This window comes from Humulus lupulus, chromosome 6 (genome assembly GCF_963169125.1).
Source record: "Humulus lupulus chromosome 6, drHumLupu1.1, whole genome shotgun sequence".
NCBI classification, from domain to species: Eukaryota; Viridiplantae; Streptophyta; class Magnoliopsida; order Rosales; family Cannabaceae; genus Humulus; species Humulus lupulus.
The window spans coordinates 49,860,648-50,004,826 of NC_084798.1; the positions used below are offsets into that span (position 1 = coordinate 49,860,648).

The 144,179-nt window shown below is 37.9% G+C and overlaps 3 protein-coding genes and 1 pseudogene across 5 annotated transcripts; 1 reads left to right on the forward strand and 3 right to left on the reverse strand.

Annotated features, from left to right (window-relative positions):
• Window positions 1-43,269: 43,269 nt before the first annotated feature.
• On the reverse strand, window positions 43,270-46,305 carry LOC133785066 (uncharacterized). The gene is made up of 2 exons (XM_062224329.1): window positions 46,059-46,305; window positions 43,270-44,390 (listed from the first exon to the last, which is right to left on the reverse strand). Exons 1-2 carry the CDS (start codon window positions 46,303-46,305, stop codon window positions 43,270-43,272), a joined length of 1,368 nt encoding a protein of 455 aa, XP_062080313.1.
• Window positions 46,306-52,552: 6,247 nt separating this feature from the next.
• LOC133782161 (uncharacterized) lies at window positions 52,553-59,859 on the reverse strand. Of its 3 annotated transcripts, none has more exons than XM_062221366.1 (13): window positions 59,424-59,850; window positions 58,038-58,210; window positions 57,168-57,237; window positions 55,780-55,976; window positions 55,440-55,515; window positions 55,262-55,345; window positions 55,101-55,180; window positions 54,845-54,971; window positions 54,294-54,353; window positions 54,132-54,182; window positions 53,866-54,024; window positions 53,633-53,765; window positions 52,553-53,032 (listed from the first exon to the last, which is right to left on the reverse strand). In XM_062221366.1, exons 2-13 carry the CDS (start codon window positions 58,193-58,195, stop codon window positions 52,848-52,850), a joined length of 1,380 nt encoding a protein of 459 aa, XP_062077350.1. In that variant the 5' UTR covers window positions 58,196-58,210; window positions 59,424-59,850; the 3' UTR covers window positions 52,553-52,847. The 3 variants fall into 3 exon arrangements, with proteins under 3 accessions (XP_062077350.1, XP_062077349.1, XP_062077351.1); XM_062221365.1 differs by having other exon boundaries at window positions 59,429-59,849; XM_062221367.1 differs by having other exon boundaries at window positions 52,940-53,079; window positions 59,429-59,859.
• An 871-nt stretch (window positions 59,860-60,730) lies between these two features.
• Window positions 60,731-97,667, reverse strand: LOC133785067 (uncharacterized; annotated as a pseudogene).
• A 620-nt stretch (window positions 97,668-98,287) lies between these two features.
• On the forward strand, window positions 98,288-98,833 carry LOC133785068 (uncharacterized). Its single transcript, XM_062224330.1, has one exon. The coding sequence runs from the start codon at window positions 98,288-98,290 to the stop codon at window positions 98,831-98,833; it is 546 nt and encodes a 181-aa protein (XP_062080314.1).
• The last annotated feature ends 45,346 nt before the right edge of the window (window positions 98,834-144,179 follow it).

Here is a 144,179-nt window from a genome sequence, read left to right on the forward strand (position 1 = left end):
ATCGCTCTAGTGTATGAGATTGTTACCTATGCTTGGGCAGTAGGGAGGACCCTTGTTATAGAGGACGCATGTAAAGACCCAACTAACTTAAAGACCTCAGACCTTTAAAAACTTCTAAGACATACTACTATCTTTAGGATAAATATACATAAAATAATAGACTTTATTAGAAAAAATCCAAAATATGGGATCCCATTGTTATTACATAAAATCATAAAGAAAACAAAACTTTTACTTTAATTGTTCAAATACCGTGTAAATCATAAATACATAAATAAAAAGACTCAAAGGTCAATGTCATCCCCGATCGATTCCATCGGTCCATTCCTTTAGTCCTCTCCCAATACACATGCCAAAGCCACCTAGAATCCGTCCCGCCTTCCATGTTCATTTACCTGCACCATCTAAATAAAAAGGAATGAGCCTACTAAAGCATAACATAAAACATAAGACGTAAAAACACAAAGCATAAAACATAAGACTACAAATTAATGGTCATTAACTCATTACCGTAGTATGTGATAGAAAACATCTAGGTCACCTTGCTACTATTTAGAGGTAGGTTTAAACACAACTATAGTCTACGATAATGATAAAAATATCGGGATTTGCTTATTTTCTATCTTAGCAACCACATTTCCCAAGCGACTACAAGCATAAAAACAACATACATACATACATAGCACATAATTATATCACATAAAATCTAGCTTATTTTCCATACCAAAACCAGGGTATTGGAGACAAGTGCGGGATTGGAAACTCCTAAAACCAAGCAGTAAAACCATAAGTTTCCTAAAGAAAAGAATACGAAAAGAAGATCTAAACAATCAAGAATAGAACTTACCGAAAACCATAACTTTCAAAGAAATCAAACACCTAACCAAAAGCCATTATAACAAGTTAGGATAAGAAAAGAATAAGAGGAACTATGATGAACTAAACTTGAGGATTAAAAGTACCTTAGAAAGCTTAGACTTCGATTGTAATGACCCAACTATTTCTAAGACCTTAGATCATTAAAACTACTAGACATAGCTACTATTTTGGGAAAACATAAATAAGGAATAACATAACTTTATTTAAAACCCCAAAATAAATATTGTGCAAAATACAAAGTAACATATGAAATATAAAATACGGTATGAGTACCCATTGTTTAATACATAAAAAACATAAACCATAAACTTTAATTGTTTAAAAAGTAGGTGCGGAATTACAAAAGAAACATAATTCAAAAGACAAAAAGAAAAAATAACGTCATCCTCGATCGTTCACGCAGCCCATTCAATCCATTCATCCTCAACATACAAGCCAAGCTGCCATGAATCTTTTCGCCTTCCATAATCATTTTCCTGCATCAAGCTAAAAAATAAAGGAATAAGCCTAATGCCCAGTAAGAAAAATCTACTAACACATAAATTATCAATCATAAACATAAGACTTTATCATAAACATATACTATAAAAAAAACATATGACTATATATAAAAGAAGCATATAACATATAGGACTACAATATTAATAGCCATTAACTCATTAACATGGCATGTGATAAATCATCTAGGTCCTCTGTCTACTAATCGAGGTAGGTTAGATCACATGGTAGTATATGATAACCCATCTAGGTCCTCTATCTACTAATCGAGGTAGGGTAAATCATAACTCTATACCATGAAAATGATAAAATTCTTGGGGTTTGCTATCTAAGCAACTATAAGCCCCAAGCGACATAAAAATATTGGGGTTTGCTATCTAAGCAACTATAACACTCAAATGACTACAAGACATATTTATATATATATATCATAGCATAAAACATATCATAACATAAACATATAAATACATAAAATCTATCCTATTTGCCTTACCAAATATCGGGATATGGAGACAAGAACGAGATTTGGAACATTCCTAAAACCAACAACAAGAATGGTGAGTTTCCAAAGAAAAGAAATGAAAAAGGAGAGAACTAAACCACCAAAAAGAAACTTACCGAAAAGAAACCTTAAGTTCAAGGAACTTAAATACCTAACCAAGAATCAAAACAAAGAGTTAGGATCTGAATGAAAACTAAAGAAAACTAAAGAACTATGAAAATCTGAACTAAAGAATAAGAATACCTTGATGATCTTATGACTTGATCTACACCTCGATACCGAAATCACACTATATCTCACATTCTAAGTGTTTAAAAAAGCTTAGAATGATAAATATTTTAACCCAAAACCCAAGTGTTTCTCTCTATAGTAACCTTAGCTGCTTGGAGGCTCTGAACAATGCTTGAAGAATGAAGAAAATGACTGAGTACTAGGTCCTATTTATAGAATTCAAGGTGTGAAACTAACCCCTTTTAATTTGAATAAATAAATGATTATAAAATGAAAAAGATTGAATTTTCGTTCAACAGACGCCTAGAACTCAGTCAAAATTGTTCAAGGCAGGTCCAAGTGGTTAAGGCTATTTTTAAAATTTAAAATCCAAACTATCAAAAATTAAAGCACCAGGGGCGATATATCAGCTGGTCCATTTTCCCGAGCCCTATTCAAACATTCATGCAAAGTCAACATGTTTTATGTATCTCCCGTAGGCGATATATCTGTAATGCCCCAACTTATTCAAGACTTTGGACCATTAATAACTACTATACATAAATACTAATCTTAAGGAAACATACATGTGAAACATTCATAACTTTATAAAAAAAAAACTGTAAGGCAAAGGTTTAAAATACATAAAAATTCGGTTAGGATATGGGATCCCATTGTTTTGAAAATAAAACATAACATAACTTAAATCTTAAATAAATTGGTTACAAAATTAAGTGCGGAAATACATAGAAATCATAATTAAAATACTTAAACAACTTCGTCCTCGAATCGTTCACGCAGTCCACCGATTCCATTCTCCCTCAATACAGAATCTCAAGCTGCCAAGAATCTTCCCGCCGCCATACTATTTCCTGCACATATAAAACAAAGGAATGAGCCTAATTCCCACCAAGGAAAATCTACTACAAGCATGAATCATATACATAAACATATAACATATTCTATAAACATATATCATAATTCTAACCCATGTACATGGTAACTATTGGGGTTTGCTAACTAAGCAACTATAAGCCTCATACTACAATGAGGTTTGCTAGCTAAGCAACTATAAGCCCCAAAACATAAAAGTATTGGGGTTTGCTATTTAAGCAACTATAAGCCCCAAAACATATATCATAACATATAAAAACATACTATAGCATAATCATAACATATAAAAACATACTATAGCATAACCATAACATATAAAAACATACTATAGCATAATCATAAATGCATATAATACTATCCTATTTTCCTTACCAAATATCGGGATGTGAGAACAAGGGCGGGATTTTGGAACAATCCTAAAAACCATTAATGAGAAAGGCGAGTATTCTAAAAGAAAGTGATGAAAATGAATGAACTAAACCACCGAGAAGGTACTTACCGACAAGAAACCTCAAGTTCAAAGAACTTAGATGCCTAACCACGAATGAAAATAGCGAGTTAGGAATTGAGTAGAGAAAAACTATAAAAACTAATGAAACAATACAAAAGGGAACTAGAATTAGGATTACCTTGAATGCACTATAACCGAACTACACCTCGATATCGGAATACACTCTATTATCCTTACTTCCCAAGTGTTTAATAAGCTTAGAATGATAAAGCTTATAACCCCAACCCAAATGTTTAACAATCTAAAGTAAACTAACAGCTTGAAGGCTCTGAACTCAGCTTGAAGAATGAAAGAAATGGCTGGGTACTAGGTCCTATTTATAGAGTCCAAGAATGAAAAGATCTTCATTTAGCTTGAATAAAAATAAAGACGTTTTAATTGAAAAACATTTGAATATTCGTTCAGTAGAGGCTTAAGACTCGGTCAAAAAGATTCTGGGCTTATTAAGAGGTTATGGAATAAAATGAGCTCAGTTTCAAAATTATTCAAAAATCATGCCCTAGAGCCGATATATCGCCCATGCTAGACGATATATCGCCTGGGCTGATATTCCCGAGGCTCGTCGAAGTGGTCGTGCGAAGTTACGTGTTTTTTGAATTCCCCGAGTGGCGATATATCGCTCCCTAGAGCTGCGATATATCGGCATACGTTGAATATATTATACACGTAATTACACTTTTTTTCAGCCTAATTTGAATTGAGTAAATAGCTTTGACTAAGTGCTATAACGATTTCAAAGCTGCTGGTAGACTCTGGGATTTTCAAATATTACTCTTAATAAACTATTCCTCAAAAATACTTTAATTCTTAATAATCATGCACATGACAAGTGTCATTATCTTATTGGATCTATCTAAACCTTATAGTATAATAAATATCATCTTCATAATCAACTATATTAATCAAACCTTATGTTATAATTAATATTCTTAAACTATAGGTTAAACTTATAAAATATATAAGTGTTGCTACGAGTGTTCAACTAAGTCCCGGCTTGAACCATAATCCACAATAATAAACATACTACAACTAGTACTAGCTACTACTACTACTGCTGCTGCTGCTACTAGCTAAGTAAAGTTCTTGGACTCTACAATTCTCCCCTACTAAAAAGAATTTCGTCCTCAAAATTTACTTACCAAACAATTCTGAATATCGGCCTTGTTTACCGAGGTTTTCGGAAACTATACTAATGAATATTAGCTAAGATTAAAGATATGGAATTTAGAAGATTAACACAGGATTTTTACGTGGTTGGGGCGTTAACGAACCTTAGTCCATGAGTCAGTTGTATTAGAGCTTAGAAAGTCTTTTACAATGGAGTTTCTAGCGCAGGTGCGTCAAGTGAGCTACTACTAGTTAGGAGGACTAGTAGGGCAGGCATATGAGGATGTTTTGACAGAGTAACTGTATACAAGTCGAAGAGAGATCCTTTTCCCAGTGCTCTATCACCTGTATTTATAGGCTCATAGGAACACTGGGTCTCGTCCGGGTATGACCCGGGCCCATCAAAGATGTGGATACTCTCGGCTTCTCTGGCGGAAACCCAATACAAAAGATAAAAATACATAGGTCCAAGAATAATTAAGGCCCAATAGGGCGGCCCAAGAACTATATTTCGCCCGAAAAAATGGTGCTTCTGGCCTGGGCACTCCGAGTTACGAGGCAGATTCAGGGGACAAAGCCAGTCAGAGTACTTGGCAGCGCAGGTCTGAAACAGCGGCGTGTAATCCCGAGGTGGCCTTTTCCGCAGGTGAAAAGTGGGGACAACCCCCATGCGTCGTGGGGCGGCTTCAGGGTCACGGATGCTTTTCCTTGCCAAGCCGGGAGGACCTGATCCGGGTTCGTTTACCTCTGTCCCTCTTCGTTTACCACAGGCCCAGACCGTTACCAGGCTCCGGGATCATTTTACGTATACTTCAACTGTAATCCCAACTGTCCATACACATCCTGGACGACTGTCCTGGATCGCCATCCTGGACATCATCCGGGTCCAGAATCACACTTGAGCCGTAGCCCTTGGTTACTCCTGTACCAAGCGGGCTTGGGCCGGGCCCATATCCGAACGCCCTGACCATGGGCCTGGACCATCGTCTCGGGCCCACGATAGGAAATGGGGATAACATTTACCCCCCAAGCCTTCTCCTGGGGCCGCCAGATGGAGGGTTACCCTGTTCCCGGACAATCCATGGTTGCCTTCCCAGTTCCTACTTGGAATCGTGGGTCCGTGACAAAGGGCAGTGAAGCTGGCCGCATACTGGGCCCCGACCATTTACCAGTGTCCAGGTACGTTTACCTAAGTCCCGCTTCGTGGCAGGGGGACACGTGTCGCTAGGCGACTGCTGTATGGATGGCTCTTAACCTCTAAAGGTCACCTAACCACCTCAAGGGTTGCTAGGCCTAGGCTAGTGCGTCAGCATAGATTCTGAAGCATCCCATCCGCACGGGGATCCTTCATTAATGTTCCTATGCTGATGTGGACCGTCGGATGGGGCGACCTTTGACATTCGCCTCTCCTGGGCCGTTAGATCTGAAATGGTGAGGATCCAGCTTTGGAGTGCTCATAAATGCCACTGCACGATCTTGGACCATCCGATGGGGAGATTTCTATCCATTGGATTAGAGGCCAAGATTTGGGCCTTTATAAATACTCCTAAGACACTCATTTGTCATTTTTACACTGTCGAGCCATTTCAAGAACTGATAAGCTTTGCATGTCCGATATCGCCGACGACATCCTTCATCGCCTGCTTACTCTACGCCGTCATCTATTTCCGGCAGTCCCAGCATCTGCCCATCCGCCTGAGAGCATGTCCTGGGTCTGCCCTATCGACGAGTTGCTGAACCGGCTTCACCAGTTCAAGAACAAAGTTTTGCGGTTCTTACCGTCGGACACCCACCATCCTCTACGGCCAACAACTCACAGTAAGTTCTCCTGACCTTCTTGATGAATATATGAGCTTAGGCTGTTCTTTAAATTCATATGCTTAGGCTGCTAGAATCTGATTACACTTAGTAGCACTGTTAGGAAGGCCGCCTGGTCCGGGTTGCTCCGGGTCCGGATGTTTCCCTGACAGATGGTGGAACCTACTTAGTAGCCTTTTTTCCGTTCCCGATCTGGGTTTCGTGGTTCCCTGGTGATCCCAGACCCGATCTGGAGGGGACTCCAAGCAGTCCTTAGGAGACCCCCCGTACCTTAACCGATTTTCTTGGGTTTAGGTACTGACTGCTTGGCTTTCTTTCTTTGTTCCTAGATCATCAACTATGGCAACAAGCGTCACCCTTCACTCCGAGGAAGAAGTCAACAGGGCTCCCGTCGTCCTCTCCGGGTCCCGGACCCCCAAGGGCAACAGATGGGAGATGGATGTGCTGACCAACCTGTTCCGAAACTACCGGATGATGTAAATCCTAGAGAAGCGCCTGGGCATAGAATCTGCTCCCGGACTCTTTCACAACCGCCTAGCCAAGATCGAGGAGAGGGCGCACACGTCCGTAGAAGGGTTCGGGGCATGGAGCGCATGCCATATCAGTGCGGGAGCCACACTCCAGCTTCACGATTACTTCGTGCGGTTCCTGATGTATGTGGGGATCGCACCGTTCCAACTTCTGCCACAAGCATACCGGCTACTCACGGGATGGCGAGTGTTCTACGCCGCGAAGGAGATCGCAGAGCTGACCCCTGCCGAAATCTTGTATTTCTACAAGATGGAGCCGCAGGTCAACGCCAAGGACAAAACCTTGGACGACTTCTACAGACTGAAGCCTCGAGGCAACTATCCCACTCCCACCAGCTCTTGGAAGCATCCCCCGGACGTCCATCACTACTGGTTCATGACGTCCGGGTTCCTCATGGAGAAGAACCCCATGCTGCTGCTGGACTTACAGTGAGTGGGTAAGTGCTTCCCCGATCCTTTTCCTCTTTTTCCTTTTATTTTTTCTTTCTTTTTCTCCGTTCCTCGTGGTGGCAGGACCCTTCACCCAGACTCCCTTCACCCAGTTCATCCTGGAACGGAGGAGGTACTATTCCGGGCTGAGCGCGAATGACCTGGATGTAGGAGGCTACGTCACCACGGACAACCTTCGACTGGTCGGGATGCTTGCGGCCCACCAAACTATTGTCATCCCAAACCTTTGGGGGATCCAGTGCGAGAAGAATGTCGCCATCAGGGAACAGCTAGCCCTGGACCACATCGCGGAGGTGGAGAAGGCGGTGCGAGCCGACGCGGCCAATCGAAAAAGAGACCAGGCCCAAACGGAGGCGGCCACTTTGGAAGAGCTGGAAGAGCTCTTCGAGGATGCCCTACCAAACACGGGGACCCCCGGGGCTAGCATATCAGGGCGAGGTAACTCCCCTTTAATCTTAACTTATGCTCCCCAAGTCGGGGACTTAGCTAGGGATAGGCTAGCACTCCGAGGCCTTGCATTCGGGGCTAACGGGGAGATGAGACCTTCGTCTCCCATCCCTGTAGGCTCGGAGGTTCTTATGTTCTTGTTCGGGTTCCTTCAGTATGGGAATTTCTTGAACCCGGACGATATGGGGGACCGAGTCCACTCCTTCGCTTTAGATGAGTTGAGTCGCGTCCGGGGCATAGACGAGGGTTCGTCCCGGGTCACTATTAGTTTTGTTGTTGATTCTTTTGGTTAGTCATACTGACTCTTTTTTGTGTTCTTGTAGGAGACTCCGGCATGTCTACCCCCGCAAGCGAACTGAGGCAGCTCCTCAAGGACAGGGCAGCCAGGAAAGCTGCCAGAAAGGAAAACAAGGCGGCAGGCCCGGATCCAAACCTCAACAAGGAGGCGCCCGGGGCGGAACCTCGACCCGGCGGGGGAGCCCTTGCTGTGGTCCCCATTCAGGCCGTTGACCTGGTTGCAGTCTCCAGCTCCGCCCAACACCCGTTGATTGACTTGGAGATGGGTGCAGCGGCCAGCCAAAGTTCTGGGAAAAGGGGCCTGGACACTGGCGCTGAGGAGGCCAACACCGGGAAGAAGAGGCCCCGGACGAGGCGGGCTGGCTCGGTCGACGAGTCGCACGACGAGAGTCGGCTTGCCGCTAAAGAGATTCTTGCATCGCCGGTTCTCCCCATACGTCCAACACTACTCGAGAAGGGGGAATCCGTTGTGCGAGATGAGCAGTCCCGGCTGATTAATCAGACCTGGGAGAATGGTCGGGGCTGGAGAGACGAAACATACAAGGCCTGATGATCCGCCGTCAGGTCAAATTTGCGGAGCGTCTGGCGGCGTTCAGCGCCTCTCAGCCGATCATGGATCGGCCAGCCGCCGAGACGAGCTTCCGCCCTAAGCTTAGGCAGGACACGGCCCCCCTAGCGGCGGACCTGTTGGGCCAGGTGGGGAACACCATGTCCAACCTCCAACTCAAATGGTACGCCACAATAGCCAATCCGGACGTGCTGTTTATCTCCCAGGCACTCCGCCATCAGGCCACCGCGGTAAGTTCATTTCGTATTTTTTCTTTCCCTCTTCTTATTTGTTTATAAGGATTCCTTCTAACTTTGCTTTGTTCCAGGTTGATATGTTGTCCCATCGGAGTGCCGATCTGGTGGCCGAGTTGGCCATGAAGATGGAGACAGTCAAGCTGGAGCTGGAGGCGGCCGTGAACCAGAAGGAGGCCGCCAAGGAGGCCCTGGCCAAGGAAGCGGCCCAGGCTCGGGCGTACCGTGTTGAGTTCGACCGCATCAAGGCCGGGATGGAAGAGGCTTTGTCCCAGAAGGAAAACGAGGCCAATGAGAGGGCAAAACTTCTGGAGGCGGTCGCGGCTCAGTCTGCCCAGGACAAGGAAGAGATCCAGACCATGACGGCTCGGGTCCGTGAACTGGACGATTCTCTCGGCGAGGAGAAGACGGCGTGCGAGAAGGCTCGCCGCTAGAAGGAGGAGGCAGACGGCATGCTGGAAGTCACCTTCGAGGAGGCAATTTACATGGCTTGGCGCAAGGACAAGAGCATGAACCTCCTGGTCTTCCCCGACCCGAAATCAAAGAGGGTCGAATTCGAGGCTAAGGAGAAGGAAGACGCGGAGCTCTTGGGGGATGAAGCCTAGGCCCAGATCCTCACCTTGTCTCTTCTCTATCTTTTTTTTTGTAATTTTGTAATAACTTTTCCGGACGCGTATGCGTCCAAAACACTTTGTATTGCTTTCTCCAGTGTCTATATATTTTTCTTTTGTTATTCCTTGAGTAGAACTTTTATTTTATTACCGTGTCTGACTGATTCAGAGGGTTTGGTCCCGGTTCCAACGGCCTGGACTAGATCAACTGAATAGCTTGTCGAGTTTTCAGACCTAACCGCCAAGTTTCCAATCTGGACTCCAACGACCCGGGCCAACGTGGCTGAAATAGTTTATTTTGGAACCTTGTTCTCCCTTTACCAGTTGTAGCCACGGCTTTGCCCTGGGGCATACCGGATGCTTCTCTCACCCGGACATCGCTCGTCCGGAGTGGGACCAGCCTTGGGCTCGGTCCTTTTAACTTATACCCCCGGACATCGTTCGTCCGGGATGGGACCAGTCTTGGGCTCGGTCCTCTTTACTTTATACCCCCGGACATCGCTCGTCCGGGGTGGGACCAGCCTTAGGCTTCGTCCTTTTAACTTTATACCCCCGGACATCGTTCGTCCGGGGTGGGACCAGCCTCGGGCTTGGTCCTCTTTAATGTATACCCCCGGACATCGTTCGTCCGGGGTGGGACCGGCCTTAGGCTCGGTCCCTTTAATTTATATCCCCCGGACATCGTTCGTTCGGGGTTGGACCGGCCTTAGGCTCGGTCCGCATTGATTTATACCCCCGGACATCGTTCGTCTGGGATAGGACCGGCCTTAGGCTCGGTCCTCTTTAATTTATACCCCGGACATCGTTCGTCCGGGGTGGGACCAGCCTTGGGGTTGGTCCTTTAAACTTTATACCCCCAGACATCGTTCGCCCGGGGTGGGACCAGCCTCGGGCCTAGTCCTCTTTAATGTATACCTCCGAACATCATTCGTCCGGGGTAGGACCGGCCTTAGGCTCGGTCCCTTTAATTTGTACCCCCGGACATCGTTCGTCCGGGGTGGGACCGGCCTTAGGCTCAGTCCGCATTGATTTATACCCCTGGACATCGTTCGTCCGGAATGGGACCGGCCTTAGGCTCGGTCCTCTTTAATTTATACCCACGGGCATCGCTCGTCCGGGGTGGTACCAGCCTTGGGCTTGGTCCTTTTAACTTTATACCCCCGGACATCGTTCGTCCGGGGTGGGACCAACCTCGGGCTTGGTCCACATTGATTTATACACATCGTTCATCTGGGGGGGGGGGGGGGGGACCGGCCTTAGGCTTGGTCCCACGGGGTTTATATCCCGCTTTAATTTATACCCCTGGACATCGTTGGTCCGAGCCGGGACTAGCCTGAGCTTGCGCCCCGCCGTGTATTTGCTCATACCCAGGATACCCCCTGCAAGTGAGCGGAGAGTGGTCTGGGGTCACTTGAGGAAGATTCTCATTGTTCGACAATATTTCTTTATGACGTTTTGTACATGCCATTTTTATTATTCGAAGGGGGTCGCCCTGAGGCGTACATTGTTTACAATGAAAATACAAAATTGGAACACGCTCTCTTGACTACTAATAGTATTGACGGAGATGTTCCGCGTTCCAAGCTCGTAGGACTTCCGAGCCATCGAGCTACTTTAAGCGGTATGTCCCGGGGCACACTTCATGTTGGATTTCGTACGACCCTTCCCAATTCAGGCCCAGAACCCCCACTCCCGAATCTTGAGTAGCAGGGAAGACTCTTCGCAAGACCAAGTCGCCGGTTCCAAAATTTTGGCTTTTTAATTTGGAGTTGAAATGTCGTGCGATCTTGCCTTGGTACATCTTCAGCTGCACTTGCGACTCCTCCCGGATCTCCTCGATGAGATCCAGCGATTCCGGGAGTAAGGCGTGGTTCTGGGCGGGGTCATACGTGTCTCTTCGGTGAGACGGGATGGCCGTTTTGATGGGGATGACGGCTTCGCATCCATAGACCATGGAGTAAGGAGTGTGGCCGGTTGATGTCCTCTCGGTCGTCCGATAAGCCCACAACACGCGGAGCAGCTCTTCGGGCCATTTTCTCTTGCAGGCCTGGAGCTTTTTCTTCAGCGTCCCTTTTAGGATTTTGTTCATGGCTTCTACCTACCCATTTTCTTGGGGCCTGGTGACCGCGGAGAAGTTCTTGACGATACCATGTCTCTCGCAAAACTCTGTGAAGTGGGCGCTGTCGAACTGCTTCCCGTTATCAGATACAATTTTGTAGGGGAGGTCGTACCGACACACTATGTTGTTGATGACGAAATCCAAGGCCTTCTACGAAGTGATTGTGTTCATGGGCTCCGCCTCAACCCACTTGGTGTAGTAGTCGACGGCCACGATGGCATACTTTACTCCTCCTTTCCCGGTTGGGAGCGATCCTACCAGATCGATCCCCCACACCGCGAAGGGCCTGGGGCTAGTCATCAAGGTTATTTCTGTCGGGGGGGCCCGCGGGACATTTGCGTACGTCTGGCACTATTCGCACTTGCGGACGTAATTGATACAATCTTTCTTCATGGTCAGCCAGAAGTATCCTCGACGCAGGATCTTTTTGGATAGACTGGGCCCGGCTGTATGATCTCCGCAAAAGCCTTCGTGCACTTCATGCATGATGGTGCTTAGCTCTGTCCCGGACACACACCTGAGGTAAGGCATGGACAACCCCCGGCGATAGATTTTTCCGTCCATCATGACATATCGGTGGACCTGGTACTGAAGCTTTCTGGCTGCGGCCCTGTCGGCTGGTACCTCCCCGGCTATCAGATAGCGGATAAGCGGTCCCATCCAAGACGTGGAGTGGTCAACGGTGTGGACCGCGGGGGCCCTGATGCTTGGGACGGGGAGATGGTTGACGGGGACTAGCCCGACCAGTTCTGCTTCGGCGTCGGTGGCTAGCTTTGCTAGTGTGTCTGCGAAGACATTTTTCTCTCTGGGGATCTGGAGGATGGAGTGCTTTGTGAACGCCTGTAGAATCTCTCTCGTCTGGGTCACATAAGCCGCCATTCTCTCTCCTTTAGCTTGATATTCCCCCGAGATTTGCCTGACAACCAGCTGGGAATCGCTGTAGATTTCCAAGTTCGCTGCCCCTACTTCCTGGGCCAAACGCAGCCCGGCTAAGACAGCTTTGTGCTCCGCTTCGTTATTCAATGCCTTGAACTGGAAACGAAGGGCATTTTGTAACTAGTGTCCTTGTGGTGACACCAAGATGGTCCCAGCCCCATTCTCGTTCGAGGCCCCGTCCACGAAGACATTCCATACGGGCGCCGCGGGGACCTTGGGATCATCATCTTCCTGAGATACCTCGGAGCACTCAACGATGAAATCGGCCAGGGCTTGCCCCTTGATAGACACTCTAGGGACGTAGGATATATCAAACTGACTTAGTTCCATGGCCCACTTTAGGAGTCTTCCTGAGGACTCGAGCTTCTGTAACACTTGCCGCAGTGGGTGGTTGGTCAGGACCTTTATGGCGTGGGCCTGGAAGTAAGGCCGAAGCTTCCGAGATGCCATCAGCAGGAAAAAGGTCACCTTCTCAATTAATAGATACCGAGACTCAGCTTCCAACAATCGCTTACTCACATAGTACACCGGGAGCTGCATCCTTTCCTCCTCCCGTACCAGCGCGGCGCTGATCGCGTGCTCGATCACTGCCAGATAGAGGTACAGAGGCTCCCCGTCCACCGGCTTTGCCAGGATCATAGCTTGGGCCAGGTGTTCTTTCATTTTACAAAAGGCTTCTTCGCACTCGACTGACCATTTGAATCGCTGGCTTCCCCGAAGGACGTTAAAGAACAAGATGCATTTATCCGTGGCTTTGGAAACGAAACGGCTTAAGGCGGCTATCCGCCCGGTCAGGCTTTGCACGTCCTTATGCTTCCGGCGAGAGGGCATATCAATCAGTGCCTTCATCTTATCCAGATTGGCCTCTATTCCCCGGAAGCTCACTATGAAGCCCAGGAACTTCCCGGAGGCCACGCCAAAAGTGCACTTCTTGGGATTCAGCTTCATCCCGTACTTCTGAATGATTGCGAAAGCTTCAGCCAGGTCGTCTGAATGCTTCTCGGACGTCTTGGACTTGACCAGCTTGTCATCGATGTAGACTTCCATGTTTCGCCCTAGCTGGGCCCGGAACATTCGATTGACAAGCCTTTGATAGGTTGCCCCGACGTTTTTCAGTCCAAAGGGCATGACTATGTAGCAGTATACCCCTTTGTCGGTTTGGAAACTGGTGTGCTCTTGATCTGCCACATGCATAGAGATCTGATTGTAGCCGGAGTAAGCGTCCATGAAGCTTAAGATCTTGTACCCGGACATAGCATCCACCATTTGGTCGATCAAGCTTTGTTGAGATCCGTGAAGTCGATGCACGTTCTCCATGTCCCGTTTGGTTTCGGCACCAGAACGGGATTGGCCAGCCACACACGGTATACAGCCTCGTGTATGAAGTTGATTGAAGAAAGCTTCTCAACTTCCAGCTTAAGGGCCTCGGCCCTCTCCGTCCCCAAAGGCCTGCATTTCTGGCGGACCGGGGTCGTGTTTGGGTCAATACTCAACGCGTGGCAGATGATGTTGCGGTCGATCCCCGTCATGTCCGAGTGAGACCAGGCCAGGATATCCTGGTTCTCCTTAACTTGGGCGATGATGGCGGCCCGAACATCTGCCGACAAATTTTTCCCGACTTGGATGACCCGGGTCGGATCGGTGTCGCTGATGCACACCTCCTCTATCTCGTCCATTGGCTCTAGGACGCGGTCGTCCCCTATCCTCGGGTCCAGTTCATCTTCTTCCCGAATCACTCTCTCAGCAGGTGGGGGAGGAATCAGGTCGATGAAGTCCTCAACAGGCTCGTCCCGGACCATATATATTGGCCGGGCGGACAGATGGTAGAACTTCCGGGCGCTCTTCTGATCTCCCTGGACAGTCCCCACCCCTCCGTTGTTGCAAGGGAACTTCATGCAAAGATGATGGATAGAGGTGATGGCCCCGAATTCTACTAATGCGGGCCGGCCAAAAATGACGTTGTAAGCGGTGGGGCAGTCCACCACTACAAAGGTGCAGAACTTGAACGAGTGCTGCAACTCACTTCCCAACGTAACGGGCAACTGGATCTTCCCCATGGGGAGTAGTGCGTCTCCGTTGAAGCCATAAATCTGGGTCAGGCACGATGCCAGATTCGCTTCGGTCAAGCCAATGGCGGTGAAGGCGGGCTTGAACAAGAGGCAAGAGGTTGACAGAGCTCCCGTCATCCACCAACACGCGGGACACCAACTTGTTGGCGATTTGCGCATCTATGACCAGTGGGTCATGGTGCGGGAAATGGACGTTGCGGGCGTCGTCCTCCATGAAGGTGATGGGGAGGTTCATCAACTTCGGGCGCTGAGCCGGGGCATGGACAAGGGCGCATACCTCCTGATCATGGTCCAGTTTGCTCAGGTAGCGCTTTTGGTCGTTCCTGGACGGTCCTCCCAGGTGAGGTCCGCCCGAGATGGTGGCCACATGCCCGTCCACTCAAGGGGGTGCGGCCCTGGATGGGTAAGGCATTCCAGGGCCGGGAGCTTGCGCGACGGGGGCCCCCTGAGGGGCCTGTGTCGTCGGTCCCTGTGCATACCCTCCCTGAGGCGGGTATGCCCTGGGTGCTCCCGGGACCGTGGGTTATCCGGGGCCTGTTGACAGGCCCGGAACTCCCACGGGCATCCTGACCCACTGGTGGAGATGCCCCAACTTGATGAGATTTTTGATCTCATCTTTGAGCTGTCGGCATTCTTCGGTAGTGTGGCCCACATCCTTGTGATAGGCACACCTCTTGCTGGTATCCCTCAGATTTCTTCCCCCTTTTAACATGGGGCTAGGCTTCCGATAATGAACCGCCCTTTCTGTGGCCAGGTAGATGTTCTCCCTGGTGTCCACCAAATTGGTGTATTCTAAATATTGGGGCTCGTAGCCCTTTTTTCCTTTCTTGGTCGGCCAGGCCGGTTTTGGCCTTTGCCAGATTGCTTCCCCCAGGAGGGGTTTACGCTTGCTTCTGTCACTCCCGCTTGTGACTGCTGGGCCCCGACAGGGGCGACGCTGTGCCCCGCCGGCGCGGCCCCATATTCGGAGAAGTGGGTGGATGGGGCCAGGGAATATTCCGAAGAGGCACGACCGTACACCGTAGGGGTGTAGGTGATTCCAGGCGTAACGGCCGGTCTCGGGGCGATCGGGGCCGCGACATAGGACTGCGCCGGGAACTGTACCCCTTACCCTGGGAACGCTTAGGCATTGGGCTGTGGTGTTGGAGGCCATCCGAAAGCCTGAATCTGAGCCTCTTCCCAATTGATAAACCCTTGGGCCCTCCTGATGAACTCTTCCAGGGCAGCCGCCTTGTTATGCTGCATGTCGTCCCAGAGAGGGGACCCGGCTCAGATTCCGGACTGCAATGCTACCAGGCACTGTCCGTCATCCACCTTTGTCTTGGAGGGTTCTTCAGTGAAGCGCTGGATGTAGGCCCTCAGTGTCTCCATGGGGAGTTGTTTGATATTTGCGAGGGCGCTAATCTGCATGTCCATCCTCATGGCGGCCACGAACTGCTTGCAAAACAATGACTGCAGTCTGGACCAGGATTGGATGGATCCCGACTTAAGTATTTTCCACCACTCCTCGGCGGGACCACCTAGAGTGATCGAGAAATAGAGGCACTTGCCGTCGTCACTGACGTGGGCCACTGTCATGAGCCGGTTCTATCAGGACAGATGGTCCCTGGGGTCGGTGTATCCAGTATAGGCGGTGAGGCTTGGCATCTTGAACCCCTTGGGGAGTACAATGTCCAGGATGTGACTCACGCAGGGCTCTTTATCCTCTTCATCGGAGTCGGTATCCGCTCCTTCCTGCTTGCGGACCAAATGGTCCGTGACCTTTTTCAAAGTGGCTAGCTGCTCCATGAGCTGCCTAGCCGTGTCGTCCTCCAGGGGGATTCTTTTGTTCCTCCTGTCGTTGATGTTGTTCCTAAGATCGCCACCTCGGGGGAGAATCTTTTCCTTACGGGCCCGCTCTTTCCGAGCGTTCAGTCCATCGTGTAGGTCTATCCAAGACGTGTCGTCCCCTGAACTAAGGGCATGATGCTCCTCGCTGCGTGGCCGCTCCCAACGGTTTTTGTTTACCGAGGCGCTTGGGTGCAAAGACCTTTCTTGTTCGTCTCGCCTTGGGGCGTGCCGGGGCCGTGCGTTCTGCGGCCGCGTCCCCTGCGGATCGATCGGGTGGCCTCGTCCTGGGACGGGGCGCACCTTCTCTTTCCTAGGGAGCGGCCGGGAACGTGTCCCGGCTTTCATGACAGGGGTGCTCTTTTCTCGGGTCTTTCCACTGACCTTTTTTTTCTCCCTGTCCGGGTTTCCTGGGGATGGCTCAGGAAACTGCTCCAGGGGAAGGGTTGGCCTTGCTTCTTCGGGGACCCCAACTCAGGCTTGCGGAGCGGGCTTTTGCGCTCCCGGAAGTGGGCCAGCCGGGGGATGGGTCGCTGGACCCTGCGCGGCTATGACCGCCTGTAGGGCTTGGAGAGACTCTTGCATCCGCCGATGCGCCTCTGCCTGCTCAGCAATCCTGGCTTCCTGGTCCAGGACTTGCTGCCTCAGTTTAGCACCTCCAGGTCCTGCTGGTTGGGCTCTCCTTCTGGGACTCGGGATCCACAGCTTCGTCGTGGTACTCCCCCTCATTTTCCTCTTCATAATATTCCTCCTCGTTCTCCTCTTCGTACTCTGTCCCACCCTCATACTCTTGTGACTCATCGAGGTGAGATGTCTGAGGAGGAGCGTTCTTAGGCGGATTCTGAGGAAGATGCTGGGAAGGTAACGAATCTCCATTGCCCTGCTCTAGATTACTAGGGTCGAAAGTTGTGTGTCGTGTGTTCACCATTGTAGTAAAGGCTTGGTGTTAGCACTAGCTTTCTCAGGCTCTCAATGAAAGCACCAAAATGTTTACTGAGGTTTTCAGAAACTATACTAATGAATATTAGCTAAGATTAAAGATATGGAATTTAGAAGATTAACACAGGATTTTTACGTGGTTGGGGTATTAACGAGCCTTAGTCCACGAGTCAATTGTATTAGAGCTTAGAAAGTCTTTTATAATGGAGTTTCTGGCGCAGGTGCGTCAAGTGAGCTACTACTAGTTGGGAGGACTAGTAGGGCAGGCATATGAGGATGTTTTGACAGAGTAACTGTATACAAGTCGAAGAGAGATCCTTTTCCCAGTGCTCTATCGCCTGTATTTATAGGCTCATAGGAACACTGGGTTTGGGCCGGGTATGACCCGGGCCCATCAAAGATGTGGATACTCTCAGCTTCTCTGGCGAAAGCCCAATACAAAAGATAAAAATACATAGGTCCAAGAATAATTAAGGCCCAATAGGGAAGCCCAAGAACTATATTTCGCCCGACAAAATGGTGCTTCTGGCCTGGGCACTCCGAGTTACGAGGCAGATTCAAGGGACAAAGCCAGTCAGAGTACTTGGCAGCACAGGTCTGAAATAGCGGCATGCAATCCCGAGGTGGCCTTTTCCATAGGTGAAAAGTGGGGACAACCCCCACGAGTCGTGGGGCGACTTCAGGGTCACGGATGCTTTTCCTTGCCAAACCGGGAGGACCTGATCCGGGTTCTTTTACCTCTGTCCCTCTTCATTTACCATAGGCCCGGACCGTTACCAGGCTCCGGGATCGTTTTACGAATACTTCAACTGTAATCCCAACTGTCCATATGCATCCTGGACGACTGTCCTGGATCGCTATCCCGGACATCACCCGGGTCCAGAATCATACTTGGGTCGTAGCCCTTGGTTACTCCTGTACCAAGCGGGCTTGGGCCGAGCCCATATCCAAACACCCAGACCATGGGCCTGGACCATCGTCCCAGGCCCACGACAGGAAATGGGGATAACAGGCCTTGCATGTCTTCCTCCAACTCCCACGTTGCCTATCGTTCAGAACTATTACTCCATAAGACTTTGACTATCGGAATACTCTTGGACCATAACTACTTCATCCCTCTATCTAGGATGCTAACCGATCGTTCCTCGTAACTCAAGTCTTTCTGGAGTGCTATCGTATCGTACTTGAGGACGTGAGATGGGTCTGACACATACTTGCGTAGCATTGAGATGTGGAACACGTTGTGGCTATCTGCTAGAGCTGCCGGTAGGGCTAATCTATACGCAACTGCTCCCACTTTGTCCAATATCTCAAAAAGGCGTATAAAACTAGGACTAAGTTTTCCTTTCTTCCCAAATCGCTTCACACCTTTCATAAGAGATATCTTCAGGAAGACTTGATCTCCGACCTTGAATTCCACATCGCGTCGCTTGGCATCCACATATCTTTTCTGATGGCTTTGAGCAGCAAGCATACGCTGTCTAATTAACACTACTGCTTCTTGAGCTTTTCTAATAGCTTCAGGACCGAGAAGCTACCTTTCTCCTACCTTGTCCCAATGTAACGGCGATCGACACCTCCTTCCATAAAGCAACTCATAAGGTGCCATCTTGATCGTTGACTGGTAGCTATTATTGTAGGAGAATTCTATCAACGACAAGTACTTATTCCATGATCCTCCAAAATCAAGTACACAAGCGCGTAGCATATCCTCTAAAATTTGTATCGTACGCTCTGACTGACTGTCTGTTTGAGGATGAAATGTTGTACTAAGACTTAACTTAGTACCCATGGCTTGCTGTAAACTTCCCCCAAAATATCAATGTAAACACCGATCCTCTATCAGACACTATTGTCTTGGGGATTCCATGCAACCTTACTATCTCATGGACATAGATGTATGCGTATTGATCCGCTGAGTATGAAGTCTTAACAGGCAGAAAATGAGCCGACTTGGTTAGTCTATCTATTACTACCCAAGCTGAATCATGTTGCTTATTCGTTCATGGCAAACCTGTCACGAAATCCATAGCTATATCGTCCCATTTCCATTCTGGTACGCTAAGCGGTTGCAATAAGCCTGCAGGCTGCTGATGTTCTTCTTTCACTTGTTGGCATACTAAACACCTAGACACAAATTCCGCTATGTCCTTCTTCATCCCTGGCCCCCAATATATTGCCTTGATGTCGTGAGTCATCTTGGTCGACCTTGGGTGAACTGAGTACGGGGTACTATGCGCTTCTTCAAGAATCGTCATCTTAATCCTTTGATCATTTGGCATGCATACCCGATCCTTATATCTCAATAACCCTTGACCAGATATTGAGAAATCTGTGGCCTTGCTTTCTCTGACTGCATCCATATGTACCACTAGTGTGTCGTCATGCCCTTGCCTAATCCTATATCCTCTAGCAGATTTGACTGGATAGTCAAGTTAGCCAGCTTGCCGACAAGTACTTCTATTCCGGCATTGATCAGCCCCTGCTGCAACGACTTTTCTATTCCAACTAGTGTTGCTAAACTTCCATAATTCTTCCTACTTAGCGCATCGGCAACTACGTTTACCTTTCCCGGGTGGTATAGGGTTTTGCAGTCGTAATCCTTTACTAACTCTAACCACCTGCGCTGCCGCATGTTGAGCTCATTCTGAGTGAAGAAGTACTTTAAAATTGTGTGGTCTGTATAAATCTCGCATCATTCTCCGTAAAGATAATGGCGCCAGATTTTCAATGCAAATACCATTACTGCTAACTCCATATCGTGAGTTGGGTAGTGTTGCTCATACTCCTTCAGCTGCCGTGAGGCGTAGGCTATCACCTTGTCATTTTGCATCAGCACGCAACCCAACCCTTGCTTCGATGCATCACAGTAGATGACAAACTTATTGTTGGGTGTCGGTACACAAAGTACTGGTGCTGAGCAAAACTTATCCTTAAGCAACTGGAAGCTTTCTTCACATTTATCAGTCTAGTGGAATCTTTGTTGTTTCTGGGTCAGGTTGGTGAGCGGAGTGGCTATCTTATAAAAACCCTCTACGAACCTCCGATAAGAACCTACTAATCCCAGAAGGCTTCTTACTTCTGACGGGTTCTTTGGTCTTGGCCAATCCTTCACAGCCTCTACCTTGGATGGGTCTACTGCAACTCCGTTCTTGGATATAATGTGCCAAAGGAACGCCACTTGCGAAAGCCAAAACTCACATTTCTTGAACTTGGCGTAGAGTTGATGCTCCTTTAGTCGTGATAGGATTAACCTCAAATGTTCCTCGTGCTCGACTTCGTCCTTGGAGTATACTAAGATGTCGTCGATGAACACTACGACGAATTTATCTAAGTAGTCCTTGAAGACCCTATTCATTAAGTCCATAAACACGGCTGGAGCGTTGGTAAGACCAAAAGACATAACTAAGAACTCATAATGCCCATAACGAGTTCTAAAAGCTGTCTTAGGAATATCTTCTCCCCACACCTTGAGAAGATGGTACCCGGACCGTAAATCAATCTTTGAAAATACTGTCGCACCTCGGAGTTGATCAAACAAATCGTCAATCCGGGGTAGTAGGTACTTATTCAGCTCGCGGTAATCTATGCACATCCGCATGCTTCCGTCCTTCTTCTTCACAAATAAAACTGGTGCTCTCCATGGCGAATGGCTTGGTCTAATGAAACTCAAATCTAGGAGTTCTTGTAGTTGCGCCTTTAACTCCTTGAGTTCTGTAGGTGCCATTCGGTATGGTGCCTTGGAGATAGGCTCGGTGCCCGGTACTAAATCTATCGTGAAGTCAATTTCCCGAGTCGGCAGCAACCCTGGTAAGTCATCGGGAAATATTTCTGGGAATTCTCGTACCATGCGGACGTCTCCAACCTTAAGCAGTGTTTCCTTTACTATGTCTATGATGCTGGCTAAGAACGCTTGACATCCTTTTTTCATCATCCTTTGAGCTTTGAGAGATGATATTAGCGGTGTGCGTAATCCTGAAACTTGTCCCATGAAGCATAGTCTCTGGCCGTCGGGAGTCTCGAACGTCACTTTCTTGCGTTTACAGTCGATGGTTGTGCCATGATGTGCTAGCCAGTCCATGCCTAGTATCACGTCGAAGTCCTTGACATCCAGTTCTATCAAGTCTCCTTCTAATTTTATGTCCTCAATCTTGATCGGTACGCCTCGTACTATCCGTGATGATAGAACTATTTTGCCCGAAGGCAACTCGGTTACAAACCTAGTTCTAAATCTCTCACAAGGTTTGTCTAGATTTTCTATCATTCCTAACGAGATATACGAATGAGTGGCTCCCAAATCAAATAATAAAAAATATATATTATTGAGGATAGAAACCTGACCTGTGACCACCTTATTGCTAGCATCAGCCTCTCCATGGGTTAAGGTAAATACCCTGGCAGGAACCATCTTGTCTTCCTTTTGCCCTTCTGTCTTGAGCTGAGGGCATTCTTTCTTCCGGTGTCCTTCATGACCACAGTTGTAACATCCCTTGGTGTTTGCCTGGCATTCACCAGGATGTTTCTTCTGGCACTTAGTACACCGCAGGTACTTTACATAACCCGGCCTACTGCTTCCATTGTTTGTCCTTGCTCTTTTATCGCTATCAGACTGCTTATTGTCAAGATGCTTCCTTTTCTGACCATTATTGTTGTTGCTGGACTGATTACTGTTGTTGTGCTGGTTGTTGTTCTGACTAGTCTGAGGTTGACTTTACTGTCTAGGCTCAGGCTTACTGGCTTCTTCTTTACTAACATTAGCCTGCAGCCTTTCTACTTCTATTGTCGTCTCTAGAACATCGGCATATGTAGTATTTCCTGGTTTTGCTAGCTTAACCCCTAGCTCGATCTTTGTTCGAAGTCCTCTAACGAACTTAGACACCCTCAGATAGTCAGTTGGAACCATTTCCAATGCGAATTTAGCTAATCGGTCGAACTGCCGAGCATAGTCTGCCACTGATAAATTCCCTTGCTTCAGGCCAGCGAACTCCTTGACTCTTGAGGCGATGAAAGATGAATTATAGTACTTCTTGTGGAACAGTTCCGTAAACTGGGTCCAAGTCATAGTGGCAACATCATGCGTCTGCTGGACAAAGTCCCACCATATCCTGGCATCCTTCTTGAGCAGAGACAAAACGCAGGATATGCAGTCCGCGTTGCCTAGATTCATGTGTGTCAAGATTGGCTCCAGATTTCTTAGCCACTCTTCTGCATCGAAGGGGTCTGTAGTCCCTTCAAACTTCGCAGCGTGTTGCTTACGAAACCACTCATAAACTGGCTCCATGTGCTGAGCTAGATATGGCGCATAATTCGCCACTGGCCATCCCCCATATGGACCAACTTGTTGGGGTGCTGAGGCCATTTGTTGTGGCTGTGGTTGCGGCGGAGGCTGAGCCTGTTGTCGCTGTTGCTACAATAGTTCCTCGACTTGTTGTCACAGTCTGGCGATATCCGCAGTGTTGTCGACTGGCAGTGTCGGCGGTGCATTGCGGCTGGCAGCAGCACGCATTCCCCTTCTGCGAATCGGAGGGGCTTCATTGTTCACCGGAGCAGCGTTGGAGGCATTTCCGTTGGTACGAGCAGACCTTCGGAGCGACATCTTCAATAGAGTTCTAATAGTTAAGAAAAACATGTTAGAACTTTACCCTAATAGGCTCTAAGGAAAGAACTTAATCTAAACAAACATAACTCAGACCTATTAATTATGACTTCTTATGAAAATTATATAAGTCTTCTTTATTATTAGAGTGGGTTTCTATACTTAGAAAAATAAGCCATCTTTATTATTTTCTAAGTCTGTTTCTAATCATCCTATATGACTTAATTCTCAGGCTCGAAACTCATCTTTGTTCCAAATTTAACCATATTGAGGGAGGGCTGGGATCAGTTTAATCGTTCCCCCTACTATGGCCCCCTAACTCTCAATATAGAAACTTGGTTCATTGATTTGTATCCACCCTCACCAAACTTAGCCATTATTTGTTTTATTTATTATTTATTATGATTGCAAAAGAAAAAATAAATCAAACTCATACATGATAACAAAATAACCATGATATTAATTTGGAAAAGAAAGTTTTCACTATTTACAATCATAAAAGAAAACAAATAATAAATTAAAATAAACAATGAAACTAGTCTATTCTAAAAATCGGGATCTTCTACATCCGATCCTTCATCTAGCATATCGTCATCTATCTCTTCGTAGTCATCATTGTCTTGTGCCTCAAAATGCCCTCGAGGAAGATTCGTAAAAATTCTATGTTTTTGTTCATTTGTAAACTGAAATTCCATTTTTGAAGTGAACCTAAGTATGAGAAAGTAATATCTCATAGCTACCGGTAAATCATCTTCATCATCTATGGTCTCCCAAATTTCTTCTAAGGTTGTAATTACAATAGGGTAATCCTTAAATAATCTAATCACTAAAATATATTTCTCTGTAGCTCTCATCATAATTTGCTTAGATTCTTGGAGGTGACCTATCTCCCTGTGGAACAAAAGTAGCCTCCGAGTGATTCCTTCTAGCACTCCTACGGTGTTTCTCGGTTCTCTAATTATTTTTAAAGCCTTAATGGCTCAGATATCCTCATAAGTTAATGCTCCGTTCATTCTTAACTGAAACATAAAGGCTAAAATCGTTAGTTATACATATAAACATAATAACTATAACTTAAACACTTACTTGGCGGTCAGATTCAGAGCTTTGAGTGTGTGTATCGAGGAGAACTTCATGCGAATGAACCTGGCTCTGATACCAACTGCAATGACCCAACTTATTCTAGACTTTGGACCATTAATAATTACTATACATAAATACTAATCTTAAGGAAACATACATGTGAAACATTCATAACTTTATAAAAAAAAACTGTATGGCAAAGGTTAAAATGCATAAAATTCAGTTAGGATATGGGATCCCATTGTTTTGAAAATAAAACATAGCATAACTTAAATCTTAAATAAATTGGTTACAAAATTAAGTGCGGAAATACATAGAGATCGTAATTAAAAGACTTAAACAACTTTGTCCTTGAATCGTTCACGCAGTACACCGATTCCATTCTCCCTCAATACACAATCCCAAGCTGCCAAGAATCTTCCCGCCGCCATACTATTTTCCTGCACATATAAAACAAAGGAATGAGCCTAATGCCCAGCAAGGAAAATCTACTACAAGCATGAATCATATACATAAACATATAACACATTCTATAAACATATATCATAATTCTAACCCATGTACATGGTAACTATTGGGGTTTGCTAACTAAGCAACTATAAGCCTCATACTACAATGAGGTTTGCTAGCTAAGCAACTATAAGCCCCAAAACATAAAAGTATTGGGGTTTGCTATTTAAGCAACTATAAGCCCCAAAACATATATCATAACATATAAAAACATACTATAGCATAATCATAACATATAAAAACATAATATAGCATAATCATATAAGCATATAATACTATCCTATTTTCCTTACCAAATACCGGGATGTGAGAACAAGGGCGGGATTTTGGAACACTCCTAAAAACCATTAATGAGAAAGGCGAGTATTCTAAAAGAAAGAGATGAAAAGGAATGATCTAAACCACCGAGAAGGTACTTACCGACAAGAAACCTCAAGTTCAAAGAACTTAAATGCCTAACCACGAATGAAAACAGCGAGTTAGGAATTGAGTATAGAAAAACTATAAAAACTAATGAAACAATACAAAAAGGAACTAGAATTAGGATTACCTTGTATGCACTATAACCGAACTACACCTCGATATCGGAATACACTCTATTATCCTTACTTCCCAAGTGTTTAATAAGCTTAGAATGATAAAGCTTATAACCCCAACCCAAGTGTTTAACACTCTACAGTAAACTAACAGCTTGAAGGCTCTGAACTCAGATTGAAGAATGAAAGAAATGGCTGGGTACTAGGTCCTATTTATAGAGTTCAAGAATGAAAATATCTTCATTTAGATTGAATAAAAATAATGACTTTTTAATTGAACAAAATTTGAATATTCGTTCAGCAGAGGCTTAAGGCTCGGTCAAAAAGATTATGGGCTTATCAAGAGGTTATGGAATAAAATGAGCTTGGTTTCAAAATTATTCAAAAATCATGCCCTAGAGCCGATATATCGCTCATGCTAGACGATATTTCGCCTGGGCTGATATTCCCGAGGCTCGTCGAAGTGGTCGTGCGAAGTTACATGTTTTTCGAATTCCCCGAGTGGCGATATATCGCTCCCTAGAGCTGCGATATATTGGCATACGCTGAAATATTATACACATAATTACACTTTTTTTCAGCCTAATTTGAATTGAGTAAACAACTTTGACTGAGTCCTATAACGATTTCAAATCTACTGGCAGACTCTGGGATTTTCAAATATTACTCTTAATAAACTATTCCTCAAAAATACTTTAATTCTTAATAATCATGCACATGACAATTGTCATTATCTTATTGGGTCTATCTAAACCTTATAGTATAATAAAAATCATCTTCATAATCAACTATATTAATCAAACCTTATGTTATAATTAATATTCTTAAACTATATGTTAAACTTATAAAATATATAAGTGTTGCTATGAGTGTTCAACTAAGTGCCCCACTGACACAAACGGTCCCATTAAACAGCGTCAGTGTACGTTATGACGCAATTGGGCCCTCATTTGTGGCAGTGTCCAACTGCCACAAATGCTAATTCTTGGTCAACAGCGTCAGTCAACTGCGTTGACTGACGCGTTTGACTGACACAATTGCCCTTTTTTGTAGTAGTGTTCCCAAGTGTTTAGAAAAGCTTAGATTTGAAATCTTTTAACCCCAAAACCCTAGTGTTTCTCTCTAGGACAAATTTAGTCGCTTGGAGGCTCTAAGAAGTGTTTGAAAGATGATGTGAATGGCTGAGTGAAGGGTCTTATTTATAGAGTTCAAAGAGTGAAACTAGCTCCCTTTAAAAAGAATAAATAAATGAATAAAAATTGATTTTTTTTTTCTCAACAGATGCCCAGAACTCGGTCAAAATCATTCAAGAGCAAGTACAAGTTGTTGAGGGTTGTTTTAGCTCGGATTCCATGAGTTTTCAAAAATGGCTGAGGGAGCCATTATATCGCCCCCTCTAGGTGATATATCCCTGCCCCATATTCTCGAGTCTCTGTGGTTTCATTCGTACGAAGTCGACGTGTTTTCCGCATCAATCATAGGCGATATATCGACCCCTATAGTTGCGATATATTGGCTTACACTGATATATTAAACACGTTTTTGCACACTTCCAGCACCCTTGAAGTTGTTTAAAACCACCTTGACTAAGTAACACGAGATCCTATCATATGAGGGAAGGTTCTAGACTTCCTAGGTTTATCCTTGGTTAATTTATTCATCTAAAATCCTTAATAAACACACATGTGACAAATGTCACATCCTTAATTATTCTATCGAAACCTTAGGTTATAATAGATAGTATTTCTAGGACCAGCTTCAATAATCAAACCTTATGATAAAAATAATATTTCTAAACTATCGGTTAAACTTATAAAATCCATAACTATCTCTATGAGTTTCCAACTAAATCCCAGCTTGAACCAATAACCACGATAACTAAAATACTATAGCACAAGCTACTAATATTTAGCCAAGTAAAATTCTGAGATGCTACAACGCAAGAGATGAGATATGGAGTAAGAGTGTCGTTAGGCAGAAAGCTCAGGAAATGATATCCCCATTTGCAGGATCAGGTAGAAGCAGAGGTCCAGTAATTAGGAAAGAAAAACCCCTAAAAGTTCTATTACTCATGATCCCGATGGGAGGGGCCATAGTATTCAGCGCTATCGCTAAGACGGCGATGAGGTTTGGAGGAGTTATATAGTGCGCGCTAGGCGCAGGAGACGTCATGTGGGAGAATGTTGAGCGAAGGCATGTTTTCGATGAAGAATGGTAGGGCACATCAAGAGGAATTGTCCAAAGACAAAGACAGAAGAACCAAAGAGTACAGATAACCCTACCCCAGTTTGAGTGACTGCCTCGATATGGTTAGAGCCTGAGGCTAGCCCCTCGAAGGCGACCGATTGGCTTTCTAGTTCTTGTTCCTTTTTATAAATTGAGCTGATTGAGTTTGGTGCTACGTACCTCATAGGAGAGACATCGAGATGTGGCATATGCTATATGGTTGTCACGCCATGGGGCTTGAGATTTTAGCATCTATTTGGGAAAATTGGTAGTAATTGATTGAGCTAGTTCTATGAGGTATGCGGGGTGATCTTGAGTGTAGATTTTCCTTTCAAATAAGGGACAACCATGGACTGTAAAATAATATGGTGACTTTTGAGGTTAAAAGGAAAGGACCCGGTTGTAGTTACAGGGTGCCTAGCTGTTGAGGAAGATACCACTGAGGTTATATCAGTTAGACCAGATGAACACTGGATCGGTCAGTAAGGTTTTAGATGGGTTCACGAGGATTCATTGGGATAATTGTCGCACTTATGGAATTGAGTGTGCAACGGGATTAAGGCAGAGATATAATCGATATTAGGGACATTATGAAGAATGACACTAGCTCAGCATAAATAATTAAAGGTTCAGTTGAAGAGGTATTTGACTCAAGGGTTGATCGAACGAAACATCTTATCATGGGACACACCAACACTGTTTGCCAAGAATGAAGGATTCATTGCCCGGTTGCAAGGGTAGGATAATGCTCTTAAGAATTAACCAGTTGAGGATCAAGGCAAGAGACATTTCAAGAATTGCCTCTTGAACTAAGTAGGATGTGATGGATTATCATTGAAGGCTTTTAAACTGACCAATGCTTCAGCAGCCCAGGTAAGTTCAACAAGCAGAGAGTACATGGATGGTATGGATAAGTCATATTTAGATTGATCGGTGATGTTTTAGACTACACCTAGTTAGAAGCAGAATGTGAATAGTAACTTCATTGATAGTACTAAGGCTAAGGAAGCAAGGTTACAAGGTAAGGTTCCAAGAGGGACAAGTTTTGATTTCTCTAGAGGACATTCAAGGTCATGCTATGGGAGGTAATGGAATCATGTATGAGGTATTTAATATGGAAATCCTAAGGAAATTGCTAAAAGAATACCTTAGGGGCGAGAAGCACAGTGAAACCAGTGGGACACATCGACTACTACTTGAAGCATCTTCAAGGACAGCCATACCTTGACCAAAGTAACGTAAGAACCTAAAGTTGGTCTGAATGGGTAGTTGCGTACCAGGTTTTCAGAAGTTAGAATGAAGATTGATTTACATGTCATGGTATTAGAGTTTGTATGTAATGGACTGGTACAACAGAACAATGCGAAGGACATTGTCCTTGCTTAAAGTATGGAATTACGGTGCAGTATATTATAAGTTAGGGTGCGCCCGTGTGTAGACTGGAAACAGAGGTTTTTCATGCTTCATGATGGAAAAGGAGAATAAGAACATAGATACTCAGCATGGGACTTAGATGTTCTACTTTGGATGTCGAGTTGCTAGCAATGCCGATTAGCCACAGTTAGAATGAAGTAATGACCGGGGTTGGTTTGGAACCTGTGATTGATAATTGGCGGATATATTCCTATGAATGAATAGTGAAACATAGGAAGAATATCTTGTAGGAAAGGTTAAGAATCCTACCACTTTGGAATAGATGGGTTAAGATATACAGATCAGATGAGTAATCCGAAGGATGCAGGCATTGAGGGGAAGATGCGGAATGAACCTTAGGTTACCCCTTATGATTATTGTATCTAGGAAGTTTGAATGGATGTTTAGACTACAATCTATATATCGGGAGGGCATACAACCTAACCGTTAAGTAAACAAGAGATGATAATCAGAAGCCAGAAGAGCTATTATGACTCTAGTGTATCCTAGAGTTAGTATGGAGGGATATAATTATGGACCCTAAGAGTGGATCACCTCAGATTACAGACGAGGTGAATGGATGCGAAAGTTGTGATTTGACCTGTTGGGTTGACACACCATGGTTGGTGTGAGTGAGATATCAAAAGAGGGAGTGGATACGAAAGGAGGCCGTACGTCTCCATTGGACACTGAGGTCAATACTGTCAGATTGAGACCCATGGACTCCTAGGTTCTGAAAAAAAAAGGTCATAGAGTGACTCTGAGTAGGATATTGTGAGACAGGGAACGAAAAATGCTTATTCTGGAAAATGAAACCAAGGGACAGGAAGTGTCCTGGTTAAGAAATGGCTCGGAGGACCAGTGAAATTATTAAGGAACGTTGAGGGAAGGAGTGTCTGCGTTGTTACATGGACATAAGAGTTTGAAAGTCTAGATATGGGAACGTGGAGTTCCAAAATTGAGGGCTTTGTGTCCTCCATGTATTATGAACTAACAAGGATATGATGGTTCAGAAAGGAAAGAGGAGTTTGACTCTAGAGTTGATATATGCTTGTGAGATCCTAATAGGGATTAGGCCAGGGGCCTACATATTGGCCTTACCCCAGCATGAGTAGAGGCTCACAGGGTGTTACTGGTGCCAGTATTGAAGAAAGGGGATGATGAGTACAACCCCTAATTGGGTGAGGAGACCCTGGAAATTCAGTGAAACTTATCTTGTAAGGAAAAACCAGTGGAAATATAAAAGAGACAAAGTCTTACAAATTAAGTCTATTGTTCTTGTGAAAGTGTTGCAAAGAAGTGACGAGGTAAAGGACATGACTCTGGAAATATGTTCAGGTTTGCAGAATTAGTATCCCGAGATGTTTGACCAAATTTTGAGGACGAAAAATTAATAAGGATGGGATAGTTGTAACGTTCTGAATTTGATATTAAGGCCGAGTGCCTTGACTACAGTGCCTGGAGGGCCTATCTGTGCTTATATTGTGTTCAGTGTTATGTGTAAATGTTTTGTAAACATTACATCATATATGTGTTTGTGACGGATCGACAAAGGCCGGGAGTCGCAAAGGCCGGGAGAGGCAAAGGCCGAGATCGAAAAAGGCCAGGAGTGACAAAGGCCGAGATCGGAAAAGATCGGGATCAGCGTTAAGCAAGTTGAATGCAGGCCGCCAGGGCACGTCCATCTAAGGGTGTCATACTCACCCACTCGGTTAAGACTGTGAACTTGGTGCCTGGTAATGCACCCTAATCGACTTAGGCTGCTGTTGTGAATTTTAATAGAAACTTGTGGATTGTCTGTTGTATTTGATTAGTTAGCAATTTATTGAAATAAATTATTATATGCTGTGCTGTGAAGTTTTCTTGTTGGGCCTCGGCTCACGGGTGCTCTATGGTGCAGGTAAAGGCAAGGAAAATGTCGATAAACCAGGAGTTGGAGGGCATGTAGTGATGCGTACATGTTTGGCCTACCTGGCCGCCACGGTTGGGGTACTTTTGAGGAGCACGGTATAATGTCTGGGTTTTTTTTGCTTAGGTCGACTGTACTATGAATTTTAAATTGTAAACATGTTTTAAACAATATTTGGGATCCCAATGTAACTTTTTTATGATCATAATGAAAGTGAAAATCTTTTATATGAAAATTTTATTAAATGAGTCTTTACGTTAATTCAATTACACTTTTGGGTCTAACACCTCGATTAGTGAGTCAAATACACATTTTAAAACCACACGGTAATGACTCTAGGGTAGTAGGGCGTTACACAACAGCTTGTTGATGAGGACCCAAAGTAGCTTGCAGTACGGAGACGTGAAATACCAGATGGCGCAAGGACCTTGGTGGTAATTGATGTTTATAAGCAACTGCTCCTATTCGTTTGAGGACTGGGAATGGCCCAAAAAATCTGGGAGACAACTTTTCGTTACGATGTTTGGCCACGGATTAGTGGTGATATGGTCGCAGCTTGACATACACCAAATCACCATCTTGTAATTGGACATCTCGTCGTTTCTTGTCCGCATGTAGCTTCATTTTTTATTGAGACCTATGCAGGTTCATCTTCAGAATATCCAATATATCATCCCGGACCTTCAAGTTTTCTTATACAGCGAAGATGGAAGTACCTGTATGTTTAAAACGAACCAAGGGAGAAGGTACTCTGTGGTAGACAACCACAAAAGGTGTCATTCCAGCTGAGGAATGAAATGAAGTGTTGTATCAATACTTTTCCCACAGTAACCATTTAGACCATTTTCCCGGTTTGGAGCTCACAAAGCAACGAAGATAGGTTTCGAAGCATCTATTAACTACCTCTATTTGACCATCAAATTGAGGGTGGTAAGCCGAGTTGTGTTTGAGTACAGTACCCAGCAAACGAAACCACTCCTTCCAAAAGCAACTCAATTTCTTTTTGCCATGATCCGACACAATGGAATGAGGATTTCCAGGGAGTTTGACAACCTCCCTCACAAACACCGCTGCCACCGTGAGTGCTGAGAATGGATGACGGAGTGGAATGAAATGGCCATACTTACTCTGTTGATCAACTACCACCAAGATCAAGTCAAAGCCATTAGAAAGAGGCAGCCTCTCTATGAAATCCATAGATATATCCTCCAAAATCTGCTTTGGAATGGGAAGAGGTTGCAGCAATCCCTCTCGTGACTGCGCCAAGTACTTATTTTGTTCGCAATTAGCGCATTCCGCCACATACTTCTGTACATCTTTGTGCATATTCTGCAAGTAAAATCAGCTGCCAGCTGCTGAAATGTCTTAAAAACTCCCGAATGGCCCCCAATGTTGCTGCCATGATACTCCTACAACAAAATTGGAATAAAAGGTGAAGAAGAGGGCAATACAAGGCGTCCTCAGAACTTCAAATATCTCTGCTGCAACAAATAACCCCCAGTCTCCTTACCCAAACTCAGATCTTGAAGGATTTTGACAAATGAGGATCTGTGGCAATATGGCCTCTCAAATCCTAAATGGACAACAAACTCGAAAATGAAATAGCAGCTAAAGATGCCTCTTGATGAACGCGAGATAAAGCATCTATCGCTTTGTTTACCAATCCGGGTTTGTACTGGATGTCAAAATCATAACCAAGGATCTTGGAAAACCATTGTGGATGCTCAGTAGCCACCAGCTACTATTCTAACAAATACTTCAAGCTTCCTTGATATGTTCTCACCAAAAAATTTCTTCCCAACAAGTATGGTCTCCACTTCTGCATAGCTAACACAATGGCCATCAACTCGCATTCATAGACTGATTTTGTGAGGGTTCGAGTTGCAAAATCCTGACTGTAAAATTCAATAGGACGCTTCTCTTGCATAAACACAGCCCCCAAACCCGAGCCTGAGGCATCGACCTCGACAATGAATGGTGAAGCAAAGTTGGGCAAAGCCAACACGAGCATTGAGCACATAGCGTGCTTGAGGCAGTCAAAGACATCTTGAGCCTCAGGATACCACTTGAAAGCATCTTTTCCCATCTAATCTGTGAGAGGTTTCGCTATACTCCCATAGCCTCAAACAAACTTTCAATAATACCTCGTAAGACCTAAGAAATCTCTCAGCTATCGAATTGTTTTCGGCACTGGCCACTTCTCCATGGCTGACAGTTTGGAAGGATCTGCTTCCACCCCTTCCGCTGAAATGACATGTCCTAGATACTCAACTTTTTTCTAAGCAAATAAACACTTTTTATCTATTGGCATATAGTTGATGTTGCTTCAGCCGTTCTAAAACTAGTTCCAAGTGGTGAACATTAGCTTCTGGCGATGAGCTATAAACCAAGATATCATAAAAAATACCAGCACAAATTTGCGCAAAAAATCCAGGATTACCTCATTCATGAGAGCTTGAAATGTGGCTAGTGCATTAGTAAGGCCAAAAGGCATAACAAGGAACTCATTATGCCCCTCATGCGTCCTAAACACTGTCTTCTCCACATCGCCTACTGCTATACGGATTTGGTGGTATCTCGACTTTAAATCCAGCTTAGAAAAGACTTCTACACCATGAATTTCATCCAACAACTCATCAACGACTGGTATAGGGAACTTATCAGCCACCGTGTCGTGATTTAGAACTCTATACTCCACACAAAAACGCCAGCTTCCATCTTTCTTCTTAACCAATAACACCGGGCTCGAGAAAGGTCTTGTACTTGGTTGAACTATACCAGCCCGTAGCATATCCACCATCAAATGCTCAATCTCATCCTTTTGCACCCGAGCATACCGATAAGGTCTCACTAAAATTTTCCCAACACCCTCATGCGACGTGATTGTGTGTTCTCTAGCTCGTGTAGGAGGCAACTCCAAAGGCATATGGAAAACTTCATCGAACCACTGCAATAGCGAAGTAAATACTGGCGAAATTGGACGTTCCTCGACCCTACTATCTACTGCCAAAGCCTCTAGCTGAACCCAAAAACCTTGGCCTTCATGCTGGACCATATGAATGATAGCTTTCAAAGAGATTTGGGATTTGCAAAGGCTGGGATCACCTTTCAAAGTAACCCAAGTACCATCTCAAATTTCATCACCAAAGACTTCCAATTGACTTGCATGTTGTCGAGGGTTTCCAGCCACTTAATGCCTAGAATGACATTCGCTCTGCCCAACTCCAATGGCAAGAAATTAGTGACCACTCTCAGCACTCCCAAATCTAACTCCACTTGACTGCAAATTCCTTCCGTTTGAACCTTGCCCCCAGTACCCAATAACACACCATAACAAGAAGTTATTGCAATGGGTATGTTCGCTACCGAGACAATGGCAGTGGGTATAAAGTTATGAGTTGCCCTGCTATCAATCAAGACAGTAACCGGTTGATGTCCAATTTGACCTGCCAATTTCATAGTGTGGTCTGAAGTTATTCCGACTAGGGAACTTAACAAGAGTGTTGCCAAGTTCTCCTCTAATATGCTCTTATTCGACGAATCCGGTGTGGGTGGTGGGGAGTCCATTGAGCATTGCTTTCTTCCTCATCGATCATCAACAAGACTTGCAACGTTTTAAGCTCACACTCATGGCCCCGAAAGAATTTTTTATCTCACTTGAAACACACACCACAGGCCATCTTATCTTGGTATTCAGCTTCTTTCAGTTGCTTGAATGGTGGGTTCCTAGTTGTTGTGGCTAACCCTGAAGCGGTTGTAAATGGTGTCGAGGAAGAAGACATTGTGGTCGGCTTGGGTGTAGGTAACGTGAACGATGGCTTGGGTGGGTGAATAGGGCTTATGGTAGATTTGATGCCTGCAAAACGAGTGGGTTGGCCCGTTGAGGCAAGCTGGTGGCTCTCTTCAATTCTTTGGGTTGTTTACACGATATTGGCCAAGCCCACAGGCTGTAGGATGGTAAAACCCCTTTAATCTCCTCTTTGAGCCCTTTAACAAAGTTGCCCTCCAATATGTGCTCTGGTACCCCTGGTACCTGAGAGGCTAGAGCCTCCTACTTGACCCGATATTCTTTCACTGTTGCCTCTTGATGAACCGATAACAATTCTTCTAAGAGAGAACCCACTGGTACAACCCGAAGCCTAAGTAGGATGAGATTCTTGAGGGTGGCCCGAGAAGAAATAGGCCGCCTCTGATGTTCCCATTGAAGCCAGGTGAGGGCGTCACCTTCAAGGCCAATAATGGCTGCCTCCAACATATGCTCCTCGGAAAGACGGTTCAACAAGATGTAATGCTCAGCTCAAAAAATCCAGCCATCTGGATTGTCTCCCAAAAATAGTGATTTCCATGCGTGGAGCTTTGTAATCTCGTCCAAAATGGTGCCCAGAACCAAAATTTCCCATTGTTGGGTGTGGTGGATGTGATTGTTCCTGTGAAGAAGTCACCGGTGTTGAGGATTCTGTTCCGTCCACTGCGTGTCTCTGCCGATCGTTGCTGGCAACGGTGACATCGGGAGTAGACCAAACAGTCACCTGAAGTAATTGAGCAAAGTGGCCTATCATGAAATCGATCTTCTTTTCCAAAGACGGTATTCGCTGCACATCAGATTTCAACAACTCAAGCTCCTTCAGAAACTGCTGCAGATCCGATCGGACCTCCATCACTTCCCAGTGCAATTCGGACTGAAGAACGTCAAACTTCTCTTCCCACAATTCTACCGATACTTCCTTTCTTGGTCCCATGAGAGATCGTGTTGGCTACTGATACCAATTGATAGGAATGACTTACATAAATGGTAAGAACAGAGGCAAAATACCCAGATAATGGAAGATAACAGTCACTGTATTATGGAAATAATATGAATTCGAGAGCCTATTTCTCTCCAAAAGTCACAACTCACACCAATATTCTTCACACACCTAAAATGACTAACATTCCTCTAGATAAAATATTTCCCTCGGTACATCACAATACCCTACACCTCACCTTACTCAAGCCACTCCCCTCTAACTAACTTTTACATTATTCCCATTGGGTGCTGACTTGTCACTCTTCTTCCCCTTCTCTCTCCTAGTGTAAGCATATGTAATTGGGGGCCTATCAGACACCTAATAAGATAAAAAGGAAAAAAATAAAGAAAGATGATTTTTGCTGGTAGGAAATTGTGAGTTAGATAGGTGGTTAGCATACTGTACATTTGGTTAAGCTATAATAATCTTTTCTCGGATTTGGAAGAATTAGTACTTACTGGTAAATCTCACTATATAGTTCTCAAAAATATGATTCAACATATTCACATTCCACACAGCAATATTTTCAGACTTTTTACATAGTGAAAGAGGACAAGGTAGAGTATAATGTTGTGACTTGAAAGCCTCTTGGTTTCACCTTGGTTCTACTAGTCTTTAGGTCTGTTTGGCCAACAAGATTGGACTAGACTATTGGGTGGAATTGGGATTGGAATAGATTACATTGGATTATTAAGTATTATATTGTGTTTGGTACAAAATACTAAATTCATAATAAAATAATATATCACACTTTTATCTTATAAACAATTAAAAATAATAAATATTTAAATAATATCATATTGTATCTTAAAACGAACTTAGTATATATTGTTTAATTGATATCATTTTAATACCATGTGTATTAGGCTTGCACATTCTGCCTGTGAAGCCTGGCCCTGCCCAAGAAATTCGCCAGATCCGATAGTCCAAAACCGTAACCCAAAATCCCAAGCATCATTTCAGATTTAACCCGCCCCGATCTGAATGCATTTGGTGACCCATTTCAAAATATCAGATTTCAGGTGAAACCCGATCTCGAACATAAACTTTTTTTTTTATAAAAAATTATAAATATATATATGTTTTTATAAAAAAACCTAAAACCTAATTTCAAATTTCTCTCACCTATTTCTCAGTTAGTGTCGCCTCCCTCCCTCCATCTCCAACTCCATGCCGTGCTGCCACCTGAACCACCACCATCTTCTTCTTTGCATCAGTTCAGCATCGATGACCCTTGCCTCTGCTTCTTCTCTTCTCCATCACAATCGAACCTTGACCTCACACCCTTCCTCTTCTTCTTCTCTTCTCCGTCTCAGTGAGTCCAACAACTCCGAGTTTTCGACCTCACACGCACACCCTTCCTCTGCTTCTTCTCCGAGTGGCACTCACACTCATGAGCATGGGTTTTTTTTTTTTTATGTATTAGTATATGCTGTATTTTGGTATTCTGAATTTTAGATTTGGGTCTGAATTTTTTATTTTTAAATTTGGATCCATGTTTTTGGATCCTCTGTGTTCTTATTCTTGCTTGTGTTCTTGATGTTTCATAATTTCGGATTTAACCCGAAAATTTCACCGTGCGATCCGAAAAATTCGAACCCGAATCCGACTAAATTCAAGTATAGTTCGGACGGGTTTGGTATAAGTTTCTCACACCCAAAATTCGAAAAACCCGAACCCGAAAAACCCGCCCGATGTGCACCCCTAATGTGTATGGTAAAACAACAAATTGTACATTTCCACCAATGTTAATAAATATTTTTTTATAAGAAATTTATAAATAAAATTTTAACTATTCCATTTTAATTCTTTTTAAATTTAAAATATATTTATAAAAATTAAAATTAAAAACGAAAGATAAAAATGTAATCTCACATTCATGAGATTATTTTAGAGGACTAGACTAGTTTATCCATTCCTCCAACATGTCCTAACATTGGATTAGGTTGTTGTCCATTCCAAATGGCCAAATAGGCATTTATATCTAGGGATAGACAAACATTGTCCTTTGGGTTTTTTTTTGGAAATTTTACAACAAAAACTATCACAATTTCAACATTTTTACTGCCACATGACAGTTTTTTCTTTTTTACTGCTCATTGTTTTAATTTATACTGTATGTGAAGTTTAAATATTAAAATAATACTACTTAGTCTAATCCGTGTATATTTGTAAGATTATATGTATTTTTTTATTTTTAAAAATTCATTCTGACAGTTTTCCACTCTTCTTACTCTTCACACGATCTTCTTCTACACTCTTCCCACTCTTCTCTCCATTACTTCTTTTTCTAATACACGATCATTCTTAGACTTTTTTTTTCCCTAAAAACTTGTGTTCTTAACTGTTCGTATAGCCTTTAAGCCCACGTTTTTGTTGTTATATATAGCATGAACTACTAGTTATGGCAATTTTACGATCGACATCTTCTACTCCTTCTCTTTTTGTTAAAAAAATTTCAAAGTCCCCAAAGATATCTAACACAAGCTTTCTTGATGGGGAAGAAAGCTACTATGAAGCGGGTTGAAGAGAAATCAAGCTCTCATAACTCGCCCAAAGTCAAGTCATCGAAATCCCACTCACAAAAATGAAAAATTGTTTCTGATGCTGTTGGGAGGAGGAAGGCAAAAAATGTGAAATTAAGCAAAGGGGAATTGAAAGCTATGGGAGATGATTAGAATGAATTTATTGTTAAGGTTTGCATGTTGTTTGGTTTGTATTGTTTTGATGTTGTTTTTTAGGATTTTGTATGTATTTTTTGGATCAATTTTACAATTGAATGAAATGAATGTGTTTGTTTTAATGTTTGTTTGAAAATGCATTATAAGTTATTACGCTAATTTATAGTTTTAGTAATTTGCCTATTTTAAAATTTTTATTATCAACATTTTATTTGCATGTTTTATTAGTGTTGTTCTGTTGAAGATTTTTTAAGTTTATTTTTCATTTTTGTTATCGTTGTACTGTTTGAAAAAATATCTGTGTTTTGTTTTCATTTTGTGTTTTTGTTGTTGTGTTGTTGTTATTTTATCATTATTGTTTGGTTTTGTTCTGATGTTCGTCGTTGTTTCTTTTCTCTTTTTTTGTTGTTATGTTGTTGTTTCATTATTTTTTTTGTTGATTTAATTTAAATTTTTTTTGTTGTAGGATTGGCATTACTTAATCAATCCGAATCAATTTTTTAACTCCCGGGTTGTTTATTGTTGTACTTATGAGGTTATTAAGGACCTTAATAACTATTTGTCTGATAAAAAAAGGGAATATTTTCTCAAACTTGTTTTGGTAGTTTCCTGAATCTTCCTGCATTTAATCCTCAGTCTCAATTAATGCATGAGTTGTTATTGAGGGAAATTAAGAAGCCAAATGAGTATGAGCTATGGGTTATGGTTAGTGGTTTTAGGCTGAGGTTTAGTATTGAAGAGTTTGCTTTGATTACTGGTTTAGACTATGTAGAGGAGTGCAATAGTTTGAATTTCAAACTAGATTCAAATAGCTTCTTGGATAAATATTGGCCAAGTTCTGATAACATTTCTAAGCAATCTATTCATGAGTGTTTTAGGGCCAAGAGGTGGGGTGATGATGATGAAGTTGTTGTAAAGTTGGCTGTTCTGTATTTTGTTTAGTGGATTTCACTTAGTTTTAGGAAGGATAGATAAGTTATGCGTGAAGATTTAGATGTTGTTGATAGCGGTCGTTATAGTGAGTATGCATGGGGTAAGAAATCTTTTGATGAAACCATTATGTCTTTGAAGGGTAAATTAGTTAGTTGGTACAATGCCATATATAATTCAAATGAGGAGAAGAAAGTTAAACCTTATTATATATTGGTTGGTTGCCCACATATTTTTCAAGTGTGGTTTTATGAGTGTGTAGCACTATATGGTTGGGAAGTACTACAAATGGTTTATGAAAATATTTCGAGGATTGCTAGGTGGAGTTGCACTAGTACTCCTGACATGAGATTGTATTACTGTTTTTGACATTCCAGCCAGGAATGTATAGTTTTATGTTGTTTCTGGGTTAGTTTATTGTTGTTTTACCATTGTCTATCTATTATATTTTAATGTTGTTTATGTTTTTTAGTTGTTGTTATGTAGTTGAGATTGAAAAATCTGAAGCCAAATGATGATGAGGTTTCTCTTTACAAGTTAAGTGGATTTGTTTTCAACGCAGATGTTAATGAAGTTGGGGAAGCAAAGGTTGCTTCTGTGTCTAATGTGGGTTTTGTTGGTGGTGAAATCCCAACAACCCTCTCTGATGGGTCCCTCCAATTTGATTCCTTAAATGCTAAGAATGATTTACTGGTGTCTAAGCATGAAGGCATGGTTGTAGAGTTATTGGATTTGAAGGAGTACGTGAAGTCTCAATTTATTGTTGTTACTGCTATGTTGTCTGCTATGCAGAAGAAGTTCGACATTGTTTTTGTTGATGCATTTGAAAAGGTAGTGTTGTTTTTCTGTTCTTATGTCATTGTGTTGGAATTGTTACAACACTGGTTATGCATATTTGTATGGTTATTTAATGTTTTGCTTTTAAATGTAGGTTGAAGATAATGATTCTGATGATGATGGTAAAGGGAGTGACAATGATGGTGAAAAGGGGAATGAAGATGAAAAAGAGGTTGACGAGGAAGAAAAGGATGACGAAAAAGATGAAGACGATGACAAAGGGGAAGAAGAAAATTCTAGTGTCGATATTAAAGGAAAGCAAAATGAGAATAGTGAAGAAGATGATGGTGAGCTTGACAGTGAAGACAATGAGAGTCACAGAACAGAAGGTATCTACGTAGCCGACTTCAGTTCCCTAATGACAACAATATGAAGATTTACTTAGGGTTTTTGATATTATGTTTTAAACTTTAGTTTTTTTATTGTTTTGTGAAATGTATTTTTTTTTTTAACATTGTTTTTTGTTTTTTTGGGACTAACATCAAGTTTAGTTATTTTCCTATTGTTTCTTAATGTATTATTTTCCTTGATGTATATCCATTTGTTGGATAATTTTCATTGTATGGTTGGAATTAATTTTTATTTTAATGGATATTTGTGTTTTTGTCATTGTTATTGTTAACTATTTTGCATAAAGTTATGTATGTCTATACATTCTACTTTTTAATATTGTACTATTTATTTTTGTTTTTTATTCATTATTGTGGTTTATTGTTGCTGTAGTGTTGCAATTTTGTTACTAAAATTAGTAATTTCAATAATTGTGTTATTCTGTTGTTGTTGTTGTGACGGGTGGCTGATGTTGTAGCAACTGTATCTGATGTTGTGAAACCTATGAAGGAGAGTGATCTTGGCCCTACTAATGAAGCTATGGATTTTGAAGATGATGAAGCTGCTTTGTCTAAGGAGGACATAGATGAAAGCGATGTTGTTGTGTCTAAGGGGGTTATTGATGAAAAGGATATTCTTTTAGGCAAGGTAGTTTGTTTATTTTTATTTTTTTTAATTATTTATTTTATTCATTTGTTCAAAAAAAAAAAATTAAGGCTGCCAGTGAAAACAATTTTGATGCTTTTTTCAATGGGTTAAGTCAGCTTCAGATTGAAGAAACTGTGTTGTCTGGGCTAGAGGCTATTTCAAAAATGAAGATTTGGGTTGTTGTTTAGTTGCTAGTTTTTTATTGTTGACATTGTATTGTATGGGTTTGCGATTATTGCTTACATTGTAATGTAATGTTGTTTTGAGTGTTGTTTTACAGATTCCTTCCAGTTCCTCTGCAGTTGTTGAAACCATGGTGATTGTTGAGCAACCAGCTCAGGGGGGACTTGGTGTTGTAACAACGCAAGAGTCTAATGCTGTTATTTCTGGTAGTGATGTTGTTGATGTTAATGATAGCGATATTATAGAAAAGAGAATAATGAAGCCTGGTGTAGCTTTGAAATCTCCATTCCAGCAAGATTTTGAATCTTATGGTTCTAGTTCTGGTGAAGAAGGTGAAGCATTTCAGATGGTGACTTATGTTGAAGGGTTGTTTCTGCTGGATGACAATATTGGAGAGGTTCCTAATGAGGAGCATGAGAAGGAATTTGATCTTTGACTTCTTGATGGTCAAAATAAAAGAGCGAAGTATGTTATTAGTATTATTATTACGTTTTTTTTATTGTAACAATTATTTCTTTGATATTGTTCTTTTCATTTTTAATATGTTTTCTTTTATTGTAGGAAAAATAATGTTTATTTGAAGGGTAAGAATATATTTAAGCCTTTTTTTTAACTTTGGAGTTGATGTAGTGAATGATAAGATGTGGTTCCACATACTTTCTCATTGTGGAGAATGTCTAACAGACTCGGTGAGTTTTTTTTTTTTTTTTGCTTATCTATAATTTTTGTATTTTTACTAATGTTGATTTGGTGTTGTGCTAATTTTGTTTTTATGGGGTTTATGACAATCATTTGATGTTGTTTTCAATATATTGATGTCATATTCTATTACTTAAGGAAGAAGGGGAAATACTCAGCTTCCCCTAAGGTGAACTTCACTACAACTTATTATTTTTTTAGTGATAGCATATCTTCTCTTTATGAGAAATTTTTTCACAAGAATCGGGATACATCCGTTCTTAACCTTAGGCATTCATTTGCTCAGTTTATAAGGGTAAAAATCTTATGTGTGGAAAACCATGAGTTGAGTGTGACCATGTTTTGTTCCCAATCAATATGAGGAAGGAGAGCTATTGGATTCTACGGCGTTTGAATATAAAGGAAATGATTATTTACATGTATAACTCATTGAAGTCTGGGCGATATGAAGCTGCATGTATGGTAGTTATAGAGCTATATTCTGTCTTGCTACCATTGTTTTTTGAGTTGCTGAATTTTTACAATATTAGAAAGGACCCTAGTGCAATTTCTGTTGATTCCAAGGCTCCTTTTTCTGTTGTTAGTGTTGATGGATTGCCTCAACAAGAGGACAAGTAAGTAATGACCTATGTTTTTTTTTTATTTGTTCTATTTAATATTTTTAATGCTTGTTTACATTTTACCAATCCATTAAATGGTGTCTATTTTGCAGTGATTGTGGTATTTTTGTTGCATCCTTTGCTGAGTATTTTGCTAATTGCAAATAAATTTCATCAATTGATTTTTCAGTTGAAGATCACTGTTCTAGATTGGCTGTTATTCTTTATTCTTATGGAAAAATGAAGTAGATAGAGAATGTTGTTAGTCAACCTGAACTTTGAAAGAAGTCTCCTAAAAAAGTTAGTAAAAAGTTGGAAGAAAGTGCAAAAGGCTGCGTTTGAAGGATTCATGATTGTGCTTTTGTTGTCGACGGCTTTGTAACAACTCGTTAGCAACAATAGAACAACCTCAAACATTGTATTTTTTTATGTAATTTCAGTTTTCTAGATAATAGTCTAGTTTCTTGGTTTATTTTGGTAACAGTTATCTTGTTGATCCTATTTCTTTTTCAATATATTTCCAGACTTTCATCTTTCTATTCTTTGTCATTTTTGTTTGTTTGACTATTACAACTATATAGCAACAAGACAACAACAACCTCATAATATAAGCAATTATGTTTTAAAAATAATAACCGGTCATCAATAATTATGACTTAATATCAATATGATGCATATGTCCCAAAATATATAAAGACAATAAAAAAAAAATCATTGTAAAACAAGGGAGCAACAAGAATTAATCAATTTCCTTCCAATGTTTAAGTGTTTAAAATAAAAAAAAATTGAAACTAATGTTATTTATTTAGGTGATTTGATAAACTAGCATCTTTTTTTGTGTTGTTGTGTTGTTATTCTCAACTTCTTGGTGGTCGGGTTCGACATGTCTTCTTATTATGACCTCTTTGTCCACACTTGCTGCACTTGTTCTTCTTTTTAGTTTCCCAAGCAAATATAATTCTTCTTTTCTTTGGTCTTCCAACTCTCACTCTTTCAAATGGAGGAAGCACTATGATGTCTTTGAAAAAGTCTGGCAATTCCCAATCTCGTTGTTTCCCTATTTGATACACAGTTGCATCGTATGTTTCTAACCATGCTTTTGTTGTGTAGTAATGTGAACAGTAATCGTAGGGGTCTATGTTCATCTCCTTCATCACAACAAGAGCATGAGCACATGGCATTTCATCCTTCTTAAACCTATTGCAAGTGCAAATTCGTTCTTTGAGATTTACAATCCATGACTTATCTTCTTTGAATACCTCAAATAGATATTCATTTGCTGGCTTTACCTGTATTATATGTTGCGTAGGTACGGTAGCAACATTAGAGCAACACAACAGCAACAATACTGACTTGCAAAAATATTTGAAAAATAAAACGAAAAAATTGAGTAATCTTATAGTTAGTCTCAAAGAGTATACGAAGTTGTTGGTGAATGCTTGTTCTGCAACTGGTGTCAATCTTGTCATTGTTTTTTTAGCTAGTTTCCTATTAGTGTATGTCCAATCTTGGATTAATCCACGCAAACACTTCAAAAGTGTTATTGCAGGTACTTCTCTAGCTACTACGGTGGCTAAGTTAAGTGACTCAGCAATATTGGAAGTCATTACTAAGTACCTTTTGTTTTTGGAGTAGAATCTTGACCATTTATGATATCCAATTTTCTGCAAATAAGGCCTTATTCGCTTATCCAAGTTGTCAAGCTCCTTTATATGATATTCGAATTTCTTTTCTGTGTACGTTGTTGCTACACCAAAGAAAGCTACATTGTATTCCTTTGCATGTTTCTTGTAGGATGTTTTCAGGTTGCTTAATAGGTGGAACATGCAGTAGCCAGGTGTTATATATGGGAAAACTTTGTTTGTTGCTTTGATTATGCTTTCATGTCGATCTGATATTATACACTGGTCTTCTCTAACTCCATAGGCTTTTCTTAATTTTGTGAAAAACCACTCCCAAGACTTGTTATTTTCAGAATCTGCTATACAAAAAGCAAGTCACTTCACCAAAATACTCGTTGACCGAGAATTAGCATTTGTGGCAATTGAGCACTGCCACAAATGCAGGGGCATTTGCGTTAGTGATAACACTGACGCTGTTAATTGGCGAAGTTTGCATCAGTGGCCAACTGATGCCGTTAACGCATTGTTTGCGTCAGTGGGTAACTAACGCTAACGGCGTGTTTGCGTCAATGGGCAACTGACGCTAACGGCGTGTTTGCGTCAGTGGGACACTGACGCAAACGGTTAGCAAAATGCGCGTTTTGCTTAACCATTTGCGTCAGTGCCCCACTGACGCAAACACACCGTTAGCGTCAGTTGCCCACTGACGCAAACGGTGTGCCCAATATAAAATCCAAGCCATTTTCCCCGAGCCCCTCATTCTCCCAAATTCGAAAACTTAGGTTTTCTCCCAACAACCAGTGGCGCCTTCGACTTTCTTGACACATTTTGGTGAGTTTTTTATCATTTTTTTTTAATTTTAAGGTTAAATTGATGAATATAATATGTTTATGAATCTCATACATAGTTTTTTTTTAATTTTTTTGTATAGATTTTTTATTTTGAAGATTATTGTTTGAAAAATCAAAACCCAAAAACCCTCATCTTGATTTTTTTCTGACTGGGTTCACAAGGGTCATGAGGGTGGCTGGGGTCGCAAGGGTTGAAAGGTGGCTGACTGGGGACTAGGTACAAGGATGTTGGGGTCGCATAGGGTGGCTGGGGGCTGGGTACACGGGTTCGAGGTTCATAGCGTTTATTTTTATTTTTTTTAATATAACATTTGCATCAGTGCCCAACTGCCACAAACGTGGCAGTTGGGCACTGATGCAAATGCGAGGCTGGTTTGCGTCGTGGGATTCTGAGTCAGTTTCAAAACTTATGCAAAAAATCAATTGTGGCCGTTAGGAACTGTCACAAATAACCTTTTTTTGTAGTAGTGAGTGGGAATATTTTACCTCCTGCATCCTATGCACTAGCAGATAACAACGTTCCTCCATATGCAGACTTCAAGAAAGTACCATCAACAACTATTATAGGTTTGCATTTTGGCCAACCTCTTACAGATGCATTCAAGGCCATGAATAAAAACAACAAACTATCATCTTCTCATTTTTCGATGTAACTATAGTTTCATGGTTGGTTTTTTGTTGCATCTACAAGTAACCTGGTATGAAGTTGTAAGATTCCTTTGCTTTTCCTCATAATTCATTGAGTGCATGCTCCTTACTTCTCCATGCTTTCATATAATTCACCTTTATACCATATCTATCATTCAAGTCACCTTTGTTGTCTATTGGAGTGCATGTTGCTTTTAGGTTGAGGAACTTTGTCTTTATGTAGTTGCCTATTAATTTTGATGTTGCTTGTCGTTGATCACTGAATCTAATTTCGAAAGAGCATGTGTGTCTTTTGTAATATTTTCTGATGATGAATGCTTGTGTTGTTCCATTCCTTGATGCTCTTATGGACCACTTGCAGTTTTTGTCCAAACAAATAATGATGTATTATCTAGAGCATGATTTCAACACCTTGTATTGGAAGTGGTTTGTTATTGCAAAGTATATGAGAACGCTTTTTATTGTTTCCTTGTCTTTGTAGATCTGGCCAATTTCGATTTCAGGATGGCGGGGGTTTGTGATTACAAGTGAATTGATAGAGCGGCTGGTCCTTATTCTTGTTGTTCTCTAGTTGTTCCAACATTTCTTCATTGATTAACTTTACATAGTCAATGAAGTCAAATGTTTCATTGATTTCTTCTGTGATTTCACATTCTTGTTGTTGTATTGTTGATTCTGCTATTCGTGGTCCATTCTCAATCATCGTCAATTCTGTTGTTATTGTTGGCTCTTTATATGCGTAGAATGGAATTGAATTTGATGTTGTTGCCATGTTTTCTACTGTGTTCACATATAATGGATATCTTTGTGAAGTAAGGCTCGTTCATTTTCAGCTGCAAGTAGAAAAGGAGACTTGCATCATCCATTATTTTGAGGGGCGGGTAGCGTTCCTTCACTTGATACTGTAGTTGCATGTGTGTTGTTGCAGGGTTTCAATGTAATTACAGCTCCAATATATGCACAAGTTCTTCATATTTGCAATTTCTCGGTATCAATTCCCCACTAGGTTCAAAATCAACGTAATTCTTGTTTTTATCCCATTTTCCGTTGTTCTGAATCAGGATTGGTAGTGATTCCATTCGCTGAAATGTTAAATAGCATGGTTACTATATGTGACAACTCTCAAACAACGTAAGAGTGAAAAATAATAAATAAAGTTTAAATTCATCATTGGATGAATAATAAAAGAATCTATATGAAAAATGCATACCTGATTGTAATGTTTTATTGAGATTAAATATTAGAGCAACTATTTTCCAACAATTTCTTCCTTGATCTGAATTTTTCTACAAAATTGAAGCACGGATTATGAGATTATTCATGAATTTTTGATGAATTAATTTCTCCAATTTTTATTGGGTTTTTTTTTTCGTTGATTACCTTATAGTTGTCTTGATTGTCCCAGAAATTGAATGTGTCTAGCCATTTTCAACATAACTGTTGTTGTCTTTTGGTTGTTGAAATTCCGTTTTTTATGATTATCAACTTAATTATTCAAATTAAATAATTAATTGTTGAACTGTTATAGAAATGTTTAAACAGACACAAAGACTGCTTGAACAGAAACTAGATATGTTTAAACAGTTTGTGACCAGAAGATAAAAACGAGCATAAGGTAAAGAACACACGAATTTTTACGTGGTATCAGCAATCTTTGCAGATTGCTACTAGTCCACAAGGCCACGCCCAGAGAATGAAATTTATTAGATGAATATCTAAACGATTACAAAACCAAATTGACTTATACAAATAAAGACTCCCTCTTGAATTTGTCGCAACTGTTGTAATCTAAACTCCTAATCAAATTTCTAAAGTGCTAAGATCTTGAACTCCCTTCAAATCATAACACTTGCACTTTTCCTCCCGAAAAGTGACTCACGAACAAGAATTCTCCCGAAGCTTGATGAACAATGTCCAAGTGTGTTCAACCTGCACAATTAACATAAAGAAAACAATACAGAAGTATACTGTAATAAACCACTAAGAACTTGCTGGACTCAAGTTCTTCACATAATAAAAAGTCTCTCTAAAACTTGAAAAATATTTGGAAAATAATACACCAAAAGAGATAATCAAAAACCAACGACCTAAGGATGATTATATACCCTTTAGAATCCCTTTAGGTCGTGGAAACCAAATCAGAAACCAATCAGCCAATAAATGGAAAATCTTCCAAAACAGGAAAGTCAGAATTTGTTCAAACAGAATGGCAATCCGTTCAAACAGATTCATTGAACCTGGACAGTTTTTAAACCCACTTTCCCTAAATAAATAAGGAAACATTATATATTTTATCTCTGCAAGTTGTACATAATTTCTAGACAAATAAATCAAATCAAAAAATAAAATAAATATCAATAATTTCCAATTCAAGAAAAGATATTCTTTTATAGGAAATTATATATTTATTTTATTAACATATATATAATAATCTGATTATAAAAAGACATATCACAACAAAACAGGAAACTACCCATTTTCGAAATTTACCACTCAATATTACAAAACAGGAAACTACCCATTTCGAAAATACTCATTTAATTAATTTTTTCAATATTGTCAAATATGCCAATAAAGGATTTTATAGTTGTAAATTTTTCTGCCCAAAATCAAACAATATGTCATTGTTGTTCTTGGTTTCTCAGATCGAGTTTGGGTTGTAGATGTGATTTTATTTTCAGATCGAGATATGTCGTTGTTGTGGTGTTATTTTTAGATCTAGATCGTCTGTAGTAGGGTGTTGTTTAAGCTCGAAATCCTCTGTAGTTTAGTTGTTGTTTCAAGGCGATTTTGGCTGTTGTTTGAGATTGAAATCATTGTGGGCTCGTGAAAGAATTTTTAGCTGCGGTTTCGCTGTTGTTTGAGAAGGAGTTCGATGTTGATTCAGTCGGAAGTCGTCATGGGTAATGATTTGTATAAGGTCCGGTTGCCGCCTACAAGAGAGAAAAAGAGAGGAAGTAATATTTGTGTAATTTTGAACTTTTGCACAATACAAACGTTAAAAATTCATTACTACAGTAAAATTTTTATTTTTTATTACGTTTTGTTTATTATAGAAAAAATCTCTTTTTTTTTCCCATATAATCAAGAGTTATCAATTACTTCATTTGTTGTTAAAAAAAATTACTTCATTTGTTCAACGGCTTCCTCCACTCTGTTAATAGTTATTATATGTTGACTTTTCAAGAGCACATAATATTTTAACCGTATACTTCTCATTTTTTACTTTTTTTTAATCAAACATAAATTAATAAACCATATTTATTATTTTGTTGTTTGCTTTATAGTGCGGGACCACTCACTTTCTTTAACCTAATGTAAACTTAGTTATTTGAGAGCAAGTGATATAGACTCAAATACTTGAAACTTGAAACTTGAAACTTCTAGTCTTTTAGGACAAAGTAATTGTTCAGAACAAGGCAAATTCATTAGGCAAGTAAAAAAAAAACACTGGATGGTACTCTATATTAAAGCAGTAGAGATACAATTAGAATTTAGAAGTGTTACAAGTTCCACCTTAGAGATTAATAACTTTACCTGTTTCTTTATGTATATTGATGTTTTGTGTTTTTGGTGTTAAAAGTTAAAAGATTTGAAGATTATTTGTCATTGAAAATAATTATGTTAGCTAATTTTACTTATGATTTATGACATTATCATGATATGTGTATCATTATTGAGTTTTAGATATTGAATTTTCAATTAAAATTATTATATGGACTAATATAATCACAAACATAATTTCATAATCACAACCATTAATTGAAGTGTCTACTAATTGTTAATAATCATAATAGGATGGTTAATACTTACTAATTACATTTGAGGCACATAGTAGCACTCTAATGACAATAGGTTGACCTATTAAATCATAGTCTACCATCTCTAATAATATGAACCCAATAGACCTAATATACCTATTAGGATAGAAGGACATGATATACATATTGTGGTTTGGTAATGGTTTGTTTTCCATAGGCTCTCTTGCATCTTTGCATTTGATCTTGTGTGTGTTCTTGTTTTGGATATATTCATAGTGCTCAAAGATGACCATTGGAGATTCAATGTCAAGTTTAGGAAGTATATTTTTTATTGTATAATTAATGTCCTAAATAAAATGTGATCTTAGTTGGTAGATGATCGTTGATTGTTTAGAATAAATCATTTTATGATTATTGTTTAATATTTTATTGGTTTAGAAATTTGTAAAAATTAATTGAGATGATGTCTCCTTAACTACAAAACTGTTTTTGTTTTTAAAATCTAAAATCTGTTTTGTGAAAAATTAATTGTGTTTCTCTATGTATATCCCCGTGTTTGTATTTTTAGTGCTTAAAGTATAGCTCATTCTGCATATAATTTATGATATTATTATTACCATTGGGTTTTAGGTGTTGAATTTATAGTAGTGTCTAGATGTCTAGCATAATTTCATTAAAACTCTTATAATTGTGAAATACGACATACGAGTCATTACAATCATGCTGCAAATAGTTGAACCCTGTTATCTAATTCTGGCTCCATCCCTGTGGAAGATTTTTTTTTTTTAATAAACAGTAGTGATTGTCCCCTCCCCTTTAATGGCTTCACAATCACAATTACATTTATAGTTGGCAACAAAGACAAGTCTTCCATACTATATTTCAACGAATCATAAATTAAATAATTATATTAAGAAGAAGAATTTGCTTTGTATATAACTATATTACTTTCAATCAGGTATCCATATTCCTAATAGAACAATTGGGTTGGGAATGGTGATTAGGAACTACGACCGTGTCACAAAGGGATCAGCTACTTGGAAGATTCTGCCACATTTCTCCATCAGTTGCTGAAGCATTGAGTGTCCTAAGAGTATTCTGCTTTGCCAAACTTTGAACCTTGATCAAATTGTCTTGGAATCTGACAACCTTCATGTGATTCAAGCTATCAACAACAACAGGATTGACAACTCCTATTTGGATTAAATTATTAGGGATATCATTGTATGAAGCGAGAATTTTACTATAATTTCTTTTAAGTTATGTCCTAGATTAGCTAATAGTGTTACTCAATCTTTAGCTAAACTAGCTTTATCCATTGATAGTTAGATGAATAGGTGTACAGGGCATATCTCTTATTGAGGCTGATGCCCCCTATCAATGATATATTCTTGGTACTCTTTTTCTTTCTTGAGATTTTTTTACTGGGTTTGCTCTTTAGGGTTTTAGGGTTTTAACGAGGCCAAGTTTTCTAAAAAAAAAAAAAGTATATTACTTTCCTATTTGTGTAAATTTAGCTTTGCTTCTTGATAAGCTTTTTATAGAAGATTTTAACACAAAATTTGTTTTATAATTTTTTAACTACTATGAAAAAGCAAAAGTTGGCTCAAACTAATCAAATTTGGTCATGGGTTTTTTTTTTTTTTTGGAAATTTACACTTAGGAACATTTTTTAAATCTTAATTACAATAATAACATGAGATATTTTAATTACAATTATACCTTTAATTACAATAAAAGTTGCTTTATTTCACTCTCTTGTCCTTAATTTCAAAAAAAAATTCCGACCACAACGCTAGTCTATTGGGCTTAAGAGTGGTACCATCGCGACCTACTCTTCAAGGTAATCATTTTAATATGTGGGAAACATATATTTTTTCGCCGTCGTCGGAGAAGATAACCAGAATAAAAAGCAACATTTTAGTTTTTTATTTTATTTTATTATTATTATTTCTTTTTTATATTTTTTTAATCAGAAAGTAACTAAACTTTAAACTTAAACAAAATTTGTATTCTTATTTTACATTTAAAAGATACCATATGATATTCTAAATAACTTTATAGCTATTTTATAAACAATTCAAGTAACTTTATTTAAAATAGATTCTTTAAAAGATTGTTTGTTAACTTTTAAATAGAACATAGGAAAACTATTTTTGGTAACTCACTAATTGTTAGTACTTTAAATTTGTGGCATACCCAAAAATTTAGTCATATCATAAAAGCTATCCAATTAGTATCTTAAATGATTTTAAAAGCAGCAGAAATGTAACTTTTAAAAGCAACTATGTAGTATACTAAATAATATCATTTTTTAATAAGCTATTTATAGTAACTTGGAATTATATGAGTAAAAATATCTTAAATAATAGGACATGTAAATTATATTAGTGACTAAAAAAGCCTATTAAAAATTTTCATTTAAAAATTTCCGTGTAGTATACTAAATTAATTTCTATTAATAAACTATATGGTAACTTATTATAACTCATTAGTTTTTTAAATAAGCTTGAAGTTTACCAAAATGTATCTTAAATAATAAGATACCATAATATAATATAAAAATAACTAATTTGTATATTAATAATTCTACAAATGAGTTTTGGAGGTAACCAAAATATTTTTAAATAATATAATTTAAAAATAAAACTTTTAATTAAAAAAAATTAGCCATTTTGTATCTTATTACTATCGTAAGCAACCAAAATGTGACTTTTTAAATAAAAGAACAAAAATTTTGAAAAGCAAAATTTCTTTTTTTTTTCAAAATTCGGTATGTTATGCTGATGTGACACCGACATTTGTGTAAATAATTTGGTTGAATATATTTTTGTAAATCCTTTAATTTTTAGGTATATAATTATAAATTTCCCTTTTTTTCTAACAAATTTCGTCTCATTGTTGTAATATCTTATGAAGTCATGGAACACTGTTTTGTTCAAAAATACCACTTAATTACATTTAGTTCTAAAAAAATACCATTCATCAGCCTAAGTTTCATTTATTTGGATTTTAGGTGTGTTTTGCAAATATCATATTATCAATTTCCAAATGATACCAGTCTTCGTGAAAAATTTCCCGAAGTACTATCAAAAAAGCATGCTAAGAAACTTTTGCTGAGAAAAAGGTTTCCCGAAGTACAATTGAAAGACTATTAGAACTTTTCCAGAAAAAGTATATCCAACTTATTTTGCATCTTTCTAGTGGAGACAACAATGAAGATAAGTTGTGGAGCTTGTCAATGTAGAGCAGATAAACTAAGAAAAAAAAATTAAATTGATGCCATTACAGAGTACAGAGTTCTAATCAATTCTTTCTATGGATAATATATACGTAAAACATTTTCTGTACAAATTGAGTAAGAGAGAAGGTCCTGTAATTGTTAAGTAACAATAAAGAATCAGGAGTAAGTTTTGAGAATTTGTAAAACCTGATCACAGTCGGACGTATTTGATGTGCCCATGAACAAAGCTGTTGGTTTGCCTATTTCCGAAGAAACGATCTTTCTTTGAAACATCGATCGAATTGCAGTTTCATGAATCAAGCTGGTTCTTCATCCTAATAATGGTTCCACTAAGGGTTTTGATATACGGTGTTGAAGTTTCATGGTATATGTTACTGCTACAGCCACAAGTGCGCAAATGGCCGGAACAAGACCCAAGCCTAATCTTGTAACTGAAATATACATGGGACTCAAATTGGTTGCCTGCATGGGTGAAGAGATATCTCTTTCGATGTCTGTCAGCAGACACAGAAATCACCATCAGCATAAGAAAACATAACATCTGATCATAAGAAATAGGCAAGACTTTTTTCAGTCAACTTTTGGCTATATAATTTGACCATGCTCTCTCATTGTATCAATAAAGGAAAGGTATTCATCATGATTTGCCAGACAGGAATGAAATGGTATGCATATGTTTCTTCTTTAAAACTTTCATTGATTGTAACATTGTCTCGGTCAAAACTAAAAATAATATTATATTGAAAGTAAGGTCCCAATTAATTTAAAATTATATTGCCATGTTGCTCCAACTTCAAACAACTAGTTAAAAAGGCTTCATCAACCAAATAATATAAAACTATCTGAAAAACGAAACCCATCATGGTACTACAAATAGATGTAGAAATCCTCTATGCCCTAAGACATTAAAAATACCAAGTTAAATGTTTTTGAGTGCTCATTTTATGTTGGGATTTAAAGATATCTAGGATAATTAATTGCATGCAACGTAGGAAATAAAAAAAATCCAATAATAACTTTGCAGCTGCGAAAAGATGAGAGCAGATTAAACTGATATTTTATGAGGTGATGTGAAAACTAATAAATCAACTTACTTTGATTTGACTGAAGAACAAATAAAGCAATTCCACATGACATTTTGTCCAAGAAGCTCAACGAGCCACAAACAAATGCACAGCCATTGAGATCTGTATCAATAAGAACACTTTGCATGCTTACACCGGTTACCTGTTACATAAAAAAAAACAGGTAATAGCAAGACTTTTCAGATTTCGTAAATAACTGAACTAAACTAAACAAAATGAAGAAAAAGACTTTGACAGCATACCATCATCAAAGCATTCGCGATGCCCATAAATATTGATAGAATGTATACGAAACCATTCAAGCTACTAGGCAAAATAAGAACCACTGCACCACAAAATACCCAAATAATCCCTCCAGCAGAGAAGTAGGCCTTCAGACGTTGACCGGTCCATAGAACTTCCTATTATACGAATATTAAATGGATAGAAATAGTGAAAACAAAAAAACATATGAAATCCATTGGTAAAAGTGAAAACTCAACCAAAGAAATGAGTTCCAGAAGGGAACCTGTAGACTGACAGATACAATGAAGCTACTAATGTAGATGATTGCCGGAACCTACTCACATCAGTTGAATAGAACATCAGTCTTGCATCAATTGAAAAAAAAAATTAATCTTTAAGGATAGAAGAGATTTCATATGTTGACAAGGTTGTGTAGTGACCCTACCAATGCTTTAGCCGATTGGGCCATCCGCAGATCATTAATCACAAAAAATGCAAGATATGCCTGAGAAAAGAAACTAACATTATTCAGAAGGTATATTTGCTAACTTATTTCCTTGTTTAGAAAGTTACAATTCTAAATGAGAGTGCTGTACTTGGAAACAAGTGAACTATATGATAGACCTCCTATTATTCATTTTAGTTATGTTAGATGGTAGTTTGGTAATAAGAAAAAGTAGTTGCCATTAGAGTTTTGATTGTTTGGAGGTTTGTTTGAAGGTTTTGTGTAGTTGAGTGGTATAAATAGTAGTTTGTATAGATAGTTATAGGAGAAACAAACTGGATTGTTTTCGGGAGAGAGAAACCCCTGGAATTAGCCCATTGTACACTTTCTGGATTAGGTATAAGAACAGTTCAATGTGGAAGTAATAGAGAGAAACTTCAAGATATTTTGCATGTATTGTGTGAGTGGATCGGGTAGGAAGTTAGTAGTGGGATCCTAACAGTATCCCATCACTTCTTTAATATCAATCAGATAATGACAAGCAGGCTAACCTGTGAAACATTGACTACCAGTCTGGTCAGCACATAAACAACAGCAACTTGATAATATAAAACTCTCTTGAACCAGTAAGACCATGCTATTCTTTCATGCCTGCTTCCTTGTACACCTATCTTTAATCTAATAGCAGAAGGAAAATGATTTTCGCAGTCAACTAGCTGAAGTTGCATATTCATCATGATGTAAATAATACTACTATAACTGAAATTGAGTTCATGAAAACTAGAAGAAAGCGAACAGTTTGCAAACCTTGGCTCTTTAGTTCCGAGTTGAAATACAACCACGAAGCAGCACCCAATAAAAATGGACACATATGCGATCCAGCGATACTGTTTATTTACCAAATTGATGTTATAGTCATTCTCAGACAAGAGTCTCTAAGAAGATTAAATTACAACAAACAACTATACCTGATTTTCGATATTAGCATGCGTTTTCGCTATTGTGACATTAAAGACTACAAAAGCAACTGCATACAAGCTGAGGTTGGCAACCTATACAATTAGACTCAAGAAATTAATTTTACATTTTACAAAGCTTTATAAACTATATAAAGAATTCATGCCAATTCAATATAGGGAAGCTGACCATTGTAAAAGCATTGCGACAACTAGCCAACACCACTCTGCTTGTTGAATTCAGTGTGATGCAATTCACCATAGACCTTCCACAAAAAAGACATGAATAATTTAATTCATGATCAATAAATAAGGAAGTAGGCTTGACAGAAATGGGAAAACATGGAGATCATTCAAGGAAGTAGGAGAGAGGGGAAACATAACAATATGATTAGAAATTTATATGTTTTAAACCGTAATACAATTTGTTTCTTATACATACCAAAAAAAAAAAAAGGACAAGCATTTTTTAATGAATGGAAGTTGCAAATGATCATTTTACTAAAATTCTAAATGGAGTAAGTACTTACATGTGCGAAACTTGGGTAGCAGCCCAACCAACATTAAAAATAGCTGCAAATGTGCTATAACTAACAGTTTCCAATGCTGATGAAGTGTTAGAAAAAATTTTGCAAGGTAAGCAACCACCAAACACTGAAGAAAAAGATATAGCAACCAAGACAGATCCTGCACCATGCCATATTTTGAAATGTCCAAATCTGTCTATCTGACAATTGAAGCAAAGATAAAAGAATATCATATCAGTCAATGTAAAATTAACACACACCTCAACTCAAATACTAACTACTCTTCTTATCTACAAGTTCATGATATTTTACATTGAAGGGGGAGCTTTTTGGTAGGCCTATTAACACACACCTCAACTACTAACCACTCTTCTTATCTGCAAGCTCATGATCCCGTTTAAGATTCTTAGCTTTTACTAGAACTTCAGAAAATTTGCATGCTCATGCTATTTCTGATTGTAGTGGCTTTAAACTTGCAAAATTCTCTGTTTTGCCTTTCAATGTAATCAAAACGGGATCACGAGCTTTTCTGCAAACCTCCTCCTACATAATTAAAATGTATTGGAGGTTTATTACATTATTTTTTATGTTCTCAACATTTAAACAGGATTCCAGCTCTTTCCAACATCTGACAACGTTTGTCATGGACCGCAAATCTTAACTAAATCTATTAAAGGTACTAATGCATATGTGAAAATGAGCACTTTTTGGAGTATTGATAGTTGATACGCTACGAAAGGACAATCCAGGAAAACCTTGTCTATAGCACAAAAAGTAAACATGGTTATTTAAACCAAACAAATAAATGCTAAATGTCGCAATAAACATCCAGATAAAAGGAGTAAAATATTACAAAGTTCATCATCCATTAAAAGCAAGTTAATAGTTAATAAATTATCTACTTATCTGATACACTTATCTAACAACATTAAGAAGTTTTTGGTTAGAGATAAAATGATAAATACAAAGAAATGGTACTGGAATCATTCTTTAATGCTATTTTGTTACAAAACTGGGGATGGAAATCTGAAAAGCAGATCCACAGGGAGAGCAAGAAGGTCCTAAAAGGTTCATTTTCAGTTTATGAAAAGTATTCATCAACAAAAGTGAAATGTTATATTGTTTTTCCAAATAATAAAGTCAAAAGCAATCATTCAGCACAATGACCCTAAATCTGAAAAGATTGACAATCCATAGAATAATAATAGTGACACTGTGTCATCTGCGTCAATTGAGATTGCAGATTCTTGAGCTTGTTTTTAAAATTAAAATGATAGTAAGCAGTAGTTGATATACATACATACATATATACATATATATATATATATGTATTTTAATTGCTGGTGTAATTTCACAAGTAACATACATTTGGTTGTGAGATGCCAACTTACCAGTTCACCAGTAAATATGGTTGCAAATCCATCAGCAATCTGACCAGAAAGCATAACAATAGCTGCATCACTACAAAGATCAATAATATAGAAACAAGTGTTAACAATAATTCTTGAATTAGGTAACATCATTAGAAGGGGAAAGAATAAAAGACAAGTTTATAAAAGTTTGGTCAAGTATTAGTGGATGTATGTGATATAGATCACAGAAAACTAAACATTAGTAAATAATATTAAAGCTTCTAATATTGTCAAATTTCCTTGTCATATTGTCGAACTTTGAGATAGTTGACAGAATTAAACTCAGCTTGATGTTTGAAAAGCCTTTCTATTTCATTGTGCATTACCAGTCATCGTCTAATTTCTATACCAGGTAGACTAACTGTTTTCACTAATAAAAAGTTATAAAGCGGAAAACAATAACATTTATTTGTGAAAGTAGAGCATAGATCTACACTAAATTGAAATAAAGAAATAATACAATGAAATTTTCATAGAAACTCCTGATACAACCATCTCATCCACCTACATCATATTGTACACACCACACAAGTCGTTCTAAAAAACTGCATAGAGTTTATCAGTCATTCGTCTCATGTGCATCAACAAACACTCATCCAAATCTATATGGTCTTCCAACACAAATCAAATAAAAGGGACTGATGAGAAGGAAGCACATCAATCTCCTTCCATTAAAAACTGTATGCATCTTATTACTATTTTAGCATGCTGCAAATGCAGTACATGAGCTTATTCAGTAGTTCATACTATTTTTTCCTCACAAAACTGCATGTTCATTGAATTAGGAACAAACATTTTAAATGGATATTTGAAAATGAGATTTTCTGATCGATATCATAGTATACATACCGTGGAGAGAGTCCAATGTCTGTCAAAAAGATTAAGAGATAAGTAAACCAACAGGAAGCAGTGATGTCATTGAGCATGTGCCCCACACCATAGTAAAAGACAGAACTTCTTTGAAGAGGCCTAGTGAATGAATCATCATCTTCAGAATTATTACCCATAAACGTGTGATCAAGCTGCATAGAGGAGTTGAAGTTCATTAGTATATTATTACTTACTCAAGCTAATTAGAGCACATAGAATTGAGCTAAGAGTATTAAAATATAACTTTTGCACCCTCATATTGAGCTAAAGGCCACTTAAGAAATACACTTTAATTTTAAATTACAGCAAGAGACTGGTGGCATATATTTTTAGAAATCCTTTTGTTGGTCATACAAGCAAACAATTGTGAAAATTCAATGAGATGGAAAAGGCTAAAATTGAATAATTCTAAGCTCTATAGTTCAAACGATCATACTGCAAAAAGAAAAAAAGAAAATAAAAACTAATTTCAGTTTAATCAAATTGTACTAGTTCATCAAACTTCAATTAGAAGAGGGATTGAGCAGTTGAACCGAATAAGTATAGGTTTAAAAATTAGAGTTACTAAGTTCTAAAATGGAAATAATCTTTAAATAAGGCTTAGTCCCAATGAATAGTAACACCCATACACAGGAAAAAAAAAGCAGAGGACCCCAAATAGTAGAATTTTACTTTGTTGTCATGAATGGTTCTGTTGTAAGCAAATCTATTGTAAGTTCATAAATCTAGAGAAAATTAAATGAATGGAGAGTAATACTCTTAAAAAATCTTAGTTAAATCCCAAATTAACAAAAGAAAAAATAAAATTGATAATTTGAATCATCACCTGTGACAATTTTATAGTTTGAGTTCGTTTTCGCTAAATTAAATTAAGCTCCATATCCCGGTTTTCCATTAATCACAATTTTATAGTTTGAGTTCGTTTTCGCTAAATACACCAAATTTACACATAAGCATAATAGCTAAAAAAATTATAAAAAAATTTACACAATTACAGGAATTTCATAAAAACTAAAATAGCTAAAAAAATTAGTATATAAACCATGCAATAGAAATGGCGATAAAGCAAATCACCGAAAAAAGAAAACAGAGAAGCAAACAAGAATAGTAAATAGAAATAAAAATGGATAATTGGGAACAGTTTGTAAGCATTGAACGACACTATAAACGAGCCTTAATCATAAACCAACGTACGACAACAAAGAACAAACGAAACTTATACAATAAGGAACTGGAAACAGAGTGGAAAACAGAAGAACCTGAAAACCCACAAAGGAAGTATAGTACTTTCACCAAAAAAGAACAAAGAAATCTTGAAATAAATTTTGTCAAAAGGTAATGAATGAAAGAGAATCTTCCTCATACCTTACCTTGTCTTAGAAGTAATCTGACTGAACTGTTGTGTGGATAGGAGAAACCCAATCAAAGGAAATCAATATTCAAATATACATAGTATATTATCCACTGTAGATACGGTTATGGTTATCTGGATCTGGATAGAATCTTGTTGTGTATAATATATAGTTTTGTTCTGAAACTGAGGTTTATTTCTTTTTTAATTCTCCCCTTATTCTGGTGTTTCAGAGTCGCCATAAGCGTTGAACTCAAACAAGAAGAGAAAGACACTAATACCCATGTAAAGTGCATTATATAATGGTGAAAAGGGAAGGGTAAGTTGGTCCATACAAAGACCTTCGGCACTGACAATGGACGTAATTTCTTGATTTTCGGTCCTGACAAATGTTAGTTTTTGGCATAACGTGTTGGGGTGCTAACCCAAACGTATGGAGGAGAAAGTGTGAAGTGATGAAAGACTTTGGTAAAGGATTGCGGGGTTCTCAAGTGTGAACCTTTTACTTGTATTATTTTTATAGAAAAAGTTAAATTTTATTGGGTTATTAAACAAAAATATAAGAAAACAAACAAGATAACATTAATAAAGAAAATTCATCAAAAAAAGAAATAAAAAAAAAAAACATCAGTAAGAGTAGATGGTAGGACTATTAGGTAGTTAGAAGAACTTCATTTTTAGATTGTTAGGTGGACTTAAAATAAAGTTTCTATCCAACTGGTATATAAGGTCGTGTGCATGTTGCTCTTTCAATTCAATGAGATTAAGGATTTTCTTTAGTTTGATCTCTTTGTGTTTGTAATATGATATCACAGCATAGCCGTGAACAGTGTATATATATATCCAACCCTATTTCAAATAATACCTCATTTAGCTGTGTGAACAGTGTCATGCTATATATATATTATGCACTATTCACATGATAAAAACCTACTTTTTTTTTTAATATATATATATCATATTATTTATGTTTATATTTTATATTTGATTTTTTAAATTATAAATACACATATAATTTAATTTTCTACATAAAATTTTAAATATTTCATAATTAATTTTTTATATAATTTATTTTAATTTATATATGAAAATTCTTATTCCACACTATAAGAAATAAAATTAACATTGAAATTGATTAAAGATACAAAATATAATTAAAATATTACAAACTTACATTCTAATATTAAAATCAAACAGAAAACAACAGTATATATATAATAGTTAATATTAAAGTAATCATCTATAGGTAGTAATCATTAAGAGTGTCACCATATATATATATATAGAACAAAAGACAAACTAAGACATACTTCTAATAATTTTAAAAATTATTCCCAGTTCCACCAAGATAGTCATAATATTGACTATAATCTTGTGAAGGATTTTGAGATCGTTGATGTTCATCTTCAGCTCCTTCTCATTGTTCTTCTTCATATTGAGATCCTTGGAACTGAGATGCTCGATATTTAGATCCCTGATATTGATATCCTTCTTCTTGTTCTCCATGTTCGGATGTTTGTGCTTTTGATCTGTAAATTTTTCTCTTTTCGCTTTGAATAAATTAGCGAAACTCTGGATCAGATATAGAATTCAAATCCGTAAATAAAATTTTATTCTCTTCTCTCATTCTAGCCACATCAACATTTTGTCTCAGAAGTTCATTTCTTTCAAAGTTACCATTTTCTATAACGTTAACAAGTTTTTAACTTTGATCCATTAATTTCTTAAATTGTTCATCACTTTTTTGTTTTCCTTTTGCTTTTTTCACACTGATAGGTCTTTCAGATAAATTAATAGAAACTTCCTCATCATTCATATTAAGATCAAATGAACTCATACCGGTGAGTGCCGATGTCGGTGATTCGAAGCCAGAAGAACAAGATTGGGGGGAAATGAAACTACGACCTTGTTGTTGGAATCTAGCTGGTGAATTGGTGTTGTCATTTGTAAATTTCTCACAATCTTTAAGAATGGACCACACATGTGTTGAGAATTGTGCCCTGAAAGCATATGTAGTAGATATTGTTTTATGAAATAAATAAATAAATTGAATTTTTTATGCATATATTTCATGGACTATATTATTCTGTGACAATATTATGTAAATATCAAAAAAATTCTTAAGTTCATATATGTAATCTCAAACATGTATTGGTACGGGAGGATTGTGTTTGAGATAAATGAACTTGAATAGTTTGTAGTAAAATAAAGTTATGGAATCTTTAGATTAATTACTGCAAGTACGGTCTACTAGTATTATGAATACATGTGATCTAGATCCGGATCACTAGTGTAGTATAACACTTTAGTGGATGTACTTTATATATTAGAGAATATATAGAATTTGACCAGATATGTTTCTTAGCACTTAGTTAAATGTCGTTTCAAAGTATTAATTAAATATATCAACTGATGATCATATACAAATAGATCTTAATCCTGAAGTTACTATGAACTCATGTTTATGTTATATGAGTTCTTTGATTCACTCGTTAGGGTCTGTCAGAATGATCAGGCTAGAAACCTTTGTTTTGGGAACTCATTAATGTAAATGGCTGGGGACATAGTATACAGATATGGAATTTATGCCTTCTCGCAAGAGATTGAATAATGGTTTTCTTAAGGGTTGACTTTTGGGACTGAAAGGTTATTCAGCTCAAATTCATAATTTAGTTATGAATTAACCTTCACTAGTAAAGTCAATGGTACTTAAGGAAACAAGAGATAATTAAAAAGGTAAAACGATAATTTTATTCTCGATTAATTATGAAACATTATAAGAGGGTTAATTTGTATGCAATGATTATATCAATGGACGCTTTATCATTATAAAGTACTCAATAAATGAAATGTCAATAATTACAAGAGTGTAGTCTCGTATTTATAGTGGAGTAATCATGAGATTAATAAATTAAGATTATTTAATTAAAGAGTTTAATTAATAATCTCAAATTTATTGGAGCTTAGAATTATAGGTCTATAGGTCCCCACAACGGCTCTATCAACACTATTCAAGGTAAGAGTTGATATTGTACGCCCTGATATTCAGCCCGGGTCTTTTATGCAGCTCGAGTACAGCTGGCCATCTAAGAATAATACTGAGGGACCCACAAATTGACATCTCCTCGGCAGAGGCACTTCAACCCCCCCCAAGATAATAACACGAGCTAAGAAGCACGAAATATTAAGGTACGAGCTAGAGATGTATGTAACTTACAGAATCATGAACACGAGCTGGCATTGTGCTCAGGTTGTAGTCCTCTGACCACCTGCCACGCCCACGAGTTTGTTAAGCTGGATACGTTATATATAAAACGTGTGTGGTCAGGGATCGCATGTCCATTTATCCCTGAATTCTTGGACACGTAATATAAACGTGCGTAATCAGACATCATGTGTCTGATTACGCCAGGCGGCCCACGATCATTTTTACCTAATGATTAGACCTTACCTTAAGATATATTGCAATATTCACCATTTATAGATGACAAGTCACAAAAAGGGATGTATATTCACGCGACAACCCCAACACCTATCCTGGGATGGTTCTTCTATAAATACCAGGACCTTGGATAAAAAAGAGGTTGGATTTTCTCTGTGTAATGCAAATATTCTGTCAAAATATAAAGAGACATACAGTAATAATATCAACTCGTGGACTAGGAGGATTTTAACCTCCGAACCACGTAAAAAGGAACAAGTGTTCTTACTATATCATTTTAAGTATCTTTAAGAGTGATTATTATTCTTATGGTTTACCCTTAAGCACTAGTTTATTCCAACTAAGTTTCGTAATATACTATTGGCGAAAAACTGCATCAACAGTTTGGTGCTCTCATTGAGAGCTGCAAATTAGTGCCATTGAAAAAGATTCAGGAAAAAGTTCATCATGATGGTCACTCATTCAAGGCACAGTAACGAAACGGATCAGCATGGGGGCAGGAGGCTCACCATACTGCTGTTTCCAACAAACAAAACCCGGAGATCCATCAGCGATCGGGAAAGCAACTGATGGGCCACGACGACACCGAAAGTTCAGCACCTCTGCCGCCGAATCCGAACCCAGGTTACTTGACTGCGGTGGAGTTGGAGAACATGCAGTTGAGAAGCCATCTAGCAAAAGCAAACAAGCAAATCGAGGAAGGCCTGGCTCGGTTACCTCCTCTTGCAACCGACGTTAACGTCGGAAAGAGGCGAAGCAGAACTCATAAGTCCTGCCGGGATAGTTGACCCAGGCCCAGTCGATCAGTTAGAACCTGAACTCCAAGTTCTACGCCCGTTTCACACAATCGTCAAGAAACCCCGTTTGGTGGCTTTCCCAGAGATCATCAACGAGCCAGTAGGTCGGTCAGAACCTCGACTCTGAGTTCGGTGTCACCATCAGATGCCCATGGCCACCCGCGCAGACGGTCAAGGACAAACTCGCAAAGACGACACATCCCAACCGAATCCCCTGCACCACGGTCGGATCGCCAGGCTCAAAGGATCAGGAATGGTGGAGCAGAGTGATCACAAGTTAACTTGGTCCGGCCTGATGGGACGAGGATTGCCTCACCGATCAGGCATCCTTCGTCACCGATAAGGCACCCGTCCCCACCTCGTTCAGCTCGAGATGTTCCAACCTACGAAAACAGCAGGAGGAATCCTCCCCCCACTACCCCTGCTCATGTCCCGCGGGCACGTGGAAATATCCCAGGTCCTCATCCATGACCACAAGCTCTGAGTTTTTCTAACGGAAGCTATTGGACGGAGGGCCATCGAAGTGAGAGGACCAGCGCAGATTTGAGGAATCAGCTGAGTTCGGCTCAGAACCCCCGAGTTGATCCACATACCGATCTTCGAGATCGCCTAAATTCACAAAGAACCAATTCAGTTCGCGATGGAGTCCGCCGCACTCACTGTAACGCTCTGGATAGCCAAGACCGTTACACTGTGTGTTTGTAAAGGTGCTAGACTTGCTAAACAAGTCATTTAATTAAAACCGTGTTATTGAAACTATAGTGGAACTAGGGTTAAAAGATTTTGGTCTCAAAAACTGCATTTCTTATAATTAAACATTTTCTCTTTACATGGGATCCCAAAAATAATAAGATTAAGACCGTTTACAAAATATTCAGGATCTAAATATAGTAATTAGCCATTCTAAGGCAAAACAAACTATTAAGCACTCTTTGTCCTGATCCACTCCTCGCCCATGGCGGTCGAACAGCTGACTATGTACATTCAACCCCGCAGCTCTCCATCTCAGGATTGGTCCAACTTGCCTTTGCCTTTACCTGCATCACTTAGCACCCGTGAGCTAAGGCCCAGTAAGAAAACATAATAACAAAGCACAATCAATCAACAGACATTCAAATATCTCATACTGCATAAGCATGTACTCAATCAATTTAAGCATTCATGATAATCAAGTATTCATCATACCAAGTATATCAATTCATATCAATAATCAATCCACATATGATAACTAGGGTTAACGCCCTTAGGCCGCACCCTCTATTACCTCACTGACTCCGGCCCGCTTAAACCGAACTCAATGAATATTAAGCTGTCCTCGGCTACCAGTGGCTGAGCTACGCCCTGTGCGCAAATATAGTTTACGGCACCCTTAGGTCGTTGATCACATGCCCCATGGCGTAATACAATCTATGACATTATACAAATATCGGGAGCACTTAGTCCCATCATAAACACATAACCGGGTGTAGTTTTCTTACCTTTAGATTCGCTAGCTTTGTACAATTGATCCTCAAGAACGATCCCTCTTGATCCCTAGCGCACACCTAGTCACAACCATAGATCAGAATCATCACCAAACCTCAAGTCCAAAACCTAGCCTCGAGACCAATCCCGAGCCCTCAGGAAGCTCTAATTCCACCAAACGGGGTGGTGGAATCAAACCCCGAACCCCCGGCCAAAAACCCTTGAAAAATACCCAAAAACCCCTTTCTGGAAATAGGGTAGCGCTACAGCGCTCTTTGGAGGGCGCTACAGCGCTATAAACAGAACCCAAAAACGTCCCAGACAACATGGCCTAGCGCTACAGTGCCCAAAGGCTAGCGTTGTAACGCTAGTCACAGAACAGTAACCCTGCATTTTTCCCTCCTTCGATTTTCCCGAGCCAAACCTTACCAAAACTTTTCCAAACTTCAACCAAACTTAAAAACAAGCTTATCAACATGTCTAACTCATCCAAAATGACCCAACCACATAAAACCCAAGCACATGCACTCCAAATCCCAAAATTCACCATGGTTGGACCTCAAACTCAAAAACTTCAACAAAACAACCAAAACCTCAGAATGTAGAGCTAGAATTTCATACCTTCAATGGGGATTCGACCTTAAGTTAGCCTCTACATCTCCTAGGCTTACTCCTCCTCAAACCCTTAGCTTGAATTCCCTAGAATTCCCATCAAATTTAGCTTAGACATCTTAGTTCAACATGAAAACCAGAAACTGAAGAAAACCTCAAAGTCTTACCTCAACTGATGAATAACCTCAGCTAGATTTCCCCAATCTGATCAAGACCTCAAGCTCACAATCTCAGCCTTAAGCTCCTTTGATTCCAGCCTCAAACCCCCAGATGAAGATGATGAAGAGGTCCCAAACCGACCTTAGAAATGCCCTGCTTTTCCCTTCTTTTTCCTTTCTTTTTTTTCCTTCAGACTTCTATTTCTTTCTACAAGTTCCACTAAGTATAAAAGCCTTAGTTATACCTATCCTTTATAAATCAAATGACCACAATACCCTCCCCTTTAATTCTAAGTCTTTTAATCCACCTAGGGGCATTTTGATCATTTCACCCAATTCCCGCTAATTCCTCTAGTGTCTCTAATATTTTCCGCTTACTTCCCGACACCTAACTAATCACCAATTATATTCCCCAATGTCAAAATGGACTCCAATATATTCTCTAAATTCTCAGAAATACCCCCAGGCTCGCCCCGAGCCGGGTATAAATCCCTGTCGTGATTTTTTTGCTAAACTACTCACTAGGATCGTCTCGAATCACAGATTACAAATATATCCACATAATAATGTGGTCTCGACAATTTATCACATATATATACAATTATACCATCAACGAGCCAAAATTACAATTATGCCCTTCTAGCCTAATTAGGGCCTACATGCATACTAATACACATAGTCATGCATCACAAATATTCAAATAGTCATATAACATGCTTTTAAATCATTAAATCACATATATTCCAATTATGCTCTCTCGGCACACTAATCTAGGCCCTTAAGCCTTATTAGTAAATTTGGGTCATTACACTCACCACGAGAGAAGTCCTTCTGAAGTACGCAATAACGGGAATGCCCCACCGAACCAAGTTCGAACTTGGAGGGACAATAACCCGTCAAACGCGTACGGCCAAGTGGGAGCTGTTGAACAGCCCTAGGGAACAAAGGATCCAACCCTCGAGAGGTTGGCCTAGATGGAGGAACTGATGAAGAAACTTCTATCAGAGAAGGAAAAAGACGAGTATGACTCAAGGGATGAGCTCGGGCTTTTCGCTCCCAACATCGCTGCAACACCATACCCTCCAGGCTTCAGAATGACCCATTTATCAAAATTCGACGGAGATGGAGATCCGTCCGACCACTTGGGGATGTTCAATACCCTAATGATGGCCCATAACATCGAACCCGAGTTAAGGTGTTTGGTATTCCCTTCGGCTCTGGTCATACCCGCTAGACAATGGTTCAAGAAATACAAAAAGCATTCCATCAGCTCATGGAAGAGCTTCTCCGCCAACTTTAAGAGGGCGTTCCGGGCTTCTCAGGCAGCTCAGATAAAGGCAGATTCCCTGGCAAACGTAAAGCAGCAGCTCGGGGAGCCTCTGAAAGCTTACTTGAGTAGGTTCGCCAATGTTGCAGCACGAGCTAGAGACGCAGATGAAAGCTCCAGGCTTATGGCAATGAGAACAGGAATCCTCATGGGAGTGACCTGTGGAAAAAAATCCAGAGAAAGGGCGTCAACACAGTGGACGAGTTCCTAAACAGGGCTCAGAGATGGATCAACTTGGAAGAGGCACGAGCTTCAGTCGCAGAAACCAGCCAAGTCCTTGCCCAGCCCGATGGAGCGTCAGCGGACGTTGTAGCTACGGCTCAAACTGTTACCCCGAATAACCAAGGGGGAGGAAGCAAGAGGAAGGGAAATGGTGAAGGCGGCCAGAATGGTTCAAAGAAAAATAAGCCCGTGGAAAAATTCAAACCAATCTACGCGACTTACGTCGACCTCACGAATACCAGGGAGTGTATCTTCTTGGCGAACTCTGCCCGCCTTCCGTGGAAGAAGCCAGGGCCTCTAAAAAAATGAAAGGGTGAAGAGAGACCCTTCAAAATTTTGTCAATTTCACAATGACATCGGTCACAACACCGATGACTGCAGAAATCTGAAGGATGAGATTGAGACGTTCATCAGGGTCGAGCCCCTGGCTCAGTATGCCCAAAATCGAATCACTCCTAATCAGCCTACTTGGCAAAATAGTCAATCAACTTCGGAAGCCCCCGCGAATAAGACCGGAGCCGAGGTGAGTCAGGACACCCCGCCTCCGATAATAGGAGGAGAGATAACCACCATATCTGGAGGCCCTCATCTGGCAGGCACAAGCAGAAATGGCCAGAAGAGGTATGTCAATGAGCTGAGGTCTCACAATGGGGTTGAGTTCGTCCCAGAGCAGCGTTTGTCTAAACAGCAATGATTGGAGAAACAATCGATCAGTTTTACTGAAGAAGATGCTAGTCATGTCCAGCTCCCGCATGACGACCCTCTAGTCATAACCATCCATCTTGCCAATCAGAGAGTTAGGCGGACCTTGGTAAATAACGGGAGTTCTGTGAACCTGCTATTTAGGTCCATATTGGAGAAAATGGGATTGTCTGTGGCCGAACTAAAGGCAACCTCCATGATGTTGTATGGGTTTTCCAGAGAAGGTTCGATAGCTATCAGAATGATCGAGTTGGTGATAACCCTGGGTGAAGGACCACGAACTGTTTCTAAGCTGCTCGAATTTGTGGTCGTGGATTGTCCGACCACATACAACACAATCTTGGGTAGGCCCACGCTGATGGCGTTCGAAGCTATAACTTCCGTCTGCCACCTCGTGATAAAACTCCCTTCATACACAGGAATATGTACTATCTGAGGCGATCAGCTCGCTGCTAGGGAATGTTATAGTATTTCCATGAAGGGAAAATCACAACCCGGGTAGCAGACGATGGCCGTGTAGGATTGAGGTGAGGAATCCCAGGAAGTCAAAGATAATCCTAGGATGGAGAAACCTCAGCAAGTTAGTTGTAGGGGAACCACCTCGAGTGAGGATATTGACCCCCGAATGGGTGAAGATAGATCCGAGCTCCAGGCTATTGAAGACCTCGAAGAAGTAAACATTGATCCCAAAGATGCTACGAGGGTTGTTAAGCTCGGGAAAAATCTTGAAGCCGAAAGAAAGGCGGAGATGGAAACATTTTTGCAAAAAAATCTAGATGTTTTCGCTTGGTCCCATGAAGACATGATAGGAATCAGCTCGAGTGTCATCATGCGTATACTAAATTTGGACAAAAGCATGCCTGCGAAATCCCAGAAACAAAGGCGTCTAGGTACGACCCGAGCTGAGGCACTAGAGGAAGAAGTAGCTAGGCTTTTGAAGTGCGTCTTTATCCGTGAGGCTAAGTATCCGATCTGGGTCGCCAATCCTGTCCTAGTCCCAAAGCCAAATGGAAAATGGCGGACTTGCATCGATTTCTCCTATCTAAATAAAGCCTATCACAAGGATTGCTTCCTCTTGCCAAGGATTGACCAGTTGGTTGACGCCACCGTAGGGCATGAGCTCATGTCCTTCATGGATGCATACTCTGGATATAACCAGATCGCCATGAACCCTACGGACCAGGAGCATACTAGCTTCATGACTCCAACCAACGTGTACTGCTATAAAGTCATGCCCTTCGGGCTGAAAAATGCTGGGGCGACCTACCAAAGGTTGGTCAACAGAATGTTCATTGATCAGATCGGAAAAAACATGGAAGTGTATGTTGATGATATGCTGGTCAAGTCAAAGACTGTCGATAACCATGTCTCCGATATGAAGGAATGTTTTGGAATTCTAAGGAAGTATAATATGAGGCTAAATCCCCAGAAATGTACTTTCGGAGTGGCGTCGGGAAAATTCCTGGGATTCATAGTCAACACTAGGGGGATAGAGGCAAACCCGGACAAAATCAGATCACTACTAGAGATGTCTTCGTCCAGGTCGCATAAAGATGTCCAGAGTCTGACAGGAAGGGTGGCGGCCCTCAATCGGGTTATTTCTAAGTCCACCGATAAATGTTTGCCATTCTACAACCTGTTTCGGGGGAACAAAAAGTTCAAATGGACTAAGGAGTGGGAGCAGGCTTTCATCGACCTGAAGACACATCTGGCCGAGCCACCAGTGTTATCTAAACCAACGGCAGGAGAGCCCCTTTTTCTCTATTTAGTCGTGACCGAAAATGCAGCCAGCGTCGTGCTGGTCTGGGAGGAGGACCGAATTCAAAAGCCATTATATTATATAAGCAAAAGACTTCTCGGAGTAGAATCTCGGTATCCTCTAATGGAAAAGATGGTGTTCTGCCTTATTACGGCTTCCAGGAAGCTTAGGCCATATTTCCAATCCCATTCAATTCACGTCATGACCGATCAGCCTTTAAGGCAGGTGCTGCAGAAACCTGAGACATTGGGACATGTTTTGAAATGGGCGATTGAGCTCATCCAGTTCGAGATACTATATATACCCCGAACTACGATAAAAAGCCAAGCCTTGGCTGATTTCATGGCTGAATGCACTGGATTCTAGGAAGAGCCATTGAGAGAACCAGTGCAAGAATTATGGAGAATCTTCGTAGACGGGTCATCAAATGAGAATGGATCTGGAGCTGGGATCATCTTAATATCCCCTAAAGGGCATCGTTTCCACTCCGCGCCGTGGTTCGGATTTGTGGAATCCAACAATGAAGCCAAATACGAAGCCCTAATGGCCGGGCTTAAAATGGCGAAGGAGTTGAAAGCCAGGGCCGTCCACTGCTACAACGATTCCCAGCTCGTGGTAAACCAAGTGTCTGGGGAATATCAAGCACGGGGGGGCCAAATGGCGGCTTACCTAGCAAAGGTCAAGAAGGAGCTATCCGAGTTTGAATATAGCCTAGTCGAGTAGATCCCTCGCGAGCATAATGCCAATGCTGATGCTCTGGCTAAACTAGCTACCTCCAAAGAAGCCGAGACTCTGAGCATAGTACTAGTGGAATTCTTGGAAAGCCCAAGCGTAGTGGGAAGTGCGATGGAAGTCAAGATGATCGATGCCGGACCGACCTGGATGATGCCCGTAATAGAATATCTTTCGACAAGAAAGTTGCCTGGCGAGCGGAAAGATGCGAGGAGGATACTCTATCAAGCTCCAAGGTATACAATAATAGACAAGACGCTATACCAACACGACCATTCCTTACCTCTGCTACGGTGTGTTCTGCCAGAGGAAGCCAATACTATTTTGCAGGAGGTGCACGAAGGCTTCTATGGGGATCACGCTGGGGGGCAAAACCTGGCCCTGAAAATACTAAGACAGGGATACTTTTGGCCCACGTTATCAAAGGACTCCATATCCTATGTCCAAAAGTGTGATAAGTGCCAGCGGTTTTCCACCATCGCCCGAGCTCCTCCAGTCGAGCTAAAATTGATATCATCTCCCTGGCCATTCGCGGTATGGGGGATTGATTTAATTGGAGCCCTACCCCCGGGGAAGGGAGGAGTTCGGTGTGCAGTAGTGGCCATCGATTATTTTACGAAGTGGGCGGAAGCGGAGCCCCTGGAGATCATCACTACAAAAAGAGTCCTTGACTTCGTGGTCAAGAACATTGTTTGCCAGTTCGGACTGCCAAGAAAGATTGTATCAGACAATGGGATGCAGTTCGATAGCGATCTCTTCACTGAATTTTGCGAAAGAAATGGCGTAATCAAAAGCTTCTCCTCGGTGGCCTACCCACAGGCCAACGGGCAGGTCGAGGCTGTGAATAAAACCCTCAAAGCAAGCCTTAAAAAGAGGTTGGACGAGGCCAAGGGAGTATGGCCCGAGCAGCTCCCGCAGGTGTTGTGGGCATACCGGACCTCCCACCGAACTTCCACGGGCCACACCCCTTTCTCATTAACTTTCGGAAGTGAGGCCATCCTCCTTGTCGAAACAAATATAACCACACATAGGCTCTAGACCTTTAGCCCGGAGCGGAACGACGACCTACTCAGCGTGTGATGGACCCAAAACGGGTATGTTTTAAAAATTTATACTCGCAAGCTCACGAATCGTATATGGAATATAGTGTTCGTGTAAGCACAAGATCGAACCCAAAGGAGTTGTCTAAAATCAAAAGAAAACTATTTTAAACCAAAATTAATAAATTCTAACCTAGTCCCAAAAATTGATGAAATTTTTGTAACAATAAAATCTAATAAGAGACAATAATAAAGAAATTAAAGACAATATATAAAACTAAATTAATAATAGAAATCAAGATGGTAAAAGAAAGATTATTAAGATAATAGAATCCACAAAATATAACTTCAATAATATTTATAAGTACATTGATTTTCAAGTTTTAGTAATAGTAGAAATTAATCAAACCATCACTTATTCAAATTAGATATTCTTTTTAAGCACAAGTTTTCATAAAAATATAGGATTTATCTTCACTTTTAAAATTATAATTTCAAAGCATTTAGTGTAAATCAATATAATGAAATAACAAAAAAATCAATGAACATTATTTATAAGGCAAAACATAATATTTTTGTTCTAAGCATGGATGTGTACAATTTAATGACACATTTTACACAAAGAATATTATGTTTTTGCACTAATGAAGAACAAAGTGTAAATATGTGCTAACAATAAAAAATACATAATATTTAAGATGAAAGAAAATATTTGAAGAAGAAAATTCCATAAACTTTGTTGCACAAAATGAGAAATCAACATACAAAATAAATACTATCTAGTTACATATTGTTTCATCATCACCTTAATAATCTTAAAAAGATTAGAAACTTATAACTAGAATAGCAAATACAAACTAAAAATTACAAACATAAATAGGAAAATTTGGAGGATGAACCCCCAAATTGTTCCTCTAAAAATGCATAGAAAAACAACCAAAAAGAAGAAGAAGATGAAGAGAATAGAGAGGTTTTGAAATGTGTAGAACTTGTGGTATGGTAACCTCCCTCCAAAATTATGAACCCAAATCCCTTATTTATAGCCAAAAAATGAGGTATTAAAATAATAAATTTAAATTAATTAAATTGATTAAATTAATTTAATTAGTTATAATATGGAAAATATGGGTAAATTATAGGGTGTAATAATGATGTTTTGGGGTAAAATGTGTAGAAAAGTTTGGGTAAAAAAATGTAGTATTTTGGGACAAATGGACAAGGGGACAAAATGAAAATTTGTTGGGCTCAAGAGGCACAAATGGGGTTGGTGGCTGGCATTGGGAGGCAGTTGCATGGAGGCTACGGCTGGGTGAAGGCAACCGTGTGCCTGGGGGCTGCAGCAGGTGGATTGGGTTGGGCCGAATTGGTGTACGGCTGGGTAGAGGTGCTGAAGGCGTGGAGGCTTGCTGGGCGTGGGATGTGCTTCGAGAGTGAGGTGGAGTCAGTTGTGCAAACGGGGAGCTGCTAGGTGGCATCTGACTAATGTCTTCGGCTGGGCATGGAAGAGAAGGGGCAGATGGCTGTTGCTTGGCGTGGAGAGAAGTGGCATGCGGCTGGCCTGGTGGGCTTGTGGAGCTGAGCAGGAGCTGTTGGGCTTGGGCCCGAATGAGGCTTTTCATAAATGTCAATTCTTTTTCTTTCTTTCCATGAAAATGTCACATTTCCTTCATTTTTCTTTCTCCTCAAGAGCAAAATTTCATTATTTTCCCTACAAAATAAATATAAACTAAATCATAATAAAATATTTTCAACTATAAAATAAATCAATGTAATTCTTTGAAAATATTAATTATATCTTAATTTATATTTAACATTTAATTTCAATAGTACAACATTTTTTTACCTCAAACTAAACAACAATAATTAAAATAATTAACTACAATATTTTACAACAAAATAACTATAAAAACACACAAAAATCTATAAAATTAAAATAAACCTAATAAATTTAAAATTACAAAAAAAATTAATAAATCAATTAAAAACTCAAGAATTAAGCAGCAATTAGCACATAAAAAGTGGTAAACTAACTCTATTTTATAGAGTTATCACGCCCCCAAACTTAATATTTTGCTAGTCCTCAAGCAAAAGAAAAATTAAAAACACACACTTTTTTTTTAATTGGTGATGTCAAATGTTTAATTCAAAAATTACATAATGGAAATAGTTCAAATAAAAGTAAAGCTTATGTAATTCATTTGAAAAATTAAAATTGTTTTCAAAATAGATACTTAACATACAAACACAAAAACATTAAATCATCATGTGAACATTTAGACAAGCTTATGCAAACAAAAATAAATTAAATCTCAAGAGATAATCAAGCAAATTCTAGGATTTTTCAATTTTTTTTTTAGAGATTTAAAGAATTTAATGTTTAAATAAACTATATCCAAATATCCCAAATTTGAATAGAATAGAAAAGTGACATATTATGAAACATATATATTTAAACAAAAATAACTTAAAAATTAAAGCTTAATAATTATTTATATTTTTCTAAGAACTAAGAATAATTTCAATCATAATTCTTATCATTAGAAAATGAAAATCACCAATATTTTTTTTTTCAAACAAAACAAAGAAAATAATTTTTTTTTGAATTTTATAACAAATGAAAAATACATAAAAACAAAAAGAAAAACAAATAAAGAAATATATATTTTTTTAATTTTACAACAAATGAAAAACATGCATAAACACAAAGAAGAATACATAAACACCAAGAAAAATACATACACACTACCCCCAAACTTAAATGAAACATTGTCCTCAATGTTTAATAAAATGGATACTCCTTTTGATGAATACTTCCTCGATTTTGTTCTTTTGTTTTCTTCTCTTCTTTTTTTTTTGGGCAAGAAGTTTCCTTCAAGATTTTTGAAAAACATGAAACAAAAACACACAACAAAAGTGAATTATAAAATGAAACATAAAAAGTATGGGTTGCCTCCCACAAAGCGCTTTAGTTTATAGTCTTTAGCTCGACTATAATTTTTTTTCTTTTAACCACCCAATCGATGGTGTAAAATTTCATTTGTAGAGTGAGTTATGACTTTGATGCAAATGCCATAAATAATAATTGATAACATCACACCTACAAGAAAATTAGAAATATGCAATTTTAATGGAATATCAATAAAATACGAAAATTGCATATCTATATTTGACTCCTTTTCATTTTGAGTAAATATACAAATTTGTTCAATTATGAGCTCATGAGATACAATAATATCTTTTTCATTTTCCTCATGAGCCTCGAAAATTATTTCATCCAACTCTTTTGTTTCATTAGGAGGTTGGATGCATATTACAAGTTCTTCAACAACTTCATTCTCCTTTTCATTTTCAATTTGACTATTTGGATTGGGAATGGGTTGGTTGGGGTAAACTTGTTTTTCCGACTCTATAACAGTTGCAAGTTGTCCTACTATTGTCTCAATTTTTGAGATTGACTGAGATTGGACTAGTAAGATTTGGTAGGTTGATTGCATAAACTGTTGTAAGGTATCCTCTAAAGATGGGCTCGTTTCTTGTTCAATGGGATATGATAGGTCGGATTGGGCATGACTTGGATTAGGCATGTTGAATTCATGCCCTTGATTCATTTGAGATTGGGTATGACTCCATGAAAAATTTGGATTATAGGTGGGAGCAAATGAGATATCAAATGATTCATGCATATCATACATATTATTAGTTTCTCCATAATTTAAATTTGATTGCTCATAATAGTTGTACTCAGAATTCCAACTATAATTAAAATGATGCATTTCAAGAGATATATATATATATATTCTTTAAAGAAAATCAATTAAAACAAAAATTAAGAAGAGTACTAAATACAAAAATAAAATAAATAAAAATTAATAAAATTAAGATAACATAAACAATATTAAGAAATGAAAATAAGAGCTAGGACAAGATTTGAGTTTTTTTTTTTAAGAATATTTTTTTTTCAAGTATATTTTTTTTTTCACAATAATATGATAGAGGATAAAGAAAAATAAGGAAAAATTAAATAAGACTATCCAAATTTAGGCAAGAGTAGGGAGGCATATCATGCCATCAACCATAACAAAATTAAGATAAAAATTAGGAGGCACAAGTGTCATCAACTAAAACATAAAATAAAAGACTAGGAGGAAAAATTGACATCAACTAATAACTTGCAAAAATAAAAAAAAATAAAAATAACAACAAGATAAATTACAACAAAATTAGGAGGCACAAGTGCCATCGACTATAAAAATTAAAAGGATAGATAGGAGGCACAAGTGCCGTCAACTATAAAAATTAAAAAGATAGATAGGAGGCACAAGTGCCGTCAACTAAAAAAAACAATAAATATAAATATATAAGTAAGTTTTTTTTATGGGTGGTAGAACCGTCCCAAATTTTCTTTTTATCTTTTTTTTAGATTTTATATAAATATATATTTTTTTAGTTTTTTTTAAGTGCAAAAATTAAAATAACTAGTAGAAGAATTCACTAATCTTGAGATAAATTTCGTTTCTTTTCTCTTGCAACTCCTCGGCAACGGCGCCAAAAACTTGATGGACCCAAAACGGGTATGTTTTAAAAATTTATACTCGCAAGCGCACGAATCGTATATGGAATATAGTGTTCGTGTAAGCATGAGATCGAACCCAAAGGAGTTGTCTACAATAAAAAAGAAAACTATTTTAAACCAAAATTAATAAATTCTAACCTAGCCTCAAAGATTGATAAAATTTTTGTAACAATAAAATTTAATAAGAGACAATAATAAAGAAATTAAAGATAATATATAAAATTAAATTAATAATAGAAATCAAGATGATAAAAGAACGATTATTAAGATAATAGAATCCACAAAATATAAGTTCAATAATATTTATAAGTACATTGATTTCCAAGTTTTTGTAATAGTTGAACTTAATCAAACTATCACTTATCCAAATTAGATATTCTTTTTAAGCATAAGTTTTCATAAAAATAGAGGATTTATCTTCACTTTTAAAATTATAATTTCAAAGCATTTAGTGTAAATAATCTAATGAAATAACAAATAAATCAATGAACATTATTTATAAGGCAAAACGTAATATTTTTGTTCAAAGCATGGATTTGTACAATTTAATGACACATCTTACACAAAGAATATTATGTTTTTGCACTAATGAAGAACAAAGTGTAAATATGTGCTAACAATCAAAAATACATAATATTTGAAGAAGAACATTCCATAAACTTTGTTGCACAAAATGGGAAATCAACATACAAAATAAATACTATCTAGTTACATATTGTTTCATCATCACCTTAATAATCTTAAAAAGATTAGAAACTCATAACTAGAATAGCAAATACAAACTAAAAATTACAAACATAAATAGGAAAATTTGGAGGATGAACCCCCAATTGTTCCTCTAAAAATACATAGAAAAATAACCAAAAAGAAGAAGAAGATGAAGAGAATAGAGAGATTTTGAAATGCGTAGAACTTGTGGTATGGTAACCTCCCTCCAAAATTATGAACCCAAATCCCTTATTTATAGCCAAAAAATGAGGTATTAAAATAATAAATTTAAATTAATTAAATTGATTAAATTAATTTAATTAATTATAATATGGCAAATATGGGTAAATTATAGGGTGTAATAATGATGTTTTTGGGTAAAATGTGTAGAAAAGTTTGGATTAAAAAAATGTGGTATTTTGGGACAAATGGACAAGGGGACAAAATGACAATTTGTTGGGCTCAAGAGGCACAAATGGCCCTAGTGGCTGGAATTGGGAGGCAGCTGCATGGAGGCTACGGCTGGGTGAAGGCAACCGTGGGCCTGGGGGCTGCAGCAGGCGGATTGGGCTGGGCCGAATTGGTGTACGGCTGGGCAGAGGTGCTGAAGGCGTGGAGGCTTGCTGAGCGTGGGATGTGCTTCGGGAGTGAGGTGGAGTCGATTGTGCAAACTGGGAGCTGCTCAGTGGCATCTGACTAATGTCTTCGGCTAGGCATGGCAGAGATGGGGCAGATGGCTGTTGCTTGGCGTGGAGAGAAGTGGCATGCAGCTGGCCTGGTGGGCTTGTGGAGCTGAGCAGGAGCTATTGGGCTTGGGCCTGAATGAGGCTTTTCATAAATGCCAATTCTTTTTCTTTCTTTCCTTGAAAATGTCACCTTTCCTTCATTTTTCTTTCTCCTCAAGAGCAAAAATTCATTATTTTCCCTACAAAATAAATATAAACTAAATCATAATAAAATATTTTCAACTATAAAATAAATCAATTTAATTCTTTGAAAATATTAATTATATCTTAATTTATATTTAACATTTAATTTCAATAATATCATATTTTTTTACCTCAAACTAAACAACAATAATTAAAATAATTAACTACAATATTTTATAACAAAATAACTATAAAAACACACAAAAATCTATAAAATTAAAATAGACCTAATAAATTCAAAATTACATAAAAACGTAATAAATCAATTAAAAACTCAAGAATTAAGCAACAATTAGCACATAAAAAGTGGTAAAATAACTCTATTTTATAGAGTTATCAGCGTGTCCCTCAACCTAATTGATGAGAAATGAGAAGATTCACAGCTACGCCTCGCGCATTATCAGCAAAAATCACTCCTTATTTTAATTCAAATGTCAAAAAGCGTGTCTTTGGTTTAGGAGACCTAGTGCTCCGAAGGGTATTTTTAGCAAGCAAGGACCCCAAAGATGGTGCCTTAGGCCCGAGCTGGGAATGGCCCTATCAGATAGTGGAAATCATACAGGAAGGTACTTTTAAATTGGCCCGACTTAGTGGAGAAATGATACCACGAACCTGGAACGCTATGCATTTGAAAATATACTATCAATGATCAAACCACTTGTCTATGTAAGGCTCGAATATAAAAGCCTTTTAATTTTAGAAATATAAAAAAAAAATGTTTATGGTATATTTGTATCTTTGTATGGTTTCATCTGCGTGTTAGTTCAAAGTAACCCAGAAAGCCAACTTCCTGATTACTTGGGGGGCAGACAACCCAAGAACCAGGTTCCGAAACTTAGAAGTTGGTTAAATTGATTAGCTAGTGTTTTTAAAAAAAACGCAAGGTGTCAATAAAACTAACGGGAACTAAGTTTTTAATTAAATATCATGGACACGACCAATTTCTGAAACTTGGAAGTTGATTAAATTGATTAGCCAGTGTTTTTCTAAAAAACGCGAGGTGTCAATAAAATTAACGCGAACTAAGTTTTTAATTAAGTATCCTGGACATGACTAGGTTCCGAAACTTAAAAGTTGGTAAAATTGATCAACCAGTGTTTTTTCGAAAGAAAAAGCGAAGTGTCGATCAAACTAACGCGAACTAGGTTTTTATTTAAAAAACCCCAGATACAACCGGGTCCGGGGCTTGATACTTAACAGGTAGGATATAAATCGTCTTTTTTGGTTACGGCCAGAAGGATCTATCTCGACCTAAGGGTCATTTCCTAAGGCTTTAAACGTGCACATAATGAGGTATGAGAAAGAGATCAAGAAATAAATAAAACTTAGATAACTGAAAATAATATATATATAAATTGTCTCGAGGAGAATAACCTCATGCTTAAAGTTTACAAAAGAAATATATACATAACATAAATAAAGGCAAATAAAATCTAAGACCCTCCAGGCCGCTCTGAGGACGTCACCTCCTCGATCTCCTGCTCGCCAGCGACAGAGGCCTCCCCGGTCTCAGACTGCAACTCTTGTTGTAGCCGAGCCTTGAACTTCTCAAGGTAGTGCCCCCACACTTCGGTGGCCATGAAGGAGAAGTTTTCGTCCTAATTGAAGGCCCAGCAGTAGTATAGCATGCTCTCCATGGAGGATGTCGATGCCTTCTTCTGCTCCTGAATAGCCGCCTCGACCTCCTGCTGTTTGGCCTTGGCCCCCTCGAGCTCATCCTTAAGTGCTGCCAAGGCAACCTTTGCCGCCTGCTCGTCTTCTTGAGCCATGGTTAAGGCAGCCTTTGCCGCCTGTTCACCTGCTTGGGCCGCTGCCAAAGCCGCCTTGGCACTTTGTTCACTCTGTTGAAAGGCGGCGAGAGACGTTTGGGCCGCAGTCAGGGCGGCCTAAGCAGTCTGGAGCTCGGCCTTGAGTTCATCATTCCTAGCCTTAGCCTGAGATATGCTTCGATGTTGAGCCAAGACCGCCTGCAAAAAGCAAAGAAACAGTTAGGCACATACCAGGGAAAAGTAATAAAAGTCAGGTCAGGGAAAATGCTTACTGTGAGGTTCATCCCCAGGGCCGATTCCATGACGTTCTCTGGGCTCCTCTCCTCGATCGCCCTCAGGTCGTTGGGCTTGGCCTTATAGAAATGCTCCACCGCATGGTTCACAATCTCGTAGACGGTCCCCTGAAAAGTGTCTAGAATTTTCTCTAGATCCTGGGTGTTGATGGGGATGCGAACATTGGGCGCAGGGACTATTGGAGCTGGGGGACCAACCGGTAGTACCTGGTCCCGAGTAGGAGTTGGGAGAAAGCGAGGATGGGGTGCAGCCGGATCCCTCTTCTCCGGGGCTGCAGAGGGCAGAGATCCTGAGCCCGAGCCTTTCCCCTTGGCCGGGGATTTGGAAGCGCTCACGACCGAGGGGGGCGTTTTCTTTGATGTGGGCCGAAGTTTCTTGACAAGGGGACCCTCGTTGGATCTCCCTTCCTGGAACATCAGGCGGATGTCAGGTTCCCCTCACTGTGCCATCTCCTCACCTGAAAAAGAATGGGAAATGCGTTAAATACGCATATACGTTCATCAATTTACAAAGAAAATACATATGAAGTAACAAAAATCCAACCCTCCGAGCTAGAGGAGGAGTCTATTTCCACGACCTCCGACCTCGGAACTGCTATAGGGGAATGAGAGTCTAAGTCAACCACTTCTTGGGTTATGGGAGGTTACGGGTCAGGCTCTACCTCAGGACTGGACTCCTCTACGTATTGCCTAAGTCCAGGAGCAACAATACCTTGGAGAAGGGATGGCCACGACCTAAGATTGGTTCCATACTCCTCAAAGAAGGCCAACCTAAAGGACAAGGTATTGTCTACTACTACGGTCCCCCTAGGATGGCCCATGTCATGATGAAGAACTAAATGGTCTACGCAATGGGGCAAGGTTATGTTACGGTCGGGGTCATTAGGGTGACGGTGCATGAGCTGGTTTGGGTTAAACTTGACTAGCCTAAGGTCGACAACAACCCTATCTAAATCCCTAAAGGGATATGGGTTACCTTGGCCATAGGGGCCGGCTGCTGCCCTCGACGCAGCTCGCTCACCAATGGGGTCCTAGGCGGCCTCGGGAGCTCGCCTCTTCCGCACGAGGGGTACCTCGTCCTCTTCTAGCTCCTCGCTGTCGATGGCCTCAGCGTTCCTTTCAGGAAAGTGCGGGAGCTCGCGGATTATAGGAACGTTGGCCCGCGTTCTTCTCAAGGCCAGGGTTTGGCCTTCAGCTAGTAACTTACATGCCAACATTGTCTCATCAGACACGAGCTGGCGGTAGTCCTTCTCGCTGGATGGGAGCCCCGCCAAAGTTTCATATTGACCCCCGAGGGTCACCGATTTGGCCGTCCTCGCAAAAATGGCTGCACGAAGACACTCCAATCAATATACACGCAAGAAAAACTGAGTGTGAAAGGAACTTTTTTTTTCTCGAGCTAAGAAAAGAAAGAAGACTTACAAGGGTGGTTGAAGTATCGGTGTTCGCAGTTGCGAAGACCATTCGACATGAAAAATTGGTCTTTGAAGTCGTTGGGATGACTGGGCAGCTCGATGACTGCAGGCTAGTTCGGGAACCGGGTCAAGTAATAGAACCCGTTGCCTCGTCCCCTTTTATCCGAGCTGGCTTTGAGGCAGAAGAAATAGATGATATCTTCCGGAGTGGGGACCTCCCACTTGTGCTTCATAAAGAGGTACTTCAACCCCGCGAACAGCTGATACGAGTTGAGGGGAGCTGGAACGACGCCAATCTCACATAGTTGAGGAATTCCGCGAAGTACTGTTCGAGGGGGAGGAAGGCCCTGACCTTTAAGTGTTCATCACTCCAGGCCGCAAAATCGTCCTGGAGTGGTGCACAGCTCCGCTCCCCCTCGTAAGGAGGTCGGACAATGAGAGCCCCCGTCCCAACCTCGATGTTATGGGACAGCAAGATCTTGTTGACGCTTCCATGGGTTGTTATCTTGGAGACAATCCTTTCGGCCTCGAAAAAGGCGTCAGGAGCGACCTCCTTCTCCACCATGGGGCCAAACTCAGGCAGGGGGAATCAGGGACGACCTCCTTTCCCTTGTGAGATTGCTGGGACGACGAGCCAGCTACGTTCTTCTTGGATGCGCCTTTCTTGGGTGCCATCAGCTCGCTTATCGAATAAGAACGACGAAGTTTTTAGTGGGCGACGTAGAATTTTTTGAACAGGAGAAATAACAAAGGCCAGGGGTCCTAACACTCGAGTTGATGCAATATCAGCCCGTGTGATGCCACGCGTTGCCTATGCTACGCGCCTAGGTTTCCTAACAGACCCCTGATATTTAGGGATCCGTGTGTCAGAAAGTCAGGCCACCACCCTCCTTGGGGAACGGTCTATAGCAAAACCGCCCAAGAAGCGTAGTCCCTACGCGACCTAATGTCTAACCCTAAAAACCTTTCATCTCCTACATGCCTAATGGATATTTTCTAAAAATTGCCCAGGAATCACCTAAAGATTTACCCAGTTTATGAACACCACCATCCTAGATATATTTTAGATCCTACTCAATAAACCTAAACCGAAACATGTGTGCCAAAAATATGTGGGAACAGCCTAATGCTAGTGACGGTGAAGTGCAAAGTGGTGTTATAAAGAAGGAAGAAATACACAAAAACCAGTAAAAGAAAGTTCCAATAGAATAGAGAACTTACAGTGTGTTCGTCGATGGAAGGAATGTGCAACGTAGAAGGAGAGTTCATAAAAAATCCTTGGTGGCTGGGCTCACGAAGGTTTCGGTGGTAGATTTTTGGGATTTTATGAGAAAAGGAAGAAGGGGTTTCGAAGTTCAGAGGAAAGAAAACTAGGAAAAATTTCAAATGAGAGGGTATGGACACTGAAAATTGCCAACCCTATTTATATGTAACAAGCATAAAGAAACACGGACCATCTGATCAAGCTAATGCGAGATGCAAGGGTCATGTTTCGAAAGATTAAATGGCAGCAAAAAAGTGGCCAGGCCATTTAATGCAATCCTCGAAACCCGAACAGACGCCAATCGCGGCGTCCCACGTGTCCAGTACTCAAGTAATGAACAAACATGGATAATCGCAACAGAAGTTTAAAAGTCCCCACTGTGTCAGTCAAAGAATGACATCATAAGACACGGGCAGGGACTTGGGGGGCAAATGTATGCCCTGATATTCAGCCCGGGTCTTTTATGCAGCTCGAGTACAGCTGGCCATCTAAGAATAATACTGAGGGACCCACAAATTGACATCTTTTCATCAGAGGCAGTTCAACCCCCCCTCTCAAGATAATAACATGAGCTGAGAAGCACGAAACATTAAGGTACAAGCTGGAGATGGATGTAACTTACAGACTCATGGACAGGAGCTAGCATTATGCTCAGGTTGTAGTCCTCTGACCACCTGCCGCGCCCACGAGTTTGTTAAGCTGGATACGTTATATATAAAACATGTGTGGTCAGGGATCGCATGTCCATTTATCCCTGAATTCTCGGACACGTAACATAAACGTGCGTAATCAGACATCACGTGTCTGATTACGCCAGGCGGCCCACGATCATTTTTACCTAATGATTAGACCTTACCTTAAGATATATTGTAATATTCACCATTTGTAGATGACAGATCACAAAGAGGGATGTATATTCACGTGACAACCCCAACACCTATCCTGGGATGGTTCTTCTATAAATACCAAGACCTTGGATAGAAAAGGGGTTGGGTTTTCTCTGTGTAATGCAAATATTATGTCAAAATATAGAGAGACATACAGTAATAATATCGACTCGTGGACTAGGGGGATTTTAACCTCCGAACCACGTAAAAAGGAACGAGTGTTCTTACTATATCATTTTAAGTATCTTTAAGAGTGATTATTATTCTTATGGTTTACCCTTAAGCATTAGTTTATTCTAACTAAGTTTCGTAATACACTGTTGGCGAAAAACCGCGTCAACAGATATAAAGGGAAAAATAGTTGAAGGACATATTTAAGAAGAAATTTGTTCTTCGGGCCAAATATACAATTATATGATAATATTGATTAATTAATTAATTACAAATTAGTTGTAATTAATAAAATTAATTAATATTTAATTATAATATAACTTTCGAAATAATATTAAATAATTAAATTAATTTCAAAATTAAATTAAATAATTAATTAATTATAATTTTTGAAATTATAATAAATTAAATATCTATTTTCGAAATTATATTGGATTTAATTAATTAGTAGAATTAATAACATATCTTTATTTGAGTGGGAGATAATAATAATCTGATAAGTTCAAATTGGATTTGAATTTAAAATATTGATATTTATTGAAATAATTAATTATATTTGATAATTAGTTAAAAATATATTTAATTTAAATTTGAATTAGTTATCAGGTTGTTAGATTTTTATCTGACAAAGTAGTTTGAATAAATAATTAAATAAAAATAATAAAACCAAATATCCCTAAAAATTAGGGTGGTACGCGACCACACACAGTCCATGGACTATGTGTGGCGTATACTGCATATTCTTCAGGGACAGATTTTTCAATTTTATTTATTTAATTAATGAATAATTCAAAAAAAAATTAGTTTTTAGATATTTTCATTAATAAGATAACTAATTAATTAAAGGATATATTGTAAGTTAGTTACATATTTATTTTTTAAATTAAATATTTTCTATATTAAGTAAGACTTATCAGAAAATAGAAGACAGTAATTCGCTCTCTGAAAAATAGAACGATACTTTTTAATCTCTCTCTGAAAAGATAAAGAACAAATTCTCAGGCCTATTCTCTTGATCTCATGTGTTGAGTACATCAAGTAGAATAAAAAATTAACTATCATTTATTCTCTAAGTGCCCACACACTTCTTGAGGTGTAGAGAACACTGTGGAAGATCTTGGTGTGAGTACCTGAGAGCAGCTTGGATAGCAAGATCGTTTTTATTACGAAAAGATAGCAAGGACACTTGATAGGCTTCAAGAGGTGTGATTTCTATCCCTATCTTGCTTATGATTAATGTGTGTATATTAATGGATCCGCATATTTAAAGGTAGTTTAAATATGATACAAAATTTTTGTTGTACATTGGGCTAACCTACCACAATTCCACTGCGTATTAGGAAACTCGTTCCTAACAATTAGTACCAGAGTGGTCATTAATCTCTGCATACATTAATTAATGTACGGGCATAATATACATTCTTATGTTATTGTAATATATGTGAATGGATGGATGTATGTATGATTATAGTTTATTCTTAAGGGTCGTTAATTATATGTTGTTTTGGGTTTAGGAATTGTTCTTAAAATTCTAGAAGAAAAATGTAAGCCATTTTGGGGCATAGAAATTTTTTGTAATTTAAGTTTCTAAATTATTTGAAAAAATTATGTAAGGCCCAAGCCCCGGGTTCCGTGCCCCAAAGCCCGAGCCTTGCCCAGCCGCGAGCCTGCGCCCCTGCGCACCTCACCAGCCATGCACCAAGCGCACCCCTATGCCTACGCCAGCCGCGCGTGCCCGCACCTTTGCGCACCTCGCCAGCCCCGCACGCCCATGCCGAGCCTACTTGTGCCGCCAACCCTAGGGTTTTTAATCCTAGGGTTTGCACATTATTATTCATTTAAATTATTGGCCTAATTAATTTTAGCCCATAATTAAAATTGTTTTATTTTTAATTAATTGTATGAGCCCAAATTCAAAACTGGGCCTAATAACTTATTGGGCATTAAAGCCCAAGTTAATTATTCTTAAAATTTGTTTAAGATTATTAAAACTTATTTTAATTCAAAGTTAAATGGATAAGTGGCTTAATGGATTAAGACTACTTGTGAAGGCCCAAAGTTGAAGATAGATATCTCTTTAGGTTTTATTTATTCTCTTACTTTTTTGTGTATATTTATGCAAGTGTTGTAATTATTCTAGAAATACTCAAGGCACCCAGCCCACATTTATTTATTTATTTAGTCAGTATTTATTTATTTAAATGTTTGAATGTGATTAAATTGTTTAATACTTTATCATGCATTTTTGACATGCCATACATATAACCCACACAGTATTTAAAATTGTGCATGCATCTCATATGAGTAGAAACATGCCTTAGGATTGTCCTTTGTGATTATATGGTTTATGTGATGGACCATATAATATTAAATCTAGTTTTAACTAGTTCAAGAGCAGAAATAGATTTTAAAAATTGTTTAATTTCTAGTATTTAATAAAATTATTTTATTAAATAAAAAAATGATATTCTTAGTAATTATAGCAAATTAAAATTGAATTAATTAAGGCATAATTCTATAATTTTAATTTTGCTTAATTGGATTAGTAATTATTAGAATATCATTTGGTAAAAATAGATCACTTTATTTTTACAAACCAATTAAAAAGCATAGGATGTTTTGAGAAAACACATATTCTGTCAGAGAACATGTATTAGACATGATCAATATAATGCACGATACCATTATCCACGGGAAAATCATTGCTGAAAGGACTCAAGTAAGCATTATACTTGAATCACTTTCTCCAGCTTTTAAAGGTTTCACAATCAATTATGTCATGAACAAATTATCATATAACATGACACAACTGTTGAATGAATTGCAAACTTATGAGTCTCTTAACGAAGGTTATGAGAAAGAAGGAGAAGTAAATGTTGATGATTCTAACCCATCCTCTTCAAAGGCTAAAACAAAAAAGAGGAAAAATGGAAATGGCAAGGACAAGGACAAGGAGAAAGACAAGAATACAAAGAAGCCTAAAAATTCATCCAAAGGAAAAGAGAACAAGAACACCAAAAACTCCAAAAAGAGGACCCCAAAAGGGACTTGCTTTCACTGTGGAGAAGATGGTCACTGGAAGAGAAACTGTCCAAAGTATCTCGCTGAACTAAAAGAGAAAAAGAAAGGTAAATTTGATTTACTTGTGTTAGAAGCTTGTTTAGTGGAAGAAAATTCCTCATCCTGGATAGTAGATTCAGGAGCCACTAACCATAATTGTTTTTCTCTACAGATTCTTAGTTCGACGAGAAGGCTTGCTGATGAAGAGGTGACTATGAGGGTAGGCAGTGGTCAGATTGTCTCTGCAGCAACAGTTGGAATAGCTCGTTTGGAATTTGAGAAGAATAAATTTCTTGTTTTAGAGAACGTTTATTATATTCCTGGATTTTCTAGAAACTTAGTTTCTGTTTCTATGTTGCATGCATAAAATTTTAAAATTTCTTTTAATAATAATTCGATTGTTATTTCAAGATACGATTTTAAGATATGTTCTACAAATTCTATTAATGGGATTTATAAACTGCAGGCTAAAGAGAAATTTGTTTATAATTCTGAATTATTTAAAACAACTAATCCTAGATCTATTAAATGACAAAAGACTGATTCTGATAGTGAAACATATATGTGGAACTTGAGATTGAGCCATATTGGTCTAGACAGAATTAATAGGCTTGTAAAGGATGGTCCTTTAAGAGAACTATCTATTGGATTTCTCCCTGTTGTGAATCCTGTCTAGAAGGCAAAATGACCAAGAGACCTTTCTCTGCTAAAGGTTCAAGAGCCACAGAACCACTTCAGCTAGTACATACGGATGTTTGCGGTCCACTTAATGTACAAGCAAGAGGAGGTTATGAATACTTCGTCACTTTTATTGACGATTATTCAAGATATGGATACATATACTTAATGCAAAGAAAATCTGAAACTTTTGGGAAGTTCAAAGAATTTCAAGCAGAGGCTGAAAATCAATTAGGTAAATCACTAAAAGTTCTTCGATCTGATCGAGGAGGAGAGTACTTGGATTTTGAATTCGAGGACCATATGCGTGAGTATGGTATTCAATCCCAACTCACAGCACCTGGAACGCCACAGCAAAATGGTGCTTCAGAAAGACGGAACAAAACGTTATTAGATATGGTTAGATCAATGATGAGTTTCTCATCATTACCACTATTGTGACGCCCTGGTTACCCCAGAACAGTTACGGTGATCGGTGAACCGAAAATTTGACCCGCTACCCGAGTCCTTTGGTTAAAAACGTGTTCTAAGTGTTATTAACAAGTTAAGGTGGAAAAACAATAAAGAGGAAATGATATATTTTATTAAGTTTATAACTGCTCATGAGCCTATTAAAACATTTACAAGTTATTTACAACTCAAAATGGCCACTACTATTTCAAATTTACAACCTCGCCGGCCTAAGCGGCAAAAATAGGGTAAACCCCCTAGTTCCTCTGAGAAATCCTTGGCCGTGGTGGTCAAGCGGCCGCATATGTACACATCACCACCTAAGCTCTCCACTCAAGGCTGGGTGAGCTTTTCGTTCCCTTTACCTGCACCACATAGCACCCGTGAGCCAAGGCCCAGCAAGAAAACACAAAATAACATGATATAATATCAACAATGATCATAATAATCATTCAGGACTATCAGTCCAAAACAGATAGGTGACAGTCGCAAAAGTCACTAATGTGGGTGAAGCTCCCTTAAGCCATGTGACGATAGGGTCACCGGGCTTTACAAATAAGTGAACCTTTCACTAGCTTAAACAGGATAGGTGCATGGTGACTAGTTACCAACATAACCTTCCTCATGACCATTGGGTCATAACCCTGGGACATCGTTCCCTAGCCACATGACAAACGGTCACCTGGGCCTTTGGCCCTCGCTCTCAGTAACTAGTCTTAGACTAGCCAAGTGCTTATAAGTTTCATCGACCTTAGGTTCGGTCTAGCGTTAATGCCTTAGAGTCATTCAACGCTGCTATCGATTAGATCTAATCTTCATTCGGCCCTGCGTTCAGGACGCTTATGCCGGTTCTGACTTTTAGGTCAGTGTCCCTGACTAGTCCGTGCCATATACAAGTAAACAATATTCACTAGCATTTAATATGCAATCCATGTCCAAATTTATCAACCAGCATGCCTCAACAACTATCATACATGTCACATACACGGGGTGCAGTTTTCTTACCTCAGGCTCGAGCGAGAAATATTATAAGGACGACCCTTGAGAACAATAGATCTTTTGGTTCCTTAGCGGTTACCTAATCACAACCAATTATAACCTCCATTAATGAAAATCAACATGGATAGGGTCTTAACCTAAGCACCACTCTTGGGACTTCAAAACATGCCCACACGGTGAGTAGATTCGATCCCGTGCCTTAAGGATTGAAACCCCAAGTCAAAAACCCTTAAAATTACTCAAAACGGGACTTTGAAGGAACAGAGTAGCGCTACAGCGCTAACCCCTAGCACCCCAGCGCTATTCTTAGAACCCCCAACACGCCCAAATGCCCCCTGAGTAGCGCTGTAGCGCCCTAAGGTGGGCGCTATAGCGCTACCTCTAGACTAGGAACCCCTTGAAACCTCCTTCTTCATCTCATTCGATTCTAACTTGTTTCCAATGCTTCCAATCCCATTTTTGGTGCCAAATGAACCCAAAAACCATCCCAACATACCCCAAAGATCACAACCATAGGAACCCTAGCCAAAACCCCCAACAAAACCAAGTATTCAACCTAGAAATCACAGCTGTAAAACAGGGCAAACCAGGGTTTTCAATGGTTAGAAACTTACCCAAAGCTCAGATTATGATGCTCTTCAATGGAGGAACACACTCCCAAACTCCCAAGGCTTACTTCCCAAGCTTGAATCCTCAAGAATGGTTCAAAAATCCCAAAGAAAGCTGAAGAAAGGATGGTACGGGAAGGCTCTTGAATATACTCTGTTTTCTCTCTTCTTTCACAGCCAAAAATGGTTATATCTATCCTAGGAATGAAATGACCATTATAACCCTAGGTCAATTTAAGGTTTCTAAAGGCTCCCAAGGGCGAAATTGGTATTTTCCACCTATCTCGTTAATCATAATTAACGCTCTCCAATTCCCGCTATTCTCGATAATCTCAAACACCAATAATTCATATCCCGTTACTCTTTAATTCCCAACAATGCTCTAATCATTAAAATCACCCTGAGACTCATCCCGAGCCCTGAACTTAAACCTGTTATGACTAAACCGCTAATCAATATTCCAAGATTGTCTCATTCCGAATAGCTCGAACAAACCCACATTATAATGTGGTCTCAACAACATATCACCGACATGCATACAAATATACAATTATACCCTCAACGGGCCAAATTACCATCACACACCTGTAATTAAAATGTGGACCCGCACGTATGCATTTAACATTATATTATAATATAATTCACATATACATGCATAATAACAATTAATGGTGTAATTAAGCAAGTATGGCCCTTCCGGCCTACTAATCCCGCCATTAAACCACATCAGAGAATTCAGGGCATTACAACTATCATTCCGGGGCTATGCGATTCAATGTGCTCTATACATATTGAATGTTGTTCCATCTAAGTCTATCCAAAAGACACCCATGGAATTATGGAATGGTTGTAAACCTAGTTTACACGACTTTTGAATTTAGGGGTGTCCTGCACACGTGCTTAAAGGAAAGACCGGGAAGTTGGAATCTCGCTTAGAAGTGTTCATGTTTGTGGGATATTCCAAAGAGACTAGAGGTGGAATTTTCTATAGTCTAAAAGAAAATAAAACATTTGTATTGCCAAATGCAACTTTTTTTTAACATGACTATGTTAATAACCACAAACCTCGCAGTAAGGTTGTACTGGAGGAGATGGTCTCGAATGAAGTTGCAAAGTCACCAGCAACAACCAATGAAAAACGGCAAGAGGAAACTGCTAGTTCTAGTCAGAATAGTAGAGAGCCTCATCGTAGTGGGAGGGTTAGTAAGCAACCCATACGCTATGAACACGAAGTTCAAATGCTTGTGTCTGATACAAACAAAGACAATCCATTGACATTTAAAGATGCAATGAATGATTCTGACAAGGACAAATGGCAAAAAGCCATGAACCATGAAATGGAATCAATGTATTCCAATTCTGTCTGGGTTCTTGAAGATCCACTTGAGAATATCAAACCCATTGGTTGCAAATGAATATTCAAGAAGAAAAGAGGAGCGGATGGGAAAGTAAAGACTTTCAAAGCAAGGCTTATAGCCAAAGGTTACACACAGAAAGAAGGGGTTGAGTATGAAGAAGCCTTTTCTCCTGTAGCCATGCTAAAATCCATTCGTATACTCTTATCCATTGCTGCGTGCATGGATCATGAGATTTGGCAAATGGATGTCAAAACATCTTTTCTGAATGGCTACCTTGATGAAACCATTTACATGTCTCAACCAGAAGGGTTCGAATCAAAAGGTCAAGAGCAAAAAGTTTGCAAGCTTCTTAGGTCCATCTATGGACTCAAACAAGCTTATAGATGTTGAAATCTTAGATTTAATGACACAATTAAAACATTTGGTTTTGAACAAAACGTTGGCGAACCTTGTGTCTATAAACAAATCAAAGATGGTGTAGTAGTATTCCTCGTTCTTTATGTTGATGATATATTACTGATTGGAAATGACGTAGCATCATTATCAAAGGTAAAGAACTGGTTAGCTGAACAATTCCAAATGAAAGAATTGGGAGAAGCCAAGTATGTTCTGGGCATTAAGATTCTTAGAGATAGACAGAACAAAACTTTGACACTGTCTCAAGCAACTTATATTGATAAGGTGCTAGAACGCTTTAATATGCAAAATTCCAAAATGGGTGATATGCCAACCCGTTCTAGAGTATTCCTTTCCAAGGAGAAGTGTCCCAAAACACCTCAGGAAGAGGAATACATGAGACAATATCCCTATGCCTCAGCGGTAGGTAGTCTAATGTAGGCCATGTTGTGTACAAGACCTGACATTAGTTATGTAGTAGGGATACTCAGGCATTATCAATCCAATCCTGGATTGAGTCATTGGACTGCAGTGAAGAATAATATCAAGTATCTAAGAAATACTAGAGATTATATGTTTTTATATTCAGGTGGAGACCTGAACCCCACTGGTTACACTGATTCTGATTTTCAATGAGACAGAGATAGTTGGAAATCGACTTCTGGATCAGTGCTTACTCTTGGAGGAGGAGCAGTGGTCTGGCGAAGTATTAAACAAACCAGCATTGTAGACTCCACCATGGAAGTCGAGTATATAGCAGCTTATGAAGTAACTAAGGAGGCTGTGCAGCTAAAAGAAAAAGTTCTATTCCAATCTGGAAGTAGTGCTAGATGTGGATAAGCCACTAGTCCTATACTGTGACAACAGTGGGGCAGTAGCTATCTCAAAGGAATTACAGAGTCACAAGAGAGGAAAGCACATCGAGAGGAAGTATCACTTGCTTACAGAGACAGTTCATCGAGGAGATGTTGCTGCAATGCCCCAAATTTCCTAATAAGGTTTAGGACCTTGATTAGGAGGTCGGGAGGGCCATAATTGATTTATTATGGTATTTAATGGTTATATGCATGTTTACGTTAATTATATTATTATATGATGGTGAGTGCATGCATATGGGAGAATTTATTATTGTGAGGGTATTTTGGTAATTTGGCCACTGTGGGCATAATTGTGTATTTTGGGTGCATGATTGTGATTAATTAATATAGCCACATTATAAGGTGGATTGGTTCGAGCTTTTCGACATGAGACGATCATGAGATGTAAGTGTTCGGTCTAGTCATAACGGGTTTAAGTTTGGGGCTCGGGGTGAGTCTCGGGGTGAAGTTAATGATTAGAGCATTACCGGGAATTAAAGGGTAATGGGTTATGATTTATTGGTATTTGAGAATGTTGAGATTAGCGGGAATCGGAGATCGTTAATTATAATTAACAGTATAGGTTGGAAATGACGAATTTACCCTTGGGAGTGTTTAGAAGCTTTTAAATTGGCCTAGGGGCATTATGGTCTTTTGACCTTAAGGATTTATATCAACTCATTTAGTTTGGAAAGCTATGGAAAAGTGTAAAACAGAGCATCAACCTCATCATTTTCTTCTCTCCCGTACATGTTTCTCCCTTCACTTCCCTTTGAATTTTGAGAGGCCAAATTGAGGAGTTAAGCTAGGAGATCAAAGGTGGGAGCTTATGAACTTGATTCAGTCATGAAAGGGGATTCAAAACCGTGTTTGAGGTGAGTTTTAGTCATTGAATTCAGGTGGTACTCTGTTTTCTTCTTTAGTTTTTCAGTTTTGATTTCTTGTTGGAAGTTTGGATTTAAAGGGGTTTTGATTGATGGTTAGATTGGGTTTTGATGAGGGGAGGTTATGGGTTATGTTTAGAGGTTTAATTGTGTGTTTGGAGAAGGTTTGGAACTGGTTTGAAGGCTTGGTTCTAGGGGAATATGCAGGGGAGGTCGAGCTGGTGCGTTGCTGATTTTTGGCTGATCTGGGTAATGAACCGCGGCCTGGCTTTTGTGTGCCGCGGCCTAAGGTGGCTTCAGAGGCAGAAATGCCTCTGTCAGGGAGATGAGCCACGGCATGGCTATGGTGAGCCGCGGCCCATCAGGGCAGATTTGGCCAGAATAGGGTTTTTGACTTGGGGATGCTTGCCATAGGCCTCGGGGTTGATCCTATCACTCGGTTAAGTGTGGATTGATGTCCCGGAGGCTAGATATTGGTTTGGGAACATATGTTGGTCATTTTTATTAATGGTATCCTATATGTTTGGTTATGACTAGGTGACCGCTAAAGGACTAAAAGCTGATCGTTCTCAAATGTCGTTTCTTTTATTAATTCTCGCTCGAACCCAAGGTAAGAAAACTGCACCCCATGTGTGACATGCATGGTTATGTTTGATGCATGTTGGATGTTTAAATGTAAACATTGATAGCATAATGAATGCTTGGAAATCTTGCCCATTTGCATATGATTATCATTGAGGCATGCTGGGTGATTAAATGTGATGCATGTGATGCATGAGAAACATGTGATTAGGGCATGCCATGAATGATGAATATGAGATTGGTCAGAGCTTGAGTCTCTGGGTTTGTGCATGATCATGATTATGCTAGCAACTGTTTAGTAAGCATGCTGAATGCCCTATTCTTGGATAACTGACATATGATACATATTGATAGGATTGCTTACTTGTGCATGGTATTGACTAATTAGTCAGATTTGGCAAAGGTGCTAGTATCAACTGTGAAGTTATGACTCATTAGTCAGGTTCAGCAGTGGTACTGGGCACTGGTCACGTTGCACTGACTCGTCAGTCAGAATTAGCAAAGGTATTAGTATCAGCTGTGAAGCTGTGACTTATTAGTTAGGTTCGGCAGTGATACTGGACATTGGTCACATAGCGCTGACTTATTAGTCAGAACGGCCTTAGCGTGGATCACGCAAGCCAACAGAGATTAGATCTAATCGACCATCTGCATTGAATGACTCAAAGAGCATTAATGCCAGACCGACCTCGAGGGTCGATGAATAAAATAAGTGCTTAGAGGCTAGTGGCTTACCTAGCAGCCACTCTCCCACTTGAATCATGTGATGTTCACTCATTAGTTTGAAAGCTTTATGCTCAGTGTGATTATAATGATAATCATTTGATAATGTTTATGTATAGTTTATGTTTTCTTGCTGGGCTTCGGCTCACGGGTGCTATGTGGTGCAGGTAACGGCAAGAGGAAGCTGATCCATCCTTGAGTTGAAGAGCTTAGGTGATGATGTGTACATATGCGGCTGCTCATCCACCACGGCCGAGGTTTAAAGTGGAACTAGGGTTGAACCCTGTTTTGCTGGGTAGAACGGCCTGTTGTAAATATTTTCTGTAATAAACTCTGAAATTATATTTTCGGGATCCCAATGTATAAATTAAACGTTCTAGTGAAACGTTACACCCCAACCAATATGTTTAATCCCTAAACCGCTAATCATACTTAGTTACACGTTTTTGGCCAAATGACTCGATTAGCGAGTTTAGCACTGTTTACAAGGCACACCGTAACGGTCCCTGGAGTTGGGGCGTTACAGTTGCAGTTATGAAGATAGCTTCAGAGCATAATCTTATAGATCCTTTCACAAAGACTTTATCCATAAAATCTTTTAAGGAGCATGTAAGAAACATAGGAATGAGAGAGAAGCGTCATTTGCTTTAGGGAAAGTGGGAGATTGTTGGGAATTGTGCCTTGAAAGCATATGTAGTAGACATTGTTTTATGAAATAAATAAATAAATTGAATTTTTTATGCATATATTTCATGGACTATATTATTCTATAATAATATTATGTAAATATCAGAAAAATTCCTAAGTTCATATATGTAATCTCAAACACGTATTGGTACAGGAGGATTGTGATTGAGATAAATGAACTTGAATAGTTCATAGTAAAATAAAGTTATGGAATCTTTAGATTAATTACTGCAAGTACAGTCCACTAGTATTATGAATACATGTGATCTAGATCCGGATCACTAGTGTAGTAGGACACTTTAGTGGAGGTACTTTATATATTAGAGAATATATAAAACTAGACCAGACATGTTTATTACTACTTAGTTAAATGTTGTTTTGAAGTATTAATTAAATATATCAACTGATGATCATATACAAATAAATCTTAATCCTGAAGTTACTATGAACTCATGTTTATGTTATATGAGTTCTTTGATTCACTCGTTAGGGTCTGTCAGAATGATCAGGCTATAAACTTTTGTTTTGGGAACTCATTAATGTAAATGGCTGGGGACATAGTATACAGATACAGAATCTATGCCTTCTCGCAAGAGATTGAATAATGATTCTCTTAAGGGTTGACTTTTGGGACTGAAAGGTTATTGAGCTCAAATTCATAATTTAGTTATGAATTAAGCTTCACTAGTAAAGTCAATGGCACTTAAGGAAACAAGAGATAATTAAAAAGGTAAAACGATAATTTTATCCTCGATTAATTATGAACCATTATTAGAGGGTTAATTTGCATGCAATGATTATATCAATGGACACTTTATCATTATAAAGTACTCAGTAAATGAAATGTCTAAAATTACAATAGTGCAGTCTCATATTTATAGTGGAGTAATCATGAGATTAATAAATTAAGATTATTTAATTAAAGAGTTTAATTAATAATCTCAAATTTATGGGAGCTTGGAATTATAGGTCCATAGGTCCCCACAACGGCTCTATCAACACTATTCAAGGTAAGAGTTGATATAAAGAGAAAAATAGTTGAAAGACATATTTAAGAAGAAATTTGTTCTTCGGGCCAAATATGCAATTATATGATAATATTGATTAATTAATTAATTACAAATTAGTTGTAATTAACAAAATTAATTAATATTTAATTATAATATAACTTTCAAAATTATATTAAATAATTAAATTAATTTCAAAATTAAATAAAATAATTAATTAATTATAATTTTTGATATTATAATAAATTAAATATCTATTTTCGAAATTATATTGGATTTAATTAATTAGTAGAATTGATTAAATATTTTTATTTGAGTGGGAGATAATAATAATCTAATAAGTTCAAATTGGATTTGAATTTAAAAGATTGATATTTATTGAAATAATTAATTATATTTGATAATTAGTTAAAAAGATATTTAATTTAAATTTGAATTAGTTATCAAGTTGTTAGATTTTTATTTGACAAAGTAGTTTGACTAAATAATTAAATAAAAATAGAAAAACCAAATATCCCTAAAAATTAGGGTGGTACACGACCACACACAGTCCATGGACTGTGTGTGGCGTGTACTACATATTTTTTAGGGACAAATTTTTTCAATTTTATTTATTTATTTATTTAATTATAGACTGTGTGTGGCGTGTACTACATATTTTTCAGGGACAAATTTTTTCAATTTTATTTAATTAATTAATTAATTAATGGATAATTCAAAAAATTAGTTTTTGGATATTTTCATTAATAAGATAATTAATTAATTAATTAAATAATATATTGTAAGTTAGTTACATATTTATTTTTAAATTAAATATTTTCTATATTAAGTAAGACTTATCAGAAAATAGAAGACAGTAATTTGCTCTCTGAAAAATAGAATGATACTTTTCAATCTCTCCCTGAAAAGATAAAGAACTAATTCTCAGGCGTATTTTCTTGATCTCATGTGTTGAGTACATCAAGTAGAATCACAGATTAACTATCCTTTATTCTCTAAGTACCCACACACTTCTTGAGGTGTAGAGAACACTGTGGAAGATCTTGATGTAAGTACATGGGAGCAGCTTGGATAACAAGATTGTTTTTATTATGAAAAGATAGCGATGGCACTTGGTAGGCTTAAAGATGTATGATTTGTATTCCTATCATGCTTATGATCAATGTGTGTATATTAATGGATCTGCATTTTAAAGGTAGTTTAAATATGATACAAAATTTTTGTTGTACACTGGGCTAACCCACCACCATTCCGCTGCGTATTAGGAAACTCGTTCCTAACAACATGATCAAATTTGAACCCTCTTCTATACTTTGGATCTTGTGCTAATACCATCTTCACTTGATTTAACCGTTGAATAATAAATAAATGTTGTCAATAAAATTAAAAACAAGTTACTATAACAATATATACTCACAATATCTTCTTGTGAAGCACCACTTGGATTTTTATTTTACATTTGGTTAATGCATCCCCTTAATTTTGAAATTGCCGCAAGAATGGTCGTCATTCATGTTTGCAAAGATCTTTTCGGTCGAGGTTGACTACTAATCTGTCTACAGTGATACGCTAATTCAACTCTTGCCCACATCTGATCTTTGGATTGGTTAATTCCTATGATTGGATTTTGAGAAATGTCAAGATACACATGACACAAGTGCTCATCTTCTTCAATTGAGTATGAAGAAGTTCGAATTGAAGTCATTTTGAAAGAGAAAGAAGTTGGTTTAGAACTATGTTGAAGAGGTGGTCATCTTATGTGAAAAATATGCCATTGTATAGGGATGTAAAAGTTAGATTTCTTAAGACAAAATAATTTGAAATCTGAAGACAAAATACAATGTGACAATACAATGCTACGAGTATATCTTCTTAAGACAATATAATTTGAAATTTGAAGACAAAATACGATGTGACAATACAATGCTACATGTATCTTTGCTTAAGACAAAATAATTTGAAATCTGAAGACAAAATACGATGTGACAATACAATGCTACAGGTATCTTTTCTTAAGACAAAATAATTTGAAATTTGAAGACAAAATACAATGTGACAATACAATACTACGGGTATCTTTTCTTAAGACAAAATAATTTGAAATCCAAAGAGAAAAATACGATGTGACAATACAATGCTACAAGTATATTTTCTTAAGACAAAATAATTTGAAATCTGAAGATAAAAATACGATGTGACAATACAATGCTTCGGGAATCTTTTCTTATCTTCAATAATTTGAAATCTGAAGACAATGAATATCTACACTATAAAACATTGGCTTAATGTAGACTAACAACACATACAAATCAACGTGGATTAAAGATGAATTCTCATTATGGTAGTTCATCTTATTTGGCATCGTCTCCTTCTTCTTTAAATGATGATGATGATTATTATGATAATCTAGAAAAGCAAGTAGTATGTCAAATTACTGCTAACAACAATTTTTGCATCGCTCAACCCCAAAATAATGAAGGGTCACACATGGGCTCAATTCTTGGTCATATAGTAGTCAACCGTGACCGAGAAAATGCTAATCGCAATCTATTCAACGATTATTTTTCAAAGAGCCCTCGATTTTCTGCCTCGATGTTCCGCCAAAGATTCCGAATGGGTCGTGTTTTATTCCTTCATATTTATGATGTTTTACAAAGGCATGACAATTACATCGTCCAACGAAGATATGGACTCAGTGAGTTCGAGTTATTGGGTCTACAAAAAGTAACAGCCGTATTTCGAATGTTGGCATATGGTGTACCAGCAGATGCTACCGACGAGTACATCAAAATAAGAGAATCTACTGCTTTGGAAAGTTTGAAACGATTTTGTCGTGCTGTTATCGAGGTCTTTGGAACCCGCTATCTATGATCACCTAACGCTGATGATGTTGCAAGGCTACTACACATTGGTGAAAGTCGAGGTTTTCCAGGAATGTTGGGTATAGTTTAGATTGTATGCATTGGAAATGGAAAAATTGTCCTACTGCTTCGGGAGGACAATACGCTGGTCGTAGTGGATCTCCGACTATTATTCTTGAAGCTGTATTTTATTAGTGCCCAAAAATACATATTTTTTTATTTTAATTGTCAAAATAAATTAAGTTTTAATTAATATTTTCATGGAATTAATATGATTTATTTTATAAATGAAAATATTTGATTATGATTTAATTTATTGTTATTTTGTAGGAATTAAAGTTGTATTTTGGCACTTTGAAATGAAAAGAGAAAGACAGAATTAAATCTGAAATAAATAAAAGAAAATTGGAAAATTTGAAAATGGCAAAGGCCCAAGAATCTAAAGGCCCCAGCCCAGGGCCGTTTTCCTCCCCAACCCACTGACGCGAGTCGAGCTGCGAGCTGTGCCGCCGAGTCGAGCAAGCCGCTGATGCCTGCCATCTGCCACGCCTCTAGCCGACACTTGTCCTCCAGCTCCTCCTTCAGCCTCCAGCTCCCAGCCTCCCAGGCCTAAATGCAGCCCAACACGCCTCATTCAACCTCTCAGCATCCACAAAGGCCCAACATAATACTCCAACACAGCCAACCCGAAGGTCCATCTCCAGCAGCTAAAAGCCTCTCACGCCCAAAGCACCAAGCCCACCAGACCTAGCTTTCTCCTCTCCCAGCCAGTGCCTACGTGGCACCTCCTCATTGGTTGGGAATGGGTCAAAACCCACTTTTACCACCAGCCACCTTCAACCCATATTTTGTGGGTATTGGGCCTTGCAAAATTGCCATTTTGAGCTTTAACGCTCATCTTTTTTGGTGCTTTAGAAAAAAGGCATATTGACCATACACCAAAATAACTAGGTTAATTAATATTTATAATAAGATTTGATTTTTCAAAATCATATTTTATTATTAATATTTCAGATTTATTTTGTAAACCCCAAATTGTTGTTTAATTTCTTTTTAGTCATTTTCTCCCTTTATAAATAAGGACTCTTCTTTCACATTTTCTATGTAATTTTTAGGTAGCAAAACTCTACCAAATTTTAGTCTCATTTATCATATTTTCTCTCTAGAATTTCATGAGAATGTCTAGCATAATAGGCTAACCTTCCTACGAAGGTTAGGATGATCCTATATGCACTATGACTTTGTTTGATATTTTTGATTCACCTTGTGCTTAAAGTTTATATATTTGAGTGATTTATTTTCTTTCATCTCTATTCCTTCATCTTGTTAAGTATGCATATTGGTGACTCTTGATCCTTCCTATTTGTTACCTATTGTTACATCATACTTTATTCTATCTTTATTTCTAATATTTAAATCTCAAAAACAACAAAAATATCACTTGTTCTATTTTCCTCATATTATTTATCTCTAAACTTTATTTATTGATTAACTTTATATCTTTGCCTCCTTGTGGAATCGACCGCCCGATCTATACTACAACTACCGCTTAGTGGATGCACGTTTTGGGCGTTAAACCGTAGCTGACTATGATCTTTGGATATGGCAGGTCTACCTGGATCTAACAATAATATTAACGTGTTGGAGGCGTCCCATCTTTTTGCTGATCTTGCTGCGGGTATTTCTCCACCCGCTAATTATGTCATTAAAGGGAAAGAGTATAATATGTGTTATTATTTAGCCGACGGTATAAATCCAAAATGGTCTACTATTGTTCAAACCATTCGTGAGCCACTTGGCTCGAAGAAACAATTATTTGCTTGAAAACAAGAAGCATGTAGAAAAGATGTAGAACACGTTTGGAGTATTGCAATCAAGATTTGCCATTGTGGCAGGACCAGTGCGTCTATGGAATAAGATAATATTACATGATATAATGACTTCATGTATTATTATGCATAATATGATAATAGAAGATGAACGTGACTTTAATGCACCCATTGAAGAACGACTCGAAGTGCCAAATCCAGAAGTTGAGATGGTGGGTAATGACGATGCTCGATTTCAAGAATTTTTGGCTCAACATAGAAAAATCAAAGACTAGGATGCTCATATTGCACTTCGAAATGCATTAATTGAACACTTATGTGACGAATATAGTATCAGAAAATTAGTTTAATTTAATTAATATTTCAAGGGTGTGTTATGTTTTAGAGTTAATTGAATGTATTTTATTTTAGTAGTGTAATATTTAAATAGGAAAATGTAATGTGTTATTATAATTTGTCAAGTTTTAATATTTATGAAATAAGTTTCATGTAATTAATAATAACATTTTTGACTTAATGGATTAATTAAATAAATAAGTGATAAAATAATATAATAATAAAAAGAATATTTTATTTTATTAAAAAATAATATAATAATAAAGAATATATTTTTTGGTGTAATTTTTGGTGTTATGATTGGAATGGAAAAAAATATATAGTGCTGAGATTCTTTAATTTTAGTATTGGTGCAATACCATGTATGGTGTTATGAGTTGAAGATGCCCTAACACAGCTGCCATTTTTCTTTTCCAATGGCCCGTGACGGTACAAATGGAGCTTCTCAAGTCAACAATGGTAAAATTCATTTCACTCCACTCAATGGCAATGGTAGATCCCTAGTTGAAGATTCAAGCAATCCCTATCATCTCGACAATGACAATTATTTGAGTCAAGGGTATCTCATTGGTTGGCGGGGAACCAACTACAACTCATGGAATTGTGCAATTGCAATGGTCATGACCCAATAGATAGAACAAACACATCAATGGTGATGCTCCTACACCATGTTTTATAGATCCCTTGTTCTCAGCTTTGGCCACGATGCAATATCATGGTAATAATAGCTAGTGTTGTGTACATTGATCATGCTTGTGAGTTTTGGAATGACTTACATGATAGATTTCATCAAAGTAATGGGCCTTGGGATTTCCAAATCAAAACTCTTTTTGTAGGACTATCTCAAGGTTCTTTAAATGCGAGTACATATTTTACACATCTCAAAATTTTGTGAGATGAAATTTGAGACTTGCTCCGTTAGGTTAGGGGAAAAGAAAGGAATTTTTTTTCTTTTCATTTTTCTCCTTTGTTTAGTTAGAAAGTAAAGTGTTGGAATACTTTTTCTACCATTTTAGTACAATAACTACTCCTTCTATTAAAAAATGAGAAGAAATATCACTTCGACACTATCAAATATATAAAAAAAAATTAATTTTTAATTTAAAATCTTATTACATTTATCATTTTCCTGTTTTCATTATTACTTCCAATCAAACTCACCATAGATCAATTCCTACTTGCCAATGTGGTCAAAGGAAGGCCATTATGAAGTATCAACAACAAGAATACATCAATTTTTGTATTGGTTTGAATGAAACTTATGCTCAGTCTTGTGCTCAAATTCTCATGCAAGACTTTTTTCCTTCCATCAATAAGAAAGATAGTGATCTTTGACATCCACTGTCTTAGATTTTGGTTTTATTTGCTACTGTATGCAATTTTTCAAAAAGAGTGACAAACCTATGTGTACTTACTATGGTTTTCTTGTTCACGCTATAGACAAATGTTACAAGTTTGATGACTATCGACTTAAGCTGAGGGGCAAATTCATTCCTAATCTGCTTAAAGATCTATGGCTAATCAAACTAGTCTTGGGTGTGAAAGTGATCCCATTCCAAAGCATTCACCTCCTACTCACAACGTGAACACATCTTTGACTACTATCTTCAGTGCCAACAGCACGTAGCTTTTCTTAGTTCTCATCTACAATCTATAGTCATGTCCAATCTTTTTGATAAAATTTCATCTATTTTTTCTCATGTTTTGGGTTCTTTATATTGGTGCCACACAACATGTCTATCACAATAAGTCACTTTTTGTGTCTTTTATATATGCTAATTTTGCATCTCATGTATCTTTGCCAAATGGCTAGTCAGTCCAATGTCTAACCTAGGAACAATTCATATCACCAAAGTCTATAGTCTTAGATAATGTCTTGTTCATTGCTACATTCAAATTCAATTTACTACCTGTCAGCTCATTAGTTCAAAGTTCCTGTTATTCCTTTATGTTTTTTCATGATTCTTGTTTCATTTAGGACAATAGAAGAATGGGTAATCTCTATTATTTAGACATTCTAAATATTTCCATGTGTAATTCAAATTGTAATAAAAACATTCAAATTCAATTTACTACCACTTGTTAGCATGATTTCTAAAGATTTGTTATGGTATTTTCACTTTTGACACCCTTCATATGTAAAAAATTCATGATTTTGATAAATCAATTGTTAGCTCTATGAAATAGAGTTATTTCTTATTTTTGTAAGGAATTCCATTAATATATCGTTGTTTCGGGTATTTCTCGAAGGCTAGGGCTATGTCAGTCATCCTTGACATGTGGTCGGAACTTACTAGAATTATCCACCCCCCGAGAGGGGAGATCGGAATGGTAAACCGAGGTTTGAGAGCTTGCAAGCGAGGACTTGTTAGGAAAGCTCCCTAGGATGTATTCGAGAGGACATTCAGGTGTCGACTCCTCGAAGGGCCCGAGAAATCTCCTCAGCGGACACATTAGCGAATTCCCCAAAAGAACGAGGACCACAAAAGATACACCCTATAATATCGCGTGTCCACCTACCTTTGACAGTTTGGCGCACTACTTCTCTACTCATAGTGAGAGCTGAGCGGTGACACTACCACTCTATCACTACTACAAAAAATACTTTTTAGGACTAGCATTGCGAGTCCTCTATTTGAGAGCCTTAAAAACTAAGGCTTTTTACTTAAAAGATCTTGTTAAGTGCCTTTAAGTAAGGTTTTTAGGACTCGCGTTGCTAGTCCTAAAAGAATGTTTTTAGGACTCGCGTTGTGAGTCCTAAAAGATCTTGTTGGGTGCCTTTAAGTAAGGTTTTTAGGACCGCATTGCGAGTCCTAAAAGGATGTTTTTAGGACTCACGTTGCGAGTCCTAAAAGAACGTTCGCGAGTCGTAAAAGATCTTGCTAAGTGCATTTAAGTAAGGTTTTTAGGACTCTAAGGGTGCCCTTAAAAGTTATATTTTTAATTTTTAAAAAAATTATTTATTGTTATTTTAAATTAAAAATTATGATTTAAATGAAACATTTATATACAAATTAATCTAAAAATTTATAGATTAAAATAATAAAACTTATTAAAAGTATAATCGTCTTGACCTTAAAAAATATATAACTAGATTTACAAGGTAAATAATTAACCATTCAAACAAGAATCATTTACTCTAATAAAAATTACAAATATAATAAAACACTAAATTCATTGTTAAACAACATATATTTCTTCTTCTTGTCCTTGTACTCACCCTCGTCACTGCCTTTCTAAAGTAATGATTGGCTACTATGAATTTCTTTCTAAAATCATCCCTGAAACATGAAAAATCACATTATAAGCTAACAAACAAGAAATGTGACACAGGATAGAAAATAAGCCAGTCCCAAAATGTATGCCCCACTATTGACAAAGCAATAGAAAATTGTATATCATTTCTTAAGTTTTGATGTCAGTGTCAAATCATATGAAAGTTTATTCTACAAGTTGGGAAATATAGTACATACTCTTTTTAAGAAAGTTGATCTCCGCATAAATGCCTCAGTTTCCTAAAGCTGCTTGTCTTCTTTCCTGAATTTCTGCAAGAGTCCTAAAGAAATTTAAAAAACAGGTTTTGTGTAGAGAATCCAATAAATCAAAAACTCTTGTGACAATTATTAAGTATATGGAGATAAAGATTTTCAATATACATAGGGAAAATGCATTCGGAAAAACCATATCTTCAAACAAATTTAGAATTTATTGCACCTATATCTAAAAAACCAGCAGACCTTATTGTTTCCAAGAAAGAAACACTAACTCCATGTTTCTAAAATGAAATAATATAAAGTGAGCACATTAGTCATTGTTTCCAAAAGATACGTCTGTCATAATACACTTAAAATGAAAAAGCAATAATGGAAAATTAATTGTAATACTTTTTGAGTTCAAGATAAGCAAAAAAGAAAAATTTGATTAGTGATTTTGATTGATCTAATTTCTCTCAACATCAACCTCAATTTTTCTTTATAAAATTGTATATGCATGTGTACATGTATGTAAAAATGATTGTTCCTTCTCAACAATGACACACAACAAGTCAAGTGCCAACAACCAGCAAATATATTTTTCCTGCTTCGTTCCCAACAAACAAGAACTCATCAAAAAGCACTCTACAATTGCCTGATGAATTACATTAGCTCAAGTGCCACAGCCAACAAAAAGATGAGAAAAGGTTTGTAGCTAGAATTACAAAATGCAAAAGGAAAGAAAGTTTTAGTAGATGACTAAGAAGTTTATAATATATTAACCATGGTTAATTATATGACTGTCCTGTGATATGTTTAATGGAAACTGAGAGTCAACATAAACTTTAGTTTCAGACATGGGAAACTTTATTCTACATAAGTTTATAATATATTTACCATGGTTGAATGGCACACTTGTCATTTGAGAATACTGGTGGAACACCAATTATTTAACTCATGCACAGATGAATGGCACACTAAATATTGAGAATACTAGCAGCTTCATTACATTACAATACTTAAGATTTTCATACACTGATTTAGTTATGATGACAAGTCTTTTCGATAATACAATGGATCTTATATATATAAAGAGGCATCTGAAATGTAATGAGCATATATAAACTAATTAATTGGAAATAGAATGTCAAAGAAGGTTACTAGGTTATAAAAATAATATTACTAACTTTCCTCATTTCTTTTTTCTTTCTCTTCATTACTGAACTATTGTACAAAAGTTAAAATAACTAGAAGTTATCTCATATTGAAATAAAAACATGCTTATAAGATCAAAATAAAAAATACATGAACATAGGCATAGAATAAAAGTTATCACCACCACATCGATCGAAGTCATACTATCCTTTCTTTTCTTTTCTCTTTCTCTAATAAATTCCAACGAAGAATTCATGAATTTCAGGGATTAACATATGTGTTTTACTTGGGATTTTTATCGAACATGTGGTATACCAGATAGTTATTATCATGCTCAAACTGATTAATTTATTTATACAATCTAACCATGAATTATTTAATTTATATAGAGAAAAGAGTATAGAGAAAACACAGCCAACTATTTTGATTTCTCATAATTGGTACTTTCTTGTGACAACGAATAAATATAACAAAATGAATAAACACACACACACATATATATATATATACATATGCATGGTTTATACTACTAAATCAAGCCAACATCAAGATCTTTTCCACTATTATAAATATATACCAAAGTAAATTAAGTCATGCAAGTGCTACTACTAAAGTAAATAAACAAAACAATCTCATTTCTTACTTCCAGAAATAAAATGATCAATTTTAAGAATTAAATATAAGATTCAATACAGGGAAAAAGAAGCCATAATAATACCTTGAATTATATCTAAGAAACGAGACCCATCTTCCCACACAAACCATAAAAAAAAAAAACCAGAGAAAGATCAATGATTGAAGAATGCGATTGATCTTTTCTCCTCTTCAAGCGCACAAGTCTTCTTTTTTTTTTTTTTATCTAAAATAAGCATATTACATAACTATTTTTACAGTGATTGTTTTTTTCTATGTTTCCTATTAAAACATATCAATAAAAACCTATAGATTAATATATATTATTGACAATTGGCTTTCTGTATATACTTTTCCATCCAGTCATCAACTCTAAACCAATAAATGTACTTAAAAACAGAGCTATAATAAAGACCTTAAGCATAGAAATAACATCTTGACCTTGAAAATGGTGAAGAATGCATGACAAATGAAAGGTATAATAATTATTGCATCGTGGATAGAATGATATTAAATAGGATACGATCATAAGATACATTTGCTTAAAGAATGCGAGATCTAAAAGCGCCCAAAGCAGATCTACAAAACAGACTAGGTCAAGTGTACTACCTCACAGAGATGTTCTTGCCTAGGTTCTTGCTTCCAGCAAGGAAGATACCGCCGTGACTCGTGCGAGGGAGACAAAGCACCATGACTCGTACTGGCATGACTCGGACCAGCATGCTCCAGCGACCCAACGAAATGGAAAGAGTGCTCCATCGGTGGGGTGTGCTCCAGCAGCGAGCATTGTAAATACGATCAATTTTAACATATAACTTAATCAAAATCCTCCCCGCAATTACACCTATTTCACGAAACGGAACCTATAATTACTAATAAGAAGAAACAAATTCAATCTACCAAAAACACATTTACATGCAAAAAGAGAAAGATTAATTAGTTCTCTAAGTTGTTCACCAAATAATATATAGTGCTGACATTCAACAAAAGTATATTATTTTGGCATTTTATCAAACAAATTGAATGCATAATAAAAAAATAGCAACAACTCTAATTTTTATGTTATCAACTATATCACTTTCAGCAGCAATATATACATATTTATATATCATATTTACATATAACAACACAGAGAGATACCATGGGAGAGAGGTGAGTTACCGTGAGTGTAAGTGGGAGAGAGAGATCAAACCCAGCTGTTCCCAAAGCCCCCACAACGTACGTAGATCCCCATCCCCACCATTGAGCCTGCATCTGAGACGAGAAAGACCACGAGCCCAGACCCACACCTCGGGGAAGTCGAAATCTCGCCGGAAAGTGCAAGAGGCGGAAGACTTCGGACCATTGGTTGACAGCCCTGGGCAGCGCGTATGGTGGTGAGCTTGTGGGGGTCGATGTTTCGAGGGTCGACGGTTCGATTGGGCTGGCGCGTGTATGGCTCCGGCGATGGGACGATGGCCGTTCGGGCCTGGCAGAGGCAACACAGTAGTTAGAGAGAGAGAAAGAGGGCTTCGGGGAAGATAGAGGAAAAGAGGAAAAGAGAAGCTTTATGTTTCAGATTTTTTTTTTATTTACAAATTTTCTTATTTATTTAATTACAAAAAAATCTGATACCTAATATATAAATTCTTTTTTTAGTTAACACAATTTCTTTTTTATTTAAATTAAAATCATTTTGTGTGTGACTGAAATAAATTCCCAAATGTGTATTTTGATTTTATATTTTTGAAACAATGAGTGTTTTTATGCTCTTTTACTTAATAATTTTAAGGACTTGCTTTGAGAGTCCTTAATACTCTTTTAGGACTCGCAAAGCGAGTCTTTAAAAGTCACCATTCCTAATTTTTCAGCTCAGGTGTTTTTAGGACTCACAAAGCGAGTCCTTAAAGAGTATTAAGGATTCCCAAAGCAAGTCCTTAAAATTGTTAAGTAAAACACTCATTTTTAGCCCAGATTTTTTTAAGACTCGCATATTTTTTTAAGACACTCATTGCGAGTCCTAAATTGTGTTTTTTTAGGACTCTCAATGAGTGTCCTAAAAAATCCATAAATATTTTTAAGGACTTGCATTTATGTGTGTGTCCTAAAAAAGTGTCCCGTAACTGGTATTTTGTAGTAGTGTATGGTTCCCCTCACCTTTTTCCTTAGCACGAGGGGACCACTCATTTTTCCCAAAAAGGGAACGCTCGTGAGGCTAACACCACCCATCTAGCCTCACCAAATAAAGCACTGTACCTCCCTCTTGTCGACGCATGTCATGCATCCCATGCATGATCTCTACCTAATCAGAGGATTAGTGTTAATCTCTTTACTTAATTATTTTGTTCTAATCCCTCCTGGCTACCTATAAATACGACATGGAGGGGTCAATTGTAAGGATCCGAAACCCTACTTTTGAATCCCCAATGTTATCTTGGAGCAAGATTATCCTCTGCCCAAGTTGTAAATCCTAAAAGGCTTGTGATTACGGTGAGCCTTCATCAATATAAGTGACTCATGAATTATGCATCATTAACGACCGAACCACGTAAAAATCCTATTTTTTTTCTTTACTATTTTCTATGAGTTTTATCCTTCTTATGTAGTTGACGTAAATTTTGGTCAACAATTGTCTTTTAGGTTTATTTTCTTTAAGTTTTTTTGTTTAGTCTAGAAAGATGATTGCATAATTTGGTATTTTCTATGAAAAAATTGCATAAAAAACTCAACATTAGAAATTTTGGTAGCAAGCAATATACCAGTGCGACAAGCTTGCTAAGGGCATGAGGGAGAGAGAAAAAAAATGCTTATTTATAACAGATCATTGGCACTAGCGTGACGAGTTGTGAACCCTAACTATTTAATTGAAATTTTGAGACCAAAAAGAGGAAAAACTAATAGAAGAAAATGGGGAGATCATAGAGGAGACCCTGTGATTATAAATAAGTTTTTTTTTTGAATTAGTTGTTAGATGTTCATATTGATTGTTTTGTCCTAGTTTGGTTGAGTGTTGTTCTTAGTTATTTTATGATCATTCATAGAGCTAAGCCATTATTGATAGAGTCATGCCTCCAAGAAGATCAACCTTAGTGAATGGGAACTCCAATGCTAGCGATACCTCTACATCGAGTGGACTGGAGGAGCAAATGGATGAGCTTCGTGAAACAAAAAGACTGTAAGTAGAAGAAATCTAGTAGTTAAGGCACCCCGTACAAGCAGTGTAAAACATCATTTTCCTAACATACGCGAAAAACAGGTTTTAATTACATAAAATATTCACGAAAATGATACTATATTTAAAACAAATAATAAATTGTAAAGTATGAAGAGGTTTGTGGTGTGGGGCCCAGTTGAAAATAACATTTATGTAAAATATAGGCTCACATGCACTTTTAATAACTAAATTTTAAGTTAAACAAAATGAAAACATCATTTATAATAAACCCCACCGTTAGGTCAACTGAGTCCCTAACATGTGATCTCCCCTACGCTAAGTGCTCCTCGCTCATTATTCCCGTTCATACGCTCTTTTCATTACGTGTAACATAGAACACTCGTGAGCTAATGCCCAACAAGAAATGCTATATAGGTCACAAACACTATGTAGTTCCCAAAACATATTCAAGTAACATAAGTCATAAACCACAGGTGATAAACAATTCATACATGAATGTTATCATCATCATCAATAACATTAAACTTATCATAACATAATCATTATTCACCTTGATGATGTATTCGATAGCTAGTGGCATCCCACCATATGACCTCCAGGGTCTTCGACTCTTTTTGTCGAAATTCAGTCATTTGTTTATTGATGTAATGCCACCCCGCTCAATGCTCACATATAGTTAGCAAGAATAACAAGTAATACAGAGCAAACATACCCATTAGACCATACATGCTTGATTAATGCTCAAAAATGCATATTTATTATTCTAAAAAATCAAAATAAATTAAATTTTAATTAATATTTTCATGGAATTAATGTGTTATATTTTTATGTTGAAATTTTTTTTTTTGGATTTAATTTGATCTTTATTTGAAGAAAAAATAATATTTATGACAGATATGAAAACGAATTAAAAAAAAGAAGCAAATTGAGGCCCAAAGCAAAGAGAATTAGCATTTTTGCAAATAAGAGAATGACCCAAACTCATTAGGCCCATGCGACCCAAGGATCTAAAACAGCCCCAGCGTGCCAAGTGTCGCCTTCTACACACACTTGCTGCATGGGACCCACCTATCCCCTCCTCCTCTCAGCGCCTCATGTGCGCGTGTACTACACGGAGAAATTTGCTCCCTTCATTTTGGGCACGCGCCCCTTGCTCGACTGGGTTTCATTTTGGACGAAAAATAAGGGGTTTCCAAAAGTGCTTATTGTCTCTTTTTATCGTGCTGCCACGTGTCCCATTGTTGCCCAAACCAGCGAATAAGCGGATGCCACGTGTTAAGTTGCAGCCCACTTAAATTAGTAATGACAACTTGCCACGTGTTCACTCCGAATTTTAGTTATTTTAATTATAAAATTACTTTATGCAATTTTTAGTAAGTTTTATTTCATTTTAGTCCATTTCCCTTACTATAAATAGATGTTTAGGTTCTTAGAAAAGTATACTATTTCATATATAGAAATCGAGAGAAAAAGCTGTTCATGCTCAAAGAAGTTGTTTTTATTTATTTATTTTGTTGTGGGTTTCTAAGTTATCTTGTTATTAAAATGATTAAAATGGACTATGAAATCTTGCATACTTAGTTAAGTATTTGTTTTTGTATAGATTCTCAATAGTACAATATAATACTAATAATTTTCGCTTCTCTCAATAATTATTTTTATCTTTAATCTCAAATATTTTTTATAGTTAGAAATTATTAAAGCTTGGTTTTATATTTTGCTAAAAATAATATATTTTGATTATTTGTAGTTTTAGTAAATTATTTTAGATTTAATACTTAGAAATTATAGTTATGAAGCGAATGAAAATCAATTTTAGAAAAATAGTTAGATTGATTTCTAATTAATTATGAGAATCAGTGCATCAATAAATCTTATTATTTATACTTAGGCAGAATCTGAAATCTTAGTAATTCTTACTCAAACTACTAAAATAATCTTTCAGTTAGTTATTTTCATATCTTAAATATTTTATTTTGTTACAAAAAATCTCATCTTTATTGGAACTAGGTTAGAATTAAAATAATTTTGATTAAATTGGTCTTTCTTGAATTTTTATGCAATTTTTTTAGGTTCGACCTCGTGCTTACACAATCTCTATACTCAATTAAAGATTCGTACGCTTGCAAGTTGATAAATTTTAAAACATACAACTTTTTAGTTCAACAAATTTTGGCGTCATTACTGAGCAACTGCAATAAGAAAATCTACTTTAATTCAGGTTAGTTCAATTCTTCTACTAGTTATATTATTATTATTATTACTATATTTCGTTGTTGTTGTTATTATTATTATTATTATTATTATTATATACTATTATTATTAATATTACGTAATTTTTTTCGTATATATAAATTAGTATCATTATTACTGTTGCTATTTGTACGCCCTGTTTTTCCCACGGGCTGATTAGCGAGCCGAGCTTCGGCTCGATCATAATTATCTCGTGGACGTCCCACAGACCGGAGCTTCTGTCATTAGGTCGTACCTCCTTAGCTCGAGGAAACTCAAGGGTTCACCAAGATTGCACAAGACTTGACCCCGAATGCTGAAGGCCTATGGTCGAGTTAAGTATCTAGCTCGCGGTACGAACTGAGTATGAAGGCTGTGACCCTTTGTAAAGTCAACACACGCAAGGTAAACGTGCATATATCAGACATCACGTGTCTGATATGCCCCTGACTTCTCGGACACGCAGCAGGAACGTGCATATTCAGACACCCACGACTGGGTTGGGCCGTGCGGCCCATTATCTCCTTACCTATCAATTTTACTATACTTATGTGTCAGGTTTAGGAATTAATCATGAATGTCACAGAGTTGATGTGATAGATAAGAGGGTCACGGGATGACCTTCTTACCAACTCCCAGGTGCATTCTCCTATAAATATGGAGACCCTGGGACTTAATAAAGGTTGGATTCTCTATTGTAAAAAAGGTCCTGTAATCAAATATCCAGTATAAAGCAATAATACTGACTAGTGGAGTAGAATGATTTTAACATTTGAACCACTCAAAAAACGTGTCTTGTGTCACCTCTTTCCTTTTCTAAGATCTTATATCTGTTTCGGTTCACATTTAGCACTAATCCCTTTCTCTTCATTTCTTAATTACCTGTTGGCGAAGAACCGCGTCAACACTATTATAGATATTATTGTTAGTATAGTTAATATATTTATTATATATTATATTAATTTTTCGCATTAATATTATTATTAAGCATTCTATGTTTAGTTTTTTTTTTTTATTATTATAATTGTATGGTAGGCGGTGCCTCTTAAATTGTACTTTATTTCCGTTCTCATATTTATGGTAGGCAGTGCCTCCTAATTTATTGTTTTGTTTTAACACTATTATTATAATTGCTATTATGGTAGTATTGCCTCCTAAAAAAATATATAAATTAAAAATTTTAAAATTTATTTGGTGTATGAGTCGTTGGGAACAAAATCCTAAAAAATGTCTTGTTAAAAAAAGATTATCTTGGATTGAAATTAAAAGTGAAAATTTAGACGTTATGGAGCAAAATCGAGAAATCTTTCAGTCGTGAAACACGATTTCAGTATTCAATCTATCCCCTTCGTTCTGTTCTCTCTTTCTCTACCTCTTATTTTTTTACCTAACTTCAAAATCTTTTATGCACGGCCATACCAACATGGTAAACCTAGCTTCCCTCCCTTTGAAGTGCATTTATCAGATTCACTCCCCGTGTCTAAAGGAGACGAATGAAATCAAAGTTTCACGTTCGGTTTTGAATTACAAACATTAAAGTAAAATTGATGCATCAACGTCGACTATAACCCTTAGTCTTCCAAGCTAACGATGCGGGTTTGATTCCAGCTACCCGCTTGTGCTTACTTGGTTTCTTATCCTTGCGTATGTATAAGACCGAATCCATTCGATTTCTAAGAAGGATTACTAATCATTAATTTTTCGAGGAATCCTTCATCATTGGTTGTGAATGACTGATTTTTCTCAATCTTTTCGATCTTGGTTCCATAGGAGCAAGTCAGAAATATTGAGAAATAAAACCATCTGATTTGATTCGTTCTCAATAGCCATAAGGATAAAGGTCCAACATAAATTACTTAGTTTTTGAGACCCCACTATAAGTTCTATCCATGTATCCAGTCTGATCGCCAACTCATACTAGATCTAGTTACATTTTATTGTAATTGGAGTTATCCCCCAACAGGATCACTATAACTGATTTCATTGAGTTCACATCCTCCAATTTACCAATAAAAGAATTATATACCATTTGATCTCTTTATCAGCCAAAAATTTGTCAAAAAAAAAAAGCATCAATGACACTTTTTTTACTTTACAAAAGGAAACGCTAGATCACACATCTATATATATATATATAGATAACTAGATCTATAGATTCATAATCGATATATTTTTACAATATATAAATAGTAATGGTATCAACTTATAACGCTATGTCTTATTCAGTGAAAAAAAATAGAAATTATCTTTCGGAGAGATAGCCGAGTGGTTGATAGCTCCAGTCTTGAAAACCAGTGTAGTCCAAAACAAAGGACTATCGAGGGTTCGAATCTCTCTCTCTCATTTTTCTTGGTGAATAGATTAGTTTCATTATTTTATTAATTTCAGTACTATTGCTCAAGAGAAATCTCTTATTAAGTATTTCTCTCCCATTTCTTCTAATCCTCCATCATGCATTGTTTTCCTGAAACTAATGCCACCCATTTTGAGCTTAAACCCTTTATAATTGTAGCGTACCAATTTTTTATTTATTTAAATTGTATGCTTTATTTGAATTAATAATTGTTAAGTGTTAGTTGGATTTAAATTGTTTGGTAGAAAATATGTGATTTTATTTGATAATTGATTTATTAAATTAATTGTTAAATGTGAAGCTCTTAAGTTTTGGTTGTCTGCACCAATGTGAATGGTTTGTAGAAATGTACCTTATCACTTGTGTGTGTGCATATGGTGAGTATGCAATAGTTATTCCCATGTATTATTCTATATTGTTCTTTTATTTATTAATTAGTTTTATTCATTATTATTTAATTAAGAAAGGGAAATAATGGGAGAAATAAAGAGAGAAGACTCTAAAAGGCTTTTGTTCACACAAGTGAGAAATGAGAAACAAATAGTACGAAGAGGGTTGCCATTTTTTTTGTTCCCGTAATCCTAGACCCAGCCTTAGTAAAATAGTCATAACTTGAGTTGTGGATGTCCTATTTAGACAAACTTTATACTGTTAGAAAGAGAATTAAATTATCTACAACTTTTGTCAAATATAATTTTTCCTAAAACGTAACAAATAAGGGTCAAATTTGAGTCCCAAGTGGCAGGACCCTAAAACTACGAAAATTATACATTTCCTTATTAGTGTGGTGTGCCAAAGAAGGAAAAAGAGAAGTTAGTGTACTGTCAATTATCAAATGTATTGATTGGCTGAGTACAATTATTATTTGATTTTATTTTTGATTTAGGGAAAATAAAGGAAAATGATAATTATCTTTTCCTTAGCTAGGTTTTGGTGATTATGACATTTAAATTGAAAATAAGAAAGAGCTTGAAGGCTCATTTGGGTCTTGGCTGCCGACTGTAGAGAGAGAGAGAAAGAGAAGAGCTCGTGGGAGAGGAGAGAAAGAAGAAGGAAGAGAAGAGAAAAGGGATCTCAACCATTTAGGTTTGTGTTCTTGATTTCTTTAGTGGTTGAATCCATTAATTTATCTCTTCACCTTCTTGTTGCTAAGTTTTCTTGTTATTATTTTGTCTTCTTTTCTTGTTGTGGATTCGAAATCCCTAGGGTTGTATCAAAGAGGAGACTTTGTTTGAGTTGTTGAATTCTACCAAGGAAGGTAATAGATTTTTCTCTCAATCATTGTCTGTTGATGATTTGATTCTTGGTTGTGGTTTTGTAATACTTGATGTTTTGTCAATATATGCTTATGTTTGCCGAGTTGTTGTTTTGGTTAGGAGATTGATGATTGGATATAAGAATCCTTGATGTAATATGGTGATGTCTATTTAGAAGCATGCTAAGAATGTTGTTGTGAGTTTGAAAATTTTATTTAGGGTTCCAATTGCCTATGGGTTTCGGCTAGGGTAATGGTCTTTATGTTGTTGTTGAAATCTTTGTTTTATCTTGTTCTTAGGAAGCTTGTTAGAATTTATTGGATGTTGTATTTTATTTTGGGTTCATATGATTGTAAGAAATTGGATTTGAGTTTTGGATTTGTTGTTGTTTGAACATATATGGTTTCGGCCATGGCGTATGAGGTTTAGGGTTCCTTCGTTCTATTTAATTATGAGCATTTTTGGAATACCAAGTGAATTTTAGGCTTGCTGAATTTTTATGGTTTTAGGATGTTAAATTGCAAAAATGGTTTAAAAGAGTATAAATTATGTTTTGAGTTCATGTTATAAGTTAAAATGAGAAAATGTATTATTTTTGTGTATGTGTTCTTGCACCTTTAAAATAATAACATGTGTTGTAACTCTAATTTTAAAAGTTCTAAAGTTTGGAATTCAGCAATACTTAAGGTTTATTTTATTTAAAAACATGTAAATGTTGCGAGTCTTCTGCAAATCATACTAGAGTAATTTGTTAAAATGGTTTATTAGAAAATTTTGAGCTATAAATATATTTTGCTTGCTGAAATTTTGTTTAGTATGATAGAATATTGTTTTTTTAAAAGGGATAGTAAAAATATGTTTTGAAAACTCATGCCTTAAAATTAATGTGATGACATGCTTGCTGATTTTTATTTAGATGATTTAATCAAAGGTGATGCAGGGACCATGAATCCAAGAAATCAAGATCCAATAAGCTACCGTGAATTTATTTGCGAATAAGTTTACTACCTTATTAATTCCTTGTGACTCCACTATAGATTTGGAATTGCACTCTTGAATTCATCAAACGCTTTACACTCAATGTAAATACGTTATCCATTGTTACAACTATAATCGTCATTCAACCCTCTATAGATGAACTACTAATGAGATGAGTATAAATTACCGTTTTACACCTCATTGTATTTTATCCTTAAATATCACTATGTTCCTTGTAAATGATATTTCTGTAAACTTAACTATAGAAATGAGATCTCGATGATTTAATACCATGAACTAAGCTATAAGGAAATCACCATTTCACTTCTTAGACAGAAGCTATAGATTTCTGTTATCCCCAAAAATTGGAGATCGATGACTTGGCAATAGAGGTGACAAGTGGCAGTGCATGGTCCGTAAACGGTACATTCATAGTCAATAAATATATTGGCTCCTCAGAGTTGTGATAAAGTGATCTGGTTTAGGAGTGACCCGGTAGGCCTTTGAGGAATTTTGATTGGCTTGAGAAGTGTCATGACCGACCAGGCATGACCTTGTCCGACCAGTCACGTGTTTGTCTGCCCAGGAATGACCTTGTCTGCCCAGGCATGACCTTGCCTGCCCAGGAATGACCTTGCCTGCCCAGGCATGACCTTGCCCGCCCAGGCATGACTTTGTCTGACCAGGCATGAACTTGGCCAATCGGTCATGACCATGTCCGACCAGCTAAGTGCATGTCTACCCAGTTAAGTGCATGTCTGCCCAGTCAAGTGCATGACTGCCCAGTCAAGTGCATGACTGCCCAGTCAAGTGCATGACTGCCCAGTCAAGTGCATGACTGCCCAGTAAAGGTGTGGCCGACCAGACTAAAGGTGATATGGATCAACTAGATAGAGCAGGACTACGTTAAGATTCCCAGAAACGGCTTCAACAAGAATCGGTCTTGGCATACGCGGGAATCTCTCAATTTATCCCACAACTTTAGTGTATTGTTATATTTTGAATATTATTATAATTTAAATATAATGTGAATAATAAAATATCCCGATTATGGGGGATATCATCTGTGTGATCCTAAGCCTATAAATACAAGGCTTATGGCATCAGAAAAGGGACTTTTGGGCGTTTGAACTTTTGATATGAATTTTCTAGAGAGAGAGAGTACTTGTATTTGAGAGAATTCTTGTATTCTTGTAATCTGCACTGAAGAAACTCAGTTGACTCAGGTTCATCTGATCTTGAGTGCAGATCTATAATCACAACTCTAAGTGGATTAGGCTATTACCAACATATTGGGGCTGAACCACTATAAAATCGTTTGTGTCGTTTATTTTCTCTTGAAGGTTTTATCGTTTTTAACGTTCTCACGTCGTTGGTCAAAAACGCGGTCAACATTTTGGTGCTTTCATTGAGAGCCTAAAGAGAAAGACAGACGGTCCCTGAAGTATTATGGCGCCTAAGAGCACCAATGCAGCCTCCAAGAAGACAAGCTCCTCTAAAGAGCCTGCCAGATTAGAAGGTCCTAGCCTTCAAGATCGTGAAACTGAGCCTAGGGTCATGCTCGAGGACGTGACTCCAGAAGTCGAAGAGCTCTAGGAGGCCATGGGGGCCTTCCAGGAGGAGATGGCATAATTCCACGCCAGACAGGAGGCGTTCGCTGAAGAGATGGCCAGGCAGAAAGCCGCGTTAGAGCAGCAAAGGCGCGATATGGAGGCCAGAAGCGAAGAGCTCAGACAACAACAGGAGGAGGTCAACCGGAGACATCGTGAAGCAGCACTTGCTCTAGAAGCAGCTACCCAATTGGCCCAAGCCAATGCTCAAGCCGCAGCACAAGCAGCCACCTAGGGAGTAAGAAATAATAACGCTGGTCGGAGGACCATTGACAGAGCTGATTCTCGAGGACCGGGCAGAAGCAGGAGTAATCCCCCATGGTCGGGAAGATGATGGGGACCGATCCAGAACTGCCTCGACGCAAAGGGAGCACTCTAGAACCCCCTCTAGGAGCCACCGATCAGAAACTTCAAAATCAGGAAGTCACCGATCGGATAGTAAGAAGAATCCACCTAGGCAGGAGCAAAATAAAGCTCCTCGAGATAAGAGGACTTCAAAGTTCAAAGATGGGCATGGTCGTGATGAGGCTGATAGTCATCATATCGATCAGTCAAAGGAAAAGGAGGGCCATGACCAACAAGGAGGAAAAGACTGCCCAGGACGTATCGAAAGGCCTCCACTGCACCCCGACCAACAGCTTAGTGGGAGAGCGCAAGTCCCGCGTAGTAAGCCCTCTGAAAAATTCAAAAGTACGGTGTTTGATCGGGCAGGAGAGCATGCTTCCCGGAAGGATCTGAGGGATGTTATCACCAACAAGAGGAGGACCGTCCCGGTTGAAGGGCAAAATCTGGACCGCCCTGCCAGTCAAGTAGAAATACTTGACGATGTTGCGCCAGATGGTAATGCCCGACCAGGCGGTCAAGACCTTGAAACCTCATCAGTTGCACTAGCCATCCAAGCCCAGCTTGACATGCTAATAGCTGCAGTACAAAGTTTATCAAAATGACCTTCCGAGATAGATGCGATAGACCACCGGAGTGGCAGCCCATTTTGTGCCCGGATTAGAGCAGCCCAGCCACCGGCAAAATATAAAGCACCGGTACTGCCAGTTTATACAGAAAAGGCAGACCCGATAAGGCACGTAGGGAAATTCGAAGATCAGATGGAGCTGCTCGGAGTAAGTGACGATTATCGGTGTAGAGTTTTCCCGACTACATTGTCGGATGCTGCCCAGGAATGGTATTGGAAATTTAAGCCAAACTCCATTACCTCTTGGGAAGCATTCAAGAAGGAGTTTTGTAGACAATTCAACACTGCCCGGACTCCACCAGTTTATGCCAACCACTTGGCAGATATCAAACAAGGAAAAGATGAGTCTCTAAAGAACTATATACAGAGATTCATGAGAGAAGCCAATAGAGCAACTGCTGTAGGAGACGAGGGGAAGATGGTTGCAATATCTGCTGGGATAACTTATCGAAGCCCTTTGTTGGATAGCATACATAGAAATCCAATTTCAACACTTCGACAATTTCTTGACCAGGCGGACAAATATATGAAATTGGATGATGCAATAGAGAAAGAGGAGAATGGCATAAACAATCCGGGCGGATCAACTGACTCTCCTAGTGATGGTGGAAAGAAACGTGGAAATAACGGGTCTGACCATCACGAGGAAAAGAAAGCAAAGTTGAATTCAAATGAAAGGCCAACCAAGTATGAGCCTCAATTCACTAACTACACCACTCTCTCGACCAGCCGAGCAGAGATATATCTTGCTAGTCATGAAGAGGTTCCCTACAAGAAACCTCCACCCATCAGGAAAGAGATGAGGAAGAGAGATATGAATAAGTTTTGTCGTTTCCATGGAGATTATGGTCATGACACAAATGAATGCAATCACCTCAAGGATGAGATTGAATTTCTTCTTCGGTCGGGCAAGTTGAGGAAGTACTAGGCAGAGACACCCCAAGGAAAAGGAGGTAGCAGCAATCCTGGTTTCAAGCGACAAAGATCTCCACCCTTGCAGCCCGGACCTGTGGACTTTACCTTAGACACTATATGTGGAGGTCCACACTTGGCTGAGGAAAGCAACAAAGCAAAGGAGAAGTATGCTGAGCGGGAGTGCTAGGATCAGAAACCACTGGAGTGGCGAGCATCGAAGGATATATTATTTCTAAATACTGCTTTCAGAGTGGTAGCTTGATTTCGAGTTGTTTGACTTGTTATTTAAGTTTGGTTTATGAGCTGGTTATTTGCTAACCAGTCATTTTATTTTTGAACAATTTTGGTTGTTTAAGACTCGTTATTAGACATGTTTTGTCCTTTTTAATTTACGAGTAATAAAAGAGACTACGCGCAACATGGTCGATTCTTGCTACAAATATGCATGTGTGTTAGTTATCTGAGCAGTGTTCAACTGGTCGGTAAAACCGGACAGTGTTCAACTAGTCGATACATTCAAGCAGTGTTCAACTGCTCGAATATTTTCAATATATTCTATGTGTTTCACGAGCAATTAATTGCTCGAATAGATTCAGTCAAGTAGCAAGTGACTAAGAATCTTTCAACCCTCGATCGCCTGGGGGGCACATGGGGTATACTGGTATATAATTTAACACAGGCAATAAGAGCACGAGTTAAGATATCTATTTTTAGGCTGACTTGTAAATTTTCGAAGTCCAAAAAGGCCATTAAGCTAACTTGTTTGACAAAGCTTAAGTAACTTGGAATTTTTTGAAATTTCAAGTTAGGAGTAGATATTCGTGTGACAATAAACATTATGCTCATAAAATATTAGAGCAATAAGAGTGTGAGAAAGTATACTTAGTGTGGACTTATGAAATATCTAGAATTTCTAAGTTAGAAAACTAAGTACTCATGCGAAAATATAAGGCATACATCAGAGTGACTTTACTATTCACAAAAAACTTATAAACTTTTTAAGTCTAAAAGAGACTTAGAATGTTTTAAGTTAGAAAAGAAAAGTAAAGTATAAATGCCAACAGCTCAGCTATACAAGAATAAAGAGTAAACTACTATCCAGGTACAAGTTTAGCTGATCAGGTGCAAAGTTTTCCTGCTCGGGAGAGCAGATACAACTTCCCTGGTCAGCTAAGCATGTATCACTGATCGAGTAGGAAACTCTGTTGTTTAGAATGAATAACATCGATGAGTTTCTGGAGTGGATCAAACAAACACGAGAAAATGAATGCAAAGTGAAAATATTTACTACACAGTGAAAATATATTTTGGAGAAGAAAAGTCAATTTTTCCCCAAGATTGATTGAGAGAAATCAATCTCTCAAAATACTTTTGAGAGATTTGAACAAGGTATTTTGATGGTGTTTGGAGGGTGATGGCTGAGCGGATTGGGCATGTCCAATTGGCTGGCTGCAGGAGTGCATCCGAGGAGGCAGGCACGCTGAGGAACAAAGGCAGGTGCGCATGCGCGTCCGAGCAGTTGGGCTGCACCAGAGTGGACAGCCACGTTCCCGAGTGGCTGTGTCGCGTGTCCGAGCGGTGAGGCTGCAGGTGTCCGAGCAGCTACATGCGACTGAGCGACTAGGGTGCTGATCTGAGAAGCCGCATCCGAGAGTGCGTCCAAGCGTCCGAAGGCTTGTGTCCGATCGGATGTGGGCCGTGTCCGAGCAGCCAGGGGTGCATTCGAGCGGCTGAGGCTGGCATGTATGCACTCGAAGGGCTAAGTATCCCAATAGCTGGGCATCCATGGAGCAAGGGAACCTATGTTCTCGATTTTGAACTATGCAAACAAGATCAAAAAGTTGAATTTCAAGGGTTCAACAAACCTCAAGATAGCATCAATGATTATCCTATACTCGTAAGCCCGAAAAAGCAATGGAAATAAGAAACTGATAACTACTGTTTTTACGGACAGAAAAGTTAAGTTGTGGGTTTACTACAAAAGTGAAGGTTACTGACCGGATAAGAGCTTTTGAATGATCTTAAGAGCATTTTGCTAGAAGAAAAGTTTATCATACGAGAAAATCATATAATAAACTTGGGGGGCAAATGTTATCCCCAAAAATTGGAGATCGATGACGTGGCAATAGAGGTGACAAGTGGCAGTGTATGGTCCGTAAACGGCACATTAATAGTCAATAAATATATTGGCTCCTCAGAGTTGTGATAAAGTGATCTGGTTTAGGAGTGACCCGACAGGCCTTTGAAGAATTTTGATTGGCTTGAGAAGTGTCATGACCGACCAGGCATGACCTTGTTCGACCAGTCACGTGTTTGTCTGCCCAGGCATGACCTTGTTCGACCAGGAATGACCTTGTCTGCCCAGGCATGACCTTGCCTGCTTAGGAATGACCTTGTCTACCCAGGCATGACTTTGTCCGACCAGGCATGAACTTGGCCAATCGGTCATGACCATGTCCGACTAGCTAAGTGCATGTCTGCCCAATCAAGTGCATGACTGCCCAGTAAAGGTGTGGCCGACCAGACTAAAGGTGATATGGATCAACTAGATAGAGCAGGACTACGTCAAGATTCCCAGAAACGGCTTCAACAAGAATCGGTCTTGGCATACGTGGGAATATCTCAATTTATCCCACAACTTTAGTGTATTGTTATATTTTGAATATTATTGTAATTTAAATATAATGTGAATAATAAAATATCCTGATTATGGGGGATATCATCTGTGCGATCCTAAGCCTATAAATACAAGGCTTATGGCATCAGAAAAGGGACTTTTGGGCGTTTGAACTTTTGATCTGAATTTTCTAGAGAGAGAGAGTACTTGTATTTGAGAGAATTCTTGTATTCTTGTAATCTGCACTGAAGAAACTTAGTTGACTCAGGTTCATCTGATCTTGAGTGCAGATCTATAATCACAACTCTAAGTGGATTAGGCTATTACCAACATATTGGGGCTGAACCACTATAAAATCGTCTATGTCGTTTATTTTCTCTTAAAGTTTTTATCATTTTTAACGTTCTCACGTCGTTGGCCAAAAACGCGGTCAACAATTTCATATCTGTGATTAATTCTCTCACTCAATTATATTACCAAGTTCCCAATATGTAAGTATGTGCTAGTCGGTAAGGTAATCTAGTAACGAACAAATCAAATGACTTGAATAATATAATCTGTTAGAATATTAACCACTCAGAATTGGGTTTGAATTTACCTATGGTCAACTATATGATATGATTAGTGTAATGCCCCAAATTTCCTAATAAGGTTTAGGACCTTGATTAGGAGGCCGGGAGGGCCATAATTGATTTATTATGATATTTAATGATTATATGCATGTTTATGTGAATTATATTATTATATGATGGTGAATGCATGCATATGGGCTCATATTTTAAATGCAAGGACATTTTGGTAATTTGGCCGTTGGGGGGGGGGGGGGGCGTGATTGTGTAATTCTATGCATATGGGTGAATTATAATTTTACCACATTATATGTGGATTGGTTCGAGCCATTCGACGTGAGACGATCATGGGAAAGCAAGTTTTCGGTCTAGTCATAACGGGATTAAGTTCGGGGCTCGGGGTGAGTCTCGGGGTCATTTTGATGATTAGAACATTACCGGGAATTAAAGGGTAATGGGGTATGATTTATTGGCATTTGAGAATGTTGGAATTAGCGGGAATTGGAGAGCGTTAATTATAATTAACGGTATAGGTTGGAAATGACAGATTTACCCTTGGGAGTGTTTAGAAGCTTTTAAATTGGCCTAGGGGCATTATGGTCTTTTGACCTTAAGGATTTATATCAGCTTTGAGTGTTTAGAAGGCTGTGGAAAACAGAGTGAAACAGAGCCTTATCTCCTTCTCTCCCGTACAAAGTTTCTCCTTCATCCTCCTATCAATTTTTGAGAGCCAATTGAAGAACAAGCTAGGGAAATTAAAGCTTGGGGATTCTAGACCTAGCTCAGCCATTGGGAAGGTTTCAAACCAGCTTAAGGTAAGGAATTAAGTCTGAGTTTTGAGTTATACCCTGTTTCTTTCTATTAAGTTTCAGCTTGTGATTTTGATGTGTTAGTTAGGAATTAATGGGAGTTTAATTGATGTTTAACTTGGGTTTTGATGTGGGTGAGTTATGGGTGATGTTTGGAGGTTTAAATGAGTGTTTGGAAGAGGTTTTGAGTTGATTTGAAGGGCTGGTTTGAGAGGGAAAACGCAGGGGAGTTTGCTGGTGCGTTGTTGGTTTTTGGGCTGATCAGGGTAATGAGCCGCGGCCTGGCTTTTGTGTGCCGCGGCCTAAAGTGGTTTCTGAGGCAATTATGTCTCTGTCAGGGGGATGAGCCGCGGCCCATCAGGGCAGATTTGGCCAGAATAGGGTTTTTGACTTGGGGATGCTTGCCATAGGCCTCGGGGTTGATCCTAGTACCCGGTTAAGTGTGGATTGATGTCCCGGAGGCTAGATATTGGTTTGGGAACCTATGTTGGTCATTTTTATTAATGGTATCCTATATGTTTGGTTATGACTAGGTGACCGCTAAAGGACTAAAAGCTGATCGTTCTCAAATGTCATTTCTTTTATTAATTCTCGCTCGAACCCAAGGTAAGAAAACTGCACCCCATGTGTGACATGCATGGTTATGTTTGATGCATGTTGGATGTTTAAATGTAAACATTGATAGCATAATGAATGCTTGGAAATCTTGCCCATTTGCATATGATTGTCATTGAGGCATGCTGGGTGACTAAATGTGATGCATGTGATGCACGAGAAACATGTGATTAGGGCATGCCATGAATGATGAATATGAGATTGGTCGGAGCTTGAGTCTCTGGGTTTGTGCATGATCATGATTATGCTAGAAACTGTTTAGTAAGCATGCTGAATGCCCTACTCTTGGATAACTAGCATATGATTCATATTGATAGCATTGCTTACTTGTGCATGGTACTGACTAATTAGTCAGATTTGGCAAAGGTGCTAGTATCAACTGTGAAGCTGTGACTCATTAGTCAGGTTCGGCAGTGGTACTGGGCATTGGTCACGTTGCACTGACTCATCAGTCAGAATTGGCAAAGGTGTTAGTATCAGCTGTGAAGCTGTGACTTATTAGTCAGGTTCGTCAGTGATAATGGACACTGGTCACATAGCGCTGACTCATTAGTCAGAGCGGCCTTAGCGTGGACCACGCAAGCCAACAGAGATTAGATCTAATCGACTATTAGCATTGAATGACTCAAGGAGCATTAATGCCAGACCGACCCCGAGGGTCGATGAATGAAATAAGTGCTTGGAGGCTAGTGGCTTACCTAGCAGCCACTCTCCCTCTTGAATCATGTGATGTTCACTCATTGGTTTGAAAGTTTTACGCTCAGTGTGATTATAATGATGATCATTTGATAATGTTTATGTATAGTGTTATGTTTTCTTGCTGGGCTTCGGCTCATGGGTGCTATGTGGTGCAGGTAAAGGCAAGAGGAAGCAAGACCATCCTTGAGTTGAAGAGCTTAGGTGATGATGTGTACATATGCTGCTGCTCGACTGCCACGACCGAGGTTTAAAGTGGAACTAGGGTTGAACCCTGTTTTGCCGCTTAGAACGACCTGCTGTAAATATTTTCTGTAATAAACTCTGAAACAATATGTTCGGGATCCCAATGTATATATTAAACGTTTTAGTGAAACGTTACACCCTAACCAAAATGTTTAATCCCTAAACCGCTAATCATACTTAGTTCATGATTTTGGCCAAACGACTCGATTAACGAGTTTAGCACTGTTTACAAGGCACACCGTAACGGTCCCTGGAGTTGGGGCGTTACAATTAGATTGGATAATAACGGTACATTTACTTATCTATCTAAAGTCAATATCGCTCCAGTCCGATGTAACAAAATACATTTGATCTTATCTACTTGGCCAATGTTCTGGATAGATCACTACACCAGATTGTGTAAGTAGATTATATAGTAGATTAACAAGTCAGTGTAAATCCTGTGCACTGACTTAGTCTTCCGGACTAATTTATTTGAACACATAATTGTAATTATAATCCACTGTGACCATGTTACTATAATTGTGATTATCCATATGCTTTGGATTTAATAGATGTTTATATTAAATAAATAATCATGTAAATAAACAAGTGAGCAATGTGATTGACAAAGTCAAATCTGATGTCTATTCTTTATTGATATTGAAATGAGGTTACATAGAAAATAGGTTTTACCTAGGGCATAAAACCCCAACAAACTCCCATTTCACTAATTAAAACTAATGCTTCATTTCTATTAAACCCATTTCCCTGATATGCTTATCAAACATAGTCTCTGGTGTAATGACCCGACTAATTCTAAGACCTCGGACCCTTAAAAACTACTAAGATATAGCTACTATTTTGGAATACATATATACATAAAATAGTAGAACTTTATTAAAATCCAAAATACCGTACGGAATACAAAATATGGGATCCCATCGTTATTTACATAAAAACGTAAACATAAACTTTAATTAATTTTTTAAAAACTAAGTGCAGAAATACATAAGAACATAAATTAAAAGACTTGAAACAACGTCATCCTCAATCTTCTAGCAGCCCATTCAATCAATCCATCCCCAATACACATGCCAAGCTGCCACAAATCCATCCCGCCTTCCAAGCTCATTTTCCTGCATCATCTAAAATAAAAGGAATGAGCCTAATGCCCAGCAAGAAAAATCTACTAAAAACATATATCATAAATCATAAGACTATATCATAAAACATATACTATAAAAACATATGACGTAAAAAGGTATATCATATAGGACTACAATATTAATGACCATTAACTCATTACCGTAGTATGTGATAAAACCATCTAGGTCCTCTGTCTACTAATTTTGGTAGGTTAGATCACAAAATAGTCTATGATAACCCATCTAGGTCCTCAATCTACTAATCGAGGTAGGGTAAATCATAGCTCTAATCCACGAGAATGATAAAACTCTTGGGGTTTGCTATCTAAGCAACTATAAGCCCCAAGCGACTAAAAACATATTCATACATATATACATAGCACATAACATATCATAGCATATAAACATATCATAACACATATAATCTAACCTATTTTCCTTACCAAAAATCAAGATATTGGAGACAAGAATGGGATTGGAAAACTCCTAAAACCAAACAGTAAGAGTCACGAGTTTCTAAAGAAATGGAGATGAAAAAGAGATCTAAACCATCAAGATAAAAATTTACCAAAAACCTTAAGTTTCAAGAAACTTAAACACCTAACCAAAAGCCATAATAATGAGTTAGAATCTGAAAGAAAATGATGGATTAAACCTGAGGATAACAATACCTTGAATGGACTAAAACTTTGATCTACACCTCGATACCGAAATAACACTCTATCTTACTTCCCAAGTGTTTATAAACCTTAGATTGAAAAGCTTTTAAATCCCAAACCTTAGTGTTTTCTCTATAGAATAAACTTAGCAGCTTGGAGCCTCTGAAGAATGCTTGAATAATGAATGAAATGGCTGAGTACTAGGTCCTATTTATAGAGTTTGAGGAGTGAAACTAACCCCTTTTAAAATGAATAAATAAATGAATATAAATTGAATAAATTTGAATTTTCAGTTCAACAGATGCCCATAACTCGGTAAAAAACGTTTAAGAGCAAGTCCAAGTGGTTGAGGGTTGTTTCTAATTTAAATCCACAAAGTTTCAAAAATGGCTCCAAGAGCCGATATATCGCCTACCCTAGGCGATATGTCTCCCCTACCTATGCCTTGAGCTTTCGTGGTTTCGTTTACACGAAGTTGACGTGTTTTCTGTATCTTTCGTAGGCGATGTATTGGCCATATAGCTGCGATATATCGACATACAATGATATTTTAAACATGTTTTTGCACACTTTCAACATATTTGAAGTTTGTTAAAACAGCTTTGACTGAGTAAAACGTAACAGCTCCTGGAAGGTTCTAGAGCTTCTAGATCTATCCTTTATTAAATTATTCTTCTAAAATCCTTAAATCCTTAAATAAACATACATGTGACAAATGTCACGCTCTTAATAATTCTATCTAAACCTTAGGTTATAATAAATATTATTTCTAGGACCAGCTATATTAATCAAACCTTATGTTAAAATTAATATTTCTAAACTATAGGTTAAACTTATAAAATTTATAACTATTTCTGTGAGTTTCCAACTAAATCTCGGCTTGAACCAATATCCACGAAAACTAAAAAACTACAAGCTACTACTATTACTACTACTATCTAGCTAAGTGAAATTCTGAGACGCTACATCTGGCAATGTCTTCGTAAGAGGATCTGCAAGATTGTCTTCAGACGCTATCTTCATAAGCTTCACTTCTCCCTTGGCCACATATTCTCGGATAATGTGGTATTTCCTCTCAATATGCTTAATCCTCTTGTGGCTTCGAGGTTCCTTCGAATTGGATATTTCTCATGTGTTGTCACAAAATAGAACGAGCGATTTATCCATATATGGAATAACACCAAGGTTTGAATAGAACTTCTTTAGCCAGACTATTTCCTTAGCTGCCTCAGATGCATCTATGTACACAGCTACCATGGTAGAATTTGAAATGGCAGATTTCTTAACATTTCTTCAAATCACAACTCCACCCGAAGAGTAAACACCATTCCAGAAGTAGACTTCTGGTCATTAACATCAGTCTGAAAATCCGAATCGGTGTAGCCTACCGGGTTTAGAACTCCACTCGAGTAGACTATCATATAATCCCTGGTCCGTCTAAGATACTTCATGATGTGCTTGATTGCTACCCAATGTTTCGGTCTTGGGTTTAACTGATACATGCTCACAACTCCCACTGCATGGTAGATGTCTTGTCTAGTACACAACATAGCATACACCAGACTTCCAACTGCGGATGCATAAAGAATTCTTCTCACTGCATCTTCCCCTTCAAGAGTCTGGGGAGACTGCTTCTATGAAAGATGAACTCCATGTTGGGACAAAAAATGTCCTTTTTCGGAGTTAGTCATTGAGAATCACTCAAGCACCTTATCTACGTAAGATTCTTGAGATAGAGCAAGGAGTCATTTCTTTCTATCCCTGATGATCTGGATACCAAGAACATAACTCCCTTCACCCAAGTCCTTCATCTAGAATTGAGTGCTTAGCCATTCCTTTATGTCAGGTAATTTCTTAACAATGTTTCCAATGAGTAAGATATCATCTACATAAAGGACCAAAAATACCACAATGTGATTAGCCTTTAGTTTGTAAACACAAGGCTCATCCACATTCTACTCAAAGCCATAGGTTTTTATGATCTCATCAAATCTAAGATTCTAGGAATGGGAAGCTTGCTTAAGTCCATAAATGGACATGTTCAGCTTGCAAACTTTCATTTCTTGTCCAACTACTTTAAATCCCTCGAGCTGATCCATATAAATGGTTTTGTCAATATTCCCATTAAGGAAAGTAATCTTGGTGTCCATTTCCTATATCTCACAATCGAGAGCTGCAGCTATGGATAGGAGTATGCAGATGGATTTTAACATGGAAACTGGACTAAAAGTTTCCTCACAGTCCACTCCTCTCTAGTTATAACCCTTTGTCATGAGTCAAGATTTATAAGTCTCGAACTTTCCACCAGCTCCTTGTTTCCTCATGTAGATCCACTTGCACCCAATGTCCCTAAAGTCACTAGGTGCTTCCATAAGATCCCAGACAGAATTAGAGTACATGAACTCCATTTTCTGTTTCATTGCTTCGAGCCATAATTCATTTTCACGACTAGCCATTTCCTGTGTCAACGGCCATGCTGGTTTCACCATCCAGACCATAGGGAGTTGGGCTCCTAGAAACCCTCCCACTACGACATGGCTCCGTGACTGTCTATTCAGGAACAATGATATTTTCTTCTTCATTCAAAATGACTTGTGTCAGTTAAGGAGGAAGAGTGGGAATATAAAAATCAACTTGCATTGATGATGATGGAACATTTGTAGGAGTCAAATCCGAAATCATTTCCTCTAATACTACTTTGCTTCGAGGTTTGAAATTTTGGACATAGTCATTTTCTAGAAAAGTAGTGTTTGTGGAAGCAAACACTTTCTTATTTATAGGATTGTAGAAAAGACCACCTCCAGTACCTTTAGGGTAGCCAACAAACATGCAAACTTAGTTTGCAGTTCCAGCTTTCCTTCCTTTTTCCTCAGGACATGGGCGGACACCCCCAAATTCTGTAATTACGCAAACTAGGCTTATGTCCATTCCAACATTCCAAAGGCGTCTTGGGGACTGATTTCGACGGCACAAAATTTATAATTTCATTCGCGATCTCTATTGTGTGTCCCTAGAAATATGTTGGTAGAGTCGAGTAACTTAGCATGCACCTAACCATTTCCATCAAAGTGCGATTCCGACGTTCTACAACACCATTTTGTTGTGGAGTGCCTGGGGTCATAAGTTGAGATAAAATTCCAAGTTCAGTTAAATGATCTTGGAATTGCATATCCAAATATTGTTTACGCCTATCAGATCGCAAGATAATTAACACTTACCCAATTGGGTTTGAGCCATAGCAAGGAATTCCTTAAACTTTGAAAAAGTTTATGAATTCCTATGCATTAGGTAAAGGAATGAGTATCTAGAGTAATTGTCAATGAAAGTGACGAAGTACTAAAACCACCCCTTGAATGCACATTTAGAGGTCCATAGACATTTGAATGCACTAGCATGAGCAATTCATTGGCCCTATTTCCCTTTGGAGAGAATGGACACTTGGTCATTTTGCTCTCCAGACAAGATTCACAGACAGGCAATTCACCAGTGGTAAGTTCCCTCATATGCCCGTCTTTTGTAAGTCTTTGATTCCTATCAAAGCTAATGTGTCCAAGACATAAATACCATAGATATGTCAATAATTGTTATCAGTATTTGACGTTTATCGGTCATAGGTTTAGCTACTTTGAATAATTTATTATTCAGCTCGTAGGGTTTGTTTGGTGGAAGAATATAAAGCTTATTTTCCATACATGCAACACACAATTGAGATCCATTGAAATAAATACATATATTAAAACTTGTAAAAGTCAAAACAAATTGCTGTTCATGTAACATAGAAGCCAAAATTAATTCGCAACTAACGTTTGGAATAAAATAAAGATTGTCTAAAAACAAAAATTTTGTTCCAAAGTTTAGGTGAGTTTTTCCTATAGCTTTAACCTCGACGAATGCTCTGTGCCCGACTGGCAGTTTTAACTCGCCATCTTTCACCTCCCCCCATTGTTCAAGTAGATGTAAAGAAGTGCAAACATGATTAGTGGATCCTAAATTAGTAATCCATATAGATTTATCATCCTCCAATACACTTGCATCTAAGACTAATGAGCAAAAATCATTACCTTGGTTTTTAGCTGCTAGGAACTTAGGGCAGTCCTGTTTCCAATGCTCTTTTTCCTTGCAGTGGAAACATGCACCTTTACCTTTCTTGACTTTCTTATTGCACTTAGCATGATTTTCAACCCCTGCTTTTGCAGCCTTGGGGTTGTTGGTCTGTCCACCCTTTCTCTTTTTGCCTTTTGGATCAGAAACTATGTTAGCTTCGGCCTTGGCAGCAAGAGTAGTATTAGCCTTATTTTCACCTCCCTTGCTTGGTCCACCAATGAGAGCTTTGTACATCTAGAGTTCGTTCATGAGCTGAGTCATTCCGCACGTGACTTGTTCAGAAAGTAGTTGGTGGTGAATGTGAGGAAGGTGGGAGAAAGGCTATTGAGGATGATCCCCACCCGAGTCTCTTCATCTATGATGACTCCATGCAGCTCAGCTTCCAGAAGATAGTTCGCCATCTTGATGAAATGATCACGAACATGCATAGTCGGCGCCATCTTTGCATTGATGTACTTTGTGGTGGCATCAAAAAAAGATTGCATAGACTTGGCCCTAAACATGTATTGCAGCAGCTCCATGATCTCGAATGCTATCTCGATGTTCTCCAATTTTGTATTCAGGGTGTCGGACATTTTGGACAACATGTAGAAATTAGCCTTGTTGTTGGCCGCTTGCTGACGTTTATATTTTTCTCTCACGACCTTGGGTGCACCTTCAGTTGGAACGTCCACGGATTCACCTGTCATCACAAACTTTGAGTTGTCTCCGATCAACATGATGTTGATGTTGATGTTGGACTTCCATTTAAGGAAGTTTTCCCCAGTTAGTTTCTCGGCGGAATGTTGAGAGAGGATGGGAGTGGAAGCTCTAGAGAACTATAGTTGTCAATAAATAGAAATCATTACATTGCTCAATAAAAATCTAATCACATCAGTTTTCGAAATAGTATATCATATACCAAATATGTAAAATATGGGAAAAATACTAAAAATAAACATATATCTATTTATAAGGTTTTTAACTAGTATATGGCACTTGTGTCCCGATAGGCGAGATCACAAAATATCATTACTTAAATGAAGTGAAAATGTTGGGGTTTTATGCCCTAATTAAAACTCAAATTTTTTGTAATCTCATTTTTTTATCAATAAAAGAATAGAAATCATTTTTTGACTTGGTCAATCACTTTGCTCACATGTTTTATTTTCATGATTATTTGTTTAATATAAACTTCTATTAAATCCCGAGCATATAGCTAATCTTATTTATAGTGACGTAATCACAGTGGAATATAAATATAATTATATGTTCAAAATAAGTTAGTCCTAACATTAGTCAGTGCACCAGATTTACACTGACTTGCCAATCTACGATATGATCTACTAACACATTACAGTGTTATGTTCTTTCCAGAACATTAGCAAAGTAGATAAGATCGGATGTATTTGTTACATCGGACAAGACCGATATTGACAGTTGATAAGATAAGTAAACATACCGTTATTATCTATTCTAGTCATATCATATAGTTGACCATAGGTCAATTCAATCTCAATTCTGAGTGGTTAGTATTCTAAATGATTGTATTATTTGAGTTCTTTGACTTGTTCGTTACCAGCTTACCCTACGGACTAGCCCATACTTACATCTTGGGAACTCGGTAGTATAATTGAGTGGGAGTGTTAATCATAGATATGAACATCTATAGCTTCTAATGAAGAAGTGAAACGATGGTTTCCTTATAGTTTGGTTCAAGGTGTTAAATGATAGAGATCTCATTTCAGTAATTATATTAGTTTACTGAAATATCATTTACAAGGAACTAAGTGTTTTAAGGATAAAATACAATGAGGGGTAAAACGATATTTTTGTCCTATCTCATTGTAGACCGTCTATAGAGGATTGAGTGAAAATTATGGTTGTAACAATGGATAATTAATAGCGTATCTATATTTGTTATAGAGCGTTTTATGAATTCAAGAGTGCAATTCCGAGTCTATAGTGGAGTCACGAGGAATTAATAAGTTAGTAAATTTATTTGTTAGATTTATGATAACTTATTGGAGCTTGATTTCATAGGCCCATGGTCCACATTGTACCTTGGATAAAATCATCTAGATAGTCTCAATTAATTGATTTAATCATTAATTAGAATTATCAAAGTTGACCAGGTCAATTTTGGATAGTTTCACAAAGTTGTGTAATTTTGAGAAGAAAAGAGAAATTATGGCAGATTTATTAATTAAGTTAAATTTGTATCTAAATTAATAAATAAGTTTAAATCAAGGTTCAAATTATAAATAATTAATTTGATAAAGGATTTAAATAATTATTTAATTAATTAAATCAATAGAAAATAATACATGCCTTGATTTTAAGTCCAATGAGCTTATAATCAAATTGGAAATTTCACGGGCCGATAGCCCGTGATAATTTCGACCAAGGGCTTCAAAATGGATATTATTTTATTGATTTTTTAATTAAATTAAATGGTCTAATTGAGTCTATAAAAGGAGTGCTTAGAGAGAAGTCAAAAATAAGTTTGATAAGTCACAAGTCAGATTTTTTGATAGTTTTATATTCTCTATAACACAAGTCCTTTTCTAAGCCACTTTGTTATTTTCTCTTCTTCTCTCTATATCTATCTCATGTGTTGAAAATTTCCCACACTAGTCTAGGTGGTTCTAAGGATACATTGGAAGATTGTGAAGAAAATAGAAGATCGGTTCATTTTCTTGATAATACTCTGCGACAGAAATGATACAAGAGTTAGAGAAACTGAAGGAAGGACCCTTAATTCTGCTGTGTATACTGTAAGTATTATATTCTTTGTTTCTCTTTGAATTCAATTTTAGAAACATGTTTTAGGCTATCTCATATTAATTTGTTTAATATTAGATATACATGAAAATAAATAAAGATCCTGTATAAGCTAATCCAACAACTGGCCTCAGAGCCTTTGGTAATATTTATTTTCATGCATGAACATGTTTAAAATTGGATTATTTGATATGTTTGAATAATTGGATGGTTTTCATGTTTTTATGAAACATATTGATTTTATGTGAATTTTAGCAATTTTTAGGTTATTTTGTTGTGTTTTCTATGCTATTAATTTTTATATATGCTTTATTTTGTGTAAAACATGTTAAAAATTAATTAGAAAATGGTTTTGGTTTGAAAAATTGCTCAAAAAAAAATTTGGAAAAATTTGGTCTAGCTCCCATGCGCGCGCGCGCCACCCACACGCACGCCCACGTGCCTCCGTGCGCACGCCCGCGCGCCTTCGGGCGCATGCCCGCGCACACCAGCACGATGATCAGTACCCGTGAACAGTATCACGTGTACTATTCATCCATTTTTTTTTTCAAAAATATATATTTTTTAAATTAAAATTTGTAGAAATAAATTATTTATAATCAAAACCAAACATATCTTTTTTGTTTCATCATTTTTTTTTAAATAAAGATATTTTTGTTAATTGAGATTTAAATAATTAGATATTTTCTACAAAGATTCAAATTCAAATTTCAAAATAGACTAACAACTTAATTTTAAATTTTTTAATATATTAAAATATTAGAATTATGATATCAGATATTTTAGATATTTTCATTTAAATTCTTGATTTTTTAAAAAATCTTTATTTGAAAATATAAATATATTTTTATTCTATAGTTTTTAATATTTAAATTTTTTGAAATTTGAATATTTTTAGTTAGATATTTTTATAGATATTTGAATTTTATTAACTATTTTGAGATATTTTAGGATTGTTATAACTATTTATATATATATTTTTTAAAATGGTTAAAATATTAGATAATAGTTATAACAACACAAGATATTTTGGAAAATAGTTAAGATATTGATTTTAAAATTTAAAATTGGTTAAATTTTGAAAAATATAATTTTTTCAGCCAATTAATAAATGAGATTTAAATTAACTTTGGTTAATTGTTGATAAATCCTATTTAAATTAAATTAATATTTTTTTTTTCAAATTAACCTAAAACCAAGTTGATTGTTGATAAATTTCATTAAAATTGACTTATTTTTTGTAAAAATTTAATTAATTCGAATTTTTTTGATAAATTCTAGATAATTAATTGTGGTATTTTCGCAAATGAAATAAATTGGGGTATTTTTGCATAAATTCATAGAATTGCTCATATAGTAACATGATTAGGCCCATCCAATTAGAACATGTCTGTTTGCACTATATGTGGTATTTTTGCAATTGGGCTTAGATGCATATAGTGGCCCATATGTTTGTTAGATATATGGTATTTTGTCAAATAAAATATTCATAAAATGATAGGTTTTATTTGGGCCCATTAGAAAATGTAAAGTTTAAATTCCTCTCTTGTGGGTGATTCCACTTGTAAATGCCTATTTACTTTGCATGACTATAATGGGCCTAATCAATTAATAACAATTAATAAAACGAAGGTTTAAATTCCTGTCTTTTGGACCTTGTATGGAAGATAGGGGGTCTTTGTAGTGGGAATGACATACTAGACCCAGCCCAATTATTAAGGCCCATTTACCTGAGTTGGACTTAATTGTATAAGTTCATTATATTAGTTAAACCTAAATATTGATTAGCAACAAATTAATTCTAAATTAATTGAATTTGTTTCAATGTGACACTTTAGAATTAATAAGAAATTATAGGACTTTGGTTTTAAAAAACTTCAATCTGTTTAATTTTTTTTGGGAAAACCATAGTCATTACTTTTCTAAAAGTAAATAATAAAAAATACTATTTTAATTTTATAATGAGCTTATTTTAAGGATTTTATTCGATCTCCACCGTTGATTTAACATAGTCAATAGCTTAATGGGGCCTCGAGACGCTTTGATTCGTCTCCCTACGGAAGGTGTTCATTAGTTATTTTGATAATGTTAGATTTTGGAAGATAGATAATTATAGGTCAAATTCTACTAGGCTCACACCTACGGTGACTACTAGAACTAAATCTATGATTATTGAAACCATGGGTCTAGCTCATAAAATAAGAGATTTTGTTTTCTTATTTTGATCGAATAGTAGGTTGCTAATAGTGGTGTCCATTATTAAATGAGTTTACAACTCTATTTAACTAGTGGTATTTTTGACTCTCGCCAACCGGGACAAGGGTATCATAGATTAGTTAAAAACCTAAAGAAATAGAGATATGATTGTTTTTGGTATTTTTTCTCATATCTTACATATTTTTGGTATATGTTGTGCTATTTCTTGAAATTTGTGTGAATAGAAGTTTTATTGAGCAAATGTGATTGATTTCTATTTTATTGATAATTTGTAGTTTTAAGCTAAGTAGTGTCTGTGTATACTCCCATTCTTTCTCAACTTTCGATGGAGAAACTCACTAAAAAAAAAAAACTTCCTTAATTGGAAGCAGAATATCAACATAAAGTTGATTGGTGACAACTCTGAGTTCGTCATGATTGAGGAATTCCCAGAACGAGCATCGTCTCCGCACGTTCTTGATAGTGCCGTAAATGCTTGGATAACACCGTCTCCACACATATGGATGGCACCTTCTCAACATGTTCGTGATCACCTGATCAAGATGACAAACTACTTTCAGGAAGCTGAACTGCACGGAGCCATAATAGATGAGGAAACTCAAGTTGGCTTAATCCTCAACAGTCTTTCTCCAGCTTTCCTTCCATTCACCACCAACTATGTGTTGAATAAACTCAACTATGGTCTGACGCAACTCATGAATGAGCTTCAGAATTTTGAGTCTATCATGGGTGGACCTAGTAAGGGAGGAGAAAAGAAGACAACTACTACTACTGCTGCTGATCCAACTAAGGCTGAAGCTAACCAAGCTTTGTCTTCAAAAGCTGGAAACAAGAGGAAAGGTGGCCAAAACAACAACCCCAAGCCTGCAAAGGCGAGTGCACAGACGCCTAAGGGGAAAAACAAGAAAAACAAGAAGGGTAAAGGTAAATGTTTTCACTGCAAAGAGAAGGGGCATTGGAAACAAGATTGCCCCAAGTTTCTAGCAGATAAAAACAAAGGTAATGATTATAGTTCATTTATCTTGGAAACATGTGTTTTAGAGAATGATAACTCTGTTTGGATTATTGATTCTGGATCTACTAACCATGTTTGTAACTCTTTACAACTTCTTGAATCGTGGGAGGAAGTGAACGAAGGCGGCTTAAAGCTTAGAGTTGGGAACGGAGCGTTCGTTGCGGTCCAAGCTAGAGGAAGAGCTCATCTGAAGTTCGGAAATAAATTTTTAATTTTAAAAGATGTATTTTTTATTCTGGATTTTAGTAGAAATTTAATTTCAGTTTCCATGTTGCAATTAGAACGATTAGTTATGACTTTCACAAGTTTTAATATATCTATTTCTTTCAATGGATCATAATTGTGTATTGCATGTTTGAAAAACAGGCTTTATATTCTTCGACCTAACGAACCCCTCACTCTTAATAATGGTTTATTCAAAGTAGCTAAACCTAGGACCAATAAACGTCAAAAGACTGATAACAATAATATGACGTATTTATGGCACTTGAGACTAGGTCACATTGGCTATGATAGGATTCAAAGACTTACAAAGGACGGACCTTTGAGGGAACTCACCTTAGGTGAATTACCTATCTGTGAATCTTGTCTAGAAGGCAAATTGACCAAGTGTCCATTCTCTACAAAGGGTGATAGGGCCAAAGAACCACTTGGTCTTGCGCATTCAGATGTTTGTGGACCTTTGAATGTACAAGCCAGGGGTGGTTTTGAGTATTTCGTCACTTTCATTGATGATTACTCTAGATACTCATGTCTTTACCTAATGCATAGGAAATCAGAAACATTTTCAAAGTTTCAGGAATTCCTAGCAATGGCTCAGAACCAATTAGGTAAAATGTTAAAGATCTTGCGATCTGATAAGGGTGGAGAATATTTGGATATGCAGTTCCAAGATCATTTAACTGAACTTGGGATTTTATCACAACTTACTACCCCAGGTACTCTGCAACAAAATGGTGTAGCGGAACGCCGGAACATAACTTTATTGGAAATGGTTAGATGCATGCTTAGTTACTCAACTCTACCAACTTCGTTCTGGGGACATGCAATTGAAACCACGAATGACATTCTCAATGTCGTGTCGTCAAAATCAATCCCCAAAACACCTTTAGAACGTTGGAATGGTCGTGAACCTAGTTTACGCCATTATAGAATCTGGGGGTGTCCCGCTCACGTCCTGAGGAAAAAGGAGGGAAAGCTAGAACTGCGAACTAAAGTTTGCATATTTGTTGGCTATCCTAAAGGTACTCGGGGTGGACTTTTCTATAGTCATTTAGAAAAGAAAGTGTTTACTTCTACAAATGCCACTTTTCTGGAAAATGAATATGTCCAAAACTTTAAACCTCGCAGCAAAGTAGTTTTAGAGGGGATGGTTAAAGAATTGACTCCAACCAATGTTCCATCGTCATCTACGCAAGTCGATGATGAAATTCCCACTCTTCATGTACAATTGATGCAAGTCGATTTAAATGAAGAAAGTACCACTGTTCCTGAGCAAATAGTCACGGAGCCTCGTCGTAGTGGGAAGGTTTCTAGGAACCCAGTTCGCTATGGTTTGGATGATGAAACCAATATGGTTGTTGGTGACACTAGTGATGATGATCAGTTGTCTTTCAAACAGGCAATGGCTAGCCCTGAAAAGGAACTATGGCTCGAAGCCATGAAACAGGAAATTGAGTCTATGTACTCGAATTCTGTCTGGGATCTTGTGGAAGAACCAAGTGACTTTAGGGCCATTGGGTGCAAGTGGATCTACAAGAAGAAATGAGGTGTTGATAGAAATATCGAGACTTATAAAGCTCGATTAGTGGCAAAGGGTTATACCCAAAGAGAAGGCGTGGACTATGAGGAAACTTTTAGTCCGGCAGCCATGCTCAAATCCATTCGCATCCTCCTATCCATAGTAGCCGCTCTCGACTATGAGATCTGGAAAATAGACGTCAAGATAGCTTTTCTTAATGGAAAGCTTGATGAAGTCATTTATATAGATCAACCAGAAGGATTTAAAGTATTTGGACAAGAAGGAAAAGTTTGTAAGTTAAATAGGTCCATCTATGGACTTAAGCAAGCTTCTCGTTCCTGGAATCTTAGGTTTGATGAAATAATCAAAACCTATGGCTTTGAACAAAATATTGATGAGCCATGTGTTTACCAACTGAAGGCAAATCAAATAGTGGTATTCCTGGTTCTTTATGTAGATGATATCTTACTCATTGGGAACAATGTTAAGAAATTATCAGATGTGAAGAATTGGCTGAGCACTCAATTCCAGATGAAGGATTTGGGTGAAGCAAGTTATGTTCTAGGTATCCAGATCATCAGGGATAGAAAGAACAAACTTTTAGCTCTATCTCAAGCAGCTTACATTGATAAAGTGCTTGAACGTTTCTCAATGACAAATTCCAAGAAAGGGCGTCTATCGTCCCGCCATGGAATTCATCTTTCAAAGAAGCAGTCTCCCCAGACTCCTGAAGAGGAAGATGCAATGAGAAAAGTTCCTTATGCATCTGCAGTTGGAAGTCTGATGTATGCCATGTTGTGTACTAGACCAGATATCTGTTATGCAGTGAGAGTAGTGAGCAGGTATCAGTCAAACCCAGGACCGGAACATTGGATAGCAGTTAAGCATATCCTGAAGTATTTGAGACGGACTAGGGATTATATGTTAGTATACAAGGGTTGTGTTCTAAACCCTATAGGCTACACTAATTCAGATTTTTAGACTAATGTCGATGACAGAAAGTCTACTTCTGGAATGGTGTTTACTCTTGGGGGTGGAGCTATTATTTGGAGAAGCGTAAAGCAGTCTGCAATCTCAGATTCCACCATGGAGGCTGAGTACATAGCTGCGTCAGAAGCAGCTAAGGAAATAGTCTGGCTAAAGAAGTTCTATTCGGATCTTGGTGTTATTCCAGAAATGGATAAACCGCTTGTGTTGTTTTGTGACAATACAGGAGCGATAGCCAACTCGAAAGAACCTCGAAGTCACAAGAGGAGTAAGCATATAGAAAGGAAGTATCACATTATTCGAGAATATGTGGCCAGGGGAGATGTAAAGGTTATGAAGATTGCAACTGAAGACAATCTTGCGAATCCGTTTACAAAGACACTACCAGAAGCTACATTTGATAAGCATATCAAGGAGATGGGATTAGTAGAATTAAGGCATTAGTTTCAATTAGTGCAAGTGGGAGTTTGATGGGGTTTTATGCCCTAATTAAAATTCAAATTCTTTGTAATCTCATTTTATTATCAATAAAAGAATAGAAATCATTTTTTGACTTGGTTAATCACTTTGCTCACATGTTTTATTTTCATGATTATTTGTTTAATATAAACTTCTATTAAATCCCAAGCATATAGCTAATCTTATTTATAGTGACGTAATCACAGTGGAATATAAATATGATTGTATAATCAAAATAAGTTAGTCCTAAGATTAGTCAGTGCACCAGATTTACACTGACTTGCCAATCTACGATATGATCTACTTACACATTACAGTGTTATGTTCTTTCTAGAACATTTTCAAAGTAGATAAGATCGGATGTATTTGTTACATCGGATATGACCGATATTGACAGTTGATAAGATAAGTAAACATACCATTATTATCTATTCTAGTCATATCATATAGTTGGCCATAAGTCAATTCAATCTCAATTCTGAGTGGTTAGTATTCTAACTGATTGTATTATTTGAGTTCTTTGACTTGTTCGTTACCAGCTTACCCTACGGACTAGCCCATACTTACATCTTGGGAACTCGGTAGTATAATTGAGTGGGAGTGTTAATCATAGATATGAACATCTATAGCTTCTAATGAAGAAGTGAAACGATGGTTTCCTTTTAGTTTTGTTCAAGGTGTCAAATGATAGAGATCTCATTTCAGTAATTAAATTAGTTTACTGAAATATCATTTACAAGGAACTAAGTGTTTTAAGGATAAAATACAATGAGGGGTAAAACAGTATTTTAGTCCTATCTCATTGTAGACCGTCTATAGAGGATTGAGTGACAATTATGGTTGTAATAATGAATAATTAATAGCGTATCTATATTTGTTATAGAGCGTTCTATGAATTCAAGAGTGCAATTCCGAGTCTATAGTGGAGTCACGAGGAATCAATAAGTTAGTAAATTTATTTGTTAGATTTATGATAACTTATTGGAGCTTGATTTCATAGGCCCATGGTCCCCATTGTACCTTGGATAAAATCATCTAGATAGTCTCAATTAATTGATTTAATCATTAATTAGAATTATCAAAGTTGATCAGTTCAATTTTGGATAGTTTCACAGAGTTGTGTAATTTTGAGAAGAAAAGAGAAATTATGGCAGATTTATTAATTAAGTTAAATTTGTATCTAAATTAATAAATAAGTTTAAATCAAGGTTCAAATTATAAATAATTAATTTGATAAAGGATTTAAATAATTATTTAATTAATTAAATCAATAGAAAATAATACAGGCCTTGATTTTAAGTCCAATGGGCTTATAATCAAATGAGAAATTTCACGGTCCTATAGCCCATGATAATTTCGACCAAGGGCTTCAAAATGGATATTATTTTATTTATTTTTTAATTAAATTAAATGGTCTAATTGAGTCTATAAAAGGAGTGCTTAGAGAGAAGTCAAAAATAAGTTTGATAAGTCACAAGTTATATTTTTTGATAGTTTTATATTCTCTCTAAACACAAGTCCTTTTCTAAGCCACTTTGTTATTTTCTCTTCTTCTCTCTATATCTATCTCATGTGTTGAGAATTTCCCACACTAGTCTAGGTGATTCTAAGGATACATTGGAAGATTGTGAAGAAAATAGAAGATCGGTTTAGTTTCTTGATAATACTCCGCGACAGAGAGGATACAAGAGTTAGAGAAACTGAAGGAATGACTATTTCATTCCGCTACGTATACTGTAAGTATTCTATTCTTTGTTTCTCTTTGAATTCAATTTTAGAAACATGTTTTAGGCTATCTCGTATTAATTTTTTTAATATTAGATATACATGAAAATAAATAAAGATCCTGTATAAGCTAATCCAATAGAAAACTCACTTAATAATGGTCTAAAACCATTATTAACAACCTACCTATTCAATCAAAGTAAGAAAACCAATTATCTCTTATTTTATGAGATTGACCCACGATTTCGATAAAATAGATTTAGTCACTGTAGGGATGACTCTACTAGAATTTGAGCTACAATTATCTATCTTAAGAAATTTAACCTTGTCAAATGCTTAATGAACACCATCCGTAGAGGGACGAATCTAAGCGCCTCGAGGCCCCATTAAGACACCAACCTTGTTAAATCAACGGTGAAGATTGAATAAAAAAAGTTAAACTAAGCCCATTATTAAAAAAAATTAAGTATTTTTATTTTGAAAATTACTAACTTAGGTTTTCCAAAACTTAATATAAAATAATTTTAAACCATAGTTTATAATTTTCTTGTTAATTCCAAAAATTACCCATTGAAAACCTATTCAATAATTTTGAATTAATGTGTTGCTAGTCAATTTTTAGGTTCAACTAATATAATTAACATAGACAATTAAGTCTAACTCAAGAAAATGAGCCTTAACATTTGGGCTTGCATGAAGGAGGGATGGGTCCAGTATGTCGTTCTCACTACTAAGGTCCTTTATCTTCCACTCAAGGCCCAAAAGGCAGGAATTTAAACAGTTCGTTTTATTAATTGTTATTAGGCTCATTATAGTCATGAAAAAAAAATGAGCATTCACAAGTGGAATCACCCACATGAGAGGAATTTAATAAACTTCACATTTTCTAATGGGCCCAAATAAAACCTATCAAATTATGAATGTTTTATTTTACAAAAATACCATATATTATCCAAACATATGGGCCATCACTATATGTATCTAAGCCCAATTGTAAAAAATGCTAACAATAATGATGCATGACATGTAATAATTGGATGGTCCTAACATGTTACTATATGAGAAACAATATTAAAATGTATTAAAAAATACCACGATAATAATCAATTAACTTAGAATTTAGAAACAAAATTCATTTAATTAACTAAACAATTTGCAAAATATTAAATTAATTAAAATAGAGTTTATAAATTTTTTTAACAATTAATTTAATAGGTTGTTTAAGAGGTTAAGAAAAACAATTCAAATTCAAAAAAATATCTAAAATATCCTAGTATCAAATAACCAATTTTATATATTAAAAACTATCAAAATAATCATATAATTAATTTTATAATATAACTGATAATAAAATATTAAAATCATCAGATAACTAATTCTAAATAATTTAATAAGCAAGTTTATTAAAATAATAAGATAACCTATTTTAAATTTTCAAATTTGGTTCACACAAAATATCCAATTTTTAAACAAAAAATAACCATAATATCAAATTCAAGTTTAAAATTTCAAAGGAAAAATTAATATCAAATAACAATTTTAAATAAAAAAAATAAATAAGATATTATGGGATGTTCAAAAATTGGTTTTAGATAATAAAAATAATGGTCGTACGGTGTGGATGGGGTGCCCAACACCCCTGGCGCGCGCGCATGCACGCACAACACCCAGGTTGTGCGCACAAGCTACTGCACGCCCATGCCAAAGCCTCCTGTGAGCCGCGTGCACTGTCGAAGCCTCCCGAGTCTGCGTGCACCATCTTGCCAGATGCCTCCAGCAAGCCGCACATTAGACCCCCAACGCGCAGCTCTAATGCGCACAGGTTGCGTGCACAACCCCAACAAAAAATTCAAAATTATTTTGTGCAATTTTTCAAACCAAAAAACAGTTTCTAAATTATTTTTAGCAAACCAATTTTTATTTTATTTTATTAATTTGTGTACGTTATTTTATTATTAATTGTAAAGTGTTAGGAAATTATTTTTTAATTGTTAATTATTTGGTATAAATTATGTGAATTTAATTATTCTATTTTAAGAGCTTTCTTGAGTTTTGGTTGGGAGCACTAATGTGCATGGTTAGTGGAGATGCACTTGAGCCCTTGTGTGTGTGC

What these genes read in the sequence shown, in the direction of transcription:
- LOC133785066 (XM_062224329.1), bottom strand. Translation starts at nt 46,305, where the DNA reads ATGGCAACAACATCAAATTCAATTCCATTCTACGCATATAAAGAGCCA. An exon ending in GCCGCTCTATCAATTCACTT is followed by an intron (nt 44,391 to 46,058) that starts GTAATCACAAAC and finishes TTTGTATAGCAG; the next exon opens with ATTCTGAAAATAACAAGTCT.
- LOC133782161 (XM_062221366.1), bottom strand. Translation starts at nt 58,195, where the DNA reads ATGGGTAATAATTCTGAAGATGATGATTCATTCACTAGGCCTCTTCAA. An exon ending in GACATTGGACTCTCTCCACG is followed by an intron (nt 57,238 to 58,037) that starts GTATGTATACTA and finishes TGATCTTTGTAG; the next exon opens with TGATGCAGCTATTGTTATGC. An exon ending in GTCGCAATGCTTTTACAATG is followed by an intron (nt 55,346 to 55,439) that starts GTCAGCTTCCCT and finishes CTAATTGTATAG; the next exon opens with GTTGCCAACCTCAGCTTGTA.
- LOC133785068 (XM_062224330.1), top strand. Translation starts at nt 98,288, where the DNA reads ATGAATTCTCATTATGGTAGTTCATCTTATTTGGCATCGTCTCCTTCT.